The 115,977-nt window shown below is 50.9% G+C and overlaps 4 protein-coding genes and 1 pseudogene across 6 annotated transcripts; 2 read left to right on the plus strand and 3 right to left on the minus strand.

The window, feature by feature from the left end:
- Nucleotides 1–17,372: 17,372 nt before the first annotated feature.
- On the minus strand, nucleotides 17,373–18,398 carry LOC144727858 (trace amine-associated receptor 365 pseudogene; annotated as a pseudogene).
- Nucleotides 18,399–27,669: 9,271 nt separating this feature from the next.
- Nucleotides 27,670–50,162, plus strand: LOC144728130 (dermatan-sulfate epimerase-like). Of its 2 annotated transcripts, none has more exons than XM_078607438.1 (10): nucleotides 27,670–27,754; nucleotides 35,923–36,397; nucleotides 36,821–37,074; nucleotides 38,355–38,594; nucleotides 39,892–40,099; nucleotides 40,252–41,032; nucleotides 42,117–42,522; nucleotides 43,185–43,307; nucleotides 45,341–45,415; nucleotides 47,487–50,162. In XM_078607438.1, exons 2-10 carry the CDS (start codon nucleotides 35,952–35,954, stop codon nucleotides 47,579–47,581), a joined length of 2,628 nt encoding a protein of 875 aa, XP_078463564.1. In that variant the 5' UTR covers nucleotides 27,670–27,754; nucleotides 35,923–35,951; the 3' UTR covers nucleotides 47,582–50,162. The 2 variants fall into 2 exon arrangements, with proteins under 2 accessions (XP_078463564.1, XP_078463565.1); XM_078607439.1 differs by lacking the exon at nucleotides 27,670–27,754 and adding an exon at nucleotides 28,000–28,010.
- LOC144728129 (dermatan-sulfate epimerase-like) lies at nucleotides 49,424–70,494 on the minus strand. The gene is made up of 9 exons (XM_078607437.1): nucleotides 68,320–70,494; nucleotides 61,073–61,320; nucleotides 60,173–60,415; nucleotides 59,138–59,345; nucleotides 56,969–57,758; nucleotides 55,057–55,462; nucleotides 54,395–54,520; nucleotides 53,760–53,825; nucleotides 49,424–52,335 (listed from the first exon to the last, which is right to left on the minus strand). The coding sequence occupies exons 1-9, from the start codon at nucleotides 68,754–68,756 to the stop codon at nucleotides 52,208–52,210; spliced, it is 2,652 nt and encodes an 883-aa protein (XP_078463563.1). The 5' UTR covers nucleotides 68,757–70,494; the 3' UTR covers nucleotides 49,424–52,207.
- Nucleotides 70,495–70,630: 136 nt separating this feature from the next.
- On the minus strand, nucleotides 70,631–90,380 carry LOC144728131 (cyanophycinase-like). Its single transcript, XM_078607440.1, has 6 exons — nucleotides 90,174–90,380; nucleotides 87,563–87,798; nucleotides 86,081–86,217; nucleotides 81,567–81,696; nucleotides 73,768–73,906; nucleotides 70,631–71,916 (listed from the first exon to the last, which is right to left on the minus strand). Exons 1-6 carry the CDS (start codon nucleotides 90,312–90,314, stop codon nucleotides 71,488–71,490), a joined length of 1,212 nt encoding a protein of 403 aa, XP_078463566.1. The 5' UTR covers nucleotides 90,315–90,380; the 3' UTR covers nucleotides 70,631–71,487.
- A 4,785-nt stretch (nucleotides 90,381–95,165) lies between these two features.
- Nucleotides 95,166–105,896, plus strand: NME5 (NME/NM23 family member 5). 2 transcript variants are annotated; one of them, XM_078607441.1, is made up of 6 exons: nucleotides 95,166–95,252; nucleotides 96,406–96,547; nucleotides 97,566–97,771; nucleotides 100,790–100,890; nucleotides 103,496–103,614; nucleotides 104,717–105,896. In XM_078607441.1, the coding sequence occupies exons 2-6, from the start codon at nucleotides 96,437–96,439 to the stop codon at nucleotides 104,801–104,803; spliced, it is 624 nt and encodes a 207-aa protein (XP_078463567.1). In that variant the 5' UTR covers nucleotides 95,166–95,252; nucleotides 96,406–96,436; the 3' UTR covers nucleotides 104,804–105,896. The 2 variants fall into 2 exon arrangements, with proteins under 2 accessions (XP_078463567.1, XP_078463568.1); XM_078607442.1 differs by lacking the exon at nucleotides 95,166–95,252 and adding an exon at nucleotides 95,351–95,444.
- The last annotated feature ends 10,081 nt before the right edge of the window (nucleotides 105,897–115,977 follow it).

Here is a 115,977-nt window from a genome sequence, read left to right on the forward strand (position 1 = left end):
CCAGGCGCTTAAGCCTTTTGGCGCTGCCAACGGGGGGGGGGGGGGGGGCTGTGTGTGCTCTTGTGGGATGTCTGGTGGCGCACACGGCCCCACCCCTCGTTGGACTAGGCATAAAAAGGGGAGCTCCCTAGACGATCGGGGCCAGTTGTAACTCAAGACCAAAGACCCACGACCAGCCATCTGAAGACCCTGGGATGTTGTGAGAGCGAGTGGTGGGACTCTGGAACTCCCGACTCTACGACCTTGTAAAGCGAGTTCCAGAGCGTAGCCAGAGTAGAGTATCTAGGCTGTGTACCTAGGCTGTGTACCTAGGCTGTAACAGAGTATCAGGACTGTTGGAGTGTTGTGTTGTAATAAAGAAGTTACCTCTACAAGTGTCTCCGGAACCCGTTACACATAGACCACAATACCTGCAGTCATAATGCAAACAAAAAACATAACTCTGATAATGTGCACTGTCCTTGAAGTTGATTGGTCCACACCCGAGACAGCTTTCCTTAGAGCCTAGTCTCACAGGGGTTGGACCAGATGACGCCAAAAGGCGCACAACTCAAAGACAATGCACCATCAGAGTATGAGAGCTCGGGGTAAGCATTTACACCAATGGAACCTCATTTGCCAGTAAAAAATATGATAATTGTATTTTTACCCTCATATCTGGCAAAACAACTGACACCTTTTTTACAAGGAGTCATGTTTGCATAGTCTATACAAAATGACTCCTTGTAAAAAAGGTGTCAGTTTTGTTGCCAGATAGAAGGGTAAAAAACCGATTATCATATTTTTTACTGGCAAATGAGGTTCCAAAGTCTTTAACCGTTCCGTTACGTGGTGGCCACCCTTTTGCGCTCTTGCACAATGTGGGGGGGGGGGGGGATTACTGAGATAACGTACATTATGCATGTGCATTATGCGAGCCCTTTGAACTTTACTTTTTGGTTTTATCGGTAATGTCACGTAGGTAAAAAAAAAGAAAAATGAAAATAACAAAAAAAAATGTTTTGACCTACGTGGATCCTTGCAGTCACGAAAACTTCAAATCTAGAATTAATACCCTTTCAACTTGTCCTTCCTGTCTATCGTGTGTGAGTGTACACGCAGTGTGTGTGAGTGTGCTGGCCATCCACCGCTTCATGCGCCGTGCACAGCCTTCATGCGGTGCTACCGCTACTCGCTAACAGCCCTTGGCCCCCATCAGTCTGTGGGTGATGGTGGTTGTAGTGGTGGTGATGGTGGTTGTAGTGGTGGTGATGGTGGTTGTAGTGCTGGTGATGGTGGTTGCATTGGTGGTGATGGCGATTGTAGTGTGGGTGATGGTGGTTGTAGTGGTGGTGATGGTGGTTGTAGTGGTGGTGATGGTGGTTGCAGTGGTGGTGATGGTGGTTGCAGTGGTGGTGATGGTGGTTGTAGTGGTGGTGATGGTGGTTGCAGTGGTGATGATGGTAGCTGTAGTGGTGGTGATGGTGGTTGTAGTGGTGGTGATGGTGGTTCTAGTGGTGGTGATGGTGGTTGTAGTGGTGGTGATGGTAGTTGTAGTGGTGGTGATGGTGGTTGTAGTGGTGGTGATGGTGGTTGTAGTGGTGGTGATGGTGGTTGCAGTGGTGGTTATGGTGGTTGCAGTGTGGATGATGGTGGTTGTAGTGGTGGTGATGGTGGTTGTAGTGGTGGTGATGGTGGTTGTAGTGGTGGTGATGGTGGTTGCAGTGGTGGTGATGGTGGTTGCAGTGTGGATGATGGTGGTTGTAGTGGTGGTGATGGTGGTGGCAGTGGTGGTGATGGTGGTTGCAGTGGTGGTGATGGTGGTGGCAGTGGTGGTGATGGTGGTTGTAGTGGTGGTGATGGTGGTTGTGGTGGTGGTGATGGTGGTTGTAGTGGTGGTGATGGTGGTTGCAGTGGTGGTGATGGTGGTTGCAGTGGTGGTGATGGTGGTGGCAGTGGTGGTGATGGTGGTTGTAGTGGTGGGGATGGTGGTTGTAGTGGTGATGATGGTGGTTGTAGTGGTGGTGATGGTGGTTGTAGTGGTGGTGATGGTGGTTGTAGTGGTGGTGATGGTGGTTGCAGTGGTGGTGATGGTGGTTGCAGTGGTGGTGATGGTGGTTGCAGTGGTGGTGATGGTGGTGGCAGTGGTGGTGATGGTGCTTATAGTGGTGGTGATGGTGGTTGTAGTGGTGGTGATGGTGGTTGTGGTGGTGGTGATGGTGGTTGTAGTGGTGGTGATGGTGGTTGTAGTGCTGGTGATGGTGGTTGCAGTGTGGGTGATGGTGGTTATAGTGGTGGTGATGGTGGTGGCAGTGGTGGTGATGGTGGTTGTAGTGGTGGTGATGGTGGTTGTAGTGGTGGTGATGGTGGTTGCAGTGGTGGTGATGGTGGTTGTAGTGCTGGTGATGGTGGTTGCAGTGTGGGTGATAGTGGTTATAGTGGTGGTGATGGTGGTGGCAGTGGTGGTGATGGTGGTTATAGTGGTGGTGATGGTGGTTATAGTGGTGGTGATGGTGGTGGCACTGGTGGTGATGGTGGTTGTAGTGGTGGTGATGGTGGTTGTAGTGGTGGTGATGGTGGTTGCAGTGGTGGTGATGGTGGTTGTAGTGTGGGTGATGGTGGTTGTAGTGGTGGTGATGGTGGTTGTAGTGGTGATGATGGTGGTTGTAGTGGTGGTGATGGTGGTTGTAGTGGTGGTGATGGTGGTTGTAGTGGTGGTGATGGTGGTTGCAGTGGTGGTGATGGTGGTTGTAGTGTGGGTGATGGTGGTGGCACTGGTGGTGATGGTGGTTGTAGTGGTGGTGATGGTGGTTGTAGTGGTGGTGATGGTGGTTGCAGTGGTGGTGATGGTGGTTGTAGTGTGGGTGATGGTGGTTGTAGTGGTGGTGATGGTGGTTGTAGTGATGGTGATGGTGGTTGCAGTGGTGGTGATGGTGGTTGCAGTGGTGGTGATGGTGGTGGCAGTGGTGGTGATGGTGGTTATAGTGGTGGTGATGGTGGTTGTAGTGGTGGTGATGGTGGTTGTAGTGGTGGTGATGGTGGTTGTAGTGGTGGTGATGGCGGTTGTAGTGGTGGTGATGGTGGTTGTAGTGGTGGGGATGGTGGTTGCAGTGGTGGTGATGGTGGTTGTAGTGGTGGTGATGGTGGTTGTAGTGATGGTGATGGTGGTTGCAGTGGTGGTGATGGTGGTTGCAGTGGTGGTGATGGTGGTGGCAGTGGTGGTGATGGTGGTTATAGTGGTGGTGATGGTGGTTGTAGTGGTGGTGATGGTGGTTGTAGTGGTGGTGATGGTGGTTGCAGTGGTGGTGATGGTGGTTGTAGTGGTGGTGATGGTGGTGCCAGTGGTGGTGATGGTGGTTGCAGTGGTGGTGATGGTGGTGGCAGTGGTGGTGATGGTGGTTATAGTGGTGGTGATGGTGGTTGCAGTGGTGGTGATGGTGGTTGTAGTGGTGGTGATGGTGGTGCCAGTGGTGGTAATGGTGGTGGCAGTGGTGGTGATGGTGGTGGCAGTGTGGGTGATGGTGGTTGCAGTGCATGGATGGGGGGGAAGAGCAGGAGGAGGGAGCGGTGGTGCAGCGGTTAGCGCGTCGCGCTACGATAACCCACGACGCCAAGCGACGATTCATCTGAACCGGTGCTGGGGCCACCCGCTAGGTCGACTCAGCCTCAAACGAGTACCTGGCGCGGTGTGTAAGTAAACATCGACACCGGGGGAGACAAAAGCGGCCGGGCCGTGGTGATGTGGCCACCCAACCCTGCCAATGTGTCGTGCCCCGGGCCTTCATAACAGACGCACTTGCCCCAACAGTCTGTTCAGGCTATACGGGGAGTGTGCATCTTTGACTTTGGAGGCGATCACGCTGGGGGTAGAAACTGGGCTACACCAGTTGGAGTTCACGGTCGCACTGCACAAGGGATCGTCAGCCCCGCTGGTCTAGGCAGGGGGAATTATCGATACCACGCTCCGAGCGTGGTATCGATCATTAGCACGGCACGGGCCAAGTTGCGACAACTCCGGGGGTGGCAGGCTGGGGAGGGCAGCGGGGAGGGTGGCTGTGATTATCATTAATATGATTATATTATTATTATTGTGAGAGGTTGCGAATTGGTGAATCGATTATTAGCGTCGCAATCTGTCCGTCGAATAGTTTAATCGGATTTTGTTTTTGTAAGTTGTGATAGCAATTTGGATTGCGAGCGATGAGAAAGAGCAGTTTGTGGCTAAACCACAGCTGGTTTGGCACATTCGGGGGGGGGGGGGGGGTCACAGGCGGGGCATCTGCCAGTGATCTCGGAAAGGAAACCCATTGCACCTGGGTCCATCCCGTGACCTCTTACACCTAGCCTGGCACAGTAGTCAACCCATAGCACCTGGGTCCATCCCGTGATCTCCTGCACCTAGCCTGGCACATCAGGTAACCCACAGCACCTGGTTCCATCCCGTGACCTCCTGCACCTAGCCTGGCACATCAGGTAACCCACAGCACCTGGTTCCATCCCGTGACCACCTGCACCTAGCCTGGCGCAGTAGTCAACCCATAGCACCTGGTTCTGTATACGGCACAGGTGGTAAGGATTTAAGTCACGAATCACATCTGCAAATGTGGTTGTATCCAGCACTAATCTTCTGCTTCAAGGTAATTTTTAACGGAAGATTTACGATGTTAAGGCTGGGATCGAGTCAGTTGAGCGCGATGGGAATGAAACTGCTATAATGCCGGGGTGGATCAGAATCTTCACTTCGATTTGGGGAAATCCGATGAGCTGTGAAGCTCTTTGTCACAGATGGGCTGGACACGGGGGGGGGGGGCGGAATAGCGCGGGAGACTGCGGTGTGAGCGGGGACCCGAACCCCGACTGTATCGTTCCGAAAATGAGCCAGGGTGGCCCAGAACCTGGGGACGCTTCGGGTCACCGCGTTTATTGTAACAAATGTTGCGGGTGACTTCCGTGGACTTGGATTCTCTTTTTAAATGAATTCAGGACTTTATGCCACCTTTTATTTAATTCTGTGGGTTTTTTTGTCGTGTTTTGTAAATTGTCATCTGAAAAGGAAGAAAGAAATGTGAATAATGATAATAGATACAATATAAACTTACAGAATAAATTATTAAAATGTTCCCCAGGGTAGGGAAGCACTGATATGTGACTTTCCCTCCGACTTGCCTTCCGATAAAAATAAAAAAATTGAATAACTTTGCTCAGTCGGCGTTAGCCGCTGAGGTTGTGATGGTGGCTAGGAGATGTTTACTACCTCGCCTGGAGTGCAGGAGGTCGGGGGGATCGATCCTGACGCTGACGCCTGCTGCTGTATATTTGGAGTCTGCGTGTCTCTCTCCCCGTGGTCGCGTGGATTTTTCTCCGGGTCCTCCGGTGTTTCTCTCATCAGGATTAGCGTCGTTTAATCCGGGTAGTAGTAAGGAGTGGTGTAGGGAGGGGTGAGGAGTGGTGCAGGGAGGGGTGAGGAGTGGTGCAGGGAGTGGTGCAGGGAGGGGTGAGGAGTGGTGCAGGGAGGGGTGAGGAGTGGTGCAGGGAAGAGTGGTGCAGGGAAGAGTGGTGCAGGGAGTGGTGAGGAGTGGTCCAGGGAGTGGTGAGGAGTGGTGCAGGGAGGGGTGAGGAGTGGTGCAGGGAAGAGTGGTGCAGGGATGAGTGGTGCAGGGAGTGGTGAGGAGTGGTGCAGGGAGTGGTGAGGAGTGGTGCAGGGAGTGGTGAGGAGTGGTGCAGGGGGGAGTGAGGAGTGATGCACACACATCAACAAACTCAACACGCTTCGTGTCATCAACAACCATTAACAGAAGAAGATTATAATCGGCGACGTTTCGGGCAATGACCCTTCTGCACACAGCGCATAGAGGGCCAGACGCAGCATGGAAGGAAGATGAACTGCATAAACAAAGGGCAGAGATCCCCCGTGTAGCCTTGACGTACTGTTGGGGCAAGTGCTGTTATTGAGTAGAACCTGTGAAGACCGACACGGCACACTAGGGGGGTGGCCAGCACCACGCCCGGCCGCCTTTGTCTCCCTAGTGGCGAAGTTTGCACAAGGCACTGGGCACGGTGTTGGCCGTGAGCAGGAATCAAACTTGGGTCACCGGGTTCGTAGCGCGGCGCGCTAACCGCTACACCACCACTCCCCATACACACACACCCGTGTACACTCACGCAACAACAACAACAACCGCCATTCGCCACTAAGTGGCGGTGACGTCACCACGACGCTTGTGCCAGGCCATGTGCACCTTGAGGCCACGTGACGTGTCGAACGCCCGCTGGCAGGAGGTCACGGGGCAGACCCAGGTGCCACAGGTCGACTGACTGAGATGACCGAGAAGACTGGCTGATGCACCACCTGTGCCCCCTACTGTGCCAACTTGCTGTGCTTTAACCACCCGGCCGCTTCGCTCGTTGTTGTGAGCGTCGCTCTTCCGCCCTCCGTTGTTGTTGGCGGGCGACTGCCTCCAACTGCCCAGTAGCATCCTTCACGAGCCTCCTCCACTGAGGCCGATCTTGACACCGCTGGTACCAGTCATCGGTAAGTCCACTCAGCTCCACATCCTCCTGTACCACATCACTCCATCTCTTCTCTAGCCAGTACCGCGCCCGTTTAGCCCCCTCGATCCGGCCGAACAAAAGCTGTTTAGACATGCGGTGGCTGGGCATGCGGGCTACATGGCCCAGCCAACGCAGCCTTGCCTGCCGGAGGAGCTCACCGATGGGACTTTGTCCAGATCTTTCAATGATTTGTGAGCTCCTCACACAATCCAGCCTGGTTAAACCCAGGATGGATCGTAGGCAGGCCAGCTTAAATGTTTCTAACCGGCGAAGATGTTCCAATAGGGGGGTCCACGTTTTGCAAGCGTAGAGAAGGGAGGGCATGACTGTGGCCGAGACGACCTGAAGCTTCGTGCGGAGCGACAGACCAGGTAGCTTCCACACAACGTTACGCAACCGATGCAACCACCACTCCCCACACTCACACACACACACGCGCGCACTCGTGTACACTCGCACACACACAAGCGATCTGACACCCACTGACTCACGCGCGGGTGGATATGAATCGATGCTAGAGGGACTTTCGTGAGAAACTATTTAGGGATCACCCCGGAGGAGTGACATCATTCGTATGATATTTTCTCTCTCTCGCGTTAAATTATTGTCCATACAATTAGGAATATTATTCAGACGACATCTCCCTTGAAGGCATTGCGGGTCACACCTTTTGTTCGCGTGTGAGCAGCCCTGCGGTTTACCCGAAGAATTGGTGATAATTGGAATGGTGATCGGCTTGGTTGTATTAATAACATGATTGTGTGTCTGTGTGTGTGGGGGGAGCGGTGGTGTCGCGGTTAGCGCTACGCTGCACTACAAACCCGCGAACAGAGTTCGATTCCCGCTCACGGCCACCAACACCCAGTGACGATTATCTGAACCGGTCCTGGGCCTCGCCTAGATCGGCTCAGCCTCAAATGAGTACCCGTTGTGATGTGTAAACATCGCCACTAGGGAGACAAAGGCCGACGGGCGTAGTGCTGGCCACCCACCCCCTCGTGTGCCGTGCCGGCCTTCATATGTTCTCGCTAACAGCACTTGCCCCTACAGTCTGTTAAGGCTATACGGATATTTGTCGTTGTGTGTAACACATTGTCCTGCGGAGGGAGCTGGTAGGAACGTTGGGTTGCTCGTTCAATGGCCAGGGTCAACGGCGGCGTGGTGTAGTCCGCAAATATGGCCGACTGTGAGGGCGGGCACAAGCCGGCGTGAGTAGGTTAAACGTTTAAGGGCACCACGGGGTGACCAGCCCCTCCCCACCCAGCCCCACCCCACCCAGCCCCCACCCAGCCCCCACCCAGCCCCTCCCCACCCTCCCCTCCCCACCCAGCCCCTCCCCACCCAGCCTCTCCCCACCCTCCCCTCTCCACCCAGCCCCACCCAGCCCCTCCCCACCCAGCCCCTTCCCACCCCTCTCCACCCAGCCCCACCCCTCCCATTTTTGGATGCACGACAGACGGACAGAATAACCCCCTGTGGGCTGGTGTAACCAGGAGGTTCCTACCAGTACAATATTGTTGTTTATACTTCTTGCTTGTATTATCTTGCATGGCTCTTACTGATCGTCATCAACATCGACAACAGATCACGTGATTGTTACATAATTATAATACTCATCATCATCATCACGGGGTCGACAAAATCAGTACCCCAGGGCGAGCAGGGATGCCAACGGTGATCGGCGAGGACATCCTGGCCCTCGGAATAGGAATGTGGAAACACGTGCACATCACCATTGTGCTGCGTCAAAGGTGACGATTGACACACGGATCCAGGGTACGGAAGCAAGATCTATAAAGTAGTTTAAACAAAAAATGTTTAATCGCTCAACCGAAGTGGCTTATCACGTGGACATATTTCGCAACCAAATAATCCCAAAGCATGCGTTCATCCGGGTCCGACAGGAAATAACAAACAAAAGCCGGAAGTCTCGGACAAAAGTCCACGCGGCCACGTGGAGAACGCGCAAACTCCAAATATACAGCAGGTGTCAGGGACTCGGGATCGGAGCCCACAACCGCCTCCACGCCAGGCGCGGGAGAGAACATTTGGCTACCCTATCCACGACAGAACCCGGGTTACTCCGTGGCTCTCTGGATGCCAGGTCAGCTCTCTGACCTCTCAGCCGCCCTCTCTAAGATCAGCGGATTCAAGAAAGGTGCCGCTCACCGCTGTTCGACTTTTTGGCGTCCTCTGGTCTCGGCTCCAAAGAAAGCTGTATCTGGTGTGGACCAATCAGTTTCAAAGACAATGCATCTGTTACCAGAGCACGTTTGTGTTTGCACGTTCACCACCAGCACCGTGCGCGGTCAATGCGGACAGGATTCCTTGTGTAATAAAAGACTTGACCACGATCTCTGGCTCAGTGTCCTTTATTTGGTCCGTACTGCATTCCCACACGGCTGTCTCTCTTATTCTCTCAGTGCTGGTTCCGATGTCACTCCAGTCACCATCAGCAGCCCCGCTGCTGTTCTTTGTCGCTCTTGCAGCCCCACAGCAGCTCCGCTGCTGTTACTCACTCTCAGCCCCCTTGGCTGTAATCGCTGCTGCTCTTCTCCCTCTTGCTTACTCCGCAGCGCTCTGACAGACTCGTGCTGTCTCTCTCTCTTCGTCGCTCCTGCGACTCTCTGCAGCCACACCGCTGCCTCTAACACACAGCCTCCCTGGCTGTACTCTTCTCTCTCTTCGTCGCTCCTGCGACTCTCTGCAGCCACACCGCTGCCTCTAACACACAGCCTTCCTGGCTGTACTCTGGGGTCGGCTCCCGCTCGCCGGCGGTGCCCCCCTCCTCTCATTCGCCCTCGTGGCCTCACCCTTTTCCATTCACAACCCGACTGACTTCTCTTTCCGGTTTACCCGCTTAAGGACCCCAACCTTTCACCCACGTCACCTGGCTCCGCCTCCTCGTGACGTCACATCCGGAAGGTCGCTTACGCCCGCATTACACCACCCTCCCCCATAGAAAAAACCCAGCCGACCTCGGCTGAACAATACCAAAGCGTAATGCGGTGAACCGACCTTCCCCCTTAAAGGACACTAAGCATGTAATATAACAACAAGAACAACAACAGCACAAAGAACACAACGCACATCCGCATGTCGTACACGACAGCCACCCGGCCCCAGGGTAGTGGAGATGATGTAATTCCGGGCCGCTTAAGAAAACCCCAATAATTACCCAAATAACCGCGATGGACGCCCCAGTATTTACATTTTAACAGCAATATTATTTACACGTGAAAACAACAACAACAAAAAAATTTCTGCTCTTACCCACCAGCAGTCCTCCCTTGAGGACCAGCACAGACCTCAGACGTACACAGCATGTACCCACAGTCACTCTCAACAAACCAACAACCCCTAATCGCACACCCTCGCGTGGAGAGAGCCACGCTCCCCAGCGGTAACGTTTAATTCGCCGTAACCCTCACCGTGGTCGTCAACCCACGGCAACATCCATTTACCATACTCTCAGCTAGTGCCATTTCGGGGATGAGCAGCACTCGGCCATGCTCCTCCCTTACTATCCCATCAGCGATGGGCACACACCAGCCTTGCCAAAAATAATGACGTTGCAACGTCAACAAAGTCTTCTGCACCCCTAAATGCAATAGTGTGTCACAAAGGAGAGTTCTCATCAACTCGAATCGCGAGGACGTTGGTAGCACCACACGCCAGCTTTCCTGGAACCCTTCTCGCCACATAAGCAGACCATCTCGGAGAGCGGTTCGCGGCCCCACAGCCGTACTCGGACTCCCATTGTCCCTCATAGACCGCTTCCGCATGGACAACAACAACTCATCCATCATTTGTTCCCGAATCCAGACAGACCGCGGCAGATTCAAAACCCCGTCAGTCGGTCCCGGTTCCATCGGAGTATCCGACTTCTCGACGGCCAACGTAAGCGGCTGAGGGGGGTTTAGAATCGGCGAACACCTATGCGTCCCCGATGCACATTTACAAGGGGCGCGCCCTGGTAATCTGGAAAGTGCGTCAGCGTTCGCATGGCGCACTCCCTTCCGATGTTGAATTTGGAAGGAAAATGCCTGTAGCGTGTCCAACCAACGTGCCCACTGTCCCGATGGCTGGTCCATTTTAAGTGCATATTGCAAGGCCGCATGATCCGTACCCACAATAAAAGAACGACCGTAAAGGTACGGTCGAAATTGCCGTAGGAAAAACCAACCGCCAAAAGTTCTCTACGAGTGACACAGTAGCGTGTTTCCGCAGGCGACAAGACTCGGCTACCATACGCCACGACGCGCTCTACGCCCCCTTTAGACTGTGATAATACCGCCCCATTATCTGTGTCACTCGCGTCCGTATCAAGAATGAAAGGGCGATCAAAATCGGGATAATCCAATGTCGGAGCCGTAGCCAATAGATCACGCAGACTCCGAAAGGCCGCCTCTTCCGGCTGTCCCCAAACAAATTTCCGTCCTTTACCCGTAAGGAGATGCAAGGGCCTCGCAATCGTCGCAAAACCCGGCACAAATCTTCGGTAATACGAGGCAAATCCCAAAAACCGCCGAACATCCCCCACGGTGGCCGGAGTCGGCCAATCCCGGACGCACGCCGTCTTTTCCGGATCCGTGGACACCCCCTCAGCACTCACAATGTGCCCCAGATAACGGACGGACCGTTGCAGTAGGTGGCATTTCTTTGGTTTAAATTTTAAATTCGCAGAGCGCATCCTCGTGAACACTGTCTCCAGCCGTGTTAAATGTTCCTCAAATGTGCGGCTGAAGACAATGATATCGTCCAAATATATAAGACACGTCTGCCACTGCAACCCCGTCAACGAGCTCCATCAATCTTTGAAATGCGCTTCATAGCCAAGGGAAGATCAATCCCTCGGCAAGGCCAGATATCAACGACCCCCCCTACGGGGTAATGTTCTCTTATAGAGACAATAACGCCCTAACCCAAAACCCGTGAGCCCCCGGCACACCAGGTTCAGTCTGCCTCCGCACAACTGAACCATGACTCCCCGAGCCATATGAGCACACGGCCCATTAGTTTAAGACATACCACGGAGGTCTCGCCTCCGGGCTGTCAGGTCAGCCATCAGCCATAGGCCGACGTGACCACCACTCGTGCATCACCCAATCAACAATGGCAGGCATAACAGATGGAATATTTGCCCCACCGAGGTTTTTCCCGCGCGCTCAAAATGGCGGCCCCCTTCGCCCAGCGCGTTCGCGCAATATCTCGCGCGCACTCAAAATGGCGGCCCTTTCCGCAAAGCGCATCGACGCCATACCCCGTGTGTGCGCAAAATGGCGGCCCAACGTGCGAACACGTGGCCAGTTTTCTCCATTCGTGCACCCCAGCTTCCCTTTTCTGGGGGTCACAAATTGCTTCCCCCGTCTTATTGTAACAATCCCAACAACGATAGACGCACAGCCCCAGCTTGCTGCGCGCAGCAGTCATATCGGGGAATTTTTAACCAATATTTTACCAACCACATTGGTTACACAACCCAACTCGCAAAGCAACTCGTGGCTGCATGCGACCAACCGAATACGCGACGCAACTTGGCGCCAATTACGGTCCCATTAGCATTAACCTTTGAGACACCCACAACGGCGTCATCACGCACCCTCAAAGCGCGTTCTCTCTCTCACAAAGCGCCGTTACCCATAATATACACAAAATCGCGTGTACATAACATCCATACGACCAAATAATAGGGTCCCCCTCGAATTTGTTACCAATTTCCAAACAGGTACGCACAATTAATAACATCCCAATCCCAATAGTCAATCAATGCATCGCACCCCATAACCGTACAGAACGGTGTAACAGCACATACAGTCAGCATATCGCGATCACACGCGCACATTTAAGCACAATAGCAACCCGATCTGCAGGTAACCAACACACCATTAATCCAGTCGTAACATTGCAGCAACAACACAAATATTCTCTCTCTTGCAACAACCACATCGCACATAGCACCTCGCAGCACAATACACCAAAAAAAATATATATATTTTTCAATTAAGCCCATCGCACAAGGTAACCCACGAGATGATACAGCGCAAGATACCCGACGCTCCCGAGTTAATAATTAACTTTGCCATCAATATAACAACTCCACACCGCAGCGCACACACACAATTTAACACTCAGCAAGCACAGCATACTCTCCGTCCATTCTCAACACACGTACACACTTTAATTGACACCGAGCAACAAGCAGATAGCGCGTTCATCGTTATTACACACACATACCCACAGTCCGAACCGCGCTCCGCACAATCGAGTCATGAGAGAAAACAAAATCGCCCCCACCCGGCCCTCGAAAGATGGGTGAGGTGTGTGTAAAGGCCGGTTGCGTATCGTTACGACCCGCCCGGGGCTGCAGCAAGAAGAGGACGGCAGGGCGGCAACTTGAGTCGTCTCGCAGAACTCGTTCGGCGACTTGACTGCTCCGTTGTCACGCACCCGAGCCAGGACGGGAGAGCTCCCGCCCCAGCAGCTGTAGCGTCGTCGTCCTCTCCTCGCAGCTCCCCCTCGCAAAACAGCAGCTCACAGCAGGCTGCTCTCACCGCGGCACCTCCAGATGGCAGCGCAAGGCTGCCTCTCCGCCGCGATGTTGAAGATGGCGGCGTCTCCCCGCCGCGGTGAAGACAAGATGGCGGCTTCCCGCCGTTTCTCCCCTGCCACGCCCAAGATGGCGTCTTCGTGCCGCGTGGCAGATGGCGCTGGCAGCGCAGGCAAGGCGTCGGCCTGCAGACCACCATCGGCTCTCCCCACTGCCGTCGTCGGCGTGGTGAGCTCACACGGTTTCGCCAGCACGATTTTCCAGGTCTCCAGCTGCGCCATCTGTCTCAATCGTAAGTCGGATGATGTAGCAGATGATGGCACAGGAATATTCTTTCTTCCGAGCCGTCTTGACAAGCCGTTTCACTTCTGACACCAGTGTAATAAAAGACTTGACCACGATCTCTGGCTCAGTGTCCTTTATTTGGTCCGTACTGCATTCCCACACGGCTGTCTCTCTTATTCTCTCAGTGCTGGTTCCGATGTCACTCCAGTCACCATCAGCAGCCCCGCTGCTGTTCTTTGTCGCTCTTGCAGCCCCACAGCAGCTCCGCTGCTGTTACTCACTCTCAGCCCCCTTGGCTGTAATCGCTGCTGCTCTTCTCCCTCTTGCTTACTCCGCAGCGCTCTGACAGACTCGTGCTGTCTCTCTCTCTTCGTCGCTCCTGCGACTCTCTGCAGCCACACCGCTGCCTCTAACACACAGCCTCCCTGGCTGTACTCTTCTCTCTCTTCGTCGCTCCTGCGACTCTCTGCAGCCACACCGCTGCCTCTAACACACAGCCTTCCTGGCTGTACTCTGGGGTCGGCTCCCGCTCGCCGGCGGTGCCCCCCTCCTCTCATTCGCCCTCGTGGCCTCACCCTTTTCCATTCACAACCCGACTGACTTCTCTTTCCGGTTTACCCGCTTAAGGACCCCAACCTTTCACCCACGTCACCTGGCTCCGCCTCCTCGTGACGTCACATCCGGAAGGTCGCTTACGCCCGCATTACACTTGCACAAGGTTTCTGTTTGGTGTTTTTACACATCTTGGCACGTCTGCATCACCAGCGCGATGCAGGCAAGGCGAATAAAGGGCAGCACACGAAGCAAACAGAAAACGGGGAGAAAAACAACCTGCGTCAATATTATTGGAAATCGAATCGAGCACAGATGTTAGACATCAACGTTTAATAATAGCGCGTGCAGCAAAACCCCGATGTACGTCTCTCTCTGGTTTGCGTGGTTTCGCAAACGCGTCGTCGCCGCGACTACCCGATTTGCGTCGCCTCAACCCCACGCTTACGTCGATGACGGCATCGTCATCGTCCGCTTCGATATACGTCGCCGAATCTTTCAGGAACGCTTCTCCCCGCCACCCTCCCCCCCCCCCAAGACGTAAACCGGGGTATTACGGTAGTACATTCCCTGCAGCGCAGCGTTCCTCATCGCAAGGACCCTGGCGGGCCACCTGGCGGCCTTTCGTGGCGAGCCCTGGGAGAGCCCCACTCTACTCGACAGGGGTATTCGGCCTACACTTCCTCCCTCACCAGACAGCTTTGGAAGAGGTTGCAGTTACCCACACTTTACCCCACCACCGCACGCGACATCGACTGGACACCCGTGAAAAAAGAGCCTTAGAGCTCATCGGATTCCTCCGGTATGAATATTCTTCTGATTCTGACATGCTGATCGACTGGGGTGGACCAGCGCTCTTCACGCCCCCCCCCCCCGCGGGCCACTGGCGGGGCCCTGGTGGCCTTAAGTGCGGCCCCTGACGACTCGCGGCCCCACAAACAGCCAAGACCCCCCCCCATCATCATCATCGTCGTGCTGCTGTCACACAAACCCCCAATGGTTTCAAATGTTGCGACGGCCCTCGCTCACACTGACGATGTCTTATCGGCGAAAGTGGCAACACCCCGTCCCCGTCCCCCTTTCCCTCCTGAAAATGAGGGAAGTGCACTGGTTGGAGTACTTTTTTGGTTTGTTTTACTCCGATCATAGCACGATTACAAAGTCAAGTGACAGAGACATTGAGCGAGCCGGAGCGAGGTGACGATTGAGCGCGCGTGCTCGTTATCGTTAAACGGGATGACCACTCAGCATCGAGCTGTGATGTAGATGATGGTGGTGGTGGGGGGGGGGGTAACCCAAAGAGTTCTGTAAAACGATGGGAATTACACTATGAAGACATTTTTATTTCAATTGACCAGGTAAGGCCCACTGAGCGACGCAGCACTTTTTCAGAAGCGACCTTGGCCGTCACGAACGATCGCTCAGCGGAGAAAAATCCACGCGACCACGGGGAGGGAGTGAGAGAGAGAGAGACACGCAAACTCCAAAATATACACAGCAGCAGGCATCGAACCCCACGACCTCCTGCATACCAGGCGAGGCAGTTAACATCTCCAGGCCACCGCGGCGCCGAGATGGACGTGTTCACGCGCGAGAGTCGCGTGCACGAGTTCTCGTCCCATGCCGTCGAGGATTATCGCGGTGTTCTTCTGCTCGTCGTGCTTCTGCTGATGTGGATTGCACGAGACGACGACTTCAATGTCACATTGCGGTGGGCCGAGCCAGAAGACAACCGCGTCAAGAGCAGGAGCGGAGTGCGTCGCTGCGATGATGTTTCCGACGTCGTAGTCGTGGATCGCGACATGAGTTGTTACCGTCTCTGTTCTGGATGGCCGCAGTGGCACACTCATGGAGAGTTTTTAATTTTCCATTTGTGTATCAGGTATCCGCATCTGCTGCTGCCACGGCTTGTGCAGGGGATGTGGTTTAGGGTGGACCGTGAGCTTCGTGGGAGATCAAACCCAGGGATATTCTGCGTTGGGTCTTTCACAACAAGCCGGTGTGTCGTCGTGAATTCTTTTGAACTCCTTTCAGCTCTGTAAAGGTGTTGGTCCTACACAAACACTGTGGATAGGATTAGGGACAGAGATGAGTGTGTGTGTGTACGGGCAGGCAAGGCTGCGTTGGCTGGGTCATGTAGCCCGCATGCCCAGCCACCGCATGCCTAAACAGCTTTTGTTCGGCCGGATCGAGGGGGCTAAACGGGCGCGGCACGGGCTAGAGAAGAGATGGAGTGATGTGGTACAGGAGGACGAGTAGCTGAGTGGACTTGCCGATGACTGGTACCAGCGGTGTCAAGATCGGCCTCAGTGGAGGAGGTTCGTGAAGGACGCTACTGGGCAGTTGGAGGCAGTCGCCCTCCAACAACAACGGAGGGCGGATGAGCGACGCTCACAACAACGAGCGGCACAGTAGGGGGCACAGGTGGTGCATCAACCAGTCATCTCGGTCATCTCAGTCAGTCGACCCGTGGCACCTGCGTCTGCCCCATGACCTCCTGCCAGCGGGCTTTCGACACTTCACGTGGCCTCAAGGTGCACTTAGGCTGGCACAAGCGTCGTGGTGACGTCACCGCCACTTAGTGGCGAATAGCGGTTGTTGTACAGGCAGCATAGCGGTTAGCGCTACGCTGCGCTATGAAGCCGCCGTCCCAGGGTCGATTCCCGCTCACGGCCACCAATGAGTACCTGGTGCGGTGTGTAAACATCGCCACTGGGGAGATAAAGGCGGCCGGGCACAGTGCTGGCCACCCACCTCCTCGTGTGCTGGGCCGGTCTTCATAGGTGCTCGCTAATAGCACTTGCCCCAACAGTCTGTTAAGGCTATGAGGTGGACCTTTGTCTTTGTGTGAGTCTCTCTCGCTCGCCTGCTGAAGATTTGTAGTCTGCGTTGTCTCTCACTCTCCTCGTGGTGGTCGCGTGGACTTTGATCCGGGTCCTCCGGTTTCCCCCCTCCACATTTAGGATCAACATCACCACGCGTTTCGATCATTTGGCTTCTGCAATAAATTCCCACGTGATAATCCACTTCGTTGAGCCATTCGTGGCCGGGTCGCTTCTTTAAAAAAAATATCTAATAGCTTCGTGGGCTTTACCTCGTAAAAATATACATTTTTAAGGAAGGTGAACTTCTTTCGCACCGTGCGTAGCCAACTGTTCTAATCTAAACTAAACACAAAAAAAAGCCGTTCTAAAGAAATGAGTTTTCAATGGAAAAAAAATCTAATCTCGGGGCCTGCTGCTGCTGGCCACGACAAAGAGGGATTCAGTACAGAGAGAGAGAAGAGTTCGTGTCGATTTGCTCCTCCTCCCTCCTCCTCCATTGAATGCGCTCAGACAGACACACCGCGGGTTTACTCTGCGGACGCATAGCTTTTGCTTGCACATGGCCCACAATCGCACTCACCGTGGCTTGTCTTGAATGGGTTTTTTTCAATCTTTTTCCCTCGCCTACGTCAATCGAGCAAATCGCTCTCCCTGCACTTGCGCGTGAACACCCTGCCGCTGAGCACCAGCTTCAGCGCGCCGCGGAAGGAGCGGTTGAGCGACACGATGAGCACCGGGTTGATGGTGGAGTTCACGTAGGTGAACCAGTTGGCGACGTCAACCAGCAAGATGGCCGTGTCCGTGTCGAGGAACGACTCGGCGGACGAGGCGATGAAGTAGGGCACCCAGCAGAGGACGAAGACTCCTCCCAGAGTGCCCAGGGTAAATGTCGCGTTGTGCTCGTGTCTCATCGCCTTCCACGACGACAGCGACGACGACTCCTCGACCGTCGCCGCCGGCATCGCGACGGCTTTGATCTTGCGCGACTGGGCGCGCGCCTGCACGTAGATGCGCGCGTACACCACCACCATGACGGAGAGCGGCAGCGCGTAGGCGCACACCGTGTTCGCCATCGCGTACTCGACGTTCACCTCCACGTTGCAGTTGTCGGGGCAGGGCTCGGGCACCATGACCGTGGGCCAGAAGGCGAGGAGGGGCAGCGCGTAGCCGGCCAGGCTGAGCCAGCAGAGCCCCACCATGAGGGCGACCGCGGCGGGCGTGACGCGCTCGCGGTAGCGCAGCGGGTCGCCGATGGCCACCGAGCGGTCGGCGGCGACGCAGGCGAGGTGGACGATGGACGAGGTGGTGAGCGAGTAGTCCAGCCACGTGTGGAGGCGGCACGCCGCGTGGCCGTAGAACCAGCAGGTGTAGGCCTCGCGCGTGGCGCTCAGAGGCATCACGACGGCGCCCACGAGCAGGTCGGTGCAGGCGAGCGAGAGCGTGAGCGCGTTGGTGCACGTCTGCAGCTGCCTGAAGTAGAGGATGGAGGCGATGACCGTCGCGTTGCCGATGAGGTTGACCACGACGAAGACGAGGAGGGTGGAGAGGAGAGCGGCGCGGGTCGCGGGCCGGTAGACGACTTCTGTGCAGTTGAAGTCGCGGTATCTGGGCGCGCAGAGGTCGTCTGCGCGGGAGCCGTTGAGGTCGGGCGACATCGCGTTGGGCGTTGAGAGAGAAACGCGACCCGGGGTGGCTGAGCGCAGTTTAGGCGCAGAGGGTCCCTAGACTCCACGCGGCCAGCAACGAAGCGCACGACGGCTGAGGTCGTAAATTTGACGGGGAGTCCACGTCTCTTGACCCGAGCGAGCTTCTAAGGGAGCTGGGAAAACGAGTCGGTAAATTCCGCGACGAGATGCGTTTATCAGCTGCAGTGTGGTGAGTGGGTGAGTGGGCGAGTTGGTGAGTGAGCAGGTGGGTGAGTGAGTGAGTGAGTGGCTGAGTGAGTGGTTGAGCTATCATTTGTGGCCAGGTCGCTTCTGAAAAACAACTACACAGCTTAGTGGGGCTTGGCTGTTAAAATAAGAACTATTTGTAACAAAAAATGTATACGTCGGTCGAGCACTTTCAGGGATGCGCCTTTATCTCGTTCAGCTTTTCACGTCTCAAGAACGCGCGCCTTGAGACACCTCCTCATAGCTCCGCGATGACGTCTCCGTCCTGAAGAAGGGTCATTGCTCGGAACGTCTGCTGCTCATAAATCCATCCTCGTTTCACGGCGCGCATTGTGCGGCGGTGTTCTCAATCTACTGCTGGATGAAGGCCTCTCCACGCACGCCGTGTAGATAATGGGAGGGGGTGGGTTATTTGACCATACTTCACCACGCCCGCCGAGCGGCCAGCAACGAACAGCACGATTGAAGGTGGGCTAGACAAGCACGTACGTTGAACGCCTTTCGCACCGCGCGTAGCCAACCTCGCTAATCGGAGGCGCAGGGAAAGGACAAGAAACTAAACAAAAAAGCAGTTCTCACGAAATGAGTTCGTGTCGATCTAGACGATTTAAAGTGCGTAGCTCCCAGTCGCTTCCTCACATCGGAGGGAAGAGCGTTCCAGACGGCCGCGGAAGCGCATCTGAAAGCGCCGCGCGTCTTTGTCCGACCGGCGATTCAAAAGCTGCCGCTGCTGCTGCTGCGAGGATGACGAGCAGAGTTGGCGTGATGATGATGATGGTTTGTATGCTCCTTGACGAGAAGAGCGGTAAGGGTCGCTGATGACAGCGGGCTGGAAGCCTCCAGACGCAACTCGCCACGGACATGGAATCGAACTCGGGTCTCTGGGTTTTTTTGTTTGCAGCGCAAACGCGCTAACCACTGCGCCACCGCTCCCTCCCGATAGCTGTGTGTGTCGTGTTATGTGCTCACGTGTGTGTGTGTCGTGCTATGTGTCCACGTGTTTGTGTGTGCGAGCGCGGTGCTAAGGTTTTCTGGGGGATACGGTGGCTTCATCAGTGCCTGTTGTTATTGTTGTTGATGTACATTCAGCCGGTTCTGAGTTTCTTTTATATTAAGGGGTTGCACACACACACACACACACTGTGACATACACACCTGGATGGATATTTGCGGATCGCCCTATGGGGAGATGGCGTTCCCCAACGTGTGTTGCACGGCGTGAGTGAGGCTGTGAGTGTGTGACTGCCTGTGTGTTAATGTCTTGCCTGTGGGAGTGTGTCTCTCTCTCGGTATGTGTTGTAGCGGAAAGCGGTCGTGTTCGTGTTAAGCGCGCTGCGCTACGAACCTGGCGACCCAAGTTCGATTCCCGCTCACAGCCATCACCAGTGACGATTATCTGAACCGGTCCTGGGCATCCCCTAGGTTGACTCAGCGTGAAATAAGTACCTGGTGTGGTGTGTAAACATCGCCACTGGGGAGACAAAGGCGGTCGGGCGTGGTGCTGGCCACCCACCCCCTCGTGTACCGTTCCGGCCTTCATAGGTGCTCGCTAACAGCACTTGCCCCTGCAGTCTGTTAAGGCTATACGGGGGATCTTTGTCTTGTCTCTCTCTGTGTATGTGTTGTAGCGGGGAAGCGGTAGTGTTCTTGTTAAGCGCTCACAGTCACCACCAGTGACGATTATCTGAACCGGACCTGGGCCTCCCCTAGGTCGACTCAGCCTCAAATGAGGACGTGGTGTGGAGTTTAAACATTGCCACTTGGGAGACACAGGCGGCTGGGTGTGGTGCTAGCCACCCACCCCCTCGTGTGCTGTGCCGGCCTTCATAGGTGCTCGCTAACAGCACTTGCCCCAACAATCTGTTGAGGCTATATGGGGGATCTTGGTCTTTGTATTTCTATATAGCGGTGGAGAATCGGTTAGCGCACTGCGCCATGAACCCGGCGACCCGAGTTCAATTCTCGCTCACGGCCAACAGCAGTGACGATTATCTGAACCGGTCCATAGGACTCACCCCTAGGTCGACTCAGCCTCAATCGAGTCCGTGGCACGATTTGTGAAAAACATCGCCACCGGGGAGACAAAGGCAGTCGGGCGTGGCGCTGGCCACCCATCCCCTTTGTGTGCCGTGCCGGCCTTCATAGGTGCTGCTCGCTAACAGCAGCACTTGCCCCACCAGCCTGTTGAGGCTATACGGGGGCTCTTTGTCTGCGTGTATCTATATCAATCGCTGGCTGCCTGCGCGTCGTCCCTGCGTTGAGAACGCTGACCACGTGGGTTGAGACTTGGGAGGGGCACGTGTGGGGGGGGGGGGGCCCTGGAGGTCTTGCTAATTACCGTGATTACCCTAATTAACCTAATTGCTCCACTGGGGGATGGGGGGTGGGTTGGGGGGGTCCCGTGGGGGGTGGAACAGGCGCGAGTCAGTCTGCTGTGTGAGAGTTGAATCCGGCATTGGGCTGCTGTGAGGTATTAATCACTGGTGGGCAGTCCCAGCACCTCACCACTCCTCACCTCACACTGCTCACTAGCCGCCAACTCACCCCACCACCTCACCACTCACCCACCGGTTTATAGAATGCAGTCGGCAACCCTTCCTACAGGCGGGGTCAGCTGAGGTGGAAACCCACAGCCGGGTCTGTACCCGGCACACCACATCCAGAACACATTATCATCGTCGCCGTCATCATCATCATCATCATCTTTCTTGACGGCCACGTGCTTTATACCGACACCAAGCATCACCGCATCCATCATACATGTCGCTGCGAGCCACGTTGCCCTCTCCAACCTCGATAATTGTCACTTAAACATTTACATGTGAACGTCTTCAGATAGCTTGATTTATTTCACACAAGTGCCTGTCCATCAACATCTTACGATAATAATTTACTGATATAATCATTATTGTTATGATTATGCTAGTTAACCACATTTCAACAGGTGCGCCTTGGTGAAGTCATTTCTGAGGATGTTAATTTTAAAGGTACAGTGATGATTCATTCGTGGGATCATATTTCAGCGTTTTTAGTTTTCTGGCAACAGAGAGATAGCCCAGGAGAAACGTTATGTACCGGTTGTTATATAATCCCTCGTGCAGAGAGAGACAGAGAGACCTGGAGCTTAATGTATCCACAGATTCAGTGTATCAGGCAGAGTGACACACGAAGTGTATGGACAGGTCACCGTGTATCAGGCAGCGTGTTTGACACGGGGCGTGTATCATAAACATGTGGTTCTGGTGTTTCAGCCCGAGTGATATTCAGGCCACTGCAGGGCACCGCGGTGCTGTGGGGGCCTGGCCGTGCCCCCCGCCTCTGCCGGGCGCTGTCAAGGGGATGACGAACCTCCCATGCCTCCACATGTCGGCCACGTGTGACCCGCGGGCATTCGAGTCGAGCCCAGGGCTCTGAGGCCGCACGCTGCTCTGGCACGCGGCCTGGAGGAGATTCCAGAGTCAAGACTCCATCGCGCGGTCGGGGGACTTTTGTGGGGAGACGCGGGGTTGGTCGATTGCTTTGTGATTGTTTGCTTTTCGTGTTGTTGAAGTTGTATTGGGACACGGTGGTCTCTCCATTCGGTTGACTGTGCTGAGGATAGGCTGTGCGTTAGGAGCTCGGCTGGGCTGGGTGGCTTCACGGGCGGTTTGCAGAGAGGTCCTGTTGGACCCTGACCCAACCCTCACAACCACCACCACGCTGTGTTCAACCACCACCACGCTGTGTTCAACCACCACCACCACTACCCCCACACTGTGTTCAACCACCACCACACAATGTTCAACCACCACCACACTGTGTTCAACCACCACCACACTGTGTTCAACCACCACCACTGTGTTAAACAACCACCACCACAGTGTGTTCAACCACCACCACACTGTGTTAAACAACCACCACCACTGTGTTCAACCACCACCACTGTGTTAAACAACCACCATCACACTGGGTTCAACCACCACCACACTTTGTATTGCGTGCACACGTGGAAAGCGGTGGCGAAGCGGTGAGCGCGCTGTTAATGGAACCCAGCAAACCGGTCCTGGGCCTCCACTAGTTCGACTCGGCCTCAAATTATTACCTGGTGCGGCGTGCAGTTGATCACCGGGGAGACAAAGGCAGTCGGCGCGTGGTGTTGACCACACCCCGCAGGCGCGAACTTGCTAAGCGCACTTTCTCCAACAGTGCGTTAAGGCTACACGGGAGGGGGGACACCTTTGTTTGTCCTCTATCTGGATGAGGTCATCGTGGCTTTTGAGACGCTCCACAGGAGCAGCTCTTCCCCACGTGGGCCCACGAATTCCTGACGTGGGCCCTCTCGTGTCAAGCACCACACACACACCACACACACACAGGCATCGTCATCACACACCGGAGGAACTGAATACGCCTCGGGGAAGGAGTTTACAAACGATGTACTGCACACTCTACATCGCGCGTGTGGCCTTGAGAGGTACAATATATAAATAAAATAAGTAAGATTCAAAAAAAACTTTATGAAAAAAACACGCTTTTATGAAATGTACTGGTAATGGCAGAACTCCACGACTCCAGGAAGTGGCCCAGAAGCTTGGACAATTAGACCCAAGGCGAAACATAACATATAAAAAAGAATGTTAAAAAATATTTTTTTTAATGATAAAATATAGTATTGTCATCAGTATTGCATAAGTATACCAAGTTTGCAGTCGATACCACATTGGGAAGTGGGTTAAAATTGAGTTACAACAACGACAACAGACAGAGTGAGTTAATAGAAAGGGTGTAATGATAACAGGCGACGTTTCGGGCGAGTGCCCCTTTTTGATGGCACGCAGAGGGCCACATAGATCAGAGTGGATGAGGGTTCGAGACTGCACTTTAAACCACGGGTTCGCACCGTAAAATAAGACGCACCGCAATCTGTCAATAAAGTTATACAAATCTGTTCTCACACAGTAGTGGATTATAAGACGCGCCCAAACGTCTCAAAGTTATACAAATCTGGCCACACACAGTGCCGGATTATAAGACGCACCCAAATGTGCCCAATAAAGTTATACAAATCTGGTTTCTCTCACACACACGTACCGGATTATAAGACGCACTCCAATCTGTCATTAAAGTCATACGACACACGAACCGGATTATAAGACGCACCCACGAGTAGCCGGTGGCGGGCGCCTGTGATGCCCGCGTCACTGGGGTTGACTGTCGCAATCATCGTCATTCGATGTGCATTAAAGATCGCTGAGATAATCAATCAAAAAAACCGTGCCGAGACGTTCATGTTGACAACTTCGCTGCCATTGCAGGGAAGGAATTCCTGCTCCGCGGCTGCGTCATCCACCACCCACCACCGCCGCCGGTGACGATGACGATGTCCTTGTACGTACGTGACGTTGAAACTTATTTAGCACCGCACGTAGCCAGCCCGTGCTAATCGGAGGTGCGATAACCTGCACCCAGCCCCTGGTCTCCCCTGGGCTCGACTCGGCCGTGTAGAACATCGGCACTAAGGGAGACAAAGGCGGCCTGGCAGGGCCGTCCATAGGCGAGTGCGGGACCCGGGACAAATCGCAGTGCGTGTATAAGCTGTGTGTGTGGACCTCCCCTAGGTCTACTCCGCCTCGAATTAGTACCTGGTGCGGTGTGTAAATATCGCCATTTAGGGAGACAAAGACGGCTGGGCGTGGTGCTGGCCACCCACCCCCTCGTGTGCCGTGCCGGCCTTTATAGGTGCTCGCTAACAGCACTTGCCCCAACAGTCTGTTTAGGCTACACGGGGGATCTTTGTCTTTTTTTCTGTGTGAGCGACAATGTGAGTGGGTTGATCCGCGTGACGCACTCCGACCTCCACCCCTCTTACCCCCTCACGCATCATCATCATCGCCACGACCCCAACCTGCATCGTAACGTTCAACACACATCCCCAATCCCAACACCAACCCTCATCGTAAACCTTTGACGTACGTCCCTTGTCTGATTATACTTATTCTTGTGCAATAACTCCCCCCACCTACCCACCCCTCCCGAGTCTTTGAATGCTTTCTTTAAAGGTATTTAAATTCTGAGTTCACTGGAAATGTCCTTCGTTTAGCACTTACTAATGTCCGTGCGCTCTTGTCAAACCGCTGCTCTGGTTGTTTTTGCACTGATTGCTGTTTGTCTTTCTCTGCTCTCACCTCTCCTCGGTTCACGGCCGCTGATAATTGTTTTGTTTTCATTTTGTCACGAGACTCTTTACCCGGTTAAACTAACTAAATTACCTAGTTACTTTAACCCCAAACCCTTACACTGATCCGCAACCATAACCCGCACACTCTCACGCCAACCCCCTAAACACTGACACCAACAATAACCCCAACTCTAACCCAATCCTGTAGCCCCTAATACTGCCTCGGGTTGTCAAATTACAACCAGCAACACCTGTAATCGATTACCAACATCGACCACCGATTCGATTGGTAAATCACCAGGCGTGACCTTGTGTGTGTTAGTCACAAGTTAAAGGCGCAGCACTGCAATTTGCTCGCTCGTGCCCACTGCTGGCGGAAGGGGCCTGCACTGCGGTCAAACAATGCGTCCATGATGATTGACCATCACTAAAATTAAAACTTTCTTTTTTATTTTACCAGGTAAGGCTCACTGAGCCGTATCGTGCGGACATTTACAGCAGCCGCCCTATACTCCGAACGCGTGACGTTGATTCTAAATGTGGAGGGGAAAAACCGGAGGACCCGGAAAAAAATACACGCGAGTCACCGGGAGAGAGAGACACGCAAACTCCAAATATACAGCAGCAGCAGCAGGCGTCAGGGTCGGGATCGGGATCGGGATCGAACCCACGACCTCCTGTATACCAGGCGAGGTAGTTAACATCTAGCCACCGTGGCGCCCGATCATCATCACCACCTCGAGGTTTTTATCACAAGGCAGGCGAGTCGTGGGATGGGGGAGGATGGTGATGGGTGGGCAGTGGTGAGTATTTGTCCTGGAGGAATCTGATAAGCCACAAATCACTCCCCCCCCCCCCAGATTCTCAACAATACAAAAACACGATAGGCGTACAAAGTATAGAAAAGGTAAGCAAATCACGACAAATATACAAACGCAATTCAACTAATTTATTCTACCAGGTAAAGCCCACTGAGCTATTAGCTTCATTTTCAGAAGCGACGTGGCAATCGCAATTGATAAGAAGTGCGCCATCACACCCGAAATGCCAAGCCCTTTAAATAAATCAATTGCCTGTGTGGATGGATGGAACGCTGACATCGTGCCATGCCCTCCGGGTGATTACGCAACGCGGTGTTGGTATACTCGTTTCAGGCCGAGTCAACCTAGGGGGGAGAGGGGAGGCATAGGCCCGTAGTCGGGAATCGTAATCGGCGGAAGGGTACATCTAGTGCCGTGGGGCTAACTGCTGCGCCACAGCTCCTCCCATCTTGTACTTACATAAGCGCTGTTTTGCCCGATGGAGACATGAACTGCCTAATAATAATCACCATTATCATCACCACCATCATGACTAAGTCCGTCAACCCCCCCGGGGGTCAATCCAATGACAGTCTCTTGTCGCACGTGATGTGGTGGCAGCGGGCAAACGAGTTCAGGAGAAATGAGTTCAGCGATGCGTTTGGATAAATTAATTGCAACAGCAATGAGTTGGATGGTTTAATTGCAACAGCAATGAGTTGTATGAGTTCATTTCAACAGCAATGAATTGGATGAGTTCATTGCAACAGCAATGAGATCGGGCGGTCGATGGTCAATGTCGAGGTCCTGCTGCTAGCCACGACAAGAAGGCTTCATCGCAGAGAGAGAGTTCGTGTCGTGTTGCTGTCCCTCCTCCGTTGAAGCAGCGTAGAACACAGTTGGTTTACTACACGGTCTCTATGGATCTCTATGTAACTCTATGAGTCTGTATTGGGTCTCTATGTATCTCTATGTACCAGCCGTGGATTGCTAAAATTATTCATGTTTTTTTCTGATTATCGTTCGTGTTTAGGAGACCTCGATGTCGATTTGTCCCGAGACAGTGCACTGCTGCTTCAAAGTTGTTGAACTACATCTATATTAAAACGTTAGTGTGTGTAATGTTAGTATATTGAACTTCTTTCGCACCGTACGTAGCCAACCCTGCTTATCGGATGTACGTGAAAGCGCGTAGCTCCAGTGGCTTCCTAATGTTGGATGGAAGAGCGTTCCAGACGGCCGCAGAAGCGCATCTGAAAGGGCCGCGCGATGGAGTGACCGCCTCTGTTCGGTGGGTGCCAAAAGCCGCTGCTGCGAGGATGACCGGAGTTTGCGTGATGGTTTACGCTCCTCGACGAGATCAGCGAGGTATCGTGAGCAATTTGTGTGTAATGACTGCGACCCTGTAATGTATTCATATAGACTCTAGGAGTATAGACTCGTTATGTATCTCTATGGGTATACATCGATAGGTCTCTACGAATCTGTAGGTGACTCTATGTACGTACATGCACCTCTACTGGTCTCTATGAATCCCTGTGTATCCCAGTGGGTCTCTATTTATATGGGTCCCTATGTCTATTTAAGTGTATCTATGTGTCTCTATACATCTCTGTGGGTCTCTATGTAACCCTATGAGTCTCTATGGGTCTCTATACATCTTTATTTATCTCTATGTATGCTTGTGGGTCTCTATCTTTATGTGTCTCCATGTATCTCTATGAGTCTCTATGTAACCCTATGAGTTTCTATGGGTCTCTTTAAATATATATATATGTAGATCTATGTATCCCTTTGGGTCTCTGTGTATCTTTATGCGTCTCTATGTCTCATGCATCTCTATGGGTCTCTATGTAACCCTATGAGTCTATATGGGTATCTATACATGTCTATGTATCCTTGTGGGTCTCTATCTTTACGTATCTCTATGCATCTCTATGACTCATTATCTTCCAGGGCCGTTCCTTCTCATCGTAGTTCCGCCCCGCCCACTGCGCCACGCCCCCTGCGCCACGCCCTTCACCGAACGGACAAAAGCGCGAGCCGCTGCTCGACTCTGCACCGATTTCACCGAGCGAGGAAGCAGCAGCAGGAGGAGGGGCTCGAGGTGAACTCACCAATTCCTTCACAGGCGACACAACGCTCCGCCAGAGACATACCGGGTGAGTTTTTGAGATCGCCAGAGACACACCGAGTGAGTTTTTGAGATCGCCGGAGACACACCGAGTGAGTTTTTGAGATCGCCGGAGACACACCGGGTGAGTTTTTGAGATCGCCAGAGACACACCGGGTGAGTTTTTGAGATCGCCGGAGACACACCAAGTGAGTTTTTGAGATCGCCATAGACACACCGGGTGAGTTTTTGAGATCGCCAGAGACACACCGAGTGAGTTTTTGAGATCGCCAGAGACACACCGGGTGAGTTTTTGAGATCGCCGGAGACACACCGAGTGAGTTTTGAGATCGGTGAGTTGGTGGTGATACGTCATCTGCCTCGCCTGCTATGCAGCAGCAGCAAGGAGGTCGATCCCGACCCTGACGATACCGCTTGTGTATTTGGAGTTCCGCGTGTTTACTCCTCCAGTGGTCTCGTGGATTTTCCTCCGGGTCCTTCGGGTTTTCTCCTCCACATTTGGAATCAGCATCACGCGCTTAGGGCATTTGGCAGCTGCTGTAAATCCCCACGTGACGATCAGCCACTTGGTCGAGCTATCATTTGTGACCAGTTCGCTTCTGAAAAAAACAAGATATAATCGCTCAGGGGGCCTTACCTGTTCTTCTTGGTTTTTTCGGTAAAGTCACGTAGAAGGGAAGTAATAAAATAATAAAAATAATAAAAAAATAAAACATAATAAAATATTTTATTATGTTTTATTTTTATTATTTTATTACTTCCCTTCTACGTGACTTTACCGAAAAAAACAAGAAGATGAATCCCTGCAGTCACGAAAGCTTTACATCGAAAGGGGCCTTACCTGGATAAACAAAACGTAGTTTAGTTTAGAATTTGAGAGACACGTGGAGTGAGATTTTAAAATACCGTAATCAGACAATCACTCGCCTCCTTCCCATATTTTGAAACAAAACGAACGTGTTTTTAAAAACACATTCCATCAGCCACACGACCTTTTGGAAGTCCACTATAATTTTTTGTTAATCAGCGACATTGGTTTATCAGCAGGGAAAGGAGACAAATCTGTGAATGAGGGCGCATTGTGATTGTGGAATCTCCTTCCTCGGTCTATTCGTGATTCTGAGTCTGTTTCACTTTTTAAATCACTGTCCTAAAACTCACCGAATCGTACATCAGGCCTTCCCCATAACGTAAGATTAAAAGAAAACCTATTTTATTTGTCTCATTGGATTTATCTGTAAATATTATTCGCTTTTATCATAATTCTTCATTTTATTGGCATGTCGAGTGTGGTTTTTGATATTTTTCCTATCAGTTCAGTTAATTTATTAGGATTTACCCTGTGAGCCATTCGGCTCTTGATTTGGGTTCAACCGCAACAAACAACACAATTACAAGATACACCTACAATTATTGTACACAAATCTAGACATCACGTACATAAACAATAAAATCCGTCCATGCTGCGTACAAAAAGTGCAAAAAAATCCATTTCGATGTTTGATTCCAATAACAATCATAATACAATACCGATCAAAATTTTAAGTATAAATCTATACTAAATAAAAAAATGGAGCCAAACCAAGCCCCTCTAAAACTTACTAAAACAATGCTATATAAACAACGTAACAGTTTTTCCAACAAATTTGATTAAAAGTTTACAATAGCGACACACACAACACACATCACACACATCACTAAACCTACGTCGCTTAGATGGTACCCATACTTGGTTTAACACGTAGGCTTTCGCGACCAATATCGATAATGAAGGGGGATTTTTTGGGTAGATCGTGTGAATATAAATGTCGTTAAACTCGCCACCACCCGACACAATTAGTAAGGGTTGTCACGTCAAAAAGATGTGCCAATTAGTCACTACTTTAGCCAATTAGTTACGACTGGACATGTGAAAATGAGCTTCATAGCTCATAGGATTCGTCCAGTATAAATACATGTTTGGATTTCGTGTTGGAGAATAAACTTGGAGCCTACGACATTTCGTCGGCGATTATTACAACCAGCTTGATCAGGCGATTAGCCAGGATTGTGAAGTCGTCTTCCCGTTTCGCACTTTAAAACCTTTATTATGGGTATGTATACTTGGGAGTGTAGTTTCATGTTTACGTACAGCGCTTTGAGATACTTCAATGTGAAAGGCGCTTTATAAAATATAATGTTTAACACGTAGGTTTTCGCGACCAATATTATTCATAATATAGTTTTTTTTGGGTCAGATCGCGTTATTTATAAATGTGTCGTAACCCTTCACCACCCGACACGGCCAAACAGTAAAAAATGTGTCACGTTTTTCAAAGGACAAAATCATTCACTTCTTTAGTCCACCGGTGTGTTGAAAAGAGAATACATTTTTAAATGCTGTTGATTCTCTCTTCATATTCTTGGTTCTTTCGGTAAAGTCACGTAGAAGGGATATAATAAAATAATAAAAATATAAAACAATAAAAATTCTCAAGCAATCATCATCAGGTCTCATCATCAGATGATTGCTTGTGTTGCAATCGAAACGTCGTGAGAATTTTTTTTGTTTAATATTTGTATTATTTTATTATTTCCCTTCTACGTGACTTTTACCGAAAGAACCAAGAATATGAATCCCTGCAGTCACGAAAGCTTTAAATCAAAATATAATGTTGTTATTATGATTGTGCTGTGTTCCAGAGTTTTGTGTCGCGTTAGGAGCCAAAGATGGGGAGGGGGCTTTGACTGAATGTTTACGTTGGGTGGAGAGTGACGTCACATCGGTCAGATGTGAGGTCGGGGAGAGATTGACTCGGATGAGACTAACGTAGGGCAAGATTTGAAACCGTTTATATATTTAGAATATTTATACTGGCGAAATCCGATGAGCTAAAAAGATATTTCTCACAGATGTCCAGTAGGGGCACGGGGTCAGAACGTCATAGCCACAAACAGTACAAACCCACGATAGGTGTGCAAAGTATAGGAAAGGCAAATCACTTAAAATAGATGCAAATAAAACTAAGCACTTTGTTTTTTATGTTACCAGCTCAAGCCCACTGAGCTATAGAGCTTGTTTTCCAGAATCGACCTGGCCACGAATGGTAGCTCAACGAAGTGGCTTATCATCACGTGGGATTCGAGCAATTAGGACCTCCCCTCCCCCTTCCCCCTCATTCCCGAGAGGGTTAAGGAAGTAGACACCATGGATGTAGAGTTTATTGAAACACATGGCATCGGCAGGCGGTTCAAAATACAAAACATTGGTCATATTCATCGTACATCGCGTTGTGTCTATACTTGTGTCACTTCCCATAGGTGCCCTCTGTGTGTGCCTGAATCGGCTGTTCAATAAAATTGCTTTTGGGAAAAAATGTAAAGTATATATATAGGGTTTTATCGTCACTTGCTGAACACAGATCCAAAGAGAGGGAAGGAATGGTATGCCAAACGGCCAGCAAAAAACAGCACAGATTGAAATTACGTACGATTGATGTTGGTTGAGATTGGTGTGGTTGTGAGTGGTGTGGTTGTGAGTGTGATATCGGGAAATTGATGATTGTTAGAGATGCATATTGGGTCCGTTTAATATCGGCCGAGAGAAATTGTGTAAAATTGAGATCGGGTGAGTGTGAGATCATTGAGTGTGATATCGGTGAGTGTGAGCTCGGGTGAGTGTGAGGTAGGGTGTGAGATCGGGTGAGTCTGAGTTCAGGTGAGCGTGAGATCGACTGAGTGTGAGGCTGGGTGAGTGTGAGATCGGGTGCGAGATCGGTGAGTGTGAGATCGGTGAGCGTAAGATCGGGTGTGTGTGCCACTTTGTGGCGTACTCCAGTTGGCATTCGTAGGAACCACGCCTTGAGTCATTTGTGCAATGATTCCTTACGCAATTGAACAATTATATCGAACTTTATCATTTTAAATGTCAAACCCAGCAGCTTGATTGGCGGGACAATTTGCTGCGCACTAATTATCCCAAACATCAATCGCGGGCTCACTTGCCGTGCTGGTTTGGGCGGCTTGTATCGTTTCTCAAGGACCAGCGGTCCGGGGGCGTGAAGTGAGTCACCCTGACTTGAGTGAATATATTTGTATATTTACGCGTATATTTATGTATCTTAACAGCTCAGGAATGTGGGTGTGGACCATTTACAGCAAATATTTGTCAAGAGCTATTATTGACGTTTGGTAATAATTCTAGATACGGGCGCGGGTCTTTTTGCCTTCGGCCACGTGCGTGTGACGGAACGCGCAATGCGTGTGACGCATCGTGCACGTAACGCATCGTGCACTGCGTGAGAGTCAGGAGGAGGGGTGGCGCAGCGGTTAGCGCCGCCTGTCCACCCAGCGGTAAGTGACGTGTGGCTGCGGTAAAGTATGTTGAACTTCTTTCACACGGTACGTAGCCAACCGTGATAAACATTTTTTATTTTACCAGGTAAGGCCCTGGCTATCACAAATTACAGCTGGGCGAAGTGGCCTACCATCGTGTGGAAATGTATAGCAGTCAAATACTCTCAACGCATGATATTGATTCGAAATATGGTGGGATAAAATGGGAGGACCCTGAAAACAATCGACGCGACCACGGGGAGAGAGACACGCAAACTCTAAATATACAGCTGGGCGTCAGGGTCGGGATCGAATCCACAACCTCCTGCATACCAGGCGAGGTAGTTAACATCTCCCCACCGCGGCGCACGACTTCCGTGCGGCTATGAACAATAACCCCGGGACGATTCGGAGGGAAAAGGCGTTGCGATCTCGTTACGCAACGGCTTCCACATGAACGCCACAGCGCTGACACAATTTCGACATCAGTGCCTCCTTAGGGCCCTGAGTGTCGTGCCGCTCCCGACATTGCAAACCTTTGATTTACCACACCACTTCTTCCAACCTTATTACGCATCCAATTACTCAGCCACCCCACCCACTTGCGCAATCAAAGACAAAGATCCCCCCCCCGCCCCCCGTTTAGCCATTAACAGACTGCCGGGTGGACAAGGGTCGTGAGCGAACAGAAGCTACGACGGATGGCTGCTGGCACGGCACACGAGTTGGGTTGGGGGCCGTCCATAAATGACGTCACGCACCTGGGGGGGGGGGGGTGGGAGTCAGACATTTGTGACGATGTGTGACGAGGGGGGTGGGTTGAGAAATGCGACGTCACATCAAAATGCGCAACTTTAAATAAATATAGACAACACGTACTACTTAATTAAATATACTTTTTAATAAATGTTTTCTCCTACAACATCAGAGTGCAGTGCCACATTAAATACGCACTACAATGAGAATAGTTTAAAGCGATTTGAAGCATGTTTTATTTTAAAAATTGAAATATGGTTGGGGGCGGGCAGAGCTTTGTGACGTAATATTTGAGGGGGGGGTCTGACTTTTTGTGACGCCGTGTGATGAGGGTGGGTGGTCAAAAATCGTCCAAAATCGCGTGACGTCATTTATGGACGGCCCCTTGGGTGGTCAGCACCACGCCCAACCCCGTTTGCTGCTGTTTATACACACCGCCACCTTGTGCTCATTTAAGTCTGAGTCGACCTAGGAGAGGCCCAGGATCGGTTCAGGTATTCGCTGCCATCGCCGTTAGTAATTTCGCTGCGGCCGCAAAATGTCGGCATCTAACTCCCGGACCAGATCTCCAGACCTGCCGGACACGCGGTCGCATAACCACAACAGTCGCGATTTAATCACAACCATAGCCACAACACATGTAACCGCAATCACGACCACATGCTAACCGCAACCATATCCACATTATAAGCACAACCAATACCAAATTATAACCACAACCATAACCACAGTCTAAAAACCTGGCCACAACCATGAGCACATCATAACAATATTAAACCACATAACCACAACCATAACCACATTCGAACAATGCAACCACAACTATAACCACATTAAAACCATAACCACATCCTAACAATATATCCACAACCATAACCCCATTTTAACCGGAAACACAACCAAATGCACGTGCTATGCAACCTGGCGGCATGACGCGTTTCCTGCACCAAATCTGGACGGTACCAACTGAGGTTGTTTGGGGGGGGGCGTGAGCATTGCCTAACACATTCCTGCGGAGGGAGCTGGTAGGAACGTTGGGTTGCTCGGTCAATGGCCAGGGTAAACGGCGGCGTGGTGTATTCCGCAAATATGGCCGACAGTGAGGGCGGGCACAAACCGGCGTGAGTAGGTTAAACGTTGAGTGTTTTTTATAAGGGCACCACGGGGTGACCAGCCCCTCCCCACCCAGCCCCACCCCTCTCACCACCCACCCATCCCCACCCTCCCCACCCAGCCCCTCTCCACCCTCCCCTCCCCACCCAGCCCCTCCCCACCCTCCCCTCTCCACCCAGCCCCACCTCTCCCATTTTTGGATGCAGGACGGACGGACACAATAATACTGGTAGGAGGCTCCTACCAGTATTAAACATTGTTTGCCTGTTTCAGCACATGTTCATTTAAAGCAGGAAACCAATGTTACTTATACGTGTTGTGAATATTTGCAGACCTTTGACGCAATGTCCAGGGAATCTCCTCCGTGTGAGGTTTGCTATTTTTAAATCGTTTATATTAAGTTCGCTTGCTTGCGCGCTTACGACCGTGCAAATCTTTCGGTCGTTTTTAACCCACTTCCCGTGATCCAATCGAGCTGACATTTTGCACACAGACTCGTTGTGCGTGACAATTTATTGTCGTGAAAAATGTTTTCCTAAATTTTCCACTTTTTAGGAAATTTTTTTTTTTTCATATTTAATTTAAAATACCAATGTGATAAAAATGAAACTCTTAATCAATAAAAACAGAAATGAATAATAAAATAAAACCGATGCCACGCATATAAAGGATTTATAGTGAAAAACTTTGTTTTTACGGGTTAATTTTTTAGTTTTTTTTTATATGAGAGTGAGGAGGTCGGATACATTTTCTCTCCTATGCAATTCCCTCAATATTTGTTACTAGATTTTTTGCCCTTCCAAGGACGGGTGTATATTGCTGTAAATCTGAAATATTCAATAGAAACATTTTTCAGCTCATGATTATTAATGAGGGGCGGAGTTGACCATGTGCAGTGACGTCACCCGCTAATGGTTATTGTGGAGGGGTGCGACATATGGAGTGACGTCACCCGCTCATGATTATTAATGAGGGGAGGGGTGCGGCATGTGGAGTGTACGACCTTGTGCGTTAGTGTAAATTTCTACGCGGACATGAATATTAATGAGGGGGCGGGCTCTTTTGCAGTGATGTCACGCACGGATGTAGCACTGTGCTGCATATTCATTTTTTACTGTCACTTTCTGTAAAGAAACGACGAATCACGCACATCCCCATCGACTACCACCCTCACCCAATGCCAACCGACCTGTCCTGACTGGAACAACTCATGCCCCGCCCCCGGTCAAGGCCAGACGTCACTTCCTGAGGGTTGTGCGTTTGGGGGATTCTCCCTATAACCACTCACCCCCTCTTACTTCACGTTACCCCAGCCACCCCACACTCGGTATTGTAAGACCATGAGAGATGGTGATGACCTGGGCAGGCCGTCATCCACTTGCAAATCATTTTATATAAAAGAGGAATTTGTGAATGTGTATCTGTTCGAAATGTTTAGCGTACTTCCCGACATGCAACAAGCTTGCAATTTGCCATGTGGGTACTTTCCAGCAGAGGTGGGACAAAGTCATTGTTATGCAAGTCCAAGTCGAGTCGCAAGTCATCAAATTCATGACTCGAGTCTGACTCGAGTCCAAGTCACATGACTCGAGTCCACATCTCATAGGTGGGACAAAGTCATTGTTATGCAAGTCCAAGTCGAGTCGCAAGTCATCAAATTCATGACTCGAGTCTGACTCGAGTCCAAGTCACATGACTCGAGTCCACACCTCTGCTTTCCAGACTGTACACTATGCACGTCATTCCTTCCCTTCCCGAGTTGCCTAAATCGACCTTATGTTGGTTAAGGTTGAATTTCCTTGAGTGAAAAACATCCGATTTAGTTAAATTGATTTGTTTCGGCTTTTTTCTTTCTTGCAAGCATCACTTTTTTCAGGGTTTTTCAGTGAAATATGAGGGAATATGAAATTAATCCTAGACAAGAATCCAGGTAGTAAAGCTAGTTATATAGATACTGCACATTTTTCATCCACCGGGTGTTGATTGAGAAATATGTTCGGGTTTGGTCTGCAGTGGAAAAGGTGGCAGCTCTATCGCTCCTGATGATGATGCCGCTACCGCTGCCACTGGCGATGCGCATGATGCTGATGATGATGCCGCCACTGCTGCTGCTGCCAAATCTCCCCGTCTTGCTGGCGGCCGAGGACGGCAACCCAGCACAGTTTGGAAAGTTCCAGGATGGAGGCTACGACCGCCACCCCATGTTATTCTTCAGCGCGCGGGACGTGGCCGGGCTGCGTGCCTCGGCGGCCGCGTCGAGCCACGCGCACATCGTGAGCCGCCTGCACGAGGCGGCGCTCACCATGATGGAGCAGAGCAGTAACCACCTCCCGCCCTGGGATCCGCTCGAGTTCGGCGCCATCTGGAACGAGATCTACGGCAACAACCTGGGAGCCATGGCCTTCTACAGCTTCCTCTACCCGAACGACACCGGAGCCAGAGACTTCACCATCGAGTACATGGACAGGATGGCAGCGCAGCCCAATTGGTGAGTTGGTGGTGTGGGTGGTGCTGGTGGTGATGGTTATTATGAGCCCTGGTTTGTTGTTGTTTGTTATTTGGGAGGTGGCACACGGATGGCTCAGAGGTTCTCGAGACACCCACGGTCTTGGTACGAATCTGGGGACGGGTATCAGATGCCAGAAAGAAAGATCTGGGTTATATGGCCAGTGGTCGTGTTGTCTACTTAATTTTTGTATAGTTAACAGTTAATTAACCCCTATCTCTTCTAAAATATTTGACCAGTTTGGGTAGAGTGAGCCAATACTCGTTAGAGGGGGGCTCGCTCGTGGGGAGGCTCCTTCTGCCAGGAGTGTGGCATGCGCAAATAATTACAGGGATGTACATTTACCTTTGCAAGGTAACATTGTAATTGGAAGACATTATGTTTGCGATCTCCTACTATTTTCAGGCTCGTCACGCTGTACCCCAAAGACGAGGTGCCGATCGGACACTCACTCGCTGGGTTTGCCACGGCATACGACCTGATGTATGAACATTTGGACTCCACGCGGAGAAAACAATACTTGGTGGCTCTCGTCAACTCCACAGAGTACATGTACAACATGTCCTTCATACGTGGATGGGGTTTCCAATATCTGCAGAACCACCAGCCGACCAACGCCGTGGCCTTACTCATGGGGGGCCTTGTCATCATGATTGATGGTGAGTCTCTTCTGCTGCTGCAGCTGCTGGTGGCTTTGATAATTATCATCATCATCATCACCATCATCAGGATAATGATGGCCCGGTGACAGAGTGTTCGCCGCTTGTTGCAGAGGTTTGCGGTTCGAGGGTGGCGACCACCCTGGTTAATACTGCGAGTGTCAGAAAACGTGCTGAAATTACTCACTGTCTGCTTTACTCTCATTGTACGGGGAAAAAATTCCCGGAAATCATTGGAAACGAATAGCGGGCCGCTGAATATTGGTCTCAGGGTCCAAGTTTGTCGTATTCGAAAATTTTCCACAAATTACTTCATTGGGCGTAAGGGACGTGATGTCAAAAACATGTCATTATCATAGTTCTCATCAGCCACGGATGAGAGTTTAGGCGAGCAATCACCACCTCTTCCAATCTCATGATGCAACAATCCACCCAGCTCCTGATCGTGAGCCGATTTCATTGCTCTGCCACCAGGGAATTGATCTCCTTTGGCTGCCACTCCATGACGTGCCTTACATCGATAAAGAAAAAGAGGCAGATGTGGATTATAAACAAATGCAGGTTACGGATGTGGGCTGGAGCAGGACAGGATGCTCAGTGGCCTGAAGGCCAGATGGCCGATGGTGAAGACGAACAATGGAGCAGCATCTAAACGAGGGAATGCGTATGAGAGGACGTTGACTGCATTGAAATGGAGCAACGATATTGGCTCGTGTGCTGGTGCCAGATTGATCATTGCATTGTAAGACCATGAGAGATGGTGATGACTTGGGCACGCCATCATCCAGCAGTGGATAGATTAAGGCTGCTGCAGCTGCTGACGCTACTACTGATGATAATCATCATACTGGATAGTTTTGAAGATGATCATCATAAAACATCTCTAATCGCCTTAGACTAGTGCTGGGACATTCGATTGTTTAAGTCATATATTACCATAATGACTATCACGTCCATGATTGGGCGATAGTCATCGATAACTCCAAATTAGTTGTGTGGGGGGAAGTATTACATCTTCTCCCGCATGTGCCTCTGGGCTGCAAGTTAAGGTGAGGACTTGGTGATGTCATCGGAATCAGCAGCCGCGTCACGTTTGGGGGCGTGGCTTGTAGGGGGTTTCCTGGCTTCAGGGAGCCAGAATGTTGGGACGGCCACTATTCTTAAGGTGCCCACATAAAAGAAGCGGTTGATCACAGTTTATAGTCGATTATTCGACCAATCGTCCCAGCTCTTTCTGAATACCTCTAAACGCCTCCCCACCCTTCTGGTATGGAATGCAGGATACCACAGGGAAGCGGCGGTGTGGGTTAAACAGGCCATGTCCATCATGGAGAAGTCGATGTTCATCACCAACGAGGTGACGGATGGGTCACTAAACGAAGGCATCGCTTACGGCTCGTACCTGTCCCGATCGCTCCTCAAGCACATCTTCTTTGCCAAGCGGCACTTCAACATAAGCCATGAGGACAACATCTGGGTCAAGAAGCACTTTGACTTCTTCTACAGGAGCCTCCAGCCAGGTGTGAGAGATGCATTCTGGATCACAGTAGTGGAAGATTTAACGAGGTGTATGGCTCATACTGCAGCATTCATCCAGCCTGGAGATCCATTTAGGACTATGGTAGAATATATATTGAGATCACAGTATATTATCAGTATATTATATTATCAAGGCCAGATATCTGGTGAGAGTATTTATCAATTCTAGAGGTCTATTTGATGCTAGTAGGGCATACACCAACGTTTGAGGGCCACTAGGATTGTACTAGAGAGTCCAGCGACATCGAAGGGCTATTGTCATCAAACCATAGCGTGCCGTCTGGTTTGAAGATCCGCTGGCAGCATACTTAATTGGACTTGCCAAGCTAAGAATTCCTATTGGGAGCATGTTGAAGCAGAATCGATATGTTGTCTTCATCATATCACAAGAATGAGATCAAGAGGCCCATTGTCTTTAGCAGATAGACGAGTCTGAAGGTAAATAAGAAGCGGGTTTGTGTTTCAGAAGTGCTCTTTGTGTTACTGTGTTGATAGAAGAGCTGGACCCTAACTCTTGAGCTCGAAGATAAGTTGTTATTTAAGAACAGAGGGGAGGGGGGCAGTATGAGATGGATGCTATGGATTATGTGGCAAGACAGGGTAAAACAGAATGAATATGTTTTATTTTATCAGGTAAAGCCCACTGACCTATAATAGCTCTTTTTCAGAGGCGACCTGGGCGCACAAATGATAGATCAATGTCCCAAGCGGCTTATCATCACGTGGAAATTTATAACAGCCAAATATTCTAGACACATGTTTCTAAATGTGGTGGGAAATACCGGAGGACCCGGAGAAAAATCCACGTTACCACGGGGAGAGCATGCAAACTACAATATACAACAGGCGTCAGGGTCAGGATCGAATCCACGACCTCCTTGCATATTAGGCGAGGTAGATAACATCTCGCCATTGCGGTTCCCAGAAGCAATGCCGAATCCTAGCATAGAATATGGATAGTCGACATTATAGGGGAACGATGGTTGCACTGTGTGGGACACGTGTGCATGCATGGGGGATGGCTGATTTGCCAAGATAGACGTTGGAGTGGTCGGTCTCCACAATTCCAGAAACCAAAAGGGAAGACTTTAGAGCAGATGGTGGGAGACTGAGGGCAGATCTTGGAGGTCACCGTATGTTTACTTGTTGAGGTAGCCGCGAGATTTGGCAAAAGGGTAGAACGCGTCGGCGAAGTGAGGCATGGCGGCATTACCGACTTTGGCCATGGTCACATCTTGATTTTTAATTTGAAGCTTGAAAACTCTTTTGCTCGCTCAGGGTTCCAAAGGACCGTGGGCATCTCGGACTCGAACTACAACTGGTACTACGGCCCCGAGGCTCACCTGGCCTTCCTGGACACCTATGTCCTGCGCGACGGCAGCGGGAATTGGCTGGCGAGCCAGATCAACACATTCCGCCCCAAGAACGGCACGGGTGCTTCCTTCCGCGCTCACCGTTGGTGCACATTGCACCTGGAGTACATTTGGTGAGTTAACCCAAAACATTTTGTGAATGAGTTAGCACTGAGCGAGAGGTGCAAACAAAAGGGGAAGGTATTTTTTATAACAGTGCCATTGGCTCGGATGACCTCTTAACCCTTGTGTCATGTCACTGAGACGCTCTCTCTCTCTTTTCCAGGTACGACGCCACCCTGCCACCCACGCCACCGCCGGACTACGGCACCCCGGCGTTGCACCACTTTGAGAGCTGGGGAGTTGTCACTTATGGGAGTCCTCAGCCAGCCCAGGTCAACGCCACCTTTGTCGGCTTCAAATCCGGCAAGATTGGTGGCGCAGCCGTCAACGACATCGTCCGCGAAAAGCGCTACCCGGAGTGGGTGAACGGCTGGAGAAACTTCAACCCCGGGCATGAGCACCCCGATCAGAACACCTTCATCTTCACGCCCAATGGCGTGCCGTTCATCGTGGAGGGCCTCTACGGCCCGAAGTTCACGTGGCACAGCAACGTGCCGATGTTTAGAACGAACCCGCTGCCGGCCAGGGAGCTCTGCAAGCCTCCCTGGGTCGGTCAGATGGTGGAGGTGTGCGACTGGAATTGGGTGACGTGTGACAAGTCGCCCGTGTGCAGCTTTAACGGCCGCGTACTGGCCGCCGCGGAGCAGAACGGGACGGTGTTCATTCGTGGAAACTCGGAGGACACTTATGAGGCGGGGCTGGGGTTGAGCAGCCTCGTGCGCGACGTCGTGCTGCTCAACCCGCAGCTGGCTCTGGTCGTCGACCACATCCACCTCGACCAGAAAAGCACAGTCACTGGGGTAGCGTCGTTCTTCCACAACCTCGACTGGAGCTTTGAGCAGGAGAAGAAGGGGATTCTGCACGGAGCGAAGATCCCGAGGCCCGACGGAAACTACTCGCTCTACTGGACGGATGATAAGAATCTAAGCCCACGGGCCCTGCTGGTGAGTGGTCTCTTCATCATCATCATCGTGTTAATCATCAGTTTTTCTTCCAATTCCGTTCCGATGACATATGTGTACATTATCAGAATTAACTCGAAAGTAAAAGTCCATAAGGCAGGGTGTGTAGCAAAGTTTTACGCCAGCCATCGTGAAGTGCGGTCGTAATGCTCACCGCTTGCACGTTACAAGTTATTCAGTGGTTAATGGGACACCAACCCTGCAACTTACAGTGGCCTTGGAATGGGAAAGGGTTAAATCACTCACCAGGTCAGGCAGGTGCCTTGAGAGAACTGGGAATAACAGTGATGAGGCGATCCTCACTGCCGACAAAATTATAAGGCTGGGCATTTGACCACCGAGCCTCCTGGGAAAATTTGAACGTGCTTTGGTGCGGCCTGTTTGCCGCGTGGCCAACCTGTCCTTGCCTGCTCTGCCCAACGCAGTTGGGGCTGGTTGCACACAGATGACCATCAAACATTACGCCTCTTGTAAGACTAGAGTGTGTAGCTCAACCAAGTTAAAAGCAAGATACAGTCGTAGCTCCTGCATACGAGCCGATTTCCCATGTCCTCTTGGTACATAGACTCGCATAGAGGTTCATAGACTTACACAGAGATCCATAGACTCAGATATTGGCCCATAGACGCACATAGAGCCACATAGACTCACATAGATGGGCAGAGAATTGCATAGAGGCCCAGAGACTCGCATGGAGGCCTGTATAATTACATAGAGGTCCAAAGGCTCACAGAGAGGTCCATGTACTGTACTTACCTAGAAGCCCGGAGACTCACATAGAGAACAATAGACTTCGATAGTTCCTAGAGCGGCCACCAATGGTGGAGTAGCGGATGCTGTGTGAGTAAGGAGCATGCCAGGATCCGTGAAGCGGAGGGAGTGGCTGCAACATTGTGGTGGAGTAGGGAACACGAGAGGCAAGACCTTAACTGGATGGTGTGGTTTTGGGTTTGCGTTTGGGTTCGGATTAACCCAAACCAAAACTGGAAAAGCAATCTGATTGACTGCTTAGTTGGGAAGCACCGCTGAACCACACGACCTCCTCCCACTGCCATCTGGCCCGCAGGTGGACGAACCGTACCCACCGGGGTTCCAGATCAAGGGCACCCACTTCGTCCAGATCGAGTTCGACGTCCGCAAGCCGCTCACCCGCCTAGCCTACGTCTTCCTGGGGCCGGCCATGGCCCTCGACGGCCTGGTGATGGTGGCCAAGGAGGAGAGCGTGGACGTGGTGGTGCAGGTGAATGGTCAGACCTACTCGGTGCTGCTCAATTCGCAGCGGCTGGTCGAGAGCGCCAACGCCTCCTACTGCGAGGTGACCCACAGCTCGGGGGATGTGAAGAAGACGTTCCGAGCGACAGGCAGTGCCACTGCGGGGAATGCTTCCTCCCCTGGCTACAAAGGCGACCACGTGCAGAGACTCGCAGAAAGACTTCAACTCCTGGACGTGGTCTTCGACAAGGTCGCTGAAGGTGAGGGTCCCTTGGCGAAGGGAGGGTTGCTCAAAAGGTGTGATGTTGTTGCTCAAGGGGGAGATCCTCCGAACAGAGCTTGATGAAGGTGTGCGGTGGAACACCGTGGATGAGATTGCTCGGCGATGTTGGTAAAAGAAACGTTGGTGAGATGTGTCCTTACCCAACGTTTGATTGTTCAATTACATGCTGGAAAGGCAGTATCAATGTAGTGATCCGGTGCCAAATTTCACTGTGAGCTCTGTAATCCTTTACATTTTAAGATGTTTTCAACCGTTTAATTAGCGTTTACATGTTGGAGGGAACTAGAGAAACCTCACGCATGCGAGGGGGCAGCACTCTATCCCATACAAATGGAACAGATATAAATTAGTCCAGACTGGCTGTACCACCTTCTTCTGGCAAACCAGGGTGTATAGCATCGCGACGCCCATCGGAAGGGAGTTTCGCAATATCTGTGTGATCTACCAACCCTGGGTGTATGATCCACCAACTGTGATTTTCTCGTAATAGTGATGCTGTCGGTGGTGACGGTGGTGGTGGTAGTGATGATGGTGACGGTCGTGATTGATGGTGGTGATGATGATCTTGATGACGATGAGGATGATGATAGTGACGATGACAATGATGTGATGGTGATCTAGGTGTTGGTTTTCTTTCAGATGTGGACGAGTGTGTGAACAGCACGCAGGGCTGTGAGCAGCTGTGCGTGAACACCATTGGGAGCTTCCACTGCGCCTGCAGACCGGGATTTCATCTCGACGCCAACAGCACCGCTTGCCTAGGTGCGAGCGCGTTGCCATCGTTATCGTCGTCATCATCAGCATAATCAGCAAACAGCGGCTAGGATCTATCAACTGCTGGATTAAAGTTTCCTTCACCGCCCCCCCCCCCCCGAACCGGCGCGACTTCTCGTGGTCTCGCAGTGCATCAATTGATCTGGCACCTGCAACAACACTCCTGAAGGGGAAACTTCTTCTTTCGATTGGCCGATGTAGATGCAGAGTGTAGACGGTCCGCCCTGTCCCTCTCCTCCCTTGCGAGGGGGACAGGTCGGCAAAAATAGACAACAATAAAAACAAGAACAATAAAAATAATGAGGTTCAGAGACGATGAGTAGGTACTCTGCGTACCTACTCAGCACGAAATCTGCCCGCCCAAATCTCAATGATCATACCTGAGAACATTTAACATACATAGTATTTAACAAACATTTTTTATATCAAACATATACCCAAAACATACGTAGTGCCTCCTAAATTAATTACAGTCCCTGATGATGCTGCATAAACGAACCAATACCTACTTATATAATTACTAGTAAAGCAATATTTAACATCAAATCATATTAATATGTAAATTAGGGAAATCATATTTTACTGACAATAAACATATAAAGCAATTATTATTTCTCATACAATGTAACCTTATCTCCGAAAACACGTGTCCTAAGTCGGCCATTTTGTGCCTTACCAATTAACACAATAATACCAAATTTTATCTCTTGCAAAAACAACTTCTATTTTCAACACCAAAACGCCCAAATCATCTTCCAACTCCATTATATCCATTGACTCGATCAAAATGAACAAGTTATTAACGCTCATAATCAGAATTAAATAACTCACCACGATGCCGATTTCCCGGGCAAAAACAATACAATAAAAAAATCGGTGAACACCTCGCACCTGCAATAGCGATCAGAAACACCCTCCATGTCCCACCAGCCCAACTTAATGTTCTCTGTCAGTGGGATTGAGCGACAGTGTTAAGATTCTAGACCCAATTATAAGTATTTCAAATCAAATTTAAAATTAAAGTCTTAATTGTGCATATATTTTCATCTTCTTGGTTCTTTCGGTAAAGTCACGTAGAAGGGAAGTAATAAAATAATAAAAATAAAACATAATAAAATAATTCTCATGACGTTTCGGCCACAACGCAAGCAGCCGTCCTCAGGTGGAGAACAGGTCCGTCAAGTAGACAGAGTCTGAATGTCACGCTCCAGGCTTGGAGCGACTATTTATGCTGGGATGGAGGAGCAAAGAGCGTCTTGACAAAATAATTTGCATATCAAGAGGAATTTAACATATTTATGGAAAATGCAGATATGCGATTAGCACTACTTGTGAAATGCGTAGGAGGTTTGGCGAGGGGTGTAAAGTCATTATGCCCATGCATTATGCAAGATTAGCAGCATCAAAGGGAGGGAGTAAGGTCAGAATTAATAAAGGGAAGGAATGTTAATAATAAGGCGCCGCAGCAACTAATATGCTTATTGACTATACCTTGTCAAATTACACTATGTTTTATTCTACCCACTCAACTGTATAGCACACTGCTATATATTCACTATAAAATTACGATACTATTTATTACCTTATACATTGTATTAAACATTACACTTTAATACTATTTATTATTATATAATATGTTATACACTATACCATAAACCGTCGCGTGAAAGGTACTAAGAGGAAACAACGAAATATGTCAATGGGAGAATGGTAGTAGGAAGCTTGCAGTGGAGCAAAGAATCCGTTCCCTGCGGAGTGCATATCAAGAGGAATTTAGCATATTTATGGGAAATGCAGATATGCGATTAGGAGGATTGGCGAGGGGGTTTAAAGTCATTATGCCCATGCATTATGCAGGATTAGCAGTATCAAAGGGATATCTTTATTTCCACCGATAACTCAATCAGCAGTCAATGAACATTACAGACTTCCTGCCAGTCGATTGACATTCATGTAATATCAATTTAACAGTTATATATTATTTGAGCTAATTTAATATTGTTTGTGTATGTGTGTTGCAGTATCACCAACAACACGAGCCACAACGACGGGTGTGACATCGACAGCCGTCACGGCCAAACAAACCACAGCCAAAGGTAAGCGCGATGGTGACTGCCTTACACAACGACAAGAGACACTGAGTGGTGGTGACGTCACCACGATTGCCCGTGCCCGGCTAGGGCACTTGAGGCCATCACGTGAAGTGTGTGGAAGGATCGCTGTTGGCAGCAAGCAGGTCACGGGACAGACCTCGGTGCTCTGGGTTGACTGCTGTGCCAGGCTAGGTGCAGGAGGTCGCGGGGCAGACCCAGGTTTTATGGATTGACTGATGTGCCAGGCTTGGTGCGGGTCACGGAACAGACCCAGGTATTGAGGATTGACTGCTGTGCCAGGCTAGGTGCAGGAGGTCACAGGACAGACCCAGGTATTGAGGATTGACTGCTGTGCCAGGCTAGGTGCAGGAGGTCACGGGACAGACCCAGCTATTGAGGATTGACTGCTGTGCCAGGCTAGGTGCAGGAGGTCACAGGACAGACCCAGGTATTGAGGATTGACTGCTGTGCCAGGCTAGGTGCAGGAGTTCACGGGACAGACCCAGGTATTGAGGATTTACTGCTGTGCCAGGCTAAGTGCAGGAGGTCACGGGACAGACCCAAGTATTGAGAATTGACTGCTGTGCCAAGCTAAGTACAGGAGGTCGCTGGACAGCCCAGCTGTTACGGGTTGACCAAATGAGATAACTGCGCAAACTCACCGCCTGCGCTAAATCCCCACTGTGCCCTGAAGGAGGGCCATTGCACGAAACGTCGCCCATTATAAACACGTCCTGTTCTACACCAACGCGTTCCACTCGCACGGGAAAGGTTGCAGGGTCAGCGATTGAGATGCTCTAACGCGGCCATGCCGCGAGGTGGCAGCATGCGTTTGGCACAAAATCACAACATTGTTTTGAATCTTACCAGGTAGAAATAAAATGATAGAACCATCGCGCTAATGAGTCACATGGGGAATATGCTATCAGATCGATTAAAAGCACAGACTGATCATTATTTGGCCGATGAATAGGCAGAGTTTAGGAAAGATAGAAACACCGGACAGCAAATCGTAATGTTAAGGCTCATAGCAGAGAAAGCAAAGGAAGAATTGGCTGGCATAGATTTCCACAAAGCATTCTATTCGGCTTAGCAAGATGTAACGTGGGCTACATTAGGATCATACGGAGTAGGGAAACGACTGACACAGATTCTGCAGGATGTAGTGAACGGTCAAAAACAGCAGTGAAGTGTGGAACAGGAAATAGGAGATTGGTTCCCAGCAGCAATAGCTATGAATTTAGACTTAAAACTTTCGTGACTGCAGGAATTCATATTCTTGGTTGTTTCGGTAAAGTCACGTAGATAGAAAACAAAAAAATAAAAAATATATAAATAAATAAAAATCGTACAATAAAAACAGTTAAATACAATTAAATTTAACAAAAAATGTTAAATGAAAATAAATTTAAAAATATAAAAGCAAAAATAGGTATGAGACAATGAGATCCACTATCACCAAACAATTTCGACACATACTTTGGAAAGAGTGATGTATGCCGTTCAGGAGAACGGCACGTGAATATCTGTGCAAGGAGCAAGAATAAATTAGCCCAGATTCGCGGACGACGTGAACGTGATGGAAGAAAGCTGCGTCGTCGTCCTGCAGAGGAAAGTGTTCATGCGCTGCATAGGTCAGGTCAGGGATGCAGGGCTGAGAGATTCACGTGGAAAATACGAAGACGATGGTGTTCGGAAGGGAGGACATTTATGAAGCAGTAATGATATAAAGTAGCAAGATTGTGAATTTAAATTCATTTGTATAGTTGGGAAGTCTACTTGCAGGGAACAACGACTGCACGAAAGACGTAAGAGTGAGAATCGCAAAGGCAAAATGAGTAGTGGCAGGATTCAATAACATCTGGAGAAGCAAGCGGACCAAACTGAACACCTTAAGAACACGCACTTTCAGTAACAGCGTTGTAGCATTGCGCGCCTGCGAGACTTGGACATTGAAAAAGCCTGACAAGGGTTTAGATGTTGCCATTCGATTCGCACCGCTACGGAAGGATGCCGCTGCTGCCGATGCATCTCAACGGGTCATGGCCCCGCGCCCTCTGCCTCTTCCCCGCAGGGTCTGGCGCCCGCACGAGGCGACTCCCGGACCCCGCACTCCTCGCTCTGCTAGCGGCCGTGGCGGCAGCGGCGACGACGGCGTGGTCGCTGTAGCTCAGGGGAGAGGCGACGGTGATGATGGCGTTGGCGGTGATGAGACCGGTGGTGGTTTACGAATTGATGTTGATTCGTGACTGGGGATGATGACGACGATGATGTGGATCCAGTGAGGATAATAATGATGGAGTGATGGTGATTACGATATGGATCCAGTAATGATGATAGTGATCATGATAAAGTGATGATATAGATCCAGTAATGATGATAGCGATGAGGATGATAAATTGATTATATAGATCGAGTGATAATGATGGTGATGATGATGAAGTCATAATATAGATTCAGTGAGTGATGGTGATAATGATGAAGTGATGATATAGATTTAGTGATTGTAATGACGATGAAATGATGCTATAGATCCAGTGATGATGATGATTTATTGATGATGCTGGTGATGATGTATGCACGTTGAACTTCTTTCGCACCGAACGTAGCCAACCGTGCTAATCGGAGGTGCGAAATGTTAGCCACACCACATAATCATCTCTACGATGATAGAGATGATGATGTTGATGTATGTATGCTGACAATGATTTAAGTGGTGATGATTACACATTGAAGTATTTGGTTGGTTCTTCCTCCCCCGCACCTCCGATTAGCACGTTTGGCTACGTACGGTTCGTACATACATCCAAGCAATGATCATGATGAAGCTGATCATTTATTAATGGCGTTCGCATAGAACGCTTGACAATAACTAAGCGACGATGATGGCCATAATTCATTGTTGATGGTGATGATAGTAACCGTGATATAGTTAGATGAGAAAATATGAAGTTATGATATCTCACTATAATAGTTGATCAATTACGACAATTGCTCGTCTCTTCATATGAAAGCAATAATACGTATTTATACTGGAGGAATCCGATGATTTATAAAGCTCTTTATCACAGATGCCCAGTAGGGGCAGGTGATAACGTGACAACGTTACGACAACAGTATTTAAACGCTGCTGCGTTGCCAAACTTTATTGTCGAGAAGCGCTCCCTCTACCACCACGGGGTCCTGTTGCCGAGTGTGATTAACGCCGGTGGTTACTCGGCTGATAAGACCCAGAGAGGTAAAACACAATTCCAGCCGAGGGTTTGCCCGCTTACCACCGACGCTGCGGTGACGATTACAGTACAGTATTGGCACGGGAAGCCAGTTGGCCGGTGAACTAATTGGTTGTAGATTGATTTGTTCCAGTGGATAGCGGGAGTGGAGGTCTCATTTACGTTACCCAGAGTCCACAGCGGCAGCGCTTAACGAGTTCACATAATCTAATTGCTTAATGACGACAGTAATTATATTATGATGGCGATAATTTACTGATGATTATCATCACCGCGACGTGGATGCATTGATGGGGATGTGATGTGATTATCACTTTGATACATTGATTATGGTGATGTAACAGATCAGCGTAAATCACACCCAACCATACTCGCCTATACATGCAGCCACAATTACAAAGATCCCCCGTATACCCTAATATATATCGACTGTTGCGGCAAGTGCTGTTAGCACATGAATGGATGTGTACACGTGTGTGTGTGTACACGTGTGTGTGTACACGTGTGTGTGTGTACACGTGTGTGTGTGTACACGTGCCAGGTACTGTACTTATTTATGGCTGAGTCGACCTATGGGATGTCCCAAGACCGATTCAAATATTCGCCACTGTTATCATTGGCCGCAAATGTTTTTCAGTTCGCTAACCACTGCACCACCGCTCCTGCACGTGTACACACACACACGTGTACACACACACACGTGTACACACACACACGTGTACACACACACACGTGTACACACACACACGTGTACACACGCATTCGCAGAAACAATTAGCACGGAACATTGCACACCATTTTATTTAAATCCAATCCGAATCTCAACTAAAACCTAAAAACATAACCTTATTCTTTAACAACACACACACAAATCGCTCAAACGACTTGTTAAACAAAGCAGCTCAATAAATAATTAAAAACTAAGGTATAGAATTAAAGAATCGTGGACTGCGAGTGAGAAATGTATCTCAGAGGGCAAGAGTGCAATTGCGCGTTACACAGGTGGGCATGTATCTCGTGTTACAAAGCGTAATCCGATGTTTCCTTATTACGTTTTACACAGCCTAATGACATGACGTGGCTTAAAGCCGGCAAAACTTGACGTCGCCAGAAGCCACGTGGCACCGCGAGATGCCGCGTGACGCCTTACGAGGTGCCACGTGACATCCCGAGACACCACGTGACGCCACGCGCGTGCCACGTGATCCGATAATCAGCAAATTGCGACCGCAAGATAGCACACACTCAAGCACACACGAGCACAATCGTTGTATGCCGCGTGTCGCGGTTGCACGGCGGGCTCTCCGACCAGTGCCTTGACGCGTTTCCCCGCGTAATGTCCCAGCACGCTGAGCGAAATGTCGGACATCGCCCGGAACGGCGCGCGGTAACGACCCGGGTGGTGGAGGCGCTGATGGTTTGCTATCAGCGTCGACGCGTTCCGGGGCAGTCGGTTTCTCGCCTGCGGACGAGGCGTCTGTCAGGTGACGCCGCTTCAAATAAATGTTTACAAATGAGCGCTTTTGTAACGCGTGATTTTAAACCACAGGCCGGCCAACATGTCTGCAGCCCTGTCCCTTTTGATGAAGGGCCACTCACCGAAACGTCAGTTTTATACACACGTGACAAGCGGGTGCACGTCACCCGCCCAATAAAGATGGACACACACGTCGCTCACACACACATCTCCCCCGTATCACCTGTAACAACACTGTTGGGGCATTCTCCGTGAGTGAGTACTGTACCTACACAGGCCGGAAGGGCACACGAGGGGGTGGGTCGCCAACACCAGGCCCGACCGCGTTTTTCACACAGACACACAGGCAGGCACGCACAAACACAGACAAGCACACACACACACACAACAACAACAACCGCCATTCGCCACTAAGTGGCGGTGACGTCACCACGACGCTTGTGCCAGGCCATGTGCACCTTGAGGCCACGTGAAGTGTCGAACGCCGCTGGCAGGTCACGGGGCAGACCCAGTTGCCACTGGTCGACTGACCGAGATGACCGAGATGACTGGCTGATGCACCACCTGTGCCCCCTACTGTACCAACTTGCTGTGCTTTAGCCACCCAGCGCTCCGGTCGTTGTTGTGAGCGTCGCTCCTCCGCCCTCCGTTGTTGTTGGAGGGCGACTGCCTTCAACTGTCCAGTAGCGTCCTTCACGAGCCTCCTCCACAGAGGCCGATCTTGACACCGCTGGTACCAGTCATCGGCAAGTCCACTCAGCTCCACGTCCTCCTGTACCACATCACTCCATCTCTTCTCTAGCCCGTGCCGCGCCCGTTTAGCCCCCTCGATCCGGCCAAACAAAAGCTGTCTAGGCATGCGGTGGCTAGGCATGCGGGCTACATGACCCAGCCAACATAGCCTGCCTGCCGGAGTAGCTGCCGATGGGACTTTCCCCAGATCTTTCAAGGATTTGTGAGCTACTCACACAATCCAGCCTGGTTAAACCCAGGATGGATCGTAGGCAGGCCAGCCTAAATGTTTCCAACCGGCGAAGATGCTCCATTAGGGGGTCCACGTTTCGCAAGCGTAGAGAATGGAGGGAATAACCGTGGCCGAGAAGACCTCAAGCTTTGTGCGGAGCGACAGACCAGGTAGCTTCCACACAGCGTTACGCAACCGATGAAAAGATATTGCCGCTCGACTGATTCGGAGTGAGACCTCTGCTGTTAAACTGGAGCTGGTCATAAGCACACTGCCCAGGTATGGGAAACTCTCCACTCTCTCCACAACTGCCCCATCACCGATTGGGAGTTGTGGGGGTGGAGTATCCGATGGTACAAAATACCCAGGCAGGTGCTTAGTTTTGGTGGGGCTGATGGTAAGGCCCCACCTTTTAGTGGCACGCTCCAGTCTCAGCAGCAGCGTCTCCAACTCCTCTTCTGAATGAGCAGCTATTACCAAATCATCGGCATACATAACGTGGTTGACCAATAGGGAGCCATCCCTTGATCGCACCCGGGCGTCGATCAGCCTCCCATTATATCTGTACCAAATGGAAATTCCCCCGGTACAGCTATTGAAGGCTTCACAAACTACGCAGTCTAAATAGATGTTAAATAATGTGCGAGCCAGAGGACATCCCTGTCGCACCCCAAGGTGTACAGGGAAAGGCTCTGACTCCTGGCCACGTAGTTTTACCCAGGCCCGCTCACCATCATGAAGGTCCTTTATGAGCGAGAGCAGAGGGCCCGGGACTCCGAAAGCACGAAGAACAACCCAGAGCCCAGGCCTACTGATGGTATCATAGGCCTTGACCAAGTCAATAAAGCAGAGATGTAGGTCTTGTTGGAATTCCCTACACCTCTGCTGTAGCAGACGGATAGAAAATATGGCATCTGTGCAGGACCGCCCTTTCCTGAAACCGCATTGGGGTTCCGCAGCGTGCCTAGCAAGGCGATTTTGAATAATCCTTGCCAGACACACACACACAGATAGGCACACACACACAGACACACACACAGACAGGCAATATTCTCCGGAGCTCAGCCGTGGGCAGCTCCCCCCGGGGGGCTGAGAGCTCCCCCCATGGCGCCGAGTCTCTCTCAGGGCGGCGTCGGGCTGGAGAAGAGGAGCGCCGGGAGGAGGAGGACGACGACGACGAGGAGGAGGCGGAACGATGCGGCGGGGGAGCCGCGCGCCTCCGCGCCGCCCAAGGCAGGAGGAGGAGGAGCTGCACAGCGCGCGGGAGAGACGTGGCGCAGTGAGCGTGGGGGGGGGGGGGCGTTTCACTCAGCACTACGGGGCCGTCCATAAATGACGTCACGCGATTTTAGACAATTTTGACCCCCCCCCACCCTCGTCACACGGCGTCACAAAAAGTCAGACCCCCCCCCTCTCATGTGACGTCACAAAGCTCTGCCCCCCCCCCCCAAATCATATTTCCATTTTGAAAATAAAACATGCTTAAAATCGCTTTAAACTATTGTCATTGTAGTGCGTATTTAATGTGGTGCTGCACTCTGATGTTGTAGGAGGAAACATGTATTAAAGAGTATATTTAATTAAGTAGAACGTGTTGTCTATATTTATTTAAAGTTGCGCATTTTGATGTGACGTCACATTTCTCAAACCCCCCCTCCCCCTCGTCACACATCGTCACAAATGTCTGACCCCCCCCCCCCTAGGTGCGTGACGTCATTTATGGACGGCCCATACGGACCCAGGCGAATAAGAGTTCGATTCCCGCTCACGGTCAGCAGCAACCGATTGTCTGAACCGTTGTTTGGGCCTTCCGCAGGTCGAATCAGAATGAACTGCGTGCCTGACCACCCACCCCCCCTCATGCGCTGTGCTGGCCTTCGTAGGTGCTGCTACTCGCTAACAGCAGTCTGTTAAGGCTATATGGGGGAGCTTTGTCTTTGTGTCTGCGTGGAGGGGAGCGATAGCTCCGCTATGAACACCAGAGACACGAGTTCGATTCCGACTCACGGCCAACGTCTGAACCGCTCCTGGGCCTCCCCTAGGGTCGACTCAGCCTCAAATGAGTACCTGGTGCGGTAAATGTCATCCGATCTCAGCTCATCCTGGAGCTCACCAAGGGTCGACTCAGAATCGCAGATGAATGCCCGGTGCGATAACGTGTGAACAGCGCGACAGGGGAGACAAAGGCGGCCGGAGGCGTGGTGCTGGCCACCCTCGTGCGCCGTGCCGGCCTTCATAGGTCCCGCCATCGCTAACAGCACTTGCCCCAGCAGGCTGTGAAGGCCACACGGATGCACGTCTCGGGACTCCCTCTAAAATGCCTCGTTTGGGGAAAATTGTATCATCGATAAGATGCTCATCGCCATATCGATGGTCATGACGTCGATCGTCACGATATTGATCATCACACCATCGATCGTCACTACATCGATCAGTCACGATACCACGTTGAGCCTCAGTAACCGTTTCTAGATTTGAAGCTTTTGATCCCTCATTTGACAATTGTTATTGTACCGATTGCTATTCCCCCTCTTCACCGCTGCGCGTTGACATCGTGGGCTCGTGCTGTTTGTTTGTCGGTCTGCTCGTCTCGTGCGGAGGAGCAGACCCAGGACCCTGGCGCCCCCCCCGTCCGAACGGAGCGAGCCATGACAAGGCTCGGACCAGACTCACCGACAGTCGTGGAGTTCGCTGGGCTCGCTGCGGTCGCGTTCAGGGGCCCGAAGACGACGGCTCGGACTGCGGCACAGAGAGAGAGAGAAATAGGGGAGGAGAGAGAGAGAGGGAGAGAGAGCAGAGGACCCGGTGATGGTGATGAACACCGCTGCTGCTGCTGCTGTTGATAGCGCCGGTGATGGGGGAGGTGACAACGTTGATGATGTTGGCGATGATGGTGAGCACGGTTGGCTACGTACGGTGCGAAAGACGATCAACATACATACATGGTCATTGTAATGAAGATGCTGATGATTGCGATGATGACTATGATGATGTTGATGATGGTGGCGATGGTGGTGGCAAATGAAGATGTCAATGGTGATATTGATGATAGTGATGATGACGATGTCGATGGTGGTGGCGACGATGTCGATTGTGATATCGATGATATCGACGATGGTGATATCGATGGTGATATCGATGATAGTGATGATGTCGATGATAGTGGCGACGATGTCGACGACGAAATCGATGATGATGATTGCGACGATATTAATGGCGGTGCCGATGACGGTGGCGACGATGCCGACGACGATGTAGATGGTGATATCGATGATGATGACGATGGTGATGATGAGTGTTCCTCGCACCTGCGCACTCCTGGTGGTCGGTGCTCAGACAGAGCCCCTTGGACTGGCATGTGCACGAGAAGCCTCCTCCTCCTCCTCCCCCGGGGGTCGCGTTCTCGCACCACAGCGGATCGCCCACGACACTCGCTGGCACGCCGCACGCCACAGACAGAGAAATCGAGAGTTGAGAGGGGGAGGAGGGGAACAGCGACGAGGAGGAGGTGGTTGTGGTAATGGAGAAGGTTAATGAGGAAATTTGTGGAAGTGGAAAAGGTGGATGAGGAATTGGAGGAGGTTGAGATTGAATTGCAAAATGAGGAAGACGAATTGGAGGCGGTGCAGGAGGAGCAATGGCAGACTTAGGAGGATGAGGAGGATGATTGTGGATGACGGCGAAGAGCAGGGGATGAAGAAGGTTTTAAAGCGAGGAGCATTGGGATGGAGATTTAGGAGAAGAGAGAGAATTTGAATGACGATGGCAAAAACCCAACCTCACCGTGAAGACGACCACATCGCACCGATCACACCGATCCCCACATCCGCGTTGAGCGATCGAATCAACGCCGATGCACCACCACACCTTCGCCAACCTCCGTTCGGAGGATCTCCCCCCCCTCGAGCATCAACAACATCATCATCATCACACCTTTTGAGCAACCCTCACTTCGCCAAGGGACCCTCACCTTTAGCGACCTTGTCGAAGACCACCTCCAGGAGTTGAAGGCTTTCTGCGAGTCTCTGCACGTGGTCGCCTTTGTAGCCAGGGGAGAAAGCTTTCCCCGCAGTGCCACTGCCTGTCGCTCGGAACGTCTTCTTCACATCCCCCAAGTTGTGGGTCACCTCGCAGTAGGAGGCGTTGGCGCTCTCGACCAGCCGCTGGGAATTGAGCAGCACCGTGTAGGTCTGACCGTTCGCCTGCACCACCACATCCACGCTCTCCTCCCTGGCCACTATCACCAGGCCGTCGAGGGCCATGGCCGGCCCCAGGAAGACGTAGGCTAGGCGGGTGAGCGGCTTGCGGACGTCGAACTCGATCTGGGCGTAGTGGGTGGCCCTGACCTGCGTCCCGGGCTGGTACGGCTCGTCCACCTGGTACGGGCGAGATGATCGGCAGGGGAAGTCAGGTGGGCCACCACTCAGAGTATGAAGTCGCTTCCGCACCCGAGCGATCCGTTGAGCAAGATGGGTTGCGTGCAACTCGGCGGTCGAGTGCAACTCGGTTGAGTGCGACTTGGTTTAGTGCAACTGAACCTCTTGTAAGTGTGGGCATCTCGTTACGATGGTTCGTTACGACGAATCGTTATGGTCACTAGTTATGACGACTCGTCACAAACATCCGCAGGTGAAATAACCCCGGCTGGAGAAGCATCTTCTTGGCGAGAATCCATTCCATTTGTTTGGGCCTTCGGTAAAAAAAAAATTCCAACTGCCAATGGTGAATTTTGATCAAAGTTATCGTCTACTGGTAGAGATTTAAATTTCGTGTTTCTTGGGAAACGGTGTGTTTTACCACTGGCACTTTTTACGACTAATCTTGCACTCCTTATTTAGCTCAAAACTTTTAAAAGATACATTTTATACTTTAAATTATATCATTTCTTATTAGCTTTTTTTATTGATTTGTATTATATATTTATATTTCTCTGTTACGTCTGTCATGGAAACGGTGTGTAGTTTTTACACGCTTTTATTTAACTCACTCTGTTGTTGCTATTGTCGTATCCTCAAATCTTGTAACTCAATTTTAATCCACTTCCCAATGTGGTATCGACTGAAAACTTCGTATACTTATGTCATACTGATGACAATACTATATTCTATCATGAAAAAAATTAAAAAAATATTTTTAAACAATCTTTTTACACGCTTTCTATTAACTCACTCTGTCTGTTGTTGTTGTTGTTGTCGTATCCTCAAATTTTCTAACTCAATTTTCACCCACTTCCCAATGTGCTATCGATTGCAAACTTGGTATTTCATACTGATGACAATACTATATTCTGACATTGAAAATAAATAAAAGTATTTTTAAACCATCTTTTTATATGTTATGTTTCGGCTTGGGTCTAATTGTCCACGCTCAACTGACAGCTGTAAATCACCACGGTCTCTTACGTTATAGCAAGCTTCGGGGCCACTTCCTGGAGTCGTGGAGTTTTGCCATTACGAGTACGGTACATTTAATTAAAGCGTGTTTTTAAAAAAGTATTTTTTAATATTGCTTATTATTGATGAAACTCGACTTTAGAGCTGCTTAGCTCACAGGGTACTTAAAAACATTAACTGAAACTGCCACCCAATGATCGCGAAAGCCCACTGGAGCCAAGATCTTGCCTGCAACTTGTTGCGTACAACTGGCTTGAAGCAAGCTCTAGCCTTAGAAGGGGCACAATGTTTGGTGGTCATCTGTGTGCAACTAGGCCCATGTGATCATTATCGTCATCGGCATCAGTAGCGCAAGCCTTCTATCGATCCGCTGCCTGGATGAAAGCCTCCCCAAGCCATAACCATAGATTACTTTCTTGCGATACAACGATCCTTCCGGCTCCTGCACTCTATGATGATAACGATGCTATTAATGAAGAGACCACTCACCAGCAGGGCCCGTGGGCTTCGATTCTGATCATCTGTCCAGTAGAGCGAGTAGTCTCCGTCGGGCCTCGGGATCTTCGCTCCGTGCAGAATCCCTTTCTTATCCTGCTCAAAGCTCCAGTCGAGGTTGTGGAAGAACGACGCGATCCCATTCACCGTGCTGCTCTCGTTGAGGTGGACGTGGTCGACGACCAGCGCCAGCTGGGGGTGGAGCAGCACGACGTCGCGCACGAGGCTGCTCAACCCCAGCAAGGCTTCGTAAGCGTCCGCCGAGTCGCCGCGGATGAACACCGTCCCACTCTGCTCCGCTCCGGCAAGCACGCGGCCGTCTGAGTACGGGTAGGACCAAATTATCGACGAGATCTTCCCTCCGTGGTCACAGGACTCTAGTTTCTGGCCGACCCAGGGCGGCTTGCAGAGCTGCAAGGCCGGCGTCGGCGGGTCCGTGCTGAACATCGGCACGTTGCTGTGCCACGTGAACTTGGCGTTGCCGCAGCCCTCCACGATGAAGGGCACGCCGTTGGGCGTGAACACGAAGGTGTTCTGATCGGGGTGCTCGTGCACGTTGTTGAACTTCTCCCAGTCGCCGTTCGTCCATTCCCAGTAGCGCTTTCCGCGGACAATGTCGCTGACCGCCGCCCCACCTTGCTTGCCCGACTTGAAGCCGACGAAGGTGGCATTGGACCCGGCCGGCTGAGGGCTCCCGTAGGTGACGACGCCCCAGTTGTCGAAGCGGTGCAGCGCCGGGGTGCCGTAGTCCGGCGGCGGCGTGGGGGTCAGGTTGGTGTCGTACCTGGGAAGGAAGCACGCAAGGGAAAGAGATGGGGGTGGTGGGGGGAGGGGCATGAGCATCTCCGTGATGCTGATGGTCGAAAAGAAGCGTTAAGAGGTCGAAAAGAAGTGTTAAGAGGTCGAAAAAAGTGTTAAGAGGTGGAAAAAAAGTGTTAAGAGGTCGAAAAAAAGTGTTAAGAGGTCGAAAAAAAAGTGTTAAGAGGTCGAAAAAAAAGTGTTAAGAGGTCGAAAAAAGTGTTAAGAGGTCGAAAAAAAGTGTTAAGAGGTCGAAAAAAAAGTGTTAAGAGGTCAAAAAAAAGTGTTAAGAGGTCGAAAAAAGTGTTAAGAGGTCGAAAAAAAGTGTTAAGAGGTCAAAAAAAGTATTAAGAGGCGGAAAAAAGTGTTAAGAGGTCGAAAAAAAGTGTTAAGAGGTCGAAAAAAAGTGTTAAGAGGTCGATAAAAAGTGTTAAGGGGTCTAAGAAAAGTGTTAAGAGGTCGAAAAAAAGTGTTAGGAGGTCGACAAAAAGTGTTAAGAGGTCGAAAAAAGTGTTAAGAGGTCGAAAAAGGTGTTAAGGGGTCAAAGAAAAGTGTTAAGAGGTCGAAAAAAAGTGTTAAGAGGTCGAAAAAAGTGTTAAGAGGTCGAAAAAAAAGTGTTAAGAGGTCGAAGCAGAGTGTTGGGGCAAGTGCTGTTAGCGAGCACATGAGGGGTGGGTGGCCAGCACCACGCCCGACCGCCTTTGTCTCCCCAGTGGCGATATTTACACACCACACTAGGCACCCATTTGAGGCTGAGTCGACCTAGGGGAGGTGCAGGAACGGTTCAGATGATCGTCACCGGTGTTGGCCGTGAAAGGGAATCGAAGCTGGGTCGCTGGGTTTGTAGAGCAGCGCACCACCACCCCACCACCACCACCCCACCAACACCCCACCCCACCACCACCACCCCACCACCACCCCACCACCCCACCACGCCCACCGCACCACCCCACCACCACCACCCAACCACCACCACCACCTCACCACCACCCCACCACGCGCACCCCACCACCCCACCACCCCCACCCCACCACCCCACCCCACCACCACCACCCCACCACCACCACCCCACCACCACCACCCCACCACCTCCACCCCACCACCCCACCACCCCACCACCACCACCCCACCACCCCACCACCCCACCACCACCACCCCATCACCCCACCACCCCACCACCCCCACCCCACCACCCCACCACACCGACCCCACCACCCCACCACCCCCATCCCACCACCCCACCCCACCACCACCACCCCACCACCACCACCCCACCACCCCACCACCTCCACCCCACCCCACCACCACCACCCCACCACCCCACCACCCCACCCCACCACCTCTCAGGTGTTCCCTCCTACTCACCAGATGTACTCCAGGTGCAGGGTGCTCCATCGCTTGGTGGGCGTGGGAGCGCCCGTGCCATTCTTGGGGCGGGACGTGTTGATCTGGCTCGCCAGCCAGTTGCCACTGCCGTTGCGCAGGATGTAGGTGTCCAGGAAGGCCAGGTGAGCCTCGGGGCCGTAGTTCCAGTTGAGGTCCGAATCCCCGAGCCCGATCGTCCTTTGGAAACCTTGGAGAGTGGAGGCGGATTCACGTGGATGAACGCAAGGACGTTAGGATCTGTTGATGCACGTGTATAGTTGCGCCTGCATAGCCCTTTACCAATTCCGATGACGTATGCGTACGTCGTCAGATTTTATTTCCGATTCCATTCTGATGACGTACAAGGCCATGTGGGAGGGCGTGTGGCACGTTTTGGCGCGAGTGTGGTCCTGTCTCTGCAGTTCTCTGCGGTGAGTAACAATGTCTTTGAGCCACTTGTGCATTCCGAGTTATTGAGCAGAGAACGGGACCCCCACCCTGCAACTTGCAGACGTCTCGGAACGGCAAAGCGTTAAATGCCTCAGCAAACTCAATGCGCCTTCACGCAACATCTCACGCCTCAATCATTACAATGTCCTGCCGCAGTCCAGGCAATGGACCTATCTATCACCGTGGTGGATTCTCAGGTACAGCCCAGTGGGCCCCTGACCACGGTGAATGCCCCACTACGATCCAATGGACCACCGGCATTCGTAAATACTCCCGTGCAATCTCAACGGATATCTGACATTGCTGCATCGTTAAAAGTAAAGAGTTCAATGGACTTCTCAACCTGGTGGATCTTCGGGTTTGGTCCGATTGTCCTTCATCCCCGCACCTCCGATTAGCACGGTCGGCCACGCATGGTGCGAAAGAAGTCCCACGGGCACACGTGCACGCAAATTGGATAATCTGAAGCCGGACGAATTCCTCTGGCGCGCTCCCAACGGACGGCGCAAGACCTTCGCCGGATTTCTGAACACAACGGCGGCGGCCCCCCACCCCCCACCCCGAGGACGAGGCCCTCCCTCTCACCCGGCTGGAGGCTCCTGTAGAAGAAGTCAAAGTGCCCACGGAGCCACGCGTTGTCCCCGTGGCTGACGCTGAAGTGCCGCTTGGCGAGGAAGACGTACTGGAGGAGGGCGCGGCCCTCGGCGGTGCCCGGAGCGACGCCCTCGCTCATCGATCCGTCGGCCACCTCGTTCAGGATGATCATGGACTTCTCCAAGATGTTCACGGCCGTCTTTATCCATTGCGGGGCATCCTGGCCGTCAACTCCTGAGAGAGAGGAGAGGAAGACGGAGAGTTTGTGCTCCTTTAACGGGGGGGGGGGGAGGAGGAACGAGGAAAGCTTCACCCCGCACATCCGATTAGCACGGTTGGTTAGCTACGTACGGTGAGAATGAAGTTCACCATACAAAGACAAAGATACCCCGTATAGCCTCAAAATACTGCTGGGGCAAGTGCTGTTAGCGAGTACCTATGAAGGCTGTCACGGCGCACGAGGAAGTGGGTGGCCAACACCACGCCCGGCCGCCTTTGTCTCCCCAGTGGCGATGTTTTACACACCGCACCAGGTACTCATTTGAGGCTGAGTCGATCTAAGGGATGCCCTGAACGGGTCCCGATAATAGCTGCCACTGGTGCTGGTTGCCGTGAGCAAAAATCACGTTCGGGTCGGAGCCGTGTTCGTAAGCGCAATGCGCTAACCACTGCGCCACCACTCCCCACGCCACACACACACACGCACGCAAACGCTGGAGTACAAAAAAACGAACACCTCGCATCTATCACCCCCGCCCGTCCCCCTCCACATAGTGGCGTGCTCTGTGTGGCTTGCCGATTGGCGTGTCGGACCCATTGAGATGTGTTGCTCGGCCAAAACCGCGTGGCGAAATTTTAAAAACGGAAAAAAGTCTAAATCAAGTGACCCACCATCGTGGAGGAGAACCAGCCCCGCAATCATCATGGCCACGGCCTTGGTCGAAGAGTCAATGTGGCCCAGGCAGCACGCGTCAGCGCTCACGGCTGAGGACAGATTCCTCGCGCCCGCCGCTATGACGCTGGCGTATTTGCACCGCCTCCCCGAGTCCAGCTTCTCGTACGCGAGGTCGTAAGCGGTGGCGAAGCCGGCCAGCGAGTAGGCGATGAGGACGTTGTTGTTCGGCAGAGCAATCGCCTTCCTGTGGGGGAGACGCAGCAAAGAAAGTGGCTACCGCTGAAGTGGATATCACAGATCTGAGACGGGGTGTTTTCGTTGTTGTTGTCTGTTGTTGTTGCTCGTTGGCCACACGAGGGGGTTGAGTTTGTTTGACCCGCAGGTGAGAGAGAGAGACCAGGGTGGGTCTCGTTCGCAAGGGTGAGTGAAAGAAGAGTAAGCGTGTGATGTATGTACGCTGGATTTATTTCACACAGTACGTAGCGAAACGTGCGAATCGTAGAAGGACAACAAACTAATCACTATGTAGATTTAAAAGTGCAGAACTCCCAGTGGCTTTATGGGTGTGTGTGTATGGGCAGCAGTAGCGTGAGGGTTAGCGCTACGCTGCGCCATGAACCCGGCGACACCGAGTTCGATTCCAAACTCAGTGACGAGTATCTGAATCGGTTTCTGTGCCTCCCCCAGGTCAACTGAGCCTCAAATGCAGTGGTGTGCCGTGTATTTTACACCGAGGCCTTCAGTGCTATCCTCCCGCAATTGAACCGCCTTCGAATAGCCTCACCATGACACGAGGGCTATAGGCTGTTGTCATTCGACATAACCACCCCACATTCACAGTGACGGTAACCTTTATCGAGTGGAATAAAGTGATTTAACACGAGGCTCAACGCCTATGAGAGTTACAATACACTAATTGCAGAGACATAAATACATGGTGACTGAAACCATCAAGGATGTACCACTATTACGCAGTATGACAGCATGCCGCATCACAAATAGACATCGCATAGTCCAAATCAAAGTCATTACCAAAGGAACAAGAACAAACTCACAGCAACCAGTCAAATTTACTCATACGACCACCAAGCAAGCAAAAATGCCGTAAAACACAAATAACACAATCAGGATTCAACAGGCTTCCCCACAGAAAAAAACTAAATATCTAAAGCACGACATCTAAAAATCTAAACGTCACGAAAAAAAGTTTAAATACATCTTAGATGATGCTACGTTACGTGCTAGCTAGTTATACTTGAGGTAGCTCACTGGCCCTCCGATCACGCCACAGGAAAAATGCTGACGTAGGCGGCTAGGCCAGCAAGAAGGCTCCGGCGTGTCAAAGAATACGCCCAACATGGCAAACTCGACATCTGATTTGTTAAATAATTTTTCGATTTAAAGCTTTCGTGACTGCAGGGATTCATCTTCTTGGTTCTTTCGGTAAAGTCACGTAGAAGGGAAGTAATAAAATAATCAAAATAAAACATAATAAAATAATTCTCACGACGTTTTGGCCACAACGCAAGCAGCCGTCCTCATGTGAAGACCAGAACCAAGAAGATGGTTAAAGAATATGACGATCGACAACATCGTCCCCATTTGCTTCAACAGCGGAGGGGATTCACTCGACATTCTGAAGGCCTCAGGGTAGATTTTTCACCCGGAGAGGCGGAGACAGCAGCACAGGTGGGAAATCTGATTGGATAACAAGTAAACCCGTAAAAACAAAGTTTTTCACTATAAATCCTTTATATGCGTGGCGGCTAGAGTCTTCTCGTCCTCTGGCTTGAGATGGCTGCCAACTATGGGTCAGATGATTGTCTGCCAGTATTAAGCAATTGGTAATTAAATATTTAATTTGTTTTCCCTAAACAGTGTAAAATTTTGGGAATTTTCTTTCACGAACATTAATTGTCTCGCACAACGAGTCTGTGTGGAAAATGTCAGCTCGATTGGATCGCGGGAAGTGGGTTAAAAAACGACCGAAAGATTTGCACGGTCGTAAGCAAGCAAGCAAGCACGCAAGCAAGCAAGCACGCAAGCAAGCAAGCAAGCGAACTTAATATAAAGGATTTAAAAACTGGAAGCAGCGCAACTGAGGGAGACATTAGCAATGAAATGACGTTAATAGACTGATGGGAATAAAATTTGTAAAATACATATAGCATTAATGAAGACATATATTAAATTAATAAAAATATAATATTATGATTCTAACAATCTCTAGGCCTTGCTGGCCCTGATGGCCCGCCTCTGCTCAAACGAGTACCTGGTGCGTCGTGTAAACATCGCCACTGGGGTGATAAAGGCGGCTTGGCGTGGTGCTGGCCAACCATCCCCTTGAGAGAATGGCGAGGGAGTGATGTCCAATGCACAACCACATCTCTGAGTTGTATGTATCATTCTCAGAGGTGAAATGTAAACAAATTCAGCGCTGAACCAAGTGGAACGTGGTCACGGTTTTATTTTGGGCAGTCATTCGTGACTGGGTTGAGAACCATAGACTCACACAGCAAACCATCGACTCACACAGAGACCCATCGACTCACACAGAGACCCATAGACTCACATGAGACTAATCGACTCACACAAAGACCCATAGACTCACACAGAGACCCATCGACTCACATAGAGAGCCATTGACTCACACAGAGAACCATCGACTCACATAGAGAACCATCGACTCACACAGAGACCCATCAGCTTGCACAGAGACCCATAGACTCACATAGAGACCCATAGACTCACACAGAGAACCATCGACTCACACAGAGACCCATAGACCCACAAAGAGACCCATCGACTCACACAGAGACCCATAGACTCACACAGACAACCATCGACTCACACAGAGAACCATCGACTCACACAGAGACCCATAGACCCACAAAGAGACCCATCGACTCACACATAGACCCATAGACTCACATAGAGACCCACAAACTCACACAGAGACCCATAGACTCACACAGAGACCCATAGATCACACAGAGACCCATAAGCTCGCACAGAGACCCATACACTCACACAGAGACCCATAGACTCACAGAGAGACCCATAGACTCACACAGAGACCCATAGACTCACACAGATACCCACAAACTCACACAGAGACCCATAGACTCACACAAAGACCCACAGACTCACACATAGACCCATAGACTCACAGAGAGACCCATCGACTCACACAGAGACCCATAGACTCACAGAGAGAGCCAATCGACTCACACAGAGACCCATAGACTCACACAGAGGCCCATCACCTCACTGCACTCGAGTTACCAGATTCCCCCTCAAATATGACGTCACAAAGCTCTGTCCCCCCCCCAAAATTAAACATGCTTCAAATCGATTTAAACTATTGTCATTGTAGTGCGTATTTAATGTGGCGCTGCACTCTGATGTTGTAGGATATATATATATATTTTAAGTATATTTAGTTAAGTAGAACGTGTTGTCTATATTTATTTAAAGCTGCGCATTTTGACGTGACGGCGCATTTCTCACCCCCCCCCCCCACCCCCGTCGTCACACATCGTCACAAATGTCTGACCCCCCCACCCCCCAGGTGCGTGACGTCATTTATGGACGGCCGGGCTGAGCACAGCAACCATCCGCACGTAGAACAACCAAGTTCAATCGCAGCTCGGGCCGTCCAGAGCCGTCCCCTTCCGCATTCGAACCCAGACCCTGAGCCGTGACGGCAAATTCTCGTTGTCCTTCCCCTGCACTAATTCTAGATTTGAAGCTTTCGTGACTGCAATGATTCATATTCTTAGGTTTTTTTCGGTAAAGTCACGTAGGTAAAACATTAAAATTAATGAAAGTAAAATAAAACAAAATAAAAAATATAAATAAAAATCACGACGTTTCGGAGGCAACACAAGTCTCCGTCATCAGGTGGGACCGTCACAGCCAGATTAGCTGCATCAAGTGAGGCAATGATTCAAGATGCAATCCCTTAAAAGCAAGTTGAGGGGGGAGGAGAGGGGGCTCATCAGAATGTGGCAGCCAATGAATGGAACGTATCGGGAGGGAGGGGGGCGCCAGGCACAACGCATCGGGAGGGGGAGGGGGGCGGGGCCAAAAGGATGTGCTAGACGATATGCTCCACGGCGCGAAAGCGGCCGCTGCCGCACACGCCAACGCATTGGACAGAGAGGGGGAGGGGAAGCCCAATACACATGATTAAAAGGCACGACAATGCCCATGTTTATACCAATGCTGGCTGAACAACGAAGAGAGAGCACTGTTAAACACTGGGGATGTTAACACTCGGTAAAGTAAAGTAAAATAGTGTCTGTCAGATAAGATGGTCCAAAAAAGTGTAACTAAGTCTTTTTCGCGTGGTTGATAACATCTTTCCAATGATTGCTAAGTTTGTACCCATCATCACGGTTGAAATTATGTCTGTGTTTGTATATTTGTATGGCTTCGTGTACAAACCTTTGATGGTAGCCAGTAGGTTTGCAGAGAACCTTGGTCTCGGAAAAGACAACTTCCCCTGCACCTCCAGCCAGCACGGTTGGCTATGCGCGGTGCGAAAGCACGCGGGCCTCCCCCCCCTGTTCCGCTCACTCATTCCTCAGCCCTTGCGCAGCCCCCCTGCCATCTAAATCACTTTGAATTGTGTTCAGCGTCTCGAGCTAAGGTACTCTATATAAATAATAAATAAGTAAAACTACATTTTTATTTTTAATACCTATTATATTCTCCGTGTAAAGTCCACTGAGTTGTTAGCTCTCATTTTATTTTTAGAAGCGACCTGGCCGCACATTGATAGCTCAACAAGGTGGTTTATCACGTGGGAATGTATAGCAGCCAAATAATCGGAACGCGCGATGTTGATTGCCAATGTGGACGACACAAAAAAGCAGAGGACCCGGAAAAAAGGTCAAACTCTCAAAGGCCAAAATCTTAAAAACCAACCTGAAAATGCCAACCCCTTAAACGCCGACCATTAAACGCCAAACCTTTAACGTCAACTCTTAAACGCGAACCTTTCAACGCCAAACCTTCTAAATGACAAACTTTAAACGCGACCACGGGGAGAGAGACACAGAACGCAGACTCCAAATATACAGCAGGCGTTGCCTGGGGTCGGGATCGAACCTACGGCCTTGTCATTTGGCCACGTACGGTGCAAAAAGAAGTTCAACATACACGCGATTTCCTGTTTAGCAGGCGAGGGAGATAACATCTCATCACCGCGTCTCCGAGCACCGCGAAGTGTGACACTTCCCCAAAAGCGAACCGTCATCTCTCTCTCTGCCTGAATCACAGTTCCTATGATCACTGTTACATTGTTTTTGTGGCTTTATTTTGGTGATTTTGAGGACGGTTTGGTCTGGCCATGTTTGTTTGTTGTGGTACAGAGTTGGCCTGACAACTTTAATCCACATTGTCTTATGGTTGGTATTGTTTGACTTGCATCCCACTGGGATTTTTTGCACACAGCGTTGAAATGCGGTGTGTTTTTCTTGGAAAATATTTTCTGTTTTTCCCAGGATTTTTTTGTCTGCGCATAGTCACTTGAAGATGTTTCTTGTTCATGTTTTTGTTTTGTTGCGGTTGCACCCGAGTCAAGAGCCGCATTGCTCACAGGGCAACACAAAATAAATGAAACTGAAATGAAAACTGTCTCGACACGTGAGCATTCGGTTCGGTCACGGCTACGGGCGTCTGAAAGCCGACCCACATTAGTTCCCAGACGATCGGTGTCTCGACAACCTCCGAGCCATCCGTGTAACACCTCCGCAATAGCAAGCAACAATAACAACAAGCCGGAGCTCACGACGGCCATCAAATACACCCCGTAGAGCCTTCACATTCAGGTACCCACTCACCCACCATCGCGCTCTCCCACTCATTCACACATTCATAGCCCCACTGAGACACACGACGGAGATCCCCCGTACAGCCTTGAACAGACTGTTGGGGCAAATGCTGTGAGCGAGCACCTATGAAGGCCGACATTGCCTTTTTATCCCTAGCGCCAATGTTTACACACTGCGCCAAGTACAAATTTGAGGCTGAGTCGACCCAGGGTAGGAGGGAAAGAACCGGTTCAAATAATCGTCACTGGTGTTGGCCGTGAGCTGGAATCAAACTCGGGTGGCCGGGTTCGAGGCGCAGCGTAGCGCTAACGCTCCCTACAGACTAATGGCCATAATCACCACCACCACCACCGTCACCACCATCACAGCGTGCTGTAAAAAAAACCCACACGCAGAAGAACCCTGGGTTTGATCTCCCACGAAGCTCACGGTCCACCCTAAACTACGTCCCCTGCACAAGCCGTGGCAGCAGCAGATGCAGATATCCGATGCACAAATGGAAAATTAAAAACTCTCCAGGAGTGTGCCACTGCGGCCATCCAGAACAGAGACGGTAACAACTCATGTCGCGATCCACGACTACGACGTCGGAGACATCATCGCAGCGACGCACTCCGCTCCTGCTCCTGACGCGGTTGTCTTCTGGCTCGGCCAACCTCAATGTGACATTGAAGTCGTCGTCTCGTGCATTCCACATCAACAGCCGCACGACGACGACAACAACAGAAGCAAGAACACCACTACCACCAACTCACCATCCACCACCACCACCAACTCACCACCACCAACTCACCACCACCAACTCACCACCCACCACCACCACCAACTCACCACCCACCACCAACTCACCACTCACCACCCACCACCACCACCACCAACTCACCACCACCACCAACTCACCACCACCAACTCACCACCCACCACCGCCACCAACTCACCACCCACCACCACCAACTCACCACCCACCACCACCACCAACTCACCACCACTAACTCACCACCAACTCACCACCCACCACCACCAACTCACCACCACCAACTCACCACCCACCACCACCAACTCACCACCACCACCAACTCACCACCCACCACCACCAACTCACCATCCACCACCACCACCAACTCACCACCACCAACTCACCACTCACCACCACCACCAACTCACCACCCACCACCGCCACCAACTCACCACCACCAACTAACCACCCACCACCACCACCCACCACCACCACCAACTCACCACCCACCACCACTAACTCACCACCCACCACCACCACCAATTCACCACTACCCCCAACTCACCACCCACCACCACCACCCACCACCACAAACTCACCACCCACCACCACCACTAACTCACCACCCACCACCACCACCACCAACTCACCACCACCCCCAACTCACCAGGACTGCGCTGCCATCCTGTCCATGTACTCGATGGTGAAGTCTCTGGCTCCGGTGTCGTTCGGGTAGAGGAAGCTGTATAAGGCCATGGCTCCCAGGTTGTTGCCGTAGATCTCGTTCCAGACGGCGCCGAACTCGAGCGGATCCCAGGGCGGGAGGTGGTCGCCGCTCTGCTCCATCATGGTGAGCGCCGCCTCGTGCAGGCGGCTTACGATGTGCGCGTGGCTCGACGCGGCCGCCGAGGCGCGCAGCCCGGCCACGTCCCGCGCGCTGAAGAACAACATGGGGTGGCGGTCGTAGCCTCCATCCTGGAACTGGCCGAACTGTGCCGGGTTGCCGTCCTGGGCCACCAGCGAGGCGGGGATACTCAACAGCAGCAGCAGCAGCTGCATCATCGTCATCATCATCGTCGTCGGCATCACCACGATCATCATCATTATCAGCAGCGGATTAGATGTCACGGATGATGAGTTCTCGCGACGTACGGTAATGTACGGTGGCCTGTTGCGTGTTCGTGCGTGTCTGTCTGTCGGCGTATGCGTGCGTATATACGCTGAGCTTCTTTCGCACCGTACTTGCTAATCGCCGTGTCTAGTTGAGCGTCATGCGCGCGTGTCTGTGTCGACCGCGTCTCTCTCGCCGTGCGTGCGTGTCGCTCCGTGCATTGCCGTGTGGGTCTGCGTGTCTTACGTCTCGTGGCGTCTCACCCTGTGTGTGCGTCTCTGTGTATGTCCATCTCTTGCGTATCACTCGTTATTTGTCCGTGTGTGTGTACCTCCCTCCCTCCCCGTCTCTCAATTTCACAAAGCTCGACTCAACATTCCGACCTCGGGTGTTCCCGCGCGTCAGCACGCGTGCGCTCCACCTCCTCCTCCCCGCGATGTTATCTCCAGCGCCGTTCCCCGATTATACCTCGGTGGCAAGAAGGCGCGCGTCACTCGCACTCGCGTCACTCCGGCAGAGGCTCGCAGGGCGAGGTAAAGCCACGCGGTTTGGGCGAGGACGAGTCACGAAAGCTGAGTCGGATAACGCCGAATGCCGACGGGGGGCAGTGCGGATTAAGCTAGTGCGGGGCCTGTAGCATATGTTATGAAGGGGCCCTAAAAGAACACGTAAATATGAAAACACAATTGTTTAACTTGCATAGTAAAGTAATTGTATTTTATTATTTGCTACGCAGCCAGATAATTCGACAAATCGCTAACCCTAAACACCCTGTCGTTCATACAAGTTGAAGGCGGTATTGTACTATAGTAATAGAGCAAGTGCAGATTACTGAACTGGAATTGATAGCTTGAAATCATTCAGCGCGGGGCCCTTGAAAGTGCGGGGCCCGTAGCATTTGTAGCTACTTGTGCTACTAGGATCATCCGGCACGGGGGGGCGGGGGGAGTGCATAATGACCGCTGAGCCATGCAGCACCTGGGTTCGAATCCGGATTCGTGGCTGTCCAACCGTGATTATAGCAGGGGTTCACACGTAGGCTTTCGCGAACAATATTAACAATACAGATTTTTGTTGGGGTTAGATCGCGAAAATGTTGTGTCGTTAAACCCGCCACCACCCGACACAGCCAATTAGTAAGGTTTGTCACGTAAACAAAACGTGGCAATTAGTTGGGATGTCTAAGTGGAGTGGGCCAATGATAATGATGGTGGTGATGGTTCTCATGGTTTTGTGACGTGATGATTGTGGTGGTGGTGATAATGGTGATACATCATCGATATATAAGCCACGCAGCACCGCTCAGCACCTCGGTTCGAATCTGAGGTTTGTGGTTGCCCAATCGTGATTATAGCAGGGTTGTCAAAGTGGAGTGAGTCAATGGTCATGATGGTGATGGAAATCATGATTTTGTGATGGGATGATAGTGATTGTGGTAATGGTTGTGGTGATGATTGTGGTGGCGGTGATACACCATAGACTCGCATAGAGACCCATAGACTCACACAGAGACCTATATACTCACACAGAGACCCATAGACTCACACAGAGACCCATATACTCACACAGAGACCCATAGACTCACACAGAGACCCATAGACGCACATAGTCGTTGTTGTGTGTGCTTGTGCACCACTGTCAACGCAGCAGCAATCACCAGATAACTATGAACTCATTCAATTGGTATCAAAGGCAAAGATCCCCCGCATAGCCTTATACGGACTGTTGGGGCAAGTGCTGTTAGCGAGCAGCGCTATTTCCTGCTTGCACGATTGGTGTCCCATCCGAGAAGCTCCCCCAGGCTCAAAAACTGCTTAACTTGCGAGATGGGCTCCATTAGAATCCAGGCGAGGAATACACACACATACACGGTATGGATCACTTTTATTGGTAATCATCAGCCGTCCCCGTAGCTCGTGACCCGCGCCAGTGTTTGCGGTTGTGCTGATGTGCGGCTTCGCTGGCATGTGTTCAATGTCCGACGTTTCACATCATGTGCTGCTGGTGACCTCGTCGGTCCAGTTCCTGAAGGTCTCGCCGGACTTAACCAATCCGGCCAGCACAATTTGGTGGAGAGGAAGCTTACCAGGCAGCACGAGGAGCGAAACGTCAGACATCGCGCCCGATGACAACGTGTGGCACGAGCTGGAGACGCATCATCATCGTCATCATCGTCATCATCATCGTCATCATCATTTTATCTTAAAATAATTAATATGGCGCCTTAACCGACGCGCTTTACACAGAATTAACAACGGTGCATATGTATTTAATGGAGGAGATTAGGTGAATTGAATTGATGAGAGGAAACAATGGGTAAATCTGTGACGCGTGAATTCGGTGAAAGCGAAAGTGAGGAGAGTAGATGATGATGAATGGATTTAATGAATGGGATTAATGAGTGATGGCCATATCATGAAAATAAGAAGAGGGAAAAGTAGCGGTGGTGGTTATCAGGGGGGATTACGGGGGGGGGCGGGGCGTGAGGTGAGCTAGGAAACAATAAGTGAGTTTTGAGTGTGGAGCGGAAACTCAGTGAGCGATGGTAACTGTTGAATGTGGAGGTACAAGTTTGTTCTATCGTCATCATCGTCATCAGCATCATCATCAGCAGCAGCATCAGCATAATCATCACCGTCGTCATAATTGCGCATCAATCACCCAACCACCTCCACGTAGCTTGACCACCACCACCACCACCACCACCACCACCACCGCCACGGCTCAGTTCACAGCCTCGTACATCTCGAGCAGGAGGTCGCGGTAGGACACCATGAAGTAGCCGTCGACAGGAGACCTCCCTTTGGCGCCCGCGCCCAGCTCCTTGCTCATGCGCACCTCGTACTGCGGCTTCTTCTCCTTGGTGCTCCCCGTGGCCTCTTTGGAGTACCTCGAGTTGAAGAGGTTCGTGGCCACTCGGGCAAACTGCCTGGCGCCGAACACGTCGGCGGACGTCACCGCGTAGTCGTAGTCCTCGCGCCCGCCCGTCGCCGACTTCCAGGGGGCGAAGGTGACCCTCCAGCTGAGCATGTCGAGGGAGTCATCCTCCGTGAGGTAGTGGGCGCGCACGTTGCGCAGGTGCCAACTGGCCGAGGCGGTGTCGTCCCACGCGCCGGACAGGTCCATGAAGAAGACGCCGAACTTTCCAACCACCTTTTGGCGTGCGGGGGGGGGGCAGGGGGGGAAGATGACCACGAGGATGGACAAGATGGACCGTGGCATGGACATCTTAACTGACATCGTCGTCGTCATAATCGTCATCGTCGTTAACATCATTATCATCGTCCGGGTTATCATCAGTATCATTGTCGTTATTATCATTGTTTTTATCGGCGTCGTCGAGGTTATCATCATCGGTATCACTGTCGTTATCATCATCGCTATCATCGTCATTATCGTCATCGTCGTCGTCACTATCATCATCGTTATCACTGTCGTTATCATCATTATCATCGTTGTTATCGTCGTCGTCGCTATCATCGTTGTCGTTATTCTCACCGTCTCTATCGTCGTCGTACAGAGACATTCATAGAAGTGCACACACGGATACGAGACACATGGATGGACACGCGTCTTCATCATCGTCATCATCGACATAATCTGCTTCTGGTACTACTGATGGCGCTGTTACTGCTGGTGCTACTACTACTATTGCTACCACTACTACTGCTACTACTGTAGTGACATTGGGGATGTCACTGTATGGTGCCGGCCTGGGAGGGCCGTGGCGTGCGATGTACTCACGTCGCGGACAGCACCGTGTGGGTTGCACGGCGTGCGATGCACCGTCATCGCGTACACCCCATAGGTGGGTGTAGTACCAACCCTAGCCGGGCTTGGTGAGCGCTGGGATAGCGCGTGCACCACGCATGGTGTGCAGTGCGGGCTCCCACAATGGGGAGCGGGAGAGTGTCAGCCCACGGACAGGGTTTCCCTGGGCCATGGCACTCTTGTTGACCCGGTAGACAAGTGATCCGGAGTGTCCACAAAGAGGCCCCATGTGGGGGGGGGGGGGGCGAGGGGGTGATCATGTGTCCGGGGAGAGCTCTCGAGGGGGATCGAGAGGGAGCTGGAACGCTCGCGAAGGTGGGCGGGGCTGAGAGCGGAGCCGGCCCCGACCCGGGAGGATAAAAGGTGGGTCCCTGAGAGGGACCGGGGTCGCTTCGTTCTACAAGCTGGAAGCTTCACGTTCTACGTCTGAAGAGGCACCAACACGTGGCCGGGGACCCGAGTGAGGGTCCGACCCATCGTAGCCGTAACTCCTATGTATAGTGCAGTTAGCTGGGTGGTCACCACCCCAGGCTGTATCTGGTATAGGGCAGTTACCCCTTGGTATATACGTGTTGCGAATAAATGTGTTGCCTCTGAAGAATAACGTCTGAGACTCAGTTGGACTCACTACACTACTGTTGCTGCTACTGCTATTGCTACCACTACTGCTGCTACTCCTACTTCTGTTACTACTACTAATTTGGCTACTTACTGCTGTTACGACTACTGCTGGTGGTGCTACTGCTACTACTGCTGCTCCAACTACCACTGCTACTGCTGCTACTACTACCACTGCTACTGCTACTACTAGTGCTACCACTACTACTGCTACCACTACTACCACTATTTCTATCATTATTGCTACTACTATTATTGCTACCACGACAACTGCTGGTGGTGCTACGGCTACTGCTGCTGCTTCCACTACTACTAGCTACTACTATTGTTACCACTACCACTGCTGCTACTTCTACTGCTACTACCTACTACTGCTGCTACTGGTAGCGGCAGTGGTGGTGGTGGCGATGGTGGTGGTGGCGATGGTGGTGACGGCGGCGGTGGTGGCGATGGTGGTGGTGGTGGCGATGGTGGTGGCGGTGGTGGCGATGGTGGTGACGGCGGCGGTGGTGGCGATGGTGGTGATGGCGGCGGTGGTGGCGATGGTGGTGACGGCGGCGGTGGTGGCGATGGTGGTGGCGGTGGTGGCGATGGCAGTGGTGGTGCTGCGCTAACCTTGGCACGTGGCTCCGTGTCCATGGCGGTGATGACGAGCGCCGTGTCCTCGTCCACGCCGATGCCGCGTGCCGCTCCATGCGGCTTGTCCCTCGTGTCCCACAGCAGGCGCGCCAGGCGGCCCTCCCGGCCCCTCTCACTGGACAGCAGCGCCAACAACAGCGGCAGCAGTAGTAGTAGTAGCAGGAGTCGCATCAATAGCATAATCAGCATCATCATGTAGGTATATATCAACCCATACTTCACCAATGCTGTTGAGTGCAGCTCAGCCAACTGGTTATGTTCACCATGGCCCAGAATCGAACTCAGGTAGGCCGGGTTAGAGCAGCGGCACCGCGGTTGATAATACCTCTCGCCCTCTCCCTTCTGCGCTATTTAAACAAAACTAATCTATTATTTGGGTCTTTCGGTAAAGTCACGTAGATAGGTACAAATTAATAAAAATAATAAATATAAAATAAACAAACTACGACGTTTCAATCACAACACAAGCGATCGTCATCGGGAGGACAGAGGGGGAAAGCCACTGAATGCAGACTGTTTTATAGGGCGTTGTGATCGAAACGTCGTAGTTTTTGGTTTATTTAACACTAGCTTAACTACCCAGCTTCGCCCGAGACTAGGATTTTTGTCTTGGATTAATACACGGCCTACGCAGAGGGTGGGGGGGGATGCGTGACGTCAGCAGGCACACTGCGTGACGCTGCCGCATGCGGGTGACATCACACATGTGACGTCACCGCTCACTTTGCCGTGCAAAATATATCCATTATTGCGCCACCCCCCCCTCCCCCTAAATACAAAAGTTTGTTTTATACTTTTTGCATTGTGTACAGTCTGGAAGCTACCCACAAGCCAAATTTCAAGTTTGTTGCATGTCGGGAAGTATGCTAAACATTTCGAACAGACACACATAATCACACATTTGCCTTTTATATATATAGAAATTCATTATTATTCATTTGTACCTATCTACGTGACTTTACCGAAAGACCCAAAGAATATGAATTCCTGTAGTCACGAAAGCTTTAAGTCAAGATTAAAACTAATACATTTTACCAGGTAAGGCCCAACTGAGCGATGTAGTTATTTTTGAGAAGCGACCTGACCACAAATGATAGCTCAACGAAAGTGGCTTATCGCGTGGAAATGTATCGCAGTCAAATACTCTGAACGTACGTTAATTTTTTAAATGTGGAGGGAAAACCCAGAGGACCCGGAGAAAAAGCCACGCTACCATGGGGAGAGTGAATACGCAGATCCTCCAAATACACAGCAGGCGTCAGGGTCGGGATCGAATCCACGCCCTCCTGTATACCAGGCGAGCTAGTTAACATCTCCTAGCCATGGGGGGATGCTTTGATTCATGCCGTTTCAATATTCGTTGTCGCACCTTTCACGAACGCATCCCCGACGTAAACTGGGTAATAAAGGCGCTGACTCCACTCTCTTGTTCGTTGTCCTTCCCCCGTCCCTCCGATTAACACGGTCGGCTATGTACGGTGTGAAAGAAGTCCAACATACAGACGGTCCCCAAGTTGCAGAAGACGCGACTTACGGAAATCCGACCAAATGGAAATGCTCCCATAAGTCATGTAAACAATCAATAAGCGGAAATTATTGCGTTAGTTACGTGAGCGCAAATAGTGCAGCACAGTGATGAATACCGCCCATATCCCCTTACGCCTCGCTCCACCGTCTTCACTGAGCAAGAGCTTCACCAGGATTAAGGGAAACGGAATTTGTTGTCGCTTTACGTAATAATTTTCCTTTCGTAGCATTACGTAATTTATTGTTTTCTACGATTAGAACTATCCTCCCCCTCCCCCGTGTTAATTTCATGAGTTAGTTACTGTGCGTACTTTATTTAACACGATGGAACTTCCATTGCTTATGGTCTCGGCCGAGGCCTCGCCTAACGCGCGGTAAACGAACATGCGAAAGTGACTGCTTCCTGTTAACAATTAATTTTACAAAAAATGTTTCGTGGTGTTCATAAGCAATTGGATACAGTATATGTCCCATCAGTTTGATTATGGGTAGTGTTAGGGTTAGATATTCGATTAAATGAAAGAATCATAGGAAGTGCAGAGCGTATGCACAACGATACGATGCAGGACTGCATCAAGAGGAATGAGAGAAAACGAACCTTCTAATTGGGTACAGGGGTAGGGGGGCGCAACTATTTACTGTTATGGGATTTTATCGTTGATTTTTGGGGGGGGGGAGAATTGTTCAGTTTCCCGACACACGGAAAATTCTGGTTACGGATCCTTCTCGGGAACCTAACCCTTCCGTAACCCGGGGACTGCCTGTACGGACATTGTATCATTGTTGCCCTGCCCCGCGTTACCTCCGATTAGCTACGTACGGTGCGAAAGAAGTTCAATGTACACACATTGTCACGGCTATTGGCCCTGAGCGGTGCTGGGGCAAGGGCGCGTCACGGCTGGCACGGGTCGGTGGCCCCGTGGCACGGGCAGCGGTGGACAGATTGGCCGGCAACGTTCACGGAGTGGCAGCCAGGGAACGGAACGCGCCCGATATACGGCCGTACAGCCGGGGCGGGAGACGGAGCGACGAAAGGAAGCTCAATTGTTTGGTGGGGCCGGGGGATATGGGAGGAATTCATCCTTCAGTTGATCGATCATGACTGCTGATGGTGATGGTGGTGGTGACGCACGCGCACTCGCGCACTGCGTCATCACTGCCGTGACAGAACCATTCACTTCGCTCTGACGTCAGTGTCCTGGGTAAAGGCGCAGCCGCTCCACCTGCAGTAACTCACTCACGCCACTGCCGAGGGACCTCTAGACAGCCCTTCCCCCACCCACCCCCCGCCACTATAACTGTATGTGGCCTACTCGCGATGCTTCGCGAGCTGCCCGCCCACGGGGCTGGGCAGCTCGCGAGGCATCGCGAGTGACCCTCGGACCGGGGCTCGGAACGGCGACGGCCACAACTCGAAAAACCAGCCCAGGGCAAGCGCCGGGAATACCTCGGCCGGGTGCGGCACGGCAAGGGATGCGGGTGTCCAGACGCGCGCGTGTGTGCAGGTGGGCGGCCCTGTAATCACTGCAAGGCCGTAGCCATGGAGTCAACATTGGGGGGGACCAAATCTTCCAGGGGGTCTGGGGGTCCCCCTCCCCAGAAAAAAATAAATCTTAATTTGAAAACTCATTTCCTGCCATTTCTTGCCTAAAATATTAAAAAATTCACTAACACATGGGATGGACTTTTTATTTTTACAATAAAGTCTAATAGTGTATTGTATTACATTCCTCTATTTTTACCTTTTCTTGTTTCATAGTATGTAATGGCAGAGATTAGGGATTAATAAAGTACAACCATAACCACAATCATATGAACAGAAATCTATTTTATAGCAATATATTTGGGGGAGACATTTTGAACATATTTGAATATTGGGGGGGGGGGGGATGTGTACACCCCCAATTTATTTTATAATTACGGCCATTAATTGGCTAAGCGCTCGCCCAAAAAAAAACTGTTTCCTTTAATATACCAGGTAAAAGCCCACTGAGCTATATAGGTCTTTTTCAGAAGCGACCCGGCCACAAATGATAGATTAACGAAGTGGCTTATCAGCATCATCGTCTTCGTCATCATCGTCGTGCAGATCCTCGGCGCGAGTGCTGCCTTTGGCTGGCCATCGAACAATGACTCTCACCGCATTGCGCAACGCTTTCAAACGCTGCGTCTGCGGCCGTCTGGAACGCTCTACCACCCGATATCGGGAAGCCACTGCAGCTATGGACCTTTAAATCTAGATAAATATAATATTTTCTTTGGAACAAATTTTGTTGTGTCTAGTTTGTTGTTCTCCCCCCTAACCTCCGATTAACGCGGTTGGTTACGTACGGTACGAAAAAAGTTCACCAAACTAAAAGACAAAGATCGCCCCGTGTAGCCTGAACAGGCTGTTGGGGCAAGTGCTGTTAGCGAACACCTATGAACGCCGGCGCGGCACACAAGGTGGTTATCCAGCACCACGCCCTACCGCCTTTGTCTCCCCAGTGGCGATGTTTACACACCACAGCAGCTACTAATTTTGAGGCTGAGTCGACCTAGGGGCGGCCCAGGACCGCTACAAACATTCGCCAATGTTGCAAAGTTATTGATCGTGAGCGGGCATGAAACTCGGGTGGGCGGGTTCGTGGCACAGTGCGCTAACCACTACGCCACCGCTCTGCACTCACACAGGAGGATGAAGAATGTGGTTGAGGCACAATGGGCCTGTGACGTTGGTGGGAGCACAGCAATCGTCGCTGCACCCATCACCCCGCACGCATCGTCTCACTCCCTAGGAACGTCACGGAAACACAGTTCACTCAATTTCGATTCGCACTGTTGACCACGTACGTTGCGAAAGAAGTCCAACGCGGAAGGACACCCATACCCATAGAGACCCATAGAGACCCATAGAGATACCCATAGACCCATGGAGACCCACAGACACACCCGTAAAGGCACCCATAGAGACCTACAGACACCGACAGATTAGCACGGTTGGCTCCGTACCGTGCCGAACAAGTTCAACATACCTACACACAACAACAACAACCGCCATTCGCCACTAAGTGGCGGTGACGTCACCACGACGCTTGTGCCAGGCCATGTGCACCCTGAGGCCACGTGAAGTGTCGAACGCCCGCTGGCAGGAGGTCACGGGGCAGACCCAGGTGCCACGGGTCGACTGACCGAGATGACCGAGATGACTGGCTGATGCACCACCTGTGCCCCCTACTGTGCCAACTTGCTGTGTTTTAGCCACCCGGCGCTCCGCTCGTTGTTGTGAGCGTCGCTCCTCCGCCCTCCGTTGTTGTTGGAGGGCGACTGCCTCCAACTGCCCAGTAGCGTCCTTCACGAGCCTCCTCCACTGAGGCCGATCTTGACACCGCTGGTACCAGTCATCGGCAAGTCCACTCAGCTCCACGTCCTCCTGTACCACATCACTCCATCTCTTCTCTAGCCCGTGCCGCGCCCGTTTAGCCCCCTCGATCCGGCCGAACAAAAGCTGTTTAGGCATGCGGTGGCTGGGCATGCGGGCTACATGACCCAGCCAACGCAGCCTTGCCTGCCGGAGGAGCTCACTGATGGGACTTTGCCCAGATCTTTCAAGGACTTGTGAGCTCCTCACACAATCCAGCCTGGTTAAACCCAGGATGGATCGTAGGCAGGCCAGCCTAAATGTTTCCAACCGGCGGAGATGTTCCACTAGGGGGGTCCATGTTTCGCAAGCGTAGAGAAGGGAGGGAATGACCGTGGCCGAGAAGACCTGAAGCTTCGTGCGGAGCGACAGACCAGGTAGCTTCCACACAGCGTTACGCAACCGATGAAAAGATATTGCTGCTCGACTGATTCGGAGTGAGACCTCTGCTGATAAACTGGAGCCGGTCATAAGCACACTGCCCAGGTATGGGAAACTCTCCACTCTCTCCACAACTGCCCCATCACCGATTGGGAGTTGTGGGGGTGGAGTGCCCGATGGTACAAAATACCCAGGCAGGTGCTTAGTTTTGGTGGGGCTGATGGTAAGGCCCCACCTCTTAGTGGCACGCTCCAGTCTCAGCAGCAGCAGTCTCCAACTCCTCTTCTGAATGAGCAGCTATTACCAAATCATCGGCATACACACACACACAGAGACCCACAGACACTCAGACCCATAGAGACCTACAGAGACACCGATAGAGACACCCATAGAGAGCTACAGTAACCATACGTGGACACCGTTCCAGGTACTAATTTAAGTCTGAGTCTACCTAGTGGCGAAAGACCCGGCACTCCTGTCCATTCAGCAGCACAACGGGCTGGGGCAAAGTGTGGGTAACTCTCATCTCTTCCAAAAATAAGTCGAGGCCAGCGCAACAAAATATCCCAAATATCCCTCCGCCAACTACAACTAAACTATTTTGCACGGATTCTTTTAACTCTATCTGTTGTTGTTGTTGTCGTCGTTGTTGTTGTATCCTCAAATCTTGTAACTCTATTTTAACCCACTTCCCAATGTGATATCGACTGCAAACTTGGTATACTTATGTCATACTGATGGCAATACTATATTCTATCATAAAATATATATATATATTTTTTAAACATTCTTTTTTATATGTTATGTTTCGGCTTGGGTATAATTGTCCACGGTCAACTGACGTTGGCTGTAATTGGCCACGGTCCCTTACGTTATGGCAAGCTTCGGGGCCACTTTCTGGAGCCGTAGAGTTCTGCCATTACTATTACATTTCATAAAAGCGTGTTTTTTAAATTACTTATTTCATTTTACCAGGTTAGGACCCATTGAGCGATGTAACTATTTTTCAGAAGCGACCTGGCTATCAGGAATGACAGCTCAACGAAGCGGTTTATGATAATGTGGACATTTTAATCAGCCGAACACTCTAAGCGCGTGACGTTAATTCTAAAATGTGGAGGGGAAAACCGGTCTGACCCGGAGACAAATCCACGCGACCACGGGGAGAGTGAACACGCAAACTTCAAATGTAGAGGAGGCATCGTCAGGGTCGGGATCGCACCCACGTGGTGCCTCCTAGAGGGGCTCCTCCATAGCTCCTTGTCAGCAGGGGCGCGAGTGAGCAATTGCAGGACTGCGCCATTACCTCCTAGGAACCACCCACCAGCCCCTCCCACCCCAGGTGACAAAACGAATTAACTTCTCTCTATAAATACCAGTAGAAAAAACAAATATATTCATATTAGCGAAAAATTATATTTTTTACACGCGGCCATACGTTTAGATCTTAGGGTAGTTTACCTAACTTCATTTTTAAATTTAATATAAGTAATTGCTTAATTAGCGTCCGAAACAACCGTCATCATTCGTGGATCAGCCTGCGTTTGCATCACGGGCCCCGTGGACCGCCTGGAGGGCCGTCGCGGACCGTCGGTGGATACCGGGGATCGTGATCCAAAAACCACCGGCATAGGACAGCGAGGTCAGAGAGGTGGAATTGACTCCACCACGGCCTTAATGACCAATAATGATACGGGGTCTGTGCGTGATCATCATCACGATCATCACCATTATGAGAATCACCGTCATCACCACCATCATCACCATCACCGCCGTCATCACCATCACCACCATCATCACCATCATCACCATTATAACCATCATCACGATCAGGCCTCCCCAAGCTGGACGGTTTCATACCCCCCGCCATAGGAATGTGGAATTTCCACCACTGTCTCCCTGTAGGGTTGTGTTATCAGAAAATGAGATGAGCTCCGATGGCTCAATAGCTCACGTGAGCAGGAAATCCGGTCGACTCATTCAAACATTTCCCATGATTAATCAGGGCGGCCGCTGTGGTTTGAACCACGAACCCGTACAACGAGCGCCATCGGCGGCCTATTTGTGTCACCGGATCCACTCACACAACGGTTATGAAGATGAAGTCTCGGCAATCGTCGCTCTGTGCTTCCTTCCAATGGGGGTGGTTGGGTGGGTGGATGGCTGGCTGGCTGGCTGGGTGAGTGGTTGGCTGGGGTGGCTGGCTGGCTAGCTGGGTGGCTAGATGACTGAAGGCTGGCTGACTGGCTGGATTGGTGGATGGATGGGTGACTGGATGGCTGGATGGATGGGTTGCTGGCTGGCTGGGTGGGTGAGTGGATGGCTGGTTGGCTGGGTTTCTGGCTGGGTGGGTGGCTGAGTGGGTGACTGGGTGGATGGGTGGGTGACTGGCTGGCTGGCTGGATGGGTGGTTGGGTGGCTGGCCGGGTGGGTGGCTGCCTGGGTGACTGGGTGTGCGTGTGTTCACCTGAAGTGCGAGTCGACGACCACCCCGTGGATGGTGCCCAGGCCGCCCTCGGGGTCGTAGACGAGCTTGTCGGCGTTGCTCTGCGCCGACGAGTAGGCGCCGTACACGACGGCCTCGTAGCTGCGTCCGCCTGCGCGCTCCACACGAACACGGGTGGGAGCGACGCACACAGCGGGACAGGCAGACGAGTAAGACGGGAGACAGATCAGTAGGGTGCTGACAGAGAGAGAGAGGCATGGAGATCGAGAGACAATACAGATGGACAAACGAGCGAGGTGGTAAACAGGCAGGTAGGGAGGTAGATAGACAGTCACACAGACAGATGGACGGATGAGTAAGATGGGAGACAGACGGGTATGGAGGTAGATAGAGAAACGAGTAAGACGTGAGACAAATGGTTGGCAGACAGATGAGAAAAAAAGCTTGGAGACAGCCGGAAGACAGCCTGGTAGGGTGGTAGACAGACATATGGTTAGGGAGATGGTTCGGGATGATAGGGAGGTAAGTGGGGAGGTGAGGAGACAGGTAAGGGGATACACAAGTTGGGAGGCAAACAGGTAGGAAGAGAGACAGAGAAGTAGGGCAGTCAGGTAAGTAGGTGGATAAATAGGGACGTGGGTGGGTAAGTAGACATATGGACAGGTAGGTCGGGGAATAGACGGTTAGGTAGGCTGGTAGGTAGGGAGATGATTATATGATTATACAGGAAGGTATAACATACTTATTAACAGACAAACACATGCAGACATAAATCATACATATGTATTGACAGGGTGACACCTGCCGGCCTGTAAGGGTAATTACAGCTATAGTGACATATACTGCCTTGTCATAAAGGGGCGTATCTGGGGTAAGGGTCAAGGGCGGTGTCAGTCGAGAAGCTCCAGGAACCATCTCGAAGAGTCTGGTAGGTTCTAGAAAGGGGGCGTGGTCAGAGGTGGAGCTGGGCCACGCCGAGCGAGATGTAAGGAGCATCGAACCCTTGGTTCGTGGCTGTTAGCGTGGGGTCTGGGTCCTGAGTGCGTCGTTGCTCGCCGTCATCTTCGTCTTCGGCCACGTGGCTGTTCTTCTGCCAAGACTCGCTCCGTCTTCGCCGCTACGCTCGTCAAGCAGCCGGCGGAGACGGGCCGCGTGTTTAGAGCAGCTTTGGGCGTAGCCGCGTTACGAAGCTTATCGCCTTGTGTGCTCTTAACACACCAGAAGCCTTCTACAAATACGTGTGTCGGAGTCGCTCACTACACAAACACAAAAACAGATTGATGGGGTAAGTGCTGTTAGCGGGCACATATGAAGGCTGGTATGGCACACGAGAGCAATGTGTGGCCAGCACCACGCCCAACCATCTTTGTCTCCCCAATGCTGATGTTTGGACACCGCACCAGTTACTCTTTTAGGGCCGAGTTGACAGAGTGAAGGCCAAAGACCTGTACTGATGTCACTCGCTACTGATGTTGGCCTTCACCACAGCGCCTGTGCCAGGCTAGGTGCACTTTAAGGCCACATGAAGTGTCGAAGGTTCGCTGGCAGGAGGTCACGGGACAGAGCCAGCAGGTGCCATGTGTTGGCTGACTGAAATGACTGGCAAATGCACCAGCTGTACCCCCGACTGTGCCAACTTGCTGCGTTTTAGCCGCCCTGCGCTCCGCTCGTTGTTGTGAGCGTCGCTCCACTGCCCTCCAACTGCCCAGTAGCGTCTTTCACGAGCCTCCTCCACGGAGGCCAACGTTGACACTGCTGGTACCGGTCTCCGGCAAGTCCACTCAGCTCCACATCCTCCCCCGTACCGCATCAGCTCTATCTCTTCTCCAGCCCGTGTCGTGCCCATGTCATGCCCGTGTAGCACCCTCTACCCGGCCAAACAGAAGCCACTTGGTCTATGGGTAACAGTGTGAGTGAGTCTATGGGTATCAGTCTTCTTCATCTTTCGTACGGCTGCTGACTTAGATACAGAGACAACAACTACAATGTGACATTCAGGTGGTCAAAGCCAAACAACCGCATCAGGAGCAACGGAGTGTATCGCTGCGTTGATATCTCATTCGGATTTTTTCGGATCGGGGCATTGCGTCGTTATACATTGGGTAGTCTGTTCTGGATGACACAGTCGCGCCACTACTACTGGAGACGTTTTTAATTTTCCATTTGTACATCGGGTATCATCCGCATCTGCCATCGTTTGTGCCGTGGATGCGGTTTAGGGTGGACCATGAGCTTCGTGGAAGATCAAACCCAGGGATTTTCTGCGTTGGGTCTTTCAAAAGAAAACTGGTGTTTGTGACTTCTTTTGAACTCCATTCACCTCTTTCCAAGCTTCATCGGAGGGTGGGGGAGGGGGGGTTGTCGTCTCATATTCGTGGATCGGGGCCATTTGTCCCGCGTGTGGTGCCAATCGCGGCACATCCCGCAGAGCATAGATTAACGTACAGTCTGTTCTCCTACAATGCGGTAGTCATCTTCTTGGTTCTTTCGGTAAAGTCACGTAGAAGGGAAATAATAAAATAATAAAAATAAAACATAATAAAATACAATTATTATTTTATTTTATTATTTCCCTTCTACCTGACTTTACAGAAAGAACCAAGAAGATGAATCCCTGCAGTCACGAAAGCTTTAAATCGAAATGCGGTAGTCGTTGTGGTCCTGAAGGACACCGCATTATGGGAAAATAAATCGCGTTATAATAAATAATACAGGATGTAGGGATAAAGCATAGTCCGCGATAATGGGTGAGATGCGTAACGCAGGCCGAACAAAGACTGAGGGCGTGTGGGTAGCATCTAGAAGCATCCAGCAGCATCCCGCCTCGTGCAATGACGAGGCAGCCGCAGTACGACCGCCTATCCCGTGCACTCGACCGCGTCGTACCCGGTTCGCATCCGCGTCGTCAAAAGAAAAAAAGAGATTCGCTGCCGAAATACGTCCATCGTGTCGTTTCCAGTTCACGTTATGAAAGCAGCGGCACGCGTTGTCGGGGGATAGACCGCACGTGAACCTCACGTCGACGATGGTCCTCTAGACCAGTGGTTCTTAACCTTTACTGCAGCCTTGCACCCCTTTGGTTCTGAATCGTAAAAAAATAGAATGTTAATAACTGCATAGGTTTGATGAAACAAAGTAAGTTGTGCTTACGTGCCCGTAATTAATTTGTGTTTCGATTATTTACCTTCTAGAACTGTTGATCGCGACGTTGACGATGTCCATCTAAGACGTACCGTTGATCTCAACGATGATGATGTCCATCTAAGACGTACCGTTGATCTCAACGATGACGATGTCCATCTAGGACGTACCGTTGATCTCAACGATGACGATGTCCATCTAGAACGTACCGTTGATCGTGACGTTGACGATGTCCTTCTAGGACGTACCGTTGATCTCAACGATGACTTCTTTTGAACTCCATTCACCTCTTTCCAAGCTTCATCGGAGGGTGGGGGAGGGGGGGTTGTCGTCTCATATTCGTGGATCGGGGCCATTTGTCCCGCGCGTGGTGCCAATCGCGGCACATCCCGCAGAGCATAGATTAACGTACAGTCTGTTCTCCTACAATGCGGTAGTCATCTTCTTGGTTCTTTCGGTAAAGTCACGTAGAAGGGAAATAATAAAATAATAAAAATAAAACATAATAAAATACAATTATTATTTTATTTTATTATTTCCCTTCTACCTGACTTTACAGAAAGAACCAAGAAGATGAATCCCTGCAGTCACGAAAGCTTTAAATCGAAATGCGGTAGTCGTTGTGGTCCTGAAGGACACCGCATTATGGGAAAATAAATCGCGTTATAATAAATAATACAGGATGTAGGGATAAAGCATAGTCCGCGATAATGGGTGAGATGCGTAACGCAGGCCGAACAAAGACTGAGGGCGTGTGGGTAGCATCTAGACGCATCCAGCAGCATCCCGCCTCGTGCAATGACGAGGCAGCCGCAGTACGACCGCCTATCCCGTGCACTCGACCGCGTCGTACCCGGTTCGCATCCGCGTCGTCAAAAGAAAAAAGAGATTCGCTGCCGAAATACGTCCATCGTGTCGTTTCCAGTTCACGTTATGAAAGCAGCGGCACGCGTTGTCGGGGGATAGACCGCACGTGAACCTCACGTCGACGATGGTCCTCTAGACCAGTGGTTCTTAACCTTTACTGCAGCCTTGCACCCCTTTGGTTCTGAATCGTAAAAAAATAGAATGTTAATAACTGCATAGGTTTGATGAAACAAAGTAAGTTGTGCTTACGTGCCCGTAATTAATTTGTGTTTCGATTATTTACCTTCTAGAACTGTTGATCGCGACGTTGACGATGTCCATCTAAGACGTACCGTTGATCTCAACGATGACGATGTCCATCTAAGACGTACCGTTGATCTCAACGATGACGATGTCCATCCAGGACGTACCGTTGATCTCAACGATGACGATGTCCATCTAAAACGTACCGTTGATCGTGACGTTGACGATGTCCTTCTAGGACGTACCGTTGATCTCAACGATGACGATGTCCATCTAAGACGTACCGTTGATCATGACGGCAGAGCCCTGGCAGGCGGTGCCCGCGCTGGAGCCGGCCACCACGGCCCCGGCATCGTGGGCCGCCTTGATGGCTCGCAGGGCCGAAGACTCAACCCGCACGCCTCCCTGGTTGTGGAAGAAACTGCAGGGGGGGGGGGGGGGAGGTGATGGATTTAGAGGGGGGGGGGGGGAGAAGATGCAGGGAGGGAGGGAGGGGGGCCCCAATGCGTGGTGGCTTGTGATGCCCCACTCCCTCTTATCTTCGTTTCGTCCAAACCCCCGCAAGGAATGCCGACGTGGCAATGCCATGCAGCGTTCTCTGTCCGTGCATGGTAGTCTCATTATTGTTACTAGGAGCAAGACTCACGCCCTTCAGACGTCGCCGTCCAGGCCAGGCAGGCCGCCAGCCAGCCAGGCAAGCACAATTTTCCCCCTCCCCACCCCCTATTTTCTAATATAGTACAATTAATCTGCAAAACTTGCTGAGTACAGGTCCAAAGGACAGCCCCCCCCCTCCCCCCACCCCCCCCCTCCCCCCAAATATTTTTTCAACCAAACGGCCAGCAGCAAACAGCATGTCTTATCAAATAGGTGTGATGGCGCCATGGTTGAGAGATGTTAACTACTTCGCTTGGTATACAGAAGGTTCTGGTTTCGATCCCGACCCTGACGCCTGCTGTATATTTGGAGTTTGCGCGTCTTTTTCCCCGTGGTCGCATGCATTTTCCCCCGGTTTTTCCATCCACATTTAGAATCAACATCACGTGTTTTGAGTCTTCGGCTGCTCCTATAAATGTCCACGTAATTGAAGTACCGGTAAATACGCTGGACACCCAGGTTGAGGCACACGTATCTTTATTACAAGTTGTCGGTACAGGACAGCACTAGAGGGGGTAGCGGCCCCCTCACCCGGATAACTGGGGATACACTCTAGCTAATCCTGACCTACCCCCAAGTCCTCCACTAACGGGCTAGGGGAGGCTAACTGGCCCGACACTGGTGAGTCGGGCTACGGTCTCCGGAGTCCCAGGGTACTGACCCTGGTTCACGGAACCACGCCTCTGGCTCGATCCTCCGCAGCCCTTACAAGGGCGGCGTCGAGGGGAGTCCAGGGCTCTAACTAGAGGATCTTCCTTCTTCCTCCTTCGTTCCCAGACTGAGCCACGAGCTCTCTCTGTCCTCCCCCTTTATACCCCCCCATCAGGATCACAACCCCCCAGGCTGCCTGATGCGGACGTCGCTGCGGGCACCCCCCCGTGTACTCCCGGAGCTCCGCCCACTGTGTTTGTTCCCCGTTGGATCCTATGCACCTACAGCCCTCCCGTAACAGCCCTACATAATTATGAGCCACTTCGTTGAGCTATAATTTCTGATTGCCACAGGTCGCTTCTGCAAAAGAGCTACATAGCTCAGTGGGGCCTTACCTGGTAAAAACAAATTAATCGTTTGGTCTTAGTGAAGGAAGAACGATCGAGTGAGCCGCTCACGCTTCGATGACGCGCGCCTGGTCTCCGCCGCCGAAGAAGAATCCGCCGAGGCCCTGGATGAGGGCGACGACGGCGGGGTCCTCGTTGTTGTGGACCTGGCCCAGGTCGATGGGGATCACGACGGCCTCCCGGGCCCCGTAGACGCGCACGAACAGGTCCGTGTAGAACGACGCGCTGTCCGCGGGGTCGCCCGACGCCGCCACGACGATGCCGATGCGAGCGACGCCAACTCCGCCCTGCGCCAGTGGGTTGAGAGGGTGAGTTGGTGGGTGAGTGGGTTGGTGGGTGAGTGGGTGAGATGGTCATTGGGTGGGTTAGGGGGTGAGTGAGTGGGTGGGTGAGAGGGTGAGTGCGTGAGTGAGTGGGTGAGAGAGTGAGTGGGTGGGTAGGTGAGTAATTGAGTGAACGGTTGAATGGGTGGGCACGTGCGTCAGTGAGTGGGTGGATTAGAGGGTGAGTGGAAGGGTGAGTAATTGAGTGAGTGGGTGAGATGCCGATGCGTGCGATGCCAACTCCGCCCAGTGCGGGTGGGTTGATAGGGGGAGTTGGTGGGTGAGTGGGTGGGTGGGTGAGTGGGTGAGATGATAATTGGGTGGGTTAGGAGGTGAGTGAGTGGGTGGGTGAGTGGGTGGGTAGGTGAGTCATTGAGTGAATGGATGAATGGGTGGGTGCGTGCGTGGAATAGAGGGTGAGTGGGTGGGTGACAGAGTGAGTGGGTTATAGGGTGAGTGGGTGGGTGAGAGAATGAGTGGGTGGGTTAGAGGGTGAGTGGGTGAGTGGGTGGGTTAGAGGGTGAGTGGATGGATTAGAGGGTGAGTGGGTGAGTGGGTGAGTTAGAAGGTGAGTGGGTGAGGTGAGAGGGTGAGTGGGAGAGTTGGTGGGTTAAAGGGTGAGTGGGTGAGTGGGTGGGTTGGAGGGTGAGTTAGAGGGTGAGTGGGTGGGTTAGAGGGTGAGTAGGTGAGGTGAGAGGGTGAGTGGGAGAGTTGGTGGGTTGGAGGGTGAGTGGGTGAGTGGGTGGGTTAGAGGGTGAGTGGGTGGGTTAGAGGGTGAGTGGGTGAGTGGGTGGGTTAGAGGGTGAGTGGGTGAGTGAGTGGGTGAGAGGGTGAGTGGGTGAGAGGGTGAGTGGGATAGAGGGTGAGTGGATGGGTAGGTGAGTAATTGAGTGAATGGGTGGGTGACTGGGTGAGTGAGTGGGTTGGAGGCTGGGTGGGTTAGAGGGTGAGCGAGTGGGTGGGTGAGTAATTGAGTGGGTGGGTGAGATGCGAGCGACGCCAACACCGCACTGCGTGGGTGGGTTGAGAGTGAGTTGGTGCGTTGGTGGGTGAGAGCATTGAGTGGGTGGGATAGAGGATGAGTGGGTGGGTTATTGTTAAGGCTATACAGGGGATTTTTGTCTTTGTGGTGAGAATGATAATAGGTGGTTGGGGAGTAAGTGAAAATGGAGTGGATGAGTTAACACAGTAGGGGGCACAGGTGGTGCATCGGCCACTCATCTCAGTCAACCCATGGCACCTGCTGAGTCCGTCCCGTGACCTGCCAGCGGGCGTTCGACACTGCACGTGGCTAAAAGTTCACGTAGCCTGGCACAAGCGCCGTGGTGACATCACCGCCACTTAGTGGCGAATGGCGGTTGTTGTTGGATGTGTAGGATTGGTGAGTTGGGCGAGTGCCTGAGTGGGCAAGTGGGTGGATGAGCGATGGATCCCATATTCACTCTGATATTACTGTTAAAGATTATGTTAATGAGTATTACAATGAGGATGTGTTGGTAATTATTACGACCATTGATGTTCATATTTTGTAATTGTTGATGTCGATGATGATATTCTTATACGTTAATTGTATTTTCTAAAATAATCAATGTTAGTTATAATGATGAAATATCATCATTATGGGCAACACAACCTATAGAACACCAACCACCTTCACCACCTACCACCACCACCACACACTCAAGTTCAAGTTCATTTATTAGGTATAGCCCTGTGAACCATTCGGCTCTGGAATCGGGTGCAACCGCAACAAACAAAAAACAAAAACATGAACAAAAAACATCTTAAAGTGAATATGTGACGTAGTGCAAACACCACCACTACGCACTCACCACCACTACACACTCACCACCACCAGCAGCACACACCACCACCACCATCCACACCCCACCACACACTCATCACCACGCACTTACCACCACCACCAGCAGCAACACACCACCACCACCACATAATTAACACTATGACCACCCACTCAGTCAGGCACGCGCCTATTGCCCGCACTCCATCCAGTTTCTGAAGGGTTGCGCAATCAGAGGGGAGGCTGAGCTTGCCGCTGCCTCACCTCTCGTCTTTCCCTGTATTTGCAGCGAAGCTCCGCAAATTTGGCGATTTTGGCTAGTAAAAATTATTGGAATCATATAGAAATGACATTTATAACACAGATCAGTGGAAAAATCTTAATTTTTATTTTCTGATTTACCTTTCGTAACAGCTATTTTCATTGGAGTATGACAGGTGAGGCTCTGCCTCCCCTGCCTCCCCTGACCGCACGTCCCTGCCACTCACCACCAACACGACCATCACTACCACCACCACCACCACCGCCACGCACTCACCGCCAGCTCCACGATGGAGCCGTACACCGCCGCGTTGTCATCGCTGATCCCGCCGCCGGCCAGCACGAGGCTCTTAGCCCTGGCCTCGAGCGCAGCTCCCAGCAGCAGCAGCAGCAGGGAGATGCACGTCTTCATCTTCATCACGTTGGGAATTACCAGCAGCGCTCAGCACCACCACCAACCAACCACCCGGTCGGGTCCTGCACAGAGGCCCGCTGCTTATAAGGGCTCGTTACGGGCGAGGGGTGAGGGTTAGGTCAGGTAGAGATGGGGGTGGGGGTGGTGAACACTTGTGAATGGGGCGATATGATTGTCCACGATGCGATGTCGAGTTTCACGAAGCGGCGATTATCACAATATCGGTTTCCCATGAATGTGTAATTGCATGTCGCATTATTATTTTATCGGGTTTTTTTGTGGCGTTGGGGTCGGAGGCGGGCTTTCCTTTACTTTCAGTATGAATCTTTAAAACAAATATCTGCTTACGAGTTCGGCTTCGACTACACTTCACTCCCCACAAGCCCTCAGCCTCCAGAATCCGTCTGATGTATCCCTGATGGTCGTGCTGGTGGCTACGCTGCACGTGCCTGCACTGTGCTATGCCGGGAGGTCGTGGGTCGATCCCGACGCCTGCTGTATATTTGGAGTTTGCGTGTCTCGCGTGGATCTTTGTCCGGGCCCTCCGGTTTTCCACCCCCACATTTTTAATCAACATCGAGCGTTCAGAGTAACTAGCTGCAATAAAAAAAAAATCCCCTTTCGTTGAGCTATCGTTTGTGATAGCCTGGTCGTTCGTGAAAAAAGAGATATATAGGCTCAGGAAGACCTTCCCTGGTAAAAAAACATAGAATGTTTATAGTTATAACCCAACCAGTAATGTATACCCATGGTAAACATATAGATATATTCATTAATCCCCCCTCCCCCTTCGGACGTGATGGTCTTACAAGTGACGTCATCACATCAACTCCTCTATTTAAGGAACGAAACTGGAGGATTTCTACACAAATCTGGCTGTCGCCTGATGAAGATAGTTGTAATTACTGGCGAAACGTCGTACTCAGATTGTAAATGTTGTGGATTTGATCTCTAACGACACACCAGTGTGCTGTATTAGTAACGAATTTGCATGTTCTGTTTACGTGACAAACCTTACTAATTGGCTGTGTCGGGTGATGGCGGGTTTAACGACACATTTACATTTAGGCAATCTAACCCAAAACGCCTATATTATGGATGATATTGGTTGCGAAAGCCTACGTGTTAAACGTTATAGTTATAGTTTAAACCAGGGGTGGGGAACGTCTGGCCCGCGGGCCGTGTAAGGCCCGCGAAATCATTTGGTGTGGCCCTGCCAAGGCAACCACAGGCGGGACTCGAAATTCAATAAATCTAGGAGCAAACCTGGAAAAGCAGTTGCGAGTAGCAACATCATCAATACCAGCTAACATCACAGGCCTCACCAAAGAGAAGCAGTTCCAGACATCACATTAGGAGTGAGTTAATTAAATGTTTGACCAAATATAACGGGCTAATTTTTAAGTTTATTATTTTGTATGGCCCGCGAATGATGTTAAAAATATCCAAATGGCCCTTGGCAGAAAAAGGGTTCCCCGCCCCTGGTTTAAACAAAGACCACAAGGGTTGTGGTGAAGTTTTGACTTCAATGTGGTGAAACTTTGTGTTCATGCGCGCATCTTCATCCGAGACGTACCCACAACGTGGTCGCGTGGGGTTTTCTCCGGGTCCTCTGGTTTTTCCCCCTCCACATTTAGATTCAACGTCACGCGTTTAGCGTATTTGGCTGCAATTTTACAAAAAAATCCACGTGATAAGCCACTTTCGTTGAGCTATCCTTTGTGATGTCCAGATCGCTTGTGAAAAAAAAAATCTACATTGCTCAGTGGGCATTACCTGGTAAGATTTTTTGTAAATAGTTTATATATTGACCTGTCCTAACACATGGACACTCCTTGTTCTCCTTCCCACGTGAGGCCTTGACGAGTCCATCGCTTCAGACGCAAGGGGCCTTGGAAGCTGTTGACAATGTGGCTTTTAACAAGGGGGGAGAGGGGGCTTTAGTGTCGTGAGTGTAAAGAGGTTCAAACTCACAAACACGCGCACAGGTGTCCAGTTCTCACGTCTCCTTCCACGTCCACGTGGACCCTGGGAGTGCTTCAGCGGAGGCCACGTGGGGGGGGGGGGGGGGCAGGCGGGGGGGGGGGTGCCTTGCCCTCTCCTCGCCCCCCACTGGTGGCCAAAGCTACGAGTTGGGGCCCCGTTGACAGCCACCATGAGATGTGTTTTCAACAACAGTATAAAAGAACAACACCGCTTATGTAATTACGTGATGAGGCAAGAGCAGCGATATACAATATCCTAGGTGCGACCGTGCGAGACCTACACCGCTTGCCGCACCCCCTGAGCTGATAAGATCGTTACCACGCCACTGAGGCTCATTCGAAGTCAGACACTTGGAGCCTCTCCCATACGGGACGTGCATTTGTGAAGGAGTTCCAACACCCCGGGGTGAGTCTTGAACTCTGTGTCTCGATTGAGCGTTCAGCACAGCAAGTCACTCGCCAGGGAATTACTCACCACGACAAAGCCGCCCACAACCACCCACCCGCGGACCCTATGGCCCCCCACTATACCCCCTCACCAAACCCCAGAGCGGCAAACAGCGCGCGTTCTGATTGGCTGCAGCCCGATTTGGTGGGTGAGCGAGGTGGTGGGGGGGCGGTTGAGAGAGGGGGGGGGGCTAGAGAGGGGGTGAGCGAGGTGGGGGGGAATGGGGCACGGGTGGGATGGGGGGGGCTAGAGAGAGGTGAGCGAGGTCGGGGGGAGGGGGGCACGGGTGGAAGGGGGGGGGTAGAGAAGGGTGAGCGAGGTGGGGGGGGAGGGGGGCACGGGTGGGAGGGGGGCTAAAGAGGGGTGAGCGAAGTGGGGGGAAGGGGGCACGGGTGGGATGGGGGGGGGGCTAGAGAGGGGTGAGCGAGGTGGGGGGAGGGGTGCACGGGTGGGATGGGGGGGGCTAGAGAGAGGTGAGCGAGGTGGGGGGGGAGGGGGGGCACGGGTGGGAGGGGGTGCTAGAGAGGGGTGAGCGAGATGGGGGGAGGGGGGCACGGGTGGGAGGGGGGGCTAGAGAGGGGTGAGCGAGGTGGGGGGAGGGTGAGGCACGGGGGGAGGGGGGGGCTAGAGAGGGGTGAGCGAGGTGGGGGGGAGAGGGGCACGGATGGGAGGGGGGGGGCTAGAGACGAACTTTAATCTTGAGTGGCACCTTCGTTTAACATGATCATGAGAAGTCTAAAACAACCGATGAGGAGCTTTATCGACCGCAATTTTGATCGAAACATTGACAACGTATAAATAATATCACCTGTGTATAAACGTGACGATCTCATCGGGTGGTGGAGGGTACACAGAATCAGTATTTATACTGGATGAATGCGATGAGCTCTAAAGCTCTTTTTAACAGACGCGTTCAGCAGTTGGGCGGGTCAGAAAGTGTCAACAACCATCGCACTATACAACCACGCGACAAAGCACAGAACTGGTTAACAAACCACAAAGAACTTCGGCATGAAAACTTCAACCCCATGAAAAAAACTAAATTCGGACAACATTGTGTTGGCTGCAAAAACTTACAATGAAAGACGCTAACAGCTCAGGTGGGGCCTTAGGGACCGTCCATAAATGACGTCACGCGATTTTTGACGATTTTTGACCCCCCCCCCCTTGTCACACGGCGTCACAAAAAGTCAGACCCCCCCCCCCCTCAAATATGACGTCACAAAGCTCTGCCCTCCCCCCCCCAAAAAAAAACATATTTCCATTTTGAAAATTAAACATGCTTCAAATCGCTTTAAACTTTTGTCATTGTAGTGCGTATTTAATGTGGCGCTGCACTCTGATGTTGTAGGAGTGTTGTTATAACAATTAGTGCTGTTATAGCAATTCTATATTTATTTAAAGTTGCGCATTTTGATGTGACGTCACATTTCTCAACCCCCCCCCCTCATTTATGGACGGCCCCTTACCTGTTAGAAAAATAAATAAATGTGGATTTCATTATTTTATTTATTTTATTTCGACGTGACTTTACCGAAAGAACCAAAGAGTAATTGCTGCAGTCACGAAAGCTTTAAATCAAGTTTAAAAAAATGGGTAGTTTAGTTGTTTTAGATTAGGGGCCGTCCATAAATGACGTCACGCACCTAGGGGGGGGGGGTCAGACATTTGTGACGATGTGTGACGAGGGGGGGGGGGTTGAGAAATGTGACGTCACATCAAAATGCGCAACTTAAAAAAAATATAGACAACACGTTCTACTTAATAAAATTGACATTTTTGAATAAATGTTTTCTCCTACAACATCAAAGTGCAGCGGCATAATAAACACGGAATACAATGACAATAGTTTTAAAGCGATTTGATGCATTTTTTTGGGGGGGGGCAGAGCTTTGTGATGTCATATTTGAGGGGGGGTCTGACTTTTTGTGACGCCGTGTGACGAGGGGGGGGGGGGTAAAAAATCGTCCAAAATTGCGTGACGTCATTTATGGACGGCCCCTTAGCGCGGTTGTTGTTACGCTCTGACCCCGTGTGTGAAAGAGCTTCATGGCTCATCGGATTTCTCCTCCAGGATGAATAAACAAATGATCTGACTCCGGGGGGGAGGGGCTGGAAGGGGATGGGGGGGACCGGCTAGGAAAGGAGGTGCTAGGGGTGAGGGGGAAGGGGGGGTTGGGGCCTAGGGGGCGGGGCTAAGGGGGAAGGGGGGGGGTTGGGGGGGAAGGGCTCAGGGGGAGGGGCTAGGGGGGAGGGGCTGGGAGGGGCTGGGGGGGACCGGCTAGGGAGGGAGGGGGCTAGGGGTGAGGGGGAAGGGGGGGAGGGGCTAGGGGGGAGGGGCTGGGAGGGGCTGGGAGGGACCTGCTAGAGAGGGAGGGGCTAGGGTTGGGGGGGAGGGGCTCAGGGGGGAGGGGCTGGAGGGGGTTCGTTACCGTGGCGACGGCGTTGCCACTCTGAGGCCTAGCGGCGAAGGCTTCACACGGGCAGCGACGAGCTCCGTCAGGCGCGGTAACTGTCACAATACCCCCCCCCCCACAAGAGCTTGAACGACGTTTTACTTTTAGTCGTTGTTTAAACGTTAACAACAACACGCAAGCGTCGACACTTTTATACCAAGGCACAGGGGGGGGGGGAGGCGATTTAAACGTGCGCCAACTTCGGCACGCAGAGAATACAGCATTCCTAGCGGTGGTTACTGAGGTACCTCACGCAATGCAATCGATTTGTCGTACGTGTAATAGTGTCGTACGTGTAACAGCAGTGTGCATTTCACCGCGGTGTTTATCACGTGTATTTGTGTGTGTCCTGACGCACGTCTGTGCGCAGTCCGCGTTCATAATCTCATTCGGTAAAAATTTTACACCGCGGGGCATTGAAACGCGGAGATGGAGCGACAGAATCGGCAGCTGCGTGGATGATCATCCAGCAGTGAATTGACCATGGCCTGATGACCATTGCCTCTCCTCCCTTTGTCAAGCCACTGCTGGATGGAGGCCTCATCCACGCCGTGTTACGTGGACACATTCGCACGACGAAGATAAAAATCCCACGGATAGTCTCAGTACAGACTGTTGGGGGCAAATGTTGTTTTTAGCGAGCACGTAAAGTTTCAGTTTCATTTCAGGTTAATTTAGTAGGTGTAGCCCTGTGAGCCATTCGGCTCTTGAATCGGGTGCAACCGCAACAAACAAAAACATGAACAAGAAACATCTTAAAGTGACTACACGCAACAGAAAAATCCAGGAAAAAAACCCAGCAAAGTCTTCATGAAAAAGCACCGTATATCAACGCTGTGTGCAAAATCCGAGTGGGATGCAAGTCAAACAATAACAACCATAAGACAATTTAGATTAAAGTTATCAGTCTAACTGTACTACAACAAACAAACATGGCTAAACCAAAACGTTTTCGAAATCACCAAAATAAAGCTATAAAAACAATGTAACAACAATGATCACAGGAACTGTGATTCAAATTTAACAATAAACGATATACATAAACATGTACGACCAAACTTTGCAGCCATAGCTGGCAGCATGAGTCACGGCACACGAGAGGGTGGGTTGCCAGCACCATGCCCGGCCGCCACACACACACGGGTGGAGAGGCGTCGATCCAGATCATGACCGTGGATGTGTTGTTGTTTCTCTGTGCACTGCAGTTTCTGAGGAGTACCGTGACCGGGCTTAACGATGTCTCAAATTCTGCTGCCGCGCACCCTGGCCATCGTGAAGCCAGAAGCTCTGGAAGCGGCGACTCAAATCCGAGAGTGCATCGCACAAGCGGGATTCACTGTGCTACAGGTGTGCCAAGTCCAGGGTTTCACACTTCCTTTTCCACTGGCACATCTGAGCCGAGGCAGCGCGGGTCCCTCGCGATACGAGTGGTTTATCACTGCTGGCTGTTGGCTGATCCGAAACAGAACCAAACCGCGATCCGTTAGCCGTCTGGCATTTAGCTGCTGGACATATTGTCATCATCCTCGCAGCGGCTTTTGGCTCGCCATCGAATAAAGATGGTCACCGCACCACGAGCCTTCAGATGTGCTTCTGCGGCCGTCTGGAACGCTCTTCCGATATTAAGAAGCCACTGGAGATATGCACTTTTAAAATTTCATCTTCTAGATTGAAAAGTAATTTCTTTAGAACTGCTTTTTCTGTTTAGTTTGTTGTCCTTCCTCCGCATCTCTGATTAACACGGTTGGCTACGTACAGTGTCAAAGAAGTTCCAGATACATACAGAAGACATCTGAATCTGGCTGAGGGACAAATAGGGCCAGGGGTGGCGCTAATAACTCATTCAGTGCACCGAGTACACTGAGGACAGCCTCACTTCCACGTTATGTAAACGCGTTTTTAAATCCTTCATTGCAAATCCCCATGGGCATGCTTTGAGGACGCAGCATCACCGCATCACGTTTCTTAAATCGTTCATCGCGTTTGATATCGCCACGGCTCGTGACGGTAATCGCCACTGAGCTATATAGCTCTGCCTGGCCACAAATGATAGCTCAACGAAGTGGCTTATCATCATGTGGAAATTTATAGCAGTCAAATACTTTAAACGCATGTCGATTGTAAAATGTGGAGGGAAAAACACGAGGACCCGGAGAAAAATCCACGTGACCACTGGGAGAGAGACGCGCAAACTCCAAATTACCAGGCTTCAGGGTTGGGTTCGAACCCACGACTTCCTGCATACCAGGCGAGGTAGTTAACATCTAGCCACCATTGGCACGACCCGATACCCTATGGCGGAGCCTCAGCTGTTTGTTCAAGTAACACGCGTGCGGATCCTTGTCTTTTTGTCTCTGTCGCGCAGTGCCGACGTGTGCACCTCAGCCCTGAGCAGTGCAGCGAGCTGTACAGCGAGCACTTTGGCAAGATGATTTTCCCCAGTCTGGTGGCGTACATGAGCTCCGGTCCCATCCTGGCCATGGTTCTGGCACGGCACCGAGCCACGGAACTCTGGCAGCAACTCATGGGACCCAGAAACAGCGAGAAGGCTCGGCAGAGCCACCCTGACAGGTACAGAAAGCGTGGGGTGGTGGGGGCTTTACACTTTGCAACTCACGTATTCTCTGGTTTATACGATGTGCTTGTTTTGTCTCTTTCAAAGGATGGTCACTTTATATAGAAGACTAGCTTTACTACCCAGCTTCGCCCGGGACTTGGATTCACCATGCCCGGCCGCCTTTGTCTCCCCAGTGGCGATGTTCACACACCACACCAGTTACTCGTTTGAGGCTGAGTCGACCTAGGGTTGGCCCAGGAGCAGTTAAAATAATCGTCATCGGTGGTGGCCATGAGCACGGCGCGCTAACCACTACACTACAATGCGTTACGCTTCCACATGCTCGGTCACGTGACATATGTGACGTCACAGCTCACTTGCCGTGCAAAAAATATATGCATTATTGAACTCCCCCCCCCCCCCCCCCCCCCAAAAACACAAAAATGTATTTAAATAATGTTTGCAAGGTGTACAGTCTGGAAAGTACCCACATGGCAAATTTTAAATATGTTGCATGTCGGGAAGTACGCTAAACATTTTGAACAGACACACATAATCACAACTTTGCCTTTTATACATATGGAGAAGACCTGATACAGGCAGGAAACTGGCAATATTTAGACGCATATTTGGATGGACAACAACAAGAAAATTAAAAGTGTGTTGTTTGGAAAAATAGAACCCGGAAAGACAGGAAGATGTGACAGAGAATGGCTTGACGACTTGAGAGATAGGTGTCAGACAGATGTGCACTACCTGAGCATATTGGCACGAGACAGAAAAGTGGAAGAAAATGACGAAATGTGCAGTGGATACCTACGGGCTATCTGCCTATGGATCGTGATGATGATGATTATTTCAAAGCAAACGTTGGCGGTGTCTCTTTTATAAACCGGGATATGGCCTTTATTGCTGACATGGCTCCTGCCTTCCGTCACGTGTGTGACCAGATTTTAATCACTTTATTGACGCATTTATGTGCTATGGTGAAGGGCTATTGCCCAAAACGTCGTCTATTAGATACCTTTCCTCTCTCCTGCTTAGTAAAATAAGTTGCCTCGGTTTTTCCGAAAACACAGTAGAATGGTTAAAAAATTACCTATTTTCTCGCACCCAAACTGTATTCACAGATGGTTGGAGGTCAAACAGTGTTAAGATAACAAAAGGGGTTCCACAGGGTTCCATTCTCGGCCCCCTCTTGTTCACTCTTTATGTAAATGACTTGGGCACTGAACTGGATTATTCCAGGGTTAATCTTTTTGCAGATGACACGGTACTGATTACTGCTGGCCGCTCTCCGGATGACGTGATTGCTAAGCTCCAGAGTGATTTCAACAAACTACAACATCAGCTAGTTGCTCTTAAACTAGTCCTAAATCCTGCCAAAACCAAGGTGCTATGCTTCTCACCAGGACTAAAGCAGGAAGTTATTTTCCCCCAATTACATTCCTTAAATAATGATCAAATAGAGCAAGTCAAGATCTATAAGTATCTTGGGGTCATCCTGGATTCAAAACTGAATTTTGAAGATCACATTGATTATATTGTGAAAAAGACAAAAATAAAAATTGGTTTTCTATATCGACACAAGCACTGCTTCCCCCCTATGTTCCGTTTGGAATTGATAAAAGCTACCATACTGCCTCTACTTGATTACTGTGACATTGTGTATAAATCAGCCCCAAGTACTGTACTGAAGAAGCTTGACTCAATGTATCACTCGGCCTTAAGATTTGCATTGAACTGCCCATATAGGACTCACCACTGTGATCTCTACATTGGGTCAAACTTAACATCTCTGAATGTTCGACGGCTTGTGCACCAGATCTTATTTATTCATGATGTACTTGCAAAAAAATCTGCAGATTACCTGCTGGATCTCATCTCTGTTTCAAAGAACAAATTTGACCTAAGGTCTACACTCATTTACCAGCTTAACATTCCCTATTGCCGTACATATACTGGAGGAAGGGCCTTTGCTATTGATGCCCCCAGGGTCTGGAATGCTGTTGCCAATAAATTGAAACTTGAGTCACTACCTATGAGATCTTCACTCAAAACTGCTCTAGAGGAGTTGTACACCCCTAGCTGCCAGTGCTATTCAGTGGCCTAAAATAAAATGTTTCGCTCCGGATGATCGCTACAAAGTATGACCTGTGTTTTGATTTAGTGTGCTGATCTGAAAGGTGCATTGAAAAATTATAATACTCCTATTGATGCTCCTGCTGTTGTGGAGTGGCTCATGCAGCCAGCTATGGCTGCAAGGGTTTGGTAGTACATGTTTATGCCATTTATTGTGAAAATTCCGTCACAGTTCCTATGATTGCTTTTTCATTGCTTTCATGGCTTTATTTTGGTGATTTCGAAAAGTGTATTGGTTTAGCCATGTTTGTTGTAGTACAGAGTTAGACTGATGGCCTTAATCTAAGTTGTCTTGTGGTTGTTTTTGGTTGTTTGACTTGCATCCCACTGGGATTTTTGCACACAGCGTTGGTATACGGTGTTTTTTTCTGCAATATTTTGCTGTCTTATCTTGGATTTTCTGTTTGCACTTAGTCACATATTCACTTTAAGATGTTTTTTGTTCATGTTTTTTGTTTGTTGCGGTTGCACCCGATTCAAGAGCCGAATGGCTCACAGGGCTATACCTAATAAATGAACTTGAACTAGTCCACACACGGTGTTGTTGACGAATGTGACGAGTCTTTTATTATTGAAACCGGGTAGAGTCGTCGACAACTTTATCGCCACCATACAGCCACTTTCACCGCTACCGTATTCTCCGCAGTTATAAGACACGTGATTTTTCCACCACCCTCACCCGCGAAGTCGAATTTTCATGAAAATCTTGTTTTTTTTTCTCAATGGCATCGATGTCCTGGGCGAGCCTTACTAGGTGAGCCTTACTCTCCGGAGCATCTCTTAACATTGAGAACGCGGTACAGTTGACAGCGCCAATGCGTCATCGTCAGTGGGAGAACGGTAACTCCTGTTGAGACGATGGTTGTGTCTCTTTGCGTGTGTGTGCGCAGCCTGCGTGCGCTGTATGGCACAGACGAACTGCGGAACGCCGTCCACGGGAGTGACAACCCTGGAGCTGCCGAGCGAGAAATACGGTTTTTCTTCCCCGACGGTAATGCTCACCCACTCACCCATTCGCTTGCTCACCCACTCGTTCACCCGCTCGCCAGCCCACTCGATCACTCGCTCGCTCGCTCATCCACCTAATTGTTCACCAAATCGCCAATTCGCTCACTCATTAATTCACCTACTCGTTCACTCAACTCACCTACTCGCTCACTGTATCACTCAATACCTGGCTCACCCATTTGCTCACTTACCTACTCACTTACCCACTTGCTCACCTACTCAATCAGTCGCTCACTCACTTGCCAACTCACTCACCGACTCACTCACCCACCTACTTGTTCACCAACCCCCCGATTCGTTCACTCATTCATTCACATACTCGTACACGTACTCACCTACTCGCTCACTCTCGGACTCAATTACTGGCTCACCCACCCACTTACTCACCTGCCCACTCACTCATTATTGAAAAAAAATCTATTGGAATTTACATGGCATAGAAATGCAACCACATCTCAAGATGCTTTCCAAAAAATAAAAAGGGAGGTGGGTAGGAGGAGTTCGTGTTGAGGTGGGGGTAGGGCGGAGAGAAGAGCAACGCCAGGGGCACATAGCACCAATCACAACGAGCCCCAGGGGCAGCACCAGTGAAGCCCAGGCATCCTGGGGGGGGGGCACTTGAGGCTGCAAACGTAGCTGCTGCCTGTGATCCAGCACTGTGGAGGCAGCCGAAGGAATGGTGGATCACCGTACACAGAGATGTTGTCGTGAAACTCCCTTCCCGTAGGAGTCGAGGAGGAGCCGTCGTACCCTGGCTCGCCAGGAGAAGGCAGTTGCAGCAAGCGTGGAGTAATCTCCATCTGTTCTCATCTGTACGGAGATTGAGCTGTGCTGCCCTTACACGCGCATGTTTTCTCGCGAGTGCTCCGATTTGTATGTATGTTGAACTTCTTTGGAATCGCACGTAGCCTACCGTGCTAATCGGAGGTGCGGGGGAAGGATAACAAACTAATGTTAAGCTTGAACCTGTGGCGTGTGATGTTATGTAACCCTGCGACAACAACCTAAACACAAAAAGCAGTCCTAAACAAATTAGTTTTCTATCTGTGAACACTCATGAATTGGCAAAAAAACATCTTAATACATAGAGGACCACAGAACTTTGGAAATCGTTGATGACGGCTCACCGCCTTGGCTGTTGCTTTCCAGCTTGTCTGTGGTTTCCTGCACATCTGAATAAAAATGGTAAAAAAAACTGCGCACGGGACACATTTGTGCAGGCACTTACAATATATTTTACCACCAAAGACACAGACATCTCTTATCTAGTAGCTATATACAGAGGCTGTGTGTCCTGAGCCATCTGTGCATTTGAATATTTAATTAATACTGGTAGGAACCACCTGGTTCCACCAGCCCACAGGGGATTATTGTGTCCGTCCGTCGTGCATCCAAAAATAGGAGGGGTTGGGCTGGGTGGAGTGGGGAGGGTGGGGAGGGGCTGGGTGGTGAGGGGCTGGGTGGGGAGGGTGGGGCTGGGTGGGAGTGAGAGGGGTGGGGCTGGGTGGGGAGGGGCTGGTCACCCCGTGGTGCCCTTATAAAACTCAACGTTTAACCTACTCACGCCGGCTTGTGCCCGCCCTCACAGTCGGCCATATTTGCGGAATATACCACGCCGCCGTTGACCCTGGCCATTGACCGAGCAACCCAACGTTCCTACCAGCTCCCTCTGCAGGAATGTGTTAAGGGGGAAAAAAACTGAAATTACTGTAAGGAGTGCTATATTGCCCTCTAGTGTCTGCACTTTGCTGTGAGGTAAATTCCCAACTCTTTCTGTGCGGAGTTTGTTATCCCCCTGTTATGCAGAGTGTGAGTGAAGCCCGCCTCGTATGCAGGAGGTCGTGGGTTGAATTCTGACCCTGACGCCTGCTGTATATTTTTTATTTTCACGTCTCTCTCCCTGTGGCCACGTGGATCTTTCTTTGGTTCCTCCGGTTTTTCCCTCCACATTTAGAATCACGCGTTTAGAGTATTTGGCAGCAATACATTTCCACGTGATGAGCCACTTCATTGAGCTATCAAGTGTGGTGATGTCGCTTCTGAAAAAGAGAAAAAAAGCTCAAGTGAGCTTTACCTGGGAAAATTATTTTCGTTTTATTTTAGTTTGTAAGTTCTCACCTTGCACGGGTTTCCTCCGGGTTTTCTCCAGCTTCCTCCCATCGCTAAAACAAACACACAACATAACTGGTATTAGGCAAACGTGCTGGGGGAGGAGGAGACGATCACATGGCTCTGTGGTTGCGTGGGCTGACATCCACTCACAATATAACATCGGCATACATATGTGTTCATTTAATTAGTAATTTTCCTTGCGTATATCTGGTGCTCTAATTGTGTAAAAGTCTCGTCTGAAAGCATTCACTAAATTTAATAAAATGTGTCCAAACACCGCGAAACTGCAATATACCTGGACAGATTATTCAACAGGGTTTACACTTAGCAACGTTGCTTCCTCTAACGTGAAAACTCCTGTAAAAAAAAAAAAAGAGTCCCTGGGATTCTAAGGCATTCCTGGGTCAACAAGCATCATCATAATAATCATGACAATTAATCATAAATAATTGTGTCGTCTGGTGTGCAACTCGCAGCCATCCTGGAGCCTATCCCGGAGAGTCCGGCCGCTCGCGAGTACCTGGAGAGGTCGATGAATCCCACTCTGCTCGCCGGACTCACGCAGCTCTGCAAGCACAAGCCAGCCGACCCTGTGGTGAGAGACAGCTCGTATGTACGCATGTATGTTGAGAGCAGTAGCGCAGCAGTTGGCGCTCTCGACCAACATCGGTGACGAATATCTGAAGCACTACCATCGCATTCCCAAGGCTTAGGGGCCGTCCATAAATGACGTCACGCGATTTTTGACGATTTTTTACCCCCCCCCCCCCTTCGTCACACGACGTCACAAAAAGTCAGACCCCCCCTCAATTATGACGTCACCCCCCCCCCCCCCCAAATAAAACATGCTTCAAATTGCTTTAAACTATTGTCATTGTAGTGCGTATTTAATGTGGCGCTGCACTCTGATGTTGGAGAAAACATGTATTGAAAAGTCTATTTAATTAAGTAGAACATGTTGTCTATATTTATTTAAAGTTGCGCATTTTGATGCGACGTCACATTTCTCAAACCCCCCCTCGTCACACATCGTCACAAATGTCTGACCACCCCCCCCCCCCCCCCAGGTGCGTGATGTCATTTATGGACGGCCCCTTAGCCTTATATGAGTAGTTGGTGCGGTGTGCAAGCATCAGCGCTGGGGAGATTAAGGCGGACGGGCGAGGTGCTAGCCACACCACTTCCTCGTGTATATATTGAACTTCTTTCGCACTGTACATCGCCAACCGTGCCAATCGGAGGTGTGGGAGAAGGACAAACAAACACAAAAAGTAGTTCTAATGAAACGAGTTTTCAATCTAGATTTAAAAGTGCATAGCTCCAGTGGCTTCCTAATGTCGGAATGAAGAGCGTTCCAGACGGCCGCAGAAGCGCATCTGAAAGCGCGCGGTGCAATGAACATTTTGTGAGAACTGCTTTTTGCGTTTAGATTGTTTTCCTTCCCCCGGACCTCCGATTAGCATGGTTGGCTACATACGGTGCGTAAGAAGTTCAACATACACACGTACACAACACGCCGCACAACCCAAATGTACATCGGAGAAGCGTTGCAACGCAACAGTGAAAAACATGCGCTGTGCATCACCGTCTCTCCTAACCCAAGCTGTTGGTGACCTTTCTCCCCCTCCCTCTCCACCCCTCTCTCGCTCGCTCACCCACTCCCGCTGCCACGCATTACACGTCTCGTCTGTGTTTAGGTGTGGCTTGCCGACTGGCTGGTTCGGAATAACCCAAACAAGCCCGTCGTGATGGACGAACAACAGGAAGACGATGAAGGTCGATAAGAGGAGGAACACCAAGGAGGGGATGGTTATTTTTAAATCGCAATTGCCGGCCGTTTCCATGTTTGACGGTTATTTAAAGTTTGGCGGATACAATTGTCTCACTCGTAGAAAATGGCCACATTACGATTCACACATTCAATTTCACTCTCCATTAAAAAAAAACATTTCTATAATTTGATCCCGATTGTCACGAGAATCCAGTAGAAAATCTCGCAGAGCAGTGCATCCCTTCCTGTAAAGAGAACGGCCTCTAAATTGGATTTCACAGAGCATTCTCTGAGATCCCTTCAAGTGATCTGCGGTCCACACCGTAGGTGGCGGTATTTTCCAACTCGTCCTGCATACAAGATTCACGTTTGTCGCGTGGCAGTGAAACTCATCATTTCACATTCAGAGCTGGCATTTTTGCAAGTTAAGCGCAGAACCAAATTGAATGTGATCACGGTTTTTGTTGTGTGCAGTCATTGGCGATCGGTACCCAGACCACCGACTCACTGCATGAAAACTCGGTTTTGCCATGGGCAGTGGCGAAACCTGGATCCGAATCCCGGATCTGTGTAATGCCGGGCTCTGTGGCAGTGATGAAACCTAAATCCGAATCCAGGATCTGAGCACCCGGCCTCAGCGCTCCGACCTCTTAGCCAATCGGACCCATCTCTTGATTACATGTCATTCCCAGATTCACAAAAAACATGCATTGAACGTGCGTCTGAGAATAGATTACCAAATAATATTAACATGAGATTCGAGAATGTCATTGAATTAAAAGTAATATATTCGTGAATGGCATTGATGCTTTTCGATTTAAATCTTTCGTGACTGCAGGGATTCATATTCTTGGTTCTTTCGGTAAACTCACGTAGAAGGGAAATAATAAAATAAAATATGTATTATTTTTATTATTTCTCTTCTACGTGAAGGGAAATAATAAAACAAATGTATTTATTTATTAGTTTCATTATTTTATTATTTCTCTTCTACGTGACTTTACCGAAAGAACCAAGAATATAGCATTGATACTATTAACCTTGTTATGGTTTTATGATTGTAAATGCCATGTTTAAAATCATTAAAACACCCAACACGATGTGAACTTTGGTTCTTGAGCAATGAACTTCAGCGATTGGTTATGTATTTAATGGAGCGGCTGTGAGCACTGTCACAAGGGTTTGACACAAGCTTGAAGTTTCCCCACTTTAACGGAATAAAGCATAATCCTAACGGATGATTGACGTCCAGAATAAGCGTCTCGTTCGAGACCCAACCATGCCACCTTCCTTTGACGTTTCTCCTACCCCTCCGCGAAGACGCTCAACCGCGTGGCAACATCACCAGGCCGGTGTGTAAATCTCCTTCATGAATTTAAAATCAAAGACAAAGTCTCAGCCGTTGTGATTATTGCCACGCAACTCAAACCGCGGACCATATGGTAACGCACTGTCCGTCTGCGCTCCTTCAATGGAGGAGGAGGAGGAACAGAAAAACTACACGAAGTTCCTGTCCTGAAGCCCTTGCGTCGTCGCCAGCAGAATGTCGACATTGGTATTTAGCGCCCGAGCTAACTTTTCTGCCTTACACGGGAATGTAAAATGAATAGCGGCTACTGCATCCGTCTGTGCCCTCCAGGTCACTGAACACAACTTTTCCTTTGTACAGTCCGGCGAAAATCGCACAACTCTCTGCTTGAGCACTTCATGAGGTTGTACTTATTACACACAGTGCTTGCCACAAGTGAACCACAACACCTCGCTGATCTCATTAAGGAGCAAAAAACATCATGCGGACTCTGATCATCCTCGCAGCAGCTTTTGGCTTTTGTGGCGGTCTGGACACTTCCTGCCGACATGAGGAAGCCACTGTAGCTATGCACTTTTAAATCATCTAGAGCCATATTTCAAGAGCTGTAATGCAATGTGAATACATAGGTAATGGGTTCGAATTAGGTGCACACACACGCAGCTTGGAGGCAACACTATTTATTAAACGGTAAGTAATATAACACTGTACATAAGGTGGTGACCACCTTCCTCAACTCACTAACACTCTGGAACACGACACAGACTGGACCATGCAGGCAACGGCCTGCCTGGCCCAGGACGACGACTCGGGACTTGACGACCGATGATGTCTTCACTTTGGAGTACAGTACAACAGCCCCGCTCTGCGTTCCCACCACGCTTATATCTGGTTTGGCGTGGCTGGCTCTCTTCAGGCCACGCCTCCCTTCCCAGGACACGCCTCACTTCCCCCACCTCTGGGAAGGTCCGGGTTCCCTCCACCACGTGACCCCCCAGGCACCCCCTTGGGGCCCCCAGCCTTCGTACAGGCCGACACAGTAGTGACCATTCTATGTCACTACATCACCCCCCCCTGTATAAACACACAGCCGTCCCCGGCTGTAACACAACTGTGAAAAATCGAAAAGGTGTGCCTCCGAACCAGCAACATCAATAAATGACCGGCGACCGATAAGACATACAATCACGTAATATATACAGAATCGACGAGGGTAAAAGGGAACCGCATAGAAAACGGGGAATTAACAACAAATATACATGAAAACTGGCTAACCCACTTACGCTCCAGCACAGCCCCCGCCCCCCGTTAGAATCACGCATGCAATGACAGTCACCCATTAGCACCCCCCCCGCCTTTCCGACGTGGCGTCACAACCAGTAGCACACGTCGGCCATATCGGGGGGGGGAATTTCCATGTTACCACCCCACCGCCTTTCCGACGCGGCGTCACAACCAGTAGCACGCGTCGGCCATATCGGGGGGGGAATTTCCATGTTACCACCCCACCGCCTTTCCGACGCGGCGTCACAACCAGTAGCACCCGTCGGCCATATCGGGGGGGGAATTTCCATGTTACCACCCCACCGCCTTTCCGACGCGGCGTCACAACCAGCAGCACGCATCGGCCATATCGGTGGGATTTTAACCCAGTCTCTCTCCAAGACTCGCATCGCAGCATATAGCTGTACCTACCGAGCTGAGACAACCCAGTCTCTCTCCAAGACTCGCATCGCAGCATATAGCTGTACCGACCGAGCTGAGACGACCCAGTCTCTCTCCAAGACTCGCATCGCAGCATATAGCTGTACCGACCAAGCTGAGACGACCCATCGTTCACTCACTGCACAACATGCACCCTAACAACTGAGGGATACAGTCTCAACGTAACAGGACAACTCCACCTGAACCTTACGAATCTCCAGCCCACTGTTTCAACGCGCCTCGGAGGGTCTCAACCTCCGAGCCGTCAGGTCAAGCTGTCAGCCATAGCATGACAGGACCACACTCCCCGAGCCATGTGAGTGCACAGCCCACAAGGCTAGACAAGCCACAGAGTGTCTCGATCTCCGGGCTGTCAGGTCAAGCCGTCAGACACAGCATGATGGGACCACACTCTCCGAGCCATGTGAGCGCACAGCCCACTAGGCTAGACAAGCCACGGACTGTCTCGATCTCCGGGCTGTCAGGTCAAGCCGTCAGCCATTGCATGACGGGACCACACTCTCCGAGCCATGTGAGCGCACAGCCCACTAGGCTAGACATGCCACGGAGTGTTTCAATCTCCGGGCTGTCAGGTCAAGCCGTCAGCCATAGCATGACGGGACCACAACGTTCATGTTAGACACGCAACACTCACTGGGCCATCCTTGGCAGGACCTGCGCCCCAAGATAGGTGACAGCCAGCAGCACAATTCCAAATCCCTGGTAGCATGTCACCATCGCAATTTAACACCATCACAACACATACAATTTGAATTATGATCCCCCACAGAACTGATCCAATGCCGAACAGGTACGCACAATTTGTGACGATCCCGAATATTCAATGGTCACAACAATACACCTCACATCCCGTATCCGTACACATCATCTCCGAGACTCGCATTGCAGCATGCAGCTGTACCAACCGAGTGGAGAGAGCAACGCAATTTGACGGCAATTAACGGAAACGCACCCCCGATCCATGTAGAACACAAGGAGCATTCCCGCACAAAAGAGATCATCTGTGCAACAATGGACAGGAACCAACCAGTGAGTTTGAAACAAACCGAACCTGTCATTTCAAAATCCCCTTCAACATTAACCATGGGACTCAGGGCATTCGAATTTTGAGAGCAAAAAAAAAAACTACACAAACCCCAAGAATCGCCGAATTGATTAATACAGTATATGCAGTAAATGAAATTCGTACAGTCAATCATTTGGCGCAATGCTCCATCCAGTCCCCACATGGCAACACACACAATCAATACTCCAGACAATCCGTACATAGTAAATAATCACAAGCAAGTACCCAACAGTCCATACACTGTTAACAATTTCAAGCAAAGCTCCATACGGTCTGTACATTGGCAACAACGACGATCAAAGTTTCTGACAGTTACAAGTGACAATCACGAGCGAAACTCCATACAGTATACACAATAACAATGGCGATTTCGCAACACAATGATGTAACAACACGAGTCATTAACACGGCAACATACAGGATATCAACGGAGCTCGGAACACCAACAACGAATTAATCATTAACTACACCCAGAAGATACCGATCTCGACGCTGTAATTAACAACAACACTGTTACAAGCAGAAACCCGCATGGTCGCCGCGTCACTTTATCACGCACACAACCGGACGAACACGCTCCGCAAACCAGCGAGTTAAAAAAAAACACCTGCGATCGCAACCCGGCACACGCAAGATGGGTGAAGTTATTATTATTTTTCTCGTGTCATGTCACGACTCGCCTGGCAAACTGTGAATATCGGAGGGCGGCAAGGTGGAGCACTGGGACGGCCCGAAGAATCTTGCATGGTGAATATGGCCTGCTCTTGCGAACCCCCATCCACAAGACGGGGGCGCCACCTGCACGTGTGGAACTCCCCCTCCGCAGGCGTTGATGTCGGCGGGAGCGGCGCTTTGGCGGGAACAGCGCCCCGACCTGCCGCCGAAATGGCGGGAGCGGCGCTTTGGCGGGAACAGCGCCCCGACCCGCCGCCGAAATGGCGGGAGCGGTGCTTTGGCGGGAACAGCGCCCCAACCCGCCGCCGAAATGGCGGGAGCGGCGCTTTGGCGGGAACAGCGCCCCGACCCGCCGCCGAAATGGCGGGAGCGGCGCTTTGGCGGGAACAGCGCCCCGTTTCGCCGCCGAAATGGCGGGAGCGGCGTTTTGGCGGGAACAGCGCCCCGACCCGCCGCCGAAATGGCGGGCCCACTGCGTGGCCCGCATGCCCGGGCCTCCCCCGCCAGCCCCCGCAGCGACGATGGTGTCCTCTCCCCGCGGCACCGTCGCTCCGTTCCCGATGGCGGCGAAGCAGCAGTGCAATGCAAGTCCCACCGCTCCGCGTGCAGCGCCATCTCTCTCTCTCTCTCTGTCACCGGGGCTGCCATCCCCGGGGCTGTCCGAAGGATGGTCGTCACACCGTCCCCGTCGTAGGAAGGCGTCCAGGTGAGTTTTATATTTGTTTTTCGTGTGCCCATTTTACTTCCCTAGGATAACACCTAGCAATATTTATTTTTCCACAACTTCTGACGCCAAATGTAATGGGTTCGAATTAGGTGCACACACACGCAGCTTGGAGGCAACACTATTTATTAAACGGTAAGTAATATAACACTGTACATAAGGTGGTGACCACCTTCCTCAACTCACTAACACTCTGGAACACGACACAGACTGGACCAGGCAGGCAACGGCCTGCCTGCCTGGCCCAGGACGACGACTCGGGACTTGACGACCGATGATGTCTTCACTTTGGAGTACAATACAACAGCCCCGCTCTGCGTTCCCACCACGCTTATATCTGGTTTGGCGTGGCTGGCTCTCTTCAGGCCACGCCTCCCTTCCCAGGACACGCCTCACTTCCCCCACCTCTGGGAAGGTCCGGATCCCTCCACCACGTGACCCCCCAGGCACCCCCTTGGGGCCCCCAGCCTTCGTACAGGCCGACACAGTAGTGACCATTCTATGTCACTACACATAGATAACGTCACAAAGTCGTCTGTAAAGAGACGCATGCGGCTCCGGATCTGCAGTTTGCCAGCTCCTGATTTAGATTGAAAACTATTTTTTTTACCACGGCGTTTTGTGTTTAGTTTGTTGTCCTTCTGCCGCACCTCCGATTAGCACGGTTGGCTGCGTATGGCGCGAAAGAAGTTCAACATACAAACATGATGGTGATGGTGGTGATGGTGATGTTGAGGTAACTGCATGATGAGGGAGTGGGGCATGTTGATGCGGCCATCTGGAACGCTCTTTCGATATTACGAAGCCACTGGAGCTATGCACTTTTACTGGTAGGAACCACATGGTTCCACCAGCCTACAGGGGATTATTGTGTCCGTCCGTCGTGCATCCAAAAATGGGAGGGGTGGGACTGGGTGGAGAGGGTGGGGAGGGGAGGGGCTGGTCACCTAGTGGTTCCCTTATAAAACTCAACGTTTAACCTACTCACGCCGGCTTGTGCCCGCCCTCACAGTCGGCCATATTTGCGGAATACACCACGCCACCCTTGACCCTGGCCATTGACCGAGCAACCCAACGTTCCTACCAGCTCCCTCCGCAGGAATGTGTTAAACCATCTAGCTTGAAAACAATGTTTTTACAACTGCGTTTTGTGGTTAGTGTGTTGTCCTCCCCCCCCCACACCTCCCGATTAACGCGATTGGCTACGTATGGCGCGAAAGAAATTCGAACATACACACTTCCTTGCCTACCCTCCGGGGCTCCAGTCCCTCGTGTCGTGGTCTCTCCTCCTGCCCTCGCTCCCCGAGCCTCTCCTGCTCTGCCGTGCCGTTTCCTATCGTCCTTAATTAGCTCTCCCCTGGCTCGTTCTTGTTTCCATCATCCCTACCCCCTACCACCATCTCGCATCGATCGACCCCCACCTGTTACGTAATCACTCCTCGGGTACAGGGTGATCCAGATGCATTGTGACTCCCATTTAATCCTCTAACTCAGTGCACCTCACTAATTTTCAGAGTGGGTGGTTCTGAGTGAGGGACGTCACACATTAGAAACCATTGGGGGTTTGTGACAGCAGCACGATGATGATGGGGGGAGGGGGTTGTCTGTGCATTCATTGTCAGGGGCCCGCACTGAAGGCCACCTTGTAATGAAGAACACCGCTCGGAAGCTTAACATTTTCTTTTAAGTGATGTTCATAACGAAAAAATGTCTAACGCAAAGCAGCAAAAATGTTAGGGGTCAATTCATTGGGTGGTCACAAGACATTTCGACCACTCTGTATACCCTCCCTCGTTACCAAATACGGTAGTGGAAAATATCGACTGATTGTACTGATCATTGATACGTGCCCCCCCCGCCCGCCCCCCTCCCCTCACGTGTGTGCGTCACCTTTTATTTTTATTTTTACAGCCACTACAAGGTTGGAATAAATTGTGGATATTTATATTCGAGCTAAATTGATTAAGAAGGTGCGTGCGTGCGTGCGCGTCTTATTTTCAACGTACGTTGCAGTTCAAGAGAGCAACTTGCAACTTTCAAAATTGCCGAGGAACCACAAAGCTGGAATGTAATGGCCGGGGTGATGGTGAGCGGGTGCGACTAGCAATTATCCAAGCTCTGCGGTCCTCTGTATATTGAGACGTTTTCAGCCAACTGAATGAGTCGTCTTTTAAACCACGTGCGTTGAAACCGGTTGCACGTGGAGAAAACACGCGCACGTGCAGTGTGGGACAACACTGTTCCATAACGAGGCGCTCCGGTTTCCTCCCACATGTCGTGGCGAGATGTTAACTACCTCGCCTGGTACACAGGAGGTTGTGGGTTCGATCCCGACCCTGACAACTGCTGTATATTTGGGAGTTTGTGCGTTCTCCCCTTGGTCGCGTGGATTTTTCTCCGGGTCCACCGGTTTTTACCTTTCACATTTAGAATCAACATCACGTGTGTCGAGTCTTTGTGCTGCTATACATTTCCACGTGATAAGCCACTTCGTTGAGCTATCACTTGTGGCCAGGTCACTTCTGAAAAGGATCTGATATAGATAGCTCAGTGGGCCTTACCTGTTAAAATGCGAGCTAGCAAACGAGTTTAAGTACATCATTAAATTTCTGCCAATCTCAAGGATGCTATAAATAGTGCATATCGCGTGGCCGTGCGCACAGCCGCGGCGTTAGAAATTTCCACCAGATGCCACGAGCTCGATTAATTAAAACCTCCCCATTGGCTCATCCCATCGGACCCCCGAGTTTCGAACGTCCGCGGTGGAACACAATCGCCGTCAATTAGCTGCGACGCCCGAGTGGCAGCGATGACAGCTCAGCCAGGTGTGAACCCGGAACATTGACACGACGGAGAGTCCCAAGGGGTTAAGCAGATGCGCAGCCCGTTCCAGCGAGCTTGGCTCAGAGTCAACGCAATATATTTACACTGGAGGAATCCGATGAGATAAAAAGCTCTTTTTTCACGGATGTCCAGTGAGGACAGGTCAGAACGTTCCATCGAACAATGCAAAAGCACAATCGGAGTGCAAAGTCTCTAGGAAAGGTAATCAAATCACTTTAAAGTATAGGAATAAAACGAAACACATTTTTTTTCCTACCGGGTAACCCCAACTGAGATATTAGATTATTTGTTCTGAAGCGACCTGGCCACAAACGATAGCTCAACGAATCGGCTTATCATGCTCGCGCTACTGCTGACCCATTGGGCCTCCTGCAAGAGAGGGAGTCTCTCAGGAGAGCCCCACTCTACTGCAGAGGGGTATTCGGCCTACTCTTCCACATCTGTGAATATAGAGCTTCACAGCTCATCGGATTCCTCCAGGACGAATGGAGGTTCGTAGAACCGGTGGGCGTTATCCACACACTTTAGCCTACCACCCGCCAACAGCTGCTCCACACGAGCTTGGTGGATCCATTTATATTGTGATTGTGTGAAGAAAAAGTGCGGTCTTATAATCCGAAAGCTGTGTGTAACCAGATGGGCGTAACTTTATCGGGTACGTCTTATAATATCATACCGTATCAACCCATATGGTTTATCCCATATCCTTGTACATGTAAATGTAGTTTTCAGGTTCATACGGTGTACAGCCGTTTCAATACGGGCAAAAAACGTGTCTATTTGTTTGTGTTTCTCCCTTGTGATGGGACTTTCTAGGGTGAACGTTGACATTTATAAGGGGCACGGGGTGAACAAAGAGGTCTTAATTGGTCTGTGACAAGGTAGGGACACTGATACGGGGTTGACAGGTGAGTGAATTGGTCTGTAACAAGGTAGGAGACACTGATAAGGGATTGTCAGGTGAGTGAATTGATCTGTAACAAGGCAGGAACACTGATAAGGGGTTGACAGGTGAGTGAATTGGTCTGTAACGAGGTAGGGGATGCTGATAAGGGGTTGACAGGTAAGTGAATTGGTCTGTAACGAGGCAGGGACACTGATAAGGGGTTGACAGGTGATTGAATTGATCTGTAACAAGGCAGGGGACACTGATAAGGGGTTGTCAGGTGAGTGAATTGATCTGTAACAAGGCAGGAACACTGATAAGGGGTTGACAGGTGAGTGAATTGGTCTGTAACGAGGTAGGGGATGCTGATAAGGGGTTGACAGGTGATTGAATTGATCTGTAACAAGGCAGGGGACACTGATAAGGGGTTGACAGGTGAGTGAATTGGTCTGTAACGAGGTAGGGGACACTGATAAGGGGTTGACAGGTGAGTGAATTGGTCTGTAACAAGGCAGGGGACACTGATAAGGGGTTGTCAGGTGAGTGAATTGATCTGTAACAAGGCAGGAACACTGATAAGGGGTTGACAGGTGAGTGAATTGGTCTGTAACGAGGTAGGGGACACTGATAAGGGGTTGACAGGTGAGTGAATTGGTCTGTAACAAGGCAGGGGACACTGATAAGGGGTTGACAGGTGAGTGAATTGGTCTGTAACAAGGCAGGGGACACTGATAAGGGGTTGACAGGTGAGTGAATTGATCTGTAACAAGGCAGGGGACACTGATATGGGGTTGGCAGGTGAGTGAATTGGTCGGTAACGAGGTAGGGGACACTGATGAGGGGTTCACAGGTGAGTGAATTGGTCTGTAACGAGGTAGAGACACTGATAAGGGGTTGTCAGGTGAGTGAATTGATCTGTAACGAGGTAGGGACTATGATAAGGGGTTGACAGGTCAGTGAATTGGTCTGTAACGAGGTAGGGGACACTGATAAGGGGTTGACAGGTGAGTGAATTGATCTGTAACGAGGTAGGGGACACTGATAAGGGGTTGACAGGTAAGTGAATTGATCTGTAACGAGGTAGGAGACACTGATAAGGGGTTTACAGGTGAGTGAATTGGTCTGTAACGAGGTCGGGACGCTGATAAGGGGTTGACAGGTGAGTGAATTGGTCTGTAACGAGGTAGGGACACTGATAAGGGGTTGACAGGTATGTGAATTGGTCTGTAACAAGGCAGGATACACTGATAAGGGGTTCACAGGTGAGTGAATTGGTCTGTAACGAGGTAGGGGGCGCTGATAAGGGGTTGACAGGTAAGTGAATTGGTCTGTAACAAGGCAGGGGACACTGATAAGGGGTTGACAGGTAAGTGAATTGGTCTGTAACGAGGTAGGGGACACTGATAAGTGGTTTGACAGGTGAGTTAATTCGTCTGTAACAAGGTAGGGGACACTGATAAGGGGTTGACAAGTGAGTGAATTGGTCTGTAACGAGGTAGGGGGCACTGATAAGGGGTTGACAGGTAAGTGAATTGGTCTGTAACGAGGTAGGGGACACTGATAAGTGGTTGACAGGTGAGTGAATTGGTCTGTAACAAGGCAGGGGACACTGATAAGGGGTTGACAGATAAGTGAATTGGTCTGTAACAAGGCAGGGGACACTGATGAGGGGTTGACAGGTGAGTGAATTGATCTGTAACAAGGTAGGGGACACTGATAAGGGGTTGACAGGTAAGTGAATTGGTCTGTAACAAGGTAGGGGACACTGATAAGGGGTTGACAGGTGAGTGAATTGGTCAGTAACGAGGTAGGGGACACTGATAAGGGGTTGACAGGTAAGTGAATTGGTCTGTAACAAAGTAGGGACACTGATAAGGGGGTTGACAAGTAAGTGAATTGGTCTGTTGCGAGGTAGGGGACACTGATAAGGGGTTGACAGGTGAGTGAATTGGTCTAAC

Source organism: Lampetra planeri, chromosome 27 (assembly GCF_965212315.1).
Source record: "Lampetra planeri chromosome 27, kcLamPlan1.2.h2, whole genome shotgun sequence".
Taxonomy (NCBI): domain Eukaryota; kingdom Metazoa; phylum Chordata; class Hyperoartia; order Petromyzontiformes; family Petromyzontidae; genus Lampetra; species Lampetra planeri.

Coding starts and splice junctions, on each gene's coding strand:
- LOC144728131 (XM_078607440.1), bottom strand. CDS start 90,314: ATGAAGATGAAGACGTGCATCTCCCTGCTGCTGCTGCTGCTGGGAGCT. Junction 86,218..87,562: donor CAGGCGCGCGTCATCGAAGC/GTGAGCGGCTCA, acceptor CCCCCCCTGCAG/TTTCTTCCACAACCAGGGAG. Junction 71,917..73,767: donor ACACGGAGCCACGTGCCAAG/GTTAGCGCAGCA, acceptor GCACGCCAAAAG/GTGGTTGGAAAGTTCGGCGT.
- LOC144728130 (XM_078607438.1), top strand. CDS start 35,952: ATGATGATGCCGCTACCGCTGCCACTGGCGATGCGCATGATGCTGATG. Junction 40,100..40,251: donor TTGCACCTGGAGTACATTTG/GTGAGTTAACCC, acceptor TCTCTTTTCCAG/GTACGACGCCACCCTGCCAC. Junction 42,523..43,184: donor CTTCGACAAGGTCGCTGAAG/GTGAGGGTCCCT, acceptor GTTTTCTTTCAG/ATGTGGACGAGTGTGTGAAC.
- LOC144728129 (XM_078607437.1), bottom strand. CDS start 68,756: ATGATGATGATCGTGGTGATGCCGACGACGATGATGATGACGATGATG. Junction 57,759..59,137: donor CTGCACCTGGAGTACATCTG/GTGAGTAGGAGG, acceptor CTTCCTTCCCAG/GTACGACACCAACCTGACCC. Junction 55,463..56,968: donor GAAGCCCACGGGCCCTGCTG/GTGAGTGGTCTC, acceptor CGCCCGTACCAG/GTGGACGAGCCGTACCAGCC.
- NME5 (XM_078607441.1), top strand. CDS start 96,437: ATGTCTCAAATTCTGCTGCCGCGCACCCTGGCCATCGTGAAGCCAGAA. Junction 100,891..103,495: donor ACGGTTTTTCTTCCCCGACG/GTAATGCTCACC, acceptor TGCAACTCGCAG/CCATCCTGGAGCCTATCCCG. Junction 103,615..104,716: donor ACAAGCCAGCCGACCCTGTG/GTGAGAGACAGC, acceptor GTCTGTGTTTAG/GTGTGGCTTGCCGACTGGCT.